This window comes from Haliotis rufescens, unplaced genomic scaffold, assembly GCF_023055435.1.
Source record: "Haliotis rufescens isolate VD_foot unplaced genomic scaffold, xgHalRufe1.0.p SCAF_2, whole genome shotgun sequence".
NCBI classification, from domain to species: domain Eukaryota; kingdom Metazoa; phylum Mollusca; class Gastropoda; order Lepetellida; family Haliotidae; genus Haliotis; species Haliotis rufescens.
This window is the reverse complement of record NW_025963890.1, coordinates 43,273,139-43,417,317: the sequence shown is the minus strand read 5'-3', so window position 1 is coordinate 43,417,317 and position 144,179 is coordinate 43,273,139. Positions and strand designations below refer to the sequence as shown.

The following is a 144,179-nucleotide window of genomic DNA, read 5'->3' as shown; positions in this document are numbered from 1 at the left end:
ACAAGTTGAATTAATACCATGTGGATCCCCAAACCTCCAAGAATTTGCTTGACTTTTGACAATCTAAGAAAAGAACCAGGTTAAATTCTGTTAAAACATTTAACTTTTCAACTTTGTACACCACTATCTCACAATCTTAAGCAAAAACTTCATTCCTTGATCAATGCGGATTTTGTTACAAAACATGCTGACCACATATCTATATTAAGAGGTTCAGGTCAATTTGTCAAAAATGAAAGCAACTGCCATCTGAAGTTTACAGAGATAACAATATGTAAAATGCTGGACTTCCTCATTGATAACATCTATGTAAAATATGAGGGTAACGCATTTAGTCCCTTCAGTAGTGTCTTTATGCATATGAATCGGAATGTCTGCTCGGACAAGGTAATTTGGCCAAGAAGTTTAACTTTAGCTCCAGGTATATCGATGATCTGATATCATTCAATAACAATCAAATCGCCAATTCTCTTCCATTGATTTACCGACCTGAACAAGAAATAAAAGCGACCAGTAAGACGTCCTCATCTGTTTCATATTTAGATCTATGCATAAAGTTTCAGAGTGACAAAACACTCTCCACAAGACTATATGACAGGAGAGATGACTTCAACTTTCCAACAGCCAACTTTCCCTTCATGTCGAGCAATACTCCTGCAGCTCCAGCCTTTGGTGTCTACATTCACAACTTTTGAGGCACAATCGAACATGATCTCTCTGGCAAGATATCAAAAGCCTAATATGATTCTTGCGCAGACGCTGTTTGATCAAGGTTACAACATTCAAGGACACAGAAAAGCTTTCAAACGTTTTCTGGCAGACATGTGGAGGACATTTCCAAATTTCACGCATCACTGACAGAAATGATGTCCGATGCAATTCCCTATTTTGATTTAGACCATATGTCCGGGTGTTTTTTCAGGTGAACAATGGCCTTGCATTTACATGTGTTTGTGACGGGGGTCACCAGTGGGGAACAATACGCTCACCTTTTCGCGAACACCTGGTATGGTCACTGTCTGAGAGTGATTTATTAACACAAGCACTTGATATAGTCGGAATCGTACAATAGAGATTTCTTATGAAAATGGGAAGGGTTTTGTCGCTTTTATTGTTATAAGATCATATTAACAGTTGTCATCAGTGAATATGTAATGAATAACGGCTTACGTGTATTTCACTGGAATCGGTCGATTTTTGTAACTGTTGACAGCAACGACTGAGACACGGGAGAGGTCATAATGTGCAATGTGCATGTCAGTTGTATAAATTATCTACTAGCTGACTATACAACAACCACTCGTGTGCCTCTGTTTCTGTTCCGTGCATTCTTCATAATCTCATCACAGTGAACAGAACGAATAAATATACATCCAAACTATCGTAGTATCGACTCTTTCCGTGTCTAGACTAACAGTGACAACAATCTATGAATACAGCTTTCTATTTGACACATCTCTACAATTACGGCCAACTGATCAATGATGACGAACACTTGTACTTGCCACAGGTTCATTAACAACTGGGGCGGTCTGGTAGCCTGGTGGTTAAAGCGTTCGCTCGTCACGCCGAAGACCTGGGTTCGAATCCCTACATGGGTACAATGTGTGAAGCCCATTTCTGGTGTCCCCCGCCGTGATATTGCTGGAATATTGCTAAAAGCAGCGTAAAACCTCACTCACTCACTCACTCATTAACAACTTTGAAAACTCTCCCGTCATGTTTATCGTATTGATATCGTTTTGAATTACGACGCGCTGTCATTGTGACTGACTTACTGAGGTAGTTCTTAACATACCTTTCTCATCCAATGATGAAAATATTTGTTGCAAACAAACTATACAAGATGTCACTGGAGAACAATGTTAGCATACATACGCTCATATCACCTGTTCTCTTGTGGAACTACTTCATTCAACAATACAGCTGGTCGTCGTGTAGCTGTCAGTGTAAACATGAAGCCACACGTACTAACTTTAATTAAAATTGTGTACAAATCTACATCATTCATTTTGATAAGTCAATTCTTAAGTTACTTACCGCAAACATACTACATAGATAATGCTTATAGCATGTGTAAGTGAGACTCACTCACTCACGCATTACATAAGGTCTCGTGGTTTGGTAATATGTTATAGCATAGGTTTTTTGCTGAAACTGGTGTCAGATTGTCAGATCATTTACACCAAACAAATATATTGTTCATTATCGTGCATGAATGAAGAATGAAATGGACAGATATACTATATTGCAAGTTACATAAGGTAACATTTCATGCGAACAAATTCCTCCCGATGAGATGGTTCTCACATGGGTCAGACAGTTTGTAATGATATATGTCTTAATTAAGATATGATTTCCTTTTTGTCTTAATGCGGTGTTATAATACATAATATTGTGTCTTAGCACATGCACATTGATTTATCTACTACTGGTCACAATATGAGGAAATATTCCCTCCAATTTCCCATCACATCAATAACGAGACTGGACGTCCAACAATGTTTATACATTTAGTTTCTTATTCCTCTCCTTATTAGACTATCAAATATGTTGTGCAGCTGACAGGAGAAAGGGGAATGAGTGAGTAAGTGAGTATAGCTTAATGTCAGCAGTGTCAGCTATTGACGTCTACACAGAATTAGGCATGGTATATGTTAACAATAAACGTTTTAGACACATTAACGAACAAACATTAGGCTTGGACTGATAATTGGTGAATGTGTTTCTTGTTCATGGATGCTAAGAGTGAATAGTAGTCTACAAATGATGTTGTTTAACACTGATTGTATCATTAACGTAAACATCGTCCCCGTGAGTCGCGAACTGAAAGTCTAAGAGATATCATAAACATGTGTATAGTGTATAATTGTATTTGTCTGGCGAAAGGCCCTGAAACTATCGTTACTTCCCCAAAAGAAGGAAAGTTAATTTTCTGACTCATAGGGAGGACGTTGCTTGTACAGAAAAATGAGTGATAGTGTTTGTTCACCGTGATCATAAACTTCAAAATTTATTACAATCAAGATGAAATTCTTGTTCCAACTTTTTTATTTCAAATGCCTTTGTGAAATTTAGATATGTTTAGGTATACAACAAACAACAGACTCTCACAAGTTGAATGTTTTCATGTTACTTCTCAATAGTATGCGTGTCACTATCGAGTATCTTGATTCGAGCCAAATCTAACCCAAGATAACCCTAGATTCACATAGCACATGATTAATCTTGTCTGCAAGTGAAGGATGTTTGGTCTGAGGCTTTCATATATTTAGCATGTGAGTTCGGTATCATATCATATCTAGGTAAAATATTTGCAGTGAGTATATATGTGCATGCAGGAAGTAAGAGTGCCAACGAGAGTGCCATCAAAAATTCAGAATAACCATTTGGACGATGGTTCTTTGATTAAAAAAAAGCTATGCTCTTTAGGGGCCAAGAATTTGATATTCGGATGGGAGTGGGTAGAGGCTGGGAAAGAATTAATGGACGAGGTAATTTTATGTATTTATTTATTTATTTTGGGTGACAACAAAAGACCTTGACTATGAAAAGTATCTAAATCCATTTGCAGTGAACAGTATTTGTCCTATTCTGTAATGCTAGCTTCAACGTCGGAAAGTATAGTTCTTTCTCTATATGTTCCTTGGACAGGTAGGCCATGGTTGTCCAGATATGGGCGGAATCTCCTACGGCATGAGATGGCGTAACCATGATAAGCTAGACAACTAGGAATGACATGTGACTTTGTTGTGATGTTAGCTTATCCCCTCCTCCGAATATTGGCTCCTCAGAATATCAGCCTGCAGATGATAATCATATAATTTCTTGAATCTATACTTTCGAAACCTAATATGAACAATTTCTTAATTACATGATACCTGAACATTCTAGCATCGCAAAATTGGCGTCATAGTGCTCCACAATGAAAGAAAAAGGAGGAATGTTTATATATGAAGTTCCCCACGGTCCCTAGTGAGGTGGCCTAACTTTGGTTGCTGGTGATCTCTAGTCCATTTTTATATTGTATTGTTGAATGAAAATTTATTCTTTTAACTATTCTCAACTAGTTTTAACATCGAAACTGTGATACTCTAGTTATCTTACTGTCCATCGTTGACAGCTTTTTAATTAAATGAAAATATAAATATTATAACTGTTTCGTCACGATATGGCTGAAATATTGCCGATGTGACGTTAAATTTCACTCACTCACTCACTCATTATATATGAAGTAGCAATTTTATTTAACAACTCGATTAGATTACACTTCAATGTAATAAAAATATCGTAGCATCATACCCATCTTACTATGATTTACCCTGAATTAATGTTGTAGCCCCGAGCATTTATTATATATTCTCTAATTAACTACACTCTTGACTATGACAAAAGCTGAAATGAGGACGAAAAATAGATAAAACTCATCAGTTCTACAAAAGCTTTATGATTGGTGATGAAGAACCGAGGCTTAATGTGACTATGAAAGCGGGTGTTTGACAAAGAATAAAAAGTGTTTCATCGTTGAAATTTATAGCTTCTCAGCAGATAATGTAAAACAAACAATGGAACTATACTATTTGCACTGTAACCATTTACAGGATTATTTACATGAAAACCAAACATAACATATTGCAACATAATGAAAACCATAATATGCATAAAATGGAATAACTATACATTGTATAACATTTAATGAAAACTAAACGGATAAAGAATGGTTTGCGGAAAGTAACCACTTTAGGCCTCAGCAACATTTCAAAGACCAGGGATTAAACCTGAACGATGACACACAATCGGCCAGATTCATCGCGTAGCGAATGATCCCATTTTTTGGCGTTGATAAGCACGAGGTACCGGAACCGGATATCCTTTGTAATATCATTTATATTTAAGGTGAACTTTTATCCTCAACTTTGTTTGTGGCAAGATATTTCACAAATACATTTGACAGATCACAATGTTCTTCAATAAATATAATTGAAGGAGTCTTTCTGGTCAATCGCTCGATTTGTTCGGACATAACCATATCAGCGTCACCTACTTCCTGACTACTCTGATACTGTGACTCATTGTCACTCCCAGCTGATGCTCCTCTCAACAACAGCAAGGACGAGGCTCTTACAACACCATCACCTACAGCAGCATCCGGAGCTGTCAGTTCGGGTTCACTCACTGCTCTTGTCTCTGACAAAGAAGACGATTTTCTTTGACATCGCTGGCCATCTGTCAAAAGGTTCCTTGTTGCAAGTCTTCTGTGGGGGATTTCTGTGAGAGGCAATGCAGGTTGAACTGCATGTTCAGGTTGCGGGGGACTTGTCTGACCAGACTCGTAATGATCACCTATTTCCCAGTACCTGTGTGCCAGGCTGTCACTGTACTCGCTGTGAGTGGTGCCGTTTGTGCCGCTAACATGGATTCTGTTCCTGAAACAAAATGAAATTATGTTTAAGCTTTAGAAGATACATTATATATGGAAAACGGTACTGTACCATAAAGTGTTGCAGTACGGTTTAAGAAGCGTGACATTTTTAGGTAACATGAGAAGTTTTGTTCAAATACGTCAAAATTGGTCAAAATATCCTCGAGACAGTTGGGTATACTAGTGTCACAATTTAGCACAAATAAGAGGATTTCTAAAAGTCAGACTTCACGTTGACATTGGCATGTACTTACACAGTAGTGATGTACCGACTGAAATTTTTTTCATGTACAGTAAACTACGTTTACAACGAACACGCTTATAACGAACTGGCGGATATAACGAACTGTTTTTGAGTCCCGGCCATTTGCTGTATATATGCTGTATGTATGCTTATAACGAACTACGGTTATAACGAACTACAATTTGTGGCCTCTTTGAGTTCGTTATAACCATAGTTTACCGTAACACTTACCTCTTCTGCGTGTGTCTCCAAAACGCAATGATCAATGCCAGCAAAATGACTACAGCAACTGTTCCAATAGTAATGGCCACGGTGTGGTCAGTTTTACCTGAAAAAAACACATTATTATTTCAATGAAAAGAGAGAGTGAGTTGGGTTTAATGCCTCTTTCAACATTATTCCAGTTATATCACGGCGTGTCAGCTTAACGTGGGAGGAAAGCCCGAAGTTATGCAGGTTTCAGAGGTTTACCACTTCGGTGAAACCCACGAGCACGGGTATGGTGCTGACAAACCTAGAAACATAATCGGGGCGAAACGGGATTCGAACCCACAATCATAGGTTTCTGGCGTGTCCAAGGGACGCAACTCTGCACAGCGAATCGCGGCGTCTTAGACGACTGGGCCGCCCGTGCCCCCTCAGTGAAAAGAGGTGAGGTGAAATGGGGTTTAACGTCTCGTCCAAGATTATTGCACTTATATAGCGACGTGCATGTGCATATGTACATGTGTGGCTGCTTGTACTAGTCCGGACTGATGCCGATTTATGGTGCTAGCTCACTGAGATACCATGCCGCAGTTTAACATGAATACCCCATTCAGACACAGTATACTGACTCCGAGCAGACAAGTCCTTGTTTTAGCCCCTTAATTCCGAGCGCCAGACAGGGTAACAACAAGTACCATCTTTTAACGCCTTTTGGTATGACGCGGTCGGGGATCGAACCCCGGACCTTCCGCTCTCCGGACGGACGATCTACCACTAGACCATGGAGGCGGTCCAGTGAAAAGAAAGAGAATGGCACGAGTGTATTAACCAGCCTACTCTCCCCCACGTATGTCCATGTGTTTATTTATTTATTTATTTGTCAAAAATATTGTATCAGATTTAAGTCCAAGCATACTAACGTTTTCGACAAGGTGTTCTGTAACAGGTGTTCTCTGAGCACGGAGAACATATTTCATCGCAGTATGTCCTGCTGAATCCCTCGGCACACTCAATACACAGACCAGTTTCCTTGTGACAACCTTCACAGCTGACAGGGCATTGGATCGAACAGTCGCGTCCATAGTAACCACTGTTTGGGCATGCACCAATACATATGTCCCCATAGCGCTCACACTGTGTACAGTTAGAAGGGCATGTGTAATCGCACAACTCTCCTCTCAGTCCCAGTTTACAACTAATACATTTCCCAGTGTCTTTATCACACGTATCACATTTATCAAAACAGGGGATGTTACAAGCCTGTCCAAAGTAGTTCTTGTTGATACATGGTGTATTACATGTCTTACTGAAATAGGTAAACTCGACGCAGTTTGCAGGACATATCATTTTACATGTTGGACTATGGCAGTCTTCCCCTTTACAAGGTGTGCACTGATCACCGCACCCAGCCCGGCAGTGCTGTTCAGCACACTGGACACACAATCCTGTCTCCTTGACGCATTCACGACATTGTACCGGGCACTGAAGAGTACAATCATTTCCGTGGTAGTTCCATCTGTGACATTGTCCTATACAGTTCACACCGTGCTGCTGGCATTCTGTACATTGTGATGGGCATGAATCGTTACAGTACTTCCCTCTGTAACCTGGCTCACAGCTGACACAGTACTTCCCCGTGTAACCTGTCTCACAGCTGCCACACTCCCCCGTGATCCTATTACATCCATCTGTACAGCTGGAGGAACAAGGTGTTCTACAGTGTGGACCGTAATACCGGGGATTCAGACACGGTCCTGTACAACCATCACCATAACGTTCACACTGTGTACAGGCTGTAGGACAGGGCGCACCACAGTTATATCCCTTCTTGCCGGCCACACATCCCTCTGTACACACAACACGGGTGTTGTCCCTCTTGCAGCGAGAGTTGAGACAGGTGTCTGGACAGTCATGTTCACACTGTTTTCCATAGAACCTGGAGTCCCGACACTGGAGACACTGTCCAGATGACGTCTCACTGACACAGCGAGGTAGACACACACCGTCAACACAGGTCATTCTGTTACCGTCACAGTTGCTACAAGGTGTGCCTGTAGGGGAAACTGTCGATTGAGAAAGGAACAAAATATAGCACTGCAATCAATTAACAAATTATTATTATTTTAGAGAGGAATAGAAGACTTACAGAGACTTACTGTATTGTCTCGCAAAGAACATTGTTTTAATTAGTATCATATGTTAGAAGACAACATAAATATGTTTTATCGGTAAATATCATGAATATCCTCTAATTATATGTTGTACACAGTTGAATTAACCTGCGGTGGAAATCTTTCCTCTGAGTATGGAAAAGATATATGGATGAACAACTACTTTATTACAATTGGGAGCGACGTTTCGGTGTAGGTTCTAACACCGTTATCAAGTGACCTTTGGCCAGGACTGCAATGTCTTGTTGGTTGAAGTTCTTGCTGCTTAAGTTGATGACCGTCTTGCCGTCTTGATGACCGTCAATGGCAGATGTACTTGTAGGTTGATGGTTGTGGGTGTGTTTCTTGAGGTTATTGAAATTGGTTATGCGAGTCTTTTTTTGTGGCACTTGCTTTTAGTCGGGATCTTTCTGAGGGTGGAGTAGGTGTTTTCTGTAAGAACTGATTGGAGGTAGTTGTGGAGCTTTGTGATGGCATCTAGGGTGTAGGACTTGGTGTTGCGGTGGTGGCGTATCCACTCTATGACGAGGTGTTGCTTGATAACGATGTTAGAACCTACACTGAAACGTCGCTGCTAATTGTAATAACGCAGTTGTTCATCCATATATCTTATCCTTACTTAGTACTCCAACTTCTAAAAGCCTCTTGAAGAAGTCTTTCACCTGTATTCTCAATTGTCGACAATGTCGATGTAAATAGATGATACTATTAATTGTTTCGATGACGTGACGCAAGTTGCATAGACTGCATTATATGACAGAAATTGGTGATTGATTCTTTTTGGAACCTTATAATATTTCAGAAGCAATAGTCTGTACCTGATGTTATTGTAGCAGAGCATGGAGTCATCCTACAGATGACATCCTTACCATGTCAGCTTGCTGACGGGGTTAACCTCTTTGGTCATGTGGACAAGGCGTCCGACCTCGGATCAGAAGGTCCGTGGTTCGAATCCCATCGCGGGACTCGGAAATTTTATGGCCGCTACATTTGCGCCCAACGTGGGGCTGAGCACGTTCATATTAAATTTGAGCAAAATAAGCCTCAGTACCCTACTATGCGACCCGGGACGTGCCTTCTGTTGACGGGGGTGTATGTAGCAGGGCGTGGAGTCATCCTACAGATGTCATCCTTACCTTGTCAGCTTGCTGACGAGGTTAACCTCTTTGGTCATGTGGACAAGGCGTCCGACCTCGGATCAGAAGGTCCGTGGTTCGAATCCCATCACGGGACTCGGACATTTTATGGCCGCTACATTATGTACTGATTATCCAAAGTGGAACCGTATCGCCTAATACACCATCACTAATACCAGTTTATAAGTTAACGAAAAACTCTCACCGTTCAGAAAAAACAGAGATAGCAGGAGGATCGTTGTCCAATAATGACACCGTGGAAAATGTATATCCATTGCGAAGATAATCTGCAAAACAAAGATTATGGAATTGTTTTCACAATCTTTCACGCTTCCATAACAACAGAAATATTTAAGGCACCTCTTTCTTAGCATTATTAGACTGTTTTCAATATAGAGCTATGTTACTTGTACATACGGAACCGAACGCGCGCAAATTTTAATCATCCATGTGGAAACAAACAAGAGGGACAATCATCCTTATCGTACACCATCACTCAATATATAAGTTATACCACACAAAATATAACGCGCATCTTCACTCGCTGAAGTAACTTTGAGAATCACGCAATGATACAATAAATACTCTGGGTATTATTTCATGCATCTGTAACATTACAATATATATTCCTGGGTTATATCCATGCTTTTTGTAAACGCAATTTGTTCTATTTCATACATTCTTGGAATAAAACTAAATTTACTTTTACCTTGCTCCAGTGTATATGTTGCAATGCAGCCTGTTCCCGTTACTGGCGTTGAGAATCCACCGCTCACCAGGTTAGTTTCAGTGTCCGGCTTGACTCAACGATCAAGCTTGGACTTATTTGTTTAAGTTTTAGGACGTGGTCTGCTTTAATTTTCCCTTACCGAACGAATTACTAGATACCATGATTATATTATAATCTGTTGTTTTCTTTTTGCAGAGTACATATTAATCTTGATGGCGTTCATGTACTTGAAAATGAGATACGATAGACACGATGTGGTTTGGTTTGGTTTGTTGTCTAACGCCGCACTCAGCAATATTCCAGTTATATGACGGCGGTCTGTAAATGTAAATAATCGTGTCTGGACCAGACAATCCAGTGATCGATATGATGAGAATCGAGATCATACGACTCAGCAATATTCCAGCTATATGACGGCGGTCTGTAAATAATCGAGTCTGGACCAGACAATCCAGTGATTGACAACATGAGCATCAATCCACGCAATTGGGATTGATGACATGCATCAACCAAGTCAGCGAGCTTGACCACCCGATCCCGTTAGTCGCCTTTTACGGCAAGCATGGGTTGCTAAAGACCTATTCTACCCCGGAACTTCACGGGCAGGATGCATTATGTAGGGAGGGGTAAACTTCCTGTTCGGAATTTGGAATCAGGGTCATTTATTTTCCAGTATGTGCTTCAGATAAGTGGTATTGGAGCGAACACCTGGACTACCTGTACCATGATGCCAAATGATACAGGTATTAAAAGACAACAAGTCTATTGTGTTCCTCCAAAGAACTTTATTCTTACTCAAGCAGCATGTAGCAATTAGGGTGCAATAGAAACCCATGCACAATATATTTAAAGTAAATATATACAAACACGATCATATATTCTATGATAACATTATATTTTTTAAATCCCCAAACTATCATAAACAAAAGCAATATTCAGTATAATTTGACAGAAATGCTTCACACATCTGAACAATAGAATTCCATGTTTAAGGTAGTTTAAAAAATTAACATGCCAAAAATGAAAAAATATATATACAAATATGTATACAAGTATGTATTAAATTATAATCATTTTCTGTTAAAATAAGAAAATCAGTTCCATCTTACAGTCTGGAGTATCTCCAGGCGATAAAGTATATACAAATTTCAGTACACTTCCTGCATTGTCATGCGTCATGACTACTACATCAGATGTCTTCTCTTACAGACAAATGCCTAATTGTGTCATGTCATATATTATCATGACATATACATATTACATAACTCTTGGATCAAAGGGTTTTCTGTTGTGTTTTACGAACAAATACGACCGTATCCGTGGTCTAAAACAAGGGCTGGTCAGCATACTGTGTCTGCGTGGGGTATTCATGTTAAACTGCGACATAGTATCTCAGTGTGCTAGCACTATAAAATCGGACCGGACTAGTAAAAGCAGCCACACACACACACACACACACACACACACACACACATGTTTGCACGTCGCTATATGGGTGCAATAATCTTGGACGCGATGGTAAACCTCACCTCACCTCACCTCACCTCACCTCACCTCACCTCGACACGTATATATGACGCAAAGCTTATATAAAAAGAAGTCAAATGTAGATTTCAAAATATTTTTCTTGAAGTATCAATATCAATTTAAGATATTTGGAGTTTGTGTTAGGGTTGGGACAGAAAGTACTTTCAAAAGAAAAGAAAGACAAACATTATACAATTTGAATAGTATGGAAGCGTATTCGTGCCACAGTAAAATATCATACAATACGTTAACGTTCACTTACGTAGATGGTACTACTCACACATATAAATATATATATTACAGTATCTTCTACAAAGATGTAAGTATCATCTACGTAGACTACAGTATCTTTTACAAAGATGTAAGTATCATCTACGTAGATTACAGTATCTTCTACAAAGATGTAAGTATCATCTACGTAGATTACAGTATCTTCTACAAAGATGTAAGTATCATCTACGTAGATTACAGTATCTTCTACAAAGATGTAAGTATCATCTACGTAGATTACAGTATCTTCTACAAAGATGTAAGTATCATCTACGTAGACTACAGTATCTTCTACAAAGATGTAAGTATCATCTACGTAGACTACAGTATCTTCTACAAACATGTAAGTATCATCTACGTAGACTACGGTATCTTCTACGTAGATGTCAGTACCATCTACGTTCATCGTCTATTTTATTTTAGACTGTGGCACTCATGCACTTCCATAGTTTTGACATCTGCACTTTGAACAGTTTTCATTTCCTCTTGCGGTTACATTTTGACCAGGACATTGTCCCGGAAACTACCAAATAAAAACATCAACTTCATAATAAATCTGGTTAATTGTTGGGTAGTTATTAATTTGGCACACGTTAAATGAAAGTCAGTTAAAACAAAAACAAAAACAAGGAAACAAAGCTGTATGCACGCTTGCGAATGCTTTCACTTCAACATTGTGCTGCATGGTTATCTTATTTTCACGAGTCAAAATATCCCCTTTTCCCCCGGTCACGAGGTGAGAGAAACATGACAGTTCACTCGACATATGGAATATCCTATTTATTATATACTTTAGTGTAGTTGTCTACCAGGAAATTAAATTATTTCATAACAAATGTAAAACCTTCAAAAGTAAATTCTCCCTACCTAACCATGGGCGGAAAAGTGGGGGTGCACAATTAAGATCTATTTATTGTCTTTGGTGGTAATTTGTACAGATAAAGATTTTTTCGAAATAACCCTGGATTGCTTGGATTGATGCTCATGATATCAATCACTGGATTGTCTGGTCAAGACTCGATTATTTACAGACCGCCGTCATATAGCTGGAATATTTCTGAGTGCGGCGTAAAACAACACCCCAGCCAACCAACTAAAAGCACATATATTCATCATTAAAATTAAATGAGGCTCTTTTAATCTTTACATTTCAAGCATGCAATGGTTACTCTATGTTTTGCTGTTGGTGGTAAGAGATCTGACACTGGTATTTGACAGATCACAATGTTCTTCAATGAAAATGATTGAATCAGTCTTTTCAGTCATATGTTGGATTTGCTCAGACATCCTTATACCAGCGTCACACTCGTTCTGGACCGAATCACACCAGAAGACACTCTCCGCCTCAGGAAGCGCTGATGGACCTAATACAGCAGGTCTTCTTTTGGAAGGGACTTCTTTCAGAGGTAACGCAGGTCTCGTTTGTTGTGTTGTTCGTTGTTGGTGGTTCGACACTAAGCTGTCCTCTATCTCACAGTATGTCACATTGTCGCTAATGGTTCTTCTTGACCTATTGGTGCAGCAGGGATCATCTATCTTTCTGTGAAAAAAAAACCAGAAAAAACAAGTTTGTAATTGTTTTATAACATTCTCTCTTAGGGACCAAACAAGAAAAAACTGTATCTATTATATATTATTTACACACGTTCATTATCATAGATATTAGATTCTTTGAGATAAGGACCGCCTCCGTGGTCTTGTGGGAGAGCGTCCGCCCGGAGATCGGAAGGTTCGGGGTTCAATCCCCGGCCGCGTCATACCAAAAGACGTTACCAGATGGTACTTGTTGTTACCCTGTCTGTCGCTCGGCATTAAGGGGCTAAAACAAGGACTTGTCGGCTCGGAGTCAGTACACTGTGTCTGAGTGGGGTATTCATGTTAAACTGCGGCACTATAAATCGGCATCAGTCCGGACAAGTGAAAGCACCCACACACGTGCATGCACGTCTTGGACGCGACGTTAAACCCAATTTCACCTCACCTCACCTCTTTGAGATAAGCACAGTATTTCATCGTTAAATAGACAATATCCCAATCTGCAAATCTAAAAATTTCTTACCACCATCATTACACTTTACAGTTATCATTAAATTTTTATGATCAAAATAACTTTCGGCTTTGGGTTCATATTTAAAAAGACGAGGCTAGAGGTTGTACATCGTTCTTTATAATACGTGGCATAAAAGCGCACCTTTTAAGATAAATGAACTGTTTTTTAACATAGTTTGCATTAAACAATAATGAAACGGCCATAAGTCATGATATTGTATTTTGTACTGAGATCGGATTCTTGTGAAATTTATAATCAATCTAAGTCGAAATTAAGTAAGGATAAGAATTTATGGATGAACAACTTCTTTATTACAATTAAGAGCGACGTTTCGGTGTAGGTTCTAACACCGTTATCAAGCCTTACTTAGTACTTCAACTTCTAAATGCCTATCAAAGAAGAAAGTCGAAATTATTTATTGTTGTCAAAGAAATTAAATGTTCAAGATAATTCTAATACGAACCTCCTCTTGAGATGTATCCGAAGTATTATGATCAGGGCTATCACAGCACAGCATAGGACTCCTGCTAATGTCCCAATAGAAACAATCAAAACGTGTTCGGGAGAACCTGAAATAACGAAGCACTTTGATAAATCATTTAGATTTGAAAAAGTTTAAGTTTCGGGGCTATTTAGATTTGCAAGTTTCGGAAGAGGTTTCGGAGATTCCCATGAAGACTAACAGGATCTGGTGTACAGGCTGTAGGACAGTTCATACCACAGTTATCTCCCTTCTTGCCGGCCACACATCCCTCTGTACACACAACACGGGTGTTGTCCATCTGACAGCGAGAGTTGAGACAGGTGTCTGGACAGTCATGTTCACAGCGTTTACCATAGAACCTGGAGTCTAGACACTGGAGACACTCTCCAGATGACGTCACATTGACACAGTGAGGTAGACACACACCGTCAAGACACGTCACGTTGTTACCGTCACAGTTGCTACAAGGAGTACTGGCTGCGAAAGCTGTGAACAATTGGGTGGTTGTCAACAAAATGTCAGATACTATTGAAAGAGAATAAGTCTGAAAGACATTTGGTTTTCTTATTACGACTGAAAGCTTTCTGATCGAAAGAAGTAACCATCTATTTTAAAATGTCTTCATCGGCCATTACCATTTGAAAGCAGGGTTCGTATTACGTGTTGACGTCCGAGAGTCATGATGATTCCCTAGATCTTAAATCAGATGCAAACATATATACAGAATACAGTAAACTACGGTTACAACGAACTCGAAGGGACCACTTACTTTAGTTTGTTATAACCGTAGTTCGTTATAAGCATATATGCAGCATAACAATAGTAAATAGTCGGGACCAAAAAATCAGTTCGTTATATCCGTGAGTTCGTTATAAGCGTGTTCGTTATAAACGTACTTTACTGTATTTCCATTGTATTATGGGCCGGTGGCCTGAAGTACCGAATTAGTTTATCTGTCTGTCTGTCAAATCAGATGGAACCGTTGGCTATATCTCACCCATCATCACAATTGTTTATATTCTTCTGTGCTAAATACACACACAGTATGTTTGCGTCAGGAAAACATTCACATGTGAAAAAACTATTATTCCAAACAACATGGGTGTGAGACAATGATGATACACGTACGCACAGTCCAACAGACGGTGACAGAGAATGTATTGCGATCTTGAATGATCGATAGTAAGGACTTAAAAATACATGTATACGAACCTGCTGATGAAGCACACAGTAGGATAATCACCACGATAGTATCCATGGTTGAAGCGTGGAAGAGCCCTGAAAATAGATAGAGAGGGTGCTTTTGCGATTTAACGGTTAAACGGTTTAACAGTGAGTGAGTGAGTATGGTTTAACGCCGCTTTTAGCAATATTCCAGCAATAACACGGCGGGGAACACCAGCAATGGGCTTCACACATTGTACCCATGTTGGGAATCGAACCCGGGTCTTCGGCGTGACGAGCGAACGCTTTAACCACTAGGCTACCCGACCGCCCCTTAATGGTTGAACAACATTTGAGTAACTGTTGATCACGGTCATGAGTGGGGCACGTTTAAGTGGCGCAGATCATTCCCACTTCCCACTTCCCACACCCCATGAGGTTCCTATGGAGAATTTCATTTTGTGTGTGAAGGGTTAATATACCAATTGAAAGAAAAATATGTCATTTGGCCCTTGAACAACTTCATAGCCATACAGCAATTTTACGCGGGTCTACAGTTACATTATGTGATAGATATATACTATATTTGTTTTAATGCATTAATAGTGGTTTCTTTACTCCAGTTAATTTGGGGAAAACATTTCACATGACGAAGCTTGCTTGGTTGGTTGGTTGGTTTGTCGTTTAACGCCGCACTCAGCAGTATTCCAGCTATATATGACCGAGGTCTGTAAATGATCGAGTCTGGGCCAGACATATCACGAGCATCGATCCACGCAATTGGGATCGATGACATGCATCAACCAAGTCAGCGAGCCTGACCACCCGATCCCGTATGTCGACTCTTACGACAAGGATAGTCGTCTTTTACGGCAAGCATGGGTTGCTGAAGACTTATTCTACCCCGGACCTTCACGGGTCTGACGAAGCTTGATGTGACATAGATATGTTGCAGTTGTTTAATGTTTGTGAGACGCTAGAGCTGACACACTGATTCAGATACGAGCTCAGTCGAATATTGAAGGACTGTATATGATAATTAATCACTTGCATAAGACAAATCAAATGCTGTGACATGTATTTACATACATGGCCAGTCTGATATACTGAGCAGAGATGACAGGTAAACTGACATAGTCAAAACGGGTAAAACCCAACTTGCTTTCTCATTCACTCACGTATATACATTTTAAGGAAGATAACACTCGAGAAATCCGAGGTGTATTGAGTGTCCACAGATAGTAGTCATGCGGTTACAGTAATTAGACAATTAGATAACACATAGTTAATATCATAAAAAATATTCACCTTGATGTTAGGCTTTCATATATATGTCTGGGTTTGCCAGCTGACTGATAACAAGGCCGAAGGGTTCAGCGTCTTCAGTACTTGTCTTCAGATCATATTTCCTTCACTGGCGGAAGCTAATGGAAATATGTTCAATGTGTCACATGTTCACAAAACTATATATTTCCTTGCCGTAAAAGGCGACTATGCTTGTCGTAAGAGGCGACTAACGGGATTGGGTGGTCAGGCTCGCTGACTTGGTTGATGCATGTCATCGATCTCAATTGCCTGGATCGATGTTCATGATGTCAATCACTGGATTGTCTGGTCCCGATTCGATTATTTACAGACCGCCGTCATATAGCTGGAACATTGCTAATTGCGGCGTTAAACAACAAACCAACCAACCAATCTTGTGTGCAGGCGTTAAGTTTTAAAATGAATATTGAATCTAAAAAGGTTGTTCCCAAAATACTTCTACTTTTCACCTCGATATGTAATAATAACAATAATCCATTTACATCGTGTAAAACAGGGAACTATAAGCGTCTGACATAGTATTATCTTGTTCACATCTCAATGCGCATTCGAAGTTGATAAGCATGTTGCCTGTCAAATTCAAAAGGGTCACCTATACACCTGCACTGTTATATCAATCTACGTGCACGTATACCCATTTCCCTACTCAGACTGTGATAACTATCAGTACACACGATGAATGCAATATATGAAGTCCTAACGATAGACCAATGCATAAAACGACTTAGCGTGGATAGCGAGCTGAGAATTGATGAACGAATGATTGGATGTTGTTTTACACAGAGACAGCAATATTCAATGGAGCTTTATCGTGGTAAAAAACCGAGTGCGGAGCAGCAAACACACAACAGTGGTTTGAATGCATGGGGAACGATCAACGACGTGGGGTACAATGACAATCAATCAGCCATGATGGTCACAGTGTGACCATTCCACTCTCACTTAAGCCAGCTCTAACGGTGCTCGTGTTTTCTGCCCCTATGGGTGTAATCTTAAACCGTACGGACAAGGGAGGAACAAATTACTCAACTGAATACGCTGAATCTAGCTACACTTGCCAGCACAAAAAATAATTATGTTTTCATATTATGAACGATTTGCCGCCATTCAATGAAAAGACTATTCAGAGGAGTGTAAAATGGGTCTATCCTGTGTGTTTTTTTGCTTGGTATTAGCCTTTGCGAATTTAATTTCCCTTAGACTCCGTGAGGCAGACATATCCAGATTAGTGAAGAAATTATACATTATACATATTTTAATACCAAACTCGATATTCGCAAGTGATTTTGCTTGCCCTTTTCGCGAGCACCTGGTGTAATCACTGATTTTCAGTTATCCATTCATATATTTTCATGACTTCCGACAATGCCAAATGGAATCTGTTTCAGAGACTTGTTAGTCTCTGGCGTTGACTTTGTATATTTAGCCTTTCAGTGTTGTATAATTAAAATATATCTTTAACTTTGAACTAACGTGATGGGTGGGTTTACAAAGAGTAAGATCCTACAGTATCGACTAGGGAGTATTGTTCTTGATATTACTTTGAAACGTATGGCCAAACCTAAATGGGCTACTAAATCAGATAAAGACCGCAATTTCTTGTGTTTGAAATTTGCAAACAAGGGAATTTTTGCCTTAAATTTAAGTAACATTCTCAGGCAAAGATCAGTTTCCAAAAATGTCCCACAATATTTCAAATCTCAGGAACCACCAACAATTTCATTTTCCTATACGAACACCATTTCATCTTGGTTGTTCAATTATAGGAAAGTGTTGCAAAAGTGGACTTGGCAGCTAATATGTAAATTCCACTACTTGTGGCTGCCAAGGCGCAGTATGCCGCTACCAACCTATACAACCACAGGTGACTTCTCTATTGTTTACAATAACGACATTCATCAGTTATTCAAATACGGACTAAAATGTCATGATCAGCTCCTACCAATTGGGATCACGACTTATTATTCAAAGCATATGCCAATAAATGGGCCAAGAGAGAAGAAGAACCCGTTGAATGTCTTTCAGAGTGGGTTAAGTCAGTGGGTGATGTTGTCATTCGCTGTATGCACAAACTGAAAAAGAGGAAACGGAATTGGAATAAACCAATTCTGTCCCAGCAAGCTGTCATCCGAAGTCTGGCTGCCCCAAACGAAAAGTTTGTAACTCTTCTCACTGACAAGGCCTCAGATAACGTAACAATGCCATGTTAGCACCACTTCATTAATTGTTTGTTCAAAGAACTTGGTATAACTGACATATCAAATAATGCTACGCATACGGCCATGAGGTATGTTAACTGATGAAGAAATCTGCCAAAACCTTGCATTAGTACTATCAACTTTTGGCTTGACTCTAAAACCTGGCATGTTCATTCCTCATTTGTGCTGGATTCCAAACTCCATAAAATTCCGAACAAAGAGAGAAATGTACCACCAAATCCCTGTCTCAACGAATAATGATAATCCTTAAATCCTTAATCCAGAAAATATTTGAGACAAGTTGAAGTAATACCATGTGGATCCCCAAACCTCAAAGAATTTGCTTGACTTTTGACAATCTCAGAAAAGAACCAGGTTAAATTCTGTCAAAACATTTAACTTTTCAACTTTGTACACCACTATCTCACAATCTTAAGGAAAAACATCATTCCTTGGTCAATGCGGATTTTGTTACAAAACCTGCTGACCACAAATCTATATGAAGAGGTTCAGGTCAATTTGTCAAAAATGAAAGCAACTGCCATCTGAAGTTTACCGAGATAACAATATGTAAAATGCTGGACTTCCTCATTGATAACATCTATGTAAAATATGAGGGTAACGCATTTAGTCCCTTCATTAGTGTCTTTATGCATATGAATCGGACAAGGTAATTTGGCCAAGACGTTTAACGTTAGCTCCAGGTATATCGATGATCTGATATCGTTCAATAACAATCAAATCGCCAATTCTCTTCCACTGATTTACCCACCTGAAGAAGAAATAAAGGAGACCAGTGAGACCACCTCATCTGTTTCATATTTAGATATATGCATAAAGTTTCAGAGTGACAAAACACTCTCCACAAGACTATATGACAGGAGAGATGACTTCAACTTTCCAACAGCCAACTTTCCCTTCATGTCGAGCAATACTCCTGCAGCTCCAGCCTTTGGTGTCTACATTCACTTTTGAGGCACAATCGAACATGATCTCTCTGGCAAGATATCAAAAGCCTCATATGATTCTTGCGCAGACGCTGTTTGATCAAGGTTACAACATTCAAGGACACAGAAAAGCTTTTAAACGTTTTCTGGCAGACATGTGGAGGACATTTCCAAATTTCACGCATCACTGACAGAAATGATGTCCGATGCAATTCCCTATTTTGATTTAGACCATATGTCTGGGTGTTTTTTCAGGTGAACAATGGCCTTGCATTTACATGTGTTTGTGACGGGGATCACCAGTGGGGAACAATACGCTCACCTTTTCGCGAACACATGGTATGATCACTGTCTGAGAGTGATTTATTAACACAAGCACTTGATATATCGGAATCGTACAATAGAGATTTCTTATGAAAATGGGGTTTTGTCGCTTTTATTGTTATAAGATCAAATTAACAGTTGTCATCAGTGAATATGTATTGAATAACGGCTTACGTGTATATCACTGGAATCGGTCGATTTTTGTAACTGTTGTCAGCAACGACTGAGACGGGAGAAGTCATAATGTGCATGTCAGTTGTATGAGTAATCTACTGGCTGACTATACAGCAACCACTCGTGTGCCTCTGTTTCTGTTCCGTGCATGATAAGATGTTGGACACATATAGAATTGTTTTAAAAGCCATTCTATTCACTCAAATCATCATCATCATTTATTGTATTCAGGCTATAGGCCCATATACATACAATAATATTATATATATATACAATTTTGTACAAGTATAAACATGCAGACTTATATCCACAGAGATGTGCACGTGTACAATTTTGTGAAAAATAAATCGCATCACAACACAAGAGGAGATTAAAGCATTTGATTAATAAAGGCAAATAACCTCAAGAATAATTAAACATCATTTGTAAAAAGACGGTTGCGAAGTCGTAAACCATAATTAATGTATAGGACAGTATTATTTTGTTGCTCGTTAGATATTTCATCAAACGAAGGAGCTTGATAAGTGTATTGATGTTTTTGGGTAAACCCTCGAAATATTTTGTTCTGAGCGATTCATAACATGGACAGATAAGTATAAAATGGTATTCGTTTTCAATAAATGTGGGACAAAAAGGACAAAAACGCATATTTTTTTTAACTGAGGAAAAACTACCCGTATTACATACTAAATTGTTCAAACCTAATCTAAAATGGATGTGTGATAAACAATGAATGATGACGTGTCTACGTTACGCATGACAGGTATTTACTGTGTGACATCCAGCCAATAAAACGTGCCCGATTTTGACGACGGACATGTATGTAAACAATCACAGTATCATGGCTGAATTGGATAATAATTAAATAACGTGAAGATTACAAAATATACGGCTTTTCTGTTGGACGAGAGGTCCGGCAAATTCATAAGTATATGAACGACAAAATTTGACGTTCATACTTTTTTCACGAGGCTTTTTTCACATTCCTGGGGAAACCACAGGAAGGTTACGAATATCATTGCTGCGACCCATCCTAGTGAACAAAACGAAGAAATATACATCCAAACTATCGTAGTATCGACTCTTTCCGTGTCTAGACTAACAGTGACAACAATCTATGAATACAGCTTTCTATTTGACACATCTCTACAATTACGGCCAACTGATCAATGATGACGAACACTTGTGATTGCCACAGGTTCATTAACAACTGGGGCGGTCTGGTAGCCTAGTGGTTAAAGCGTTCGCTCGTCACGCCGAAGACCTGGGTTCGAGTCCCTACATGGGTACAATGTCTGAAGCCCATTTCTGGTGTCCCCCGCCGTGATATTGCTGGAATATTGCTAAAAGCAGCGTAAAACCTCACTCATTCACTCACTCATTAACAACTTTGGAAACTCTCCCGTCATGTTTATCGTATTGATATCCTTTGTACTTTATGTAAATGTATTACGACGCGCTGTCATTGTGACTGATTTACTAACATACCTTTCTCATCCAATGATGAAAATATGAAAACTATACAAGATGTCACTGAAAAACAATGTGAACATACATACGCTCATATCACCTCTTCTCTTGTGGAACTACTTCATTCCACAATACAGCTGGTCGTTGTATGGCTGTCAGTGTAAAGATGAAGCCACACGTACTAATTTAATTAAAATTGTGTACAAATCTACATCATTCGATATCCATCATTCATTTTGATAAGTCAATTCTTAAGTAACTTACCGCAAGCATACTACATAGATATTGCTTATAGCATGTGTAAGTAAGACTCAGTCACTCACGCATTACATAAGGTCTCGTGGTTTGGTAATATGTTATAGCATAGGTTTTATGCTGAAACTGGTGTCAGATTGTCAAATCATTTACACCAAACAAATATATTGTTCATTATCGTGCATGAATGAAGAGTGAAATGGACAGATATACTATATTGCAAGTTACATAAGGTAACATTTCATGCGAACAAATTCCTCCCGATGAGATGGTTCTCACATGGGTCAGACAGTTTGTAATGATATATGTCTTAATTAAGATATGATTTCCTTTTTGTCTTAATGCGGTGTTATAATACATAATATTGTGTCTTAGCACATGCACATTGATTTATCTACTACTGGTCACAATATGAGGAAATATTCCCTCCAATTTCCCATCACATCAATAACGAGACTGTACGTCCAACAATGTTCATACATTTTGTTTCTTAATCCTCTCCTTATTAGTCTATCAAATATGTTGTGCAGCTGACAGGAGAAAGGGGAATGAGTGAGTAAGTGAGTATAGCTTAATGTCAGCAGTGTCAGCTATTGACGTCTACCCAGAATTAGAAATGGTATATGTTAACAATGAACGTTTAAGACACATTAACGAACAAACAATAGGCTTCGAATGATAATTCGTGAATGTGTTTCTTATTCATGGATGCTAAGAGTGAAAAGTAGTCTACAAATGATGTTGTTTAACACTGATTGTATCATTAACGTAAACATCGTCCCAATGGCGGTCAGGTAACCTAGTGGTTAAAACGTTCGCTCGTCACGCCGACGACCAGGGTTCGATTCCCGACATGGGTACAATGTGTGAAGCCCATTTCCGGTGTCCCCCGCCGTGATATTGCTGGAATATTGCTAAAAGCGGCGTAAAATTAAACTCACTCACTCACTCACTCACTCGTCCCAAAGAGGCGCGAGCTGGAAGTCTAGGAGATATCGTAAATACGTTTATAGTGAATAATTGTATTTGTTTGGTGAAAGGCTCTGAAACTATCGCTACTTCCACAATAGAAGGAAAGTTAATTTCCTGACTCATAGGGAGGACGTTGCTTGTAAAGAAGAATCTGTGATAATATATGCTCACCGTAAACTTCAAAATCTATTACAATCAAGATGAATTCTTGGTACAGCTTTCTTTAATGTAACGCTTTTTTTTATTTCAAATGCCTTTGTGAAATTTAGATATGTTTAGGAATACAACATACTCTCCCATGTTGAATGTTTTCATGTTAAATATCAGCAGGTTGCATGTCACTGTCGAGTATCTTGTGTCGATCCGAATCTAACACTAGAGACAACCCTAAATTTACATGACATATGATTAAGCTTGCATGTAAGTGAAGGCTGGTTGGTCTCAGGCGAAAATTTGACTTTTATTTATTTAAAATATGGTTTCGATATCATAACATTTATCTAGGTAAAATATTTGCCATGAGTATATGTGCATCCAGGAAGTAAGATCCTTACAACGAGGTTAATGATTAAGAACCGAGGCTTAATGTGACTATGAAAGTGAGTATTTGACAAAGAATAAAAAGTGTTTCATCGTTAAACTTTATTGATACTCATCAGTAAAAACAAACAATGGAACTATAATATTTGAATTGTGAGCATTTGGAGGATTATTTACATGAAAATCAAAACATAACCTATTGCAACATAATGACAACCATAATATTCATGACATGGAATAACTTTACATTTTAGAATATTTCCTGAAAACTAAACACGTGTTTGATAAAAAATGATTTGGGGAAAGTAACCACTTTTGGCCACAGCAATATTTCAACGACCAGTGATTGAACTTCTGAACGATGACACACAATCGACCAGATTCATCACGTCGCGAATGATCCCATTTTTTGGCGCTGATAAGCACGAGGTACCGGAACCGGAACATAAACAAATGAAAGTAGATATGAATATCAACGTTAAAGAGAATAAGCAGTGGTTAGTCTGAGAGTAAGAATCCACATTGAAGATATTTTAATGTTCAAAATGGTTTCTTGATTCAAACTTTGATAGCGTGAATACTTCACTTCTTTTTGTCAAATTTCCGCTTTAACTAAACAATATTCAAATATTTAGTGTTATGATATCCTTTGTAATATCATTTACAATTAAGGTGAACTTTTATCCTCAACTTTGTTTGTGGCAAGATATTTCACAAATACATGTGACAGATCACAATGTTCTTCAATAAATATAATTGAAGGAGTCTTTCTGGTCAATCGCTCGATTTGTTCGGACATAACCATATCAGCGTCACCTACTTCCTGACGACTCTGATACTGTGACTCATTGTCACTCCCAGCTGATGTTCCTCCCAACAACAGCAAGGACGAGGCTCTAACAACACCACCACCCACATCAGCATCCGGAGCTGTCAGTTCGGGTTCACTCACTGCTCTTGTCTCTGACAAAGAAGACGATTTTCTTTGACATTGCTGGCCATCTGTCAAAAGGTTCCTTGTTGCAAGTCTTCTGTGGGGGATATTTGTGAGAGGTAATGCAGGTTGAACTGCATGTTCAGGTTGCGGGGGACTTGTCTGACCAGACTCGTAATGATCACCTATTTCCCAGTACCTGTGTGCCAGGCTGTCACTGTACTCGCTGTGGGTGGTGCCGTTTGTGCCGCTAGCGTGGGTTCTGTTCCTGAAATAAAATGAAATGATGTTTTAGTTTTAGACGATAATATACGAAAAACGGTACTGTACCATAAATTGTTGCAGTACCGTTTAAGAAGCATGACAATATAAGGTGGCATGATGTGTTTTGTTCAAATACGTCAAAGATTTGTGAGAATACGTTCGATGTAGTTGGGTATACTTGTGTCGAATAAATACGTTTCTTACTGAGTACTTCCTCGAATCGCGAAATGCATGTTACATAATTCCTAGGGACAATTTCTAAAAGTCAGATTTCACCTTGACCATGTGTTCACACAGTAATAGTGTACCGACCGCAACTTGTTTTCAAGTAACACTAACCCCTTCTGCGTGTGTCTCCAAAACGCAATTATCATTGCAAGCACAATGACGACAGCAACTGTTCCAGTAGTGATGGCCACGGTGTGGTCAGTTTGACCTGACAAAAAAGCATGATTATTTCGGTGAAAAGTAATAATAAATTATTGTTACCGTAAGAGTCCCATACGAGAGAAAATGGCACCAGTGTCATAACCAGCTTACTTTCCCCTACATATGTTATTGCATTTATTTATTTGTCAAAAGTTAGGTCTTTCTGTATAAGATTTAAGTTCAAGGATACTAACGTTTACGACAAGGTGTTCTGTAACAAGTGTTCTCTGAACACGGAGAACATATTTCATCGCAGTATGTCCTGCTGAATCCCTCGGCACACTTCATACACAGACCAGTCTTCTTGTGACATCCTTCACAGCTGACAGGGCATTGGATCGAACAGTCGCGTCCATAGTAACCACTGTTTGGGCATGCGCCAATACATATGTCCCCATAGCGCTCACACTGTGTACAGTTAGAAGGGCATGTGTCATCGCACAACTCTCCTCTCAATCCTAGTCTACAACTTATACATTTTCCAGTGTCTTTATCACATGTATCACATTTATCAAAACAGGGGATGTTACAAGCCTGTCCAAAGTAGTTCTTGTTGATACATGGTGTATTACATGTCTTACTGAAAAAGTGAAACTCGACGCAGTTTGCAGGACATATCATTTTACATGTTGGACTATGGCAGTCTTCTCCTTTACAAGGTGTGCACTGATCACCGCATCCAGCCCGGCAGTGCTGTTCAGCACACTGTGCACACAATCCTGTCTCCTTGACGCATCCACGACATTGTACCGGGCACTGAAGAGTACAATCAGTTCCGTGGTAGTTCCATCTGTGACATTGTCCTATACAGTTCACACCGTGCTGCTGGCATTCTGTACATTGTGATGGACATGAATCATTACAGTACTTCCCTCTGTAACCTGGCTCACAGCTGTCACAGTACTTCCCTCTGTAACCTGGCTCACAGCTGCCACACTCCCCCGTGTCCTTATCACATCCATCTCTACAGTTGGAGGAACAGGTAACATCGCACTTGTCCCCTGTGTAACCTGGCTCACAGCTGTCACACTCCCCCGTGTCCTTATCACATCCATCTCTACAGTTGGAGGAACAGGTAACATCGCACTTGTCCCCTGTGTAACCTGGCTCACAGCTGTCACAGTACTTCCCTCTGTAACCTGGCTCACAGCTGCCACACTCCCCCGTGTCTTTATCACATCCATCTCTACAGTTGGGGGGACAGGTAACATCACACTTGTCCCCCATGTAACCTGGCTCACAGCTGCCACACTCCCCCGTGATCCTATTACATACATCTGTACAGCTGGAGGAACAAGATGTTCTACAGTGTGGACCGTAATACCGAGGATTCTTACACGGTCCTGTACAACCTCCACCATAACGTTCACACTGTGTACAGGCTGTAGGACAGTTCACGTCACAGTTATCTCCCTTCTTGCCGGCCACACATCCCTCTGTACACACTGCACGGCTGTTGTCCATCTGACAGCGAGAGTGGAAACAGGTGTCTGGACAGTCATGTTCACACTGGTAACCATAGAACCTGGAGTCCAGACACCGACACTTTCCAGATGACGTCACACTGACACAGCGAGGTAGACACACGCCATCAACACAGGTCACAGTGTTACCGTCACAGTTTGTACAATGTGTGCCTGTAGGGGAAACTGTCGATTGAGAAAGGCACAAAATATAGCACTGTAATCAATTAACAAATTATTAATATTTTAGAGAGGAATGGAAGACTTAAAGAGACTTACTGTATTATCTCGCCAAGAACATTGTTTTAATTAGTATCATATGTTAGAAGACAACATAAATAAGTTTTATCGGTTAATATCATGAATATCCTTTCAGTATATGTTGTACACAGTTGCACTAACCTGCGGTGGAAATCTTTCGTCTGAGTATGGAAAAGATATATGGATGAACAACTACTTTATTACAATTGGGAGCGACGTTTCGGTGTAGGTTCTAACACCGTTATCAAGTGACCTTTGGCCAGGACTGCAATGTGTTGCTGGTTGTGGTTCTTGCTGCTTAAGTTGATGACCGTCTTGCCGTCTTGATGACCGTCAATGGCAGATGTGTTTGTAGGTTGATGGTTGTGGGTGTGTTTCTTGAGGTTGTTGAACTTGGTTATGCGAGTCTTTTTTGTGGCACTTGCTTTTGGTCGGGATCTTTCTGAGGGTGGAGTAGGTGTTTTCTGTAAGAACTGATTGGAGGTAGTTGTGGAGCTTTGTGATGCCATTTAGGGTGTAGGACTTGGTGTTGCGGTGGTGGCGTATCCGTTCTATGACGAGGTGATGCTTGATAACGGTGTTAGAACCTACACTGAAACGTCGCTGCTAATTGTAATAAAGAAGTTGTTCATCCATATATCTTATCCTTACTTAGTACTCCAACTTCTAAAAGCCTCTTGAAGAAGTCTTTCATCTGTATTCTCAATTGTCGACAATGTCGATGTAAATAGATGATACTATTAATTGTTTTGATGACGTGACCCAAGCTGCATTATATGACAGAAATTGGTGATTGATTCGTTTTGGAACCTTATAATATTTCAGATGCAATAGTCTGTACCTGATGTTATTGTAGCAGAGCGTGGAGTCATCCTACAGATGTCACCCTTACCTTGTCAGCTTGCTGACGGGGTTAACCTCTTTGGTCATGTGGACAAGGCGTCCGACCTCGGATCAGAAGGTCCGTGGTTCGAATCCCATCGCGGGACTCGGAAATTTTATGGCCGCTACATTGGCGCCCAACTTGGGGCTGAGCACGTTCATATTAAATTTGAGCAAAATAAGCCTCAGTACCCTACTATGCGGCCCGGGACGTGCCTTCTGTTGACGGGGGAGTATGTAGCAGGGCGTGGAGTCATCCTACAGATGTCATCCTTACCTTGTCATCTTGCTGACGAGGTTAACCTCTTTGATCATGTGGACAAGGCGTCCGACCTCGGATCAGAAGGTCCGTGGTTCGAATCCCATCACGGGACTCGGACATTTTATGGCCGCTACATTATGTACTGATTATCCAAAGTGGAACCGTATCGCCTAATACACCATCACTAATACCAGTTTATAAGTTAACGAAAAACTCTCACCGTTCAGAAAAAACAGAGATAGCAGGAGGATCGTTGTCCAATAATGACACCGTGGAAAATGTATATCCATTGCGAAGATGATCTGCAAAAGAAAGATAATGGAATTGTTTTCACAATCTTTCACGCTTCCATAACAACAGAAATATTTAAGGCACCTCTTTCTTAGCATTATTAGACTGTTTTCAATATAGAGCTATTTTACTTGTACATACGGAATCGAACGCGCGCAAATTTTAATCATCCATGTGGAAACAAACAAGAGGGACAATCATCTTTATCGTACACCATCACTCAATATATAAGTTATACCACACAAAATATAACGCGCATCTTCACTCGCTGAAGTAACTTTGAGAATCACGCAATGATACAATAAATACATGCATCTGTAACATAACAATATATATTCCTGGGTTATATCCATGCTTTTTGTAAACGCAATTTGTTCTATTTCATATATTCTTGGAATAAAACTGAATTTACTTTTACCTTGCTCCAGTGTATATGTTGCAATGCAGCCCTGTTCCCGTTACTGGCGTTGAGAATCCACCGCTCACCAGGATAGTTTCAGTGTCCGGCTTGACTCAACGATCAAGGTTGGACTTATTTGTTTAAGTTTTAGGACGTAGTCTGCTTTCATTTTCCCTTACCGAACGAATCACTAGATATCATGATTATATTATAATCTGTTCTTTTCTTTTTGCAGAGTACATATAAATCTTGTTGGCGTTCATGTACTTGAAAATGAGATACGATAGACAGATGTGGTTTGGTTTGGTTTGGTTTGGTTTGTTGTCTAACGCCGCACTCAGCAATATTCCAAATGACGGCGGTCTGTAAATGTAAATAATCGAGTCAGGACCAGACAATCCAGTGATCGATATGATGAGAATCGAGATCATACGACCCAGCAATATTCCAGCTGTATGACGGCGGCCTGTAAGTAATCGAGTCTGGACCAGACAATCCAGTGTTTGACAACATGAGCATCGATCCACGCAATTGGGATCGATGACATGCATCAACCAAGTCAGCGAGCCTGACCACCCGATCCCGCTAGTCGCCTCTTACGACAAGAATGGGTTGCTGAAGACCTATTCTACCCCGAAATCTTCACGGGCAGGATGCATTGTGAAGGGGGGGGTAAACTTCCTGTTCGGAATTTGGAATTAAGGTCATTTATTTTCCAGCATGTGCTTCAGATAAGCGGTAGTGGAGCGAACACCTGGACTACCTGTACCATGATGCCAAATGATACAGGTACTTATAGACAACAAGTCTATTGTGTTCCTGAAGAGAACTTTATTCTTACTCAAGCAGCATGTAGCAATTGGGGTGCAATAGAAACCCATACACAATATATTTAGAGTAAATATATACAAACACAATCATACATTCTATGATTACATTTTATTTTTTAAATCCCCAAACTATCATAAACATAAGCAATATTCAGTATAATTTGATAGAAATGCTTCACACATCTGAACAATAGAATTCCATGTTTAATGTAGTTTAAAAAATTAACATGCCAAAAATGAAAAAAATATATATATGTATTAAATTATAATCATTTTCTGTTAAAATAAGAAAAACATTTCCATAATTACAGTCTGGAGTATCTCCAGGCGATAACGTATATACAAATTTCAGTACACGTCCTGCATTGTCATGCGTCATGACTACTACATCAGATGTCTTCTCTTACAGACAAATGCCTAATTGTGTCATGTCATATATTATCATGACATATACATATTACATAACTCTTGGATCAAAGGGTTTTCTGTTGTGTTTTACGTACATATACGACCGCATCCGCAGTCTAAAACAAGGACTGGTCAGCACACTGTGTCTGAATGGGGTATTCATGATCATGTTAAACTGCGGCATGGTATCTCAGTGAGCTAGCACTATAAAATCGACATCAGTCCGGACTAGTAAAAGCAGCCACACACACACACGTGTTTGCACGTCGCTATATAGGTGCAATAATCTTGGACGCGATGTTAAACCCCAATTCACCTCACCTCACCTCACCTCACCTCACCTCACCTCACCTCACCTCACCTCACCTCACCTCACCTCACCTCGACACGTATATATTCCGCAAAGCTTATATAAAAAGAAGTCAAATGTGGATTTCAAAATAACTTTCTTGAACATATGAGTATCAATATCAATTTAAGATATTGGAGTTTGTGTTAGGGTTGGGAAAGAAAGTACTTTCAACAGAAAGGAAGACAAAAATTATACAATTTGAAAAGTATGGAAGCGTTTTCGTGCCACAGTAAAATATCATACAATACGTTCACATACGTAGATGTACTACTCACATCTATATATACGTAGAAGTGAGTTAAGATTTAACGTCACATCGGCAGTATTTCAGCCATATCGTGACGAGCCATCTAAGTAGAAGATACTTTCATCTGCACATATGATATTATAAGCTACGTAGAAGATAGTGTCATTTACTGTCAGTTATATATAACCCCTGGTTTAATTAATAATGACCGATTTGTTTTACTTTCTATCTTGACATGTCTTTATTGAGATACTATCTAAACATTAAAATACATTAAATCTTCCCTTCAAAGTGTCGAAATTACTTAAGAATGACACACCGCACTCTCTTACAACCGTAATAAAGAGAGCGGAGCACAAAATGTTCTCCAGACAAACTACAGATAATTATTCAAAATTTTAGCGAAATAATATATCAATCACAACATGGTTCCAGTCGGAGAAATCACTCGAAAATATTTATTCTCATTGTTTCTCCATTGCGGAAATTAGGTTTAAGAGGTAGAACGTGAATATCAAGGGGTGAGAATCACGCAAACTATAAAAAACTATATGAAGCTAATACTCATCATCCGATTGAAGACCGAAGGTACAATTGTGCAGTTTGTATTTTTATTTTAGCACTGATAGTTTAAAAATTTGAAAAGATCTCAGTATGTTGTAAAATACGGAAATGGCCAAATGAATTAAACGACCAACATTATCCCATACATGTAGATAACTTAACAGTAAGTAAGTAATCACCCATACTTAAAATATAAATGTTTGCATAAACTAATATCGGACTAGTATCCAACTAGGGTCGGAACTTCACAAGACAATATCACTGTATGAGCAACGATGTGTACGATTATATCACATATATAGATTACAGTATCTTCTCCAAAGATATAAGTATCATCTACGTAGATTAAAGTATCTTCTACGTAGATGCCACTATCATCTACGTTTATCATCTATTTCATTTTAGACTGTGGCACTCATGCGCTTCAATAGTTTTGACATCTGCACTTTGAACAGTTTTCATTTCCTCTTGCGGCTACATTTTGACCAGGACATTGTCCCGGAAACTACCAAATAAAAACTATATAATAAATCTGATTAATTGTTGGGTAGTTATTTCTTTGGCACACGTTAAATGAAAGTCAGTTAAAACAAACTCTAAAACAAGAAAACAAAGCTGTATGCACGCTTCCGAATGCTTTCACTTCAACATTGTGCTGCATGGTTATCTTATTTTCACGAGTAAAAATATCTCCTTTTCCCCCGGTCACGAGGTGAGAGAAACATGACAGTTCACTCGACATATGGAATATCCTATTTATTATATACTTTTTGTGTAGTTGTCTACCAGAAAGTTAAATTATTTCATAACAAATGTAAAACCCTGAAACGTAAATTCTCCCTACCTAACCATGGGCGGATACAAAGGGGGGGGGGGGGGGGGGGGGGGGGGGGGTGTGCACAATTAAGATCTATTTATTGTCTTTGGTGGTAGTTTATACAGAAATAAAGATTTTTTTCGAAATAAATACCCCCCCCCCAAAAAAAAAAAACTCAGTCTTCCACACTGCAAAATTCACCCAGCTTTCTAATATTATTCGTTGTTGTGGCAAAAATATCAGTGTGATTATTATACACTGGATGTTTTTGTTCGTGACAGAGGACAATTATGTTAGACCAGATAATATCAAAAAGGAGACATTGCTTGTCGTAAAAGGCGACTAACGGGATCGGATGGTCAGGCTCGCTGACTTGGTTGAAGCATGTCATCGATCCCAATTGCGTGGATTGATGCTCATGATATCAATCACTTGATTGTCTGGTCCAGACTCGATTATTTACAGACCGCCGTCATATAGCTGGAATATTTCTGAGTGCGGCGTAAAACAACAAACCAGCCAACCAACTAAAAGCACATATATTCATCATTAAAATTAATCTTTACATTTCAAGCATGCACTGGTTACTCGATGAAAATGATCGAATCAGTCTTTTCAGTCATATGTTGGATTTGCTCAGACATCCTTATACCAGCGTCACTATCGTTCTGGACCGAATCACACCAGAAGACACTCTCCGCCTCAGGAAGCGCTGATGCTCCCAATACAGCAGGTCTTCTTTTGGAAGGGATTTCTTTCAGAGGTAATGCAGGTCTCGTTTGTTGTGTTGTTCGTCGTTGTTGGTTCGACACCAAGCTGTCCTCTATCTCACAGTACGTCACATTGTCGCTGGTGGTTCTTCTTGACCTATTGGTGCAGCGGGGATCATCTATCTTTTTGTGAAAAAAAAACCAGAAAAAACTATGTTTGTAATTTTTTTATAACATTCTCCCTTAGGGACCAAACAAGAAAAAACTATTATATATTATTTACACACGTTCATTATCATAGATATTAGATTCTTTGAGATAAGGACCGCCTCCGTGGTCTTGTGGTAGAGCGTCTGTCCGGAGAGCGGAAGGTTCGGGGTTCGATCCCCGGCCGCGTCATTCCAAAAGACGTTAAAAGATGGTGGCCCTAGGCATTAGGGGGCTAAAACAAGGACTGGTCGGCTCGGAGTCAGTATACTGTGTCTGGGTGGGTATTCATGTTAAACTGCGGCACTATAAATCGGCATCAGTCCGGACTAGTAAAAGCAGCCACACACGTGCATGCACGTCTTGGACGCGACGTTAAACCCAATTTCGCCTCACCTTACCTCTTTGAGATGAGTACAGTATTTCATCGTTAAATAGACAATATCCCAATCTGCAAATCAGAAAATGTCTTACCACCATAATTACACTTTACAGTTATCATTAAATTTATATGATCAAAATAACTTTCGGCTTTTGGTTCATATTTAAGAAGACTAGGCTAGATGTTGTACATCGTTCTTTATAATACGTGGCATCGCACCTTTCAAGTTAAAAGAACTGTTTTTTAACATAGTTTGCATTAAACAATAATGAAACGGCCATAAGTCATGATAATGTATTTTTATTGAGATCAGATTCTTGAGAAATTTATAATCAATCTAAGTCGAAATTAGTCATTGTTGTCATAGTAATGTTCAAGATAATTCTAATACGAACCTCCTCTTGAGATGTATCCGAAACATTATGATCAGGGCTATCACAGCACAGCATAGGACTCCTGCTAATGTCCCAATAGCAACAACCAAAATGTGTACGGAAGAACCTGAAATAACGAAACACTTTGATAAATCATTTAGATTTGAAAAAGTTTAAGTTTCGGGGCTATTTAGATTTGCAAGTTTCGGAAGAAGTTTCGGAGATTCCCACGAAGACTAACAGGATCTGGTGGTTAGGCTCGATGACCTGGTTCATGCATATCATCGTATCCCAATTGCGTGGATCGATGGTCATGATATCAATCTGGATTGTCTGGTCCAGACTCCATTATCAAAATCGCCGTCATATTGCTTGAATATTCCTGAGTGCGGCGTTAAACAACAAACAAACAAGCAGAATAAAATTGGCTATGGCTGATGTCGTTTTTCTGACATACTCGTAAATCCAACATAATCATATGCACCCAACAATGTCGGATTAACGGGACATGACTGTAGCTGGAATATTGCTGAGTGCGGCTTTAAACAACAAACAAACTTACGTTTTTGACAAGGTGCTCGGTGGCAGGTGTCCCCTGAACATGGAGAGCAAATATCATCACAGTATTTCCTGCTGAAGCCCTGAGCACAACTGACACACAGTCCGGTGTCCTTCTCACACCCCTCACAGCCGACGGGACAAGGATCAGAGCAATTTAGTCCGTGATAGTTCTTGTCGAGACAGAGTCCCTTACATGTGTTGTCATAGCGACCACACAGTTTACAGTTAGATGGACAAGATTCATTACAAAACTCTCCTCTCAGACCCGTGGAGCAGTTGAGACACATGGCTGACTTTCTCTCACATCTGTCACAGTAACGTGGACAAGGGATAGTGCACATATTTCCATGATAGTTGGCGTTAATACACGGCCCAGTGCATTGCACGTGGTTTTGAGTAAAATCATGAATTGTTTTACAGTTTGGGTGGCATGTTGTTTTACAAGATGTACTGTCACAATTATCTCCATGTTCATCACATCCACCCTTGCAGTAACCTGGCTCACAGGTGTCACAGTTCTTCCCTCTGTACCCCGAAACGCATCTGTCACACTCCCCAGTGTCTTTATCGCAACCATCTCTACAGTTGGGGGGACAGGTAACATCACATTTGTCCCCCATGTAACCTGGCTCACAGCTGCCACACTCCCCCGTGGTCCTGTAACATCCATCTGTACAGTTGGAGTAACAAGATGTTCTACAGTGTGGACCGTAATACCGGGGATTCTGACACGGTCCTGTACAACCAACACCATAACGTTCACACTGTGTACAGGCTGTAGGACAGGTCGTCCCGCAGTTATCTCCCTTCTTGCCGGCCACACATCCCTCTGTACACACAACACGGGTGTTGTCCATCTGACAGCGAGATTTGAGACAGGTGTCTGGACAGTCCTGTTCACACTGTTTACCATAGAACCTGGAGTCTAGACACTGGAGACACTCTCCAGATGACGTCACATTGACACAGCGAGGTAGACACATACCGTCAAGACACGTCACGTTGTTACCGTCACAGTTACTACAAGGAGTACTGGCTGCGAAAGCGACTGAAAGCATTCTGATCGAAAGAAGTAACCATCTATTTTAAAATGTCTTCATCGGCCATTACCATTTGAAAGCAGGGTTCGTATTACGTGTTGACGTCCGAGAGTCATGATGAATCCCTAGATCTTAAATCAGATGCAAATATATATACAGAATATTTCCATTGTATTATCGGCCGGTGGCCTGAAGTACCGAATAAATTTGTCTGTCTGTCTGTCAAATCAGATGGGACCGTTCGCTATATTGGCTATATCTCACCAATCCTCACAACTGTTTATATTCTTCTGTGCCAAATACACAGTAGGTTTGCGTCAGGAAAACATTTACATGTGAAAAAACTATTATTCCAAACAACATGGGTGTCAGACAATGATGATACACGTACGCACAGGCCAACATATGGTGACAGAGAATGTATTGCGATCTTGAATGATCGATAGCAAGGACTTAAAAATACATGTATACGAACCTGCTGATGTAGCACACAGTAGGATAATCACCACGATAGTATCCATGGTTGAAGCGTGGAAGAGCCCTAGATAGAGAAAATAGATAGAGAGGGTGCTTTTGCGATTTAACAGTTAAACGGTTTAACAACATTTGAGTAACTGTTGATCACGTCCATTAGTTCTGTGGAGCACGTTAAGTAGCAGATCACATTCCCACTTAAAGAAACACCACGAGGCTCCTATGGAGAATTTCATTTTGTGTGTAGAGGGTTAATGTACCAAATGGAAAGGGTAAAAATGTTATTTGGCCCTTGAACATATTCATAACACCATATAGATGTTTTACGCGGGTCTACAATTTCATTATGTGATAGAGATATACTATAGTCGTTTTAATGCATTAATGCTGGGGTCTTTTCTATACCTAACACGGGAAAAACATTTCATATGACGAAGCTTGATGTGACATAGATATGTTGGAGTTGTTGAATGTTTGTGAAACGTTTGGGACTCTAGAGTAGACACATTGATTCCGATACAAGTTCGGTCGAATATTGAAGCACTGTATACGAAAATTAATCACTTGCATAAAACAAATCAAATGCTGTAAAATGTATCCACATACACGGTTAGTTTGATGCAGAGATGACAGGTAAACTGACATATTCAAAACGCGTAAAATCCTCCTTGCTTTCTCATTTACTCAGGTATATACATTTTTTTCTCTTTTTCGACTTGAGGAAGATAACACTCCATAAATCCGAGGTGTATTGAGTGTCTACAGATAGTTTGTTTGTTTGTTGTTTAACGCCGCACTCAGCAATATTCCAGCTGTATGACGGCGTTCTGTAAATATTCGAGTCTGGACCAGACAATCCAGTGATTGACATCATGAGCATCGATTTAGGCAATTGGGATACGATGACATGCATCAACCAAGTCAGCGAGCATGACCATCCGATCCGTAAATCGCCTCTTACGACAGGCATAGTCGCCTTTAGCGGCAAGTATGGGTTGCTGAAGACCTGTTCTACCCCGGATCTTGAAGGGTCCTACAGATAGTGGGGCGCACGGGTAGCCTAGTGGTTAAAGCGTTTGCTCGTCACGCCGAAGACCCGGGTTCGATTCCCGACATTGGTACAACGTGTGAAACACATTTCTGGTGTCCCCCGCCGTGATATTGCTGGAATATTGCTAAAAGCGGCGTAAAACCATACTCACTCACTCACTCACTCATGCAGTAATATAGCTAAAACATTTGTTAACACCTTAATTAATCACTCGATAAAGGGTTAGGAAAGTCAAAAGTGACGCACACGATGTACAGTTTACCATTCTCATGAAACAATGAACACAAGGATTGGTGCCTATCTATTACTCACTCCTACAGATAGTAGTCATGTGGTACAGTAATTAGACAGTCGATAACACGTGGTTAATACCTTAAAATATTCACCTTGATGGCTTTGATATGTATATCTGTGCTTGCCAGCTGCCTTCTCACAATATGAAGGAGAGGACCGCCAGTAGGGCGAAGGGTTCAGTGTATTCAGTACTTGTCTTCAGATCATATTTCCTTCACTGGCGGAAGCAAATGGAAATATGGCCAATGTGTCACATGTTCACAAAACTTAATATTTCCTTGTTTGCAAGCGTTAAGTTTTAAAATGAATCTGGAATCTCAAAAGGTTGTTCTCAAAATACTTCTATTTTCTACCTCGATATTTAACAATAACAATAATCCATATAAATTGTGTAGAACAGGGAACTATTAATGTCTACATAGTATTATCTAGTCCACATCTCAAAACGCATTCAAATCTTTGAGTTCTCTGGATAGGCATTTAGAAGTTGGGAGAACATGAATACATGACACATTTTATGGATAGCAACTTCTCTTGAGGGTTGAAAAGCACATTGTCCGTCAAATTCGGGTCACCTATAAAACTGCACTGTGATATTGATCTACGTGAACCCACACAAAGACTATATTTCAATATATGAAGTCTCAACGATAGACCAATGCATAGAACGACTTGGCGTGGGTAGCGAGCTGGGAATTGATAAACGAATGAGTGGATGGTGTTTTATACACAGACAGCAATATTCGATGGATATTTATCATGGTAAATAACTGAGTTAGGGCAGACAAACAAAAAGCAGTGGTTGAATGCATGAGGAACGATCAATGCCGTCGGGGTGCAATAGCAAACAATCAGCCATATGGGTCACATCGTGACCATTAGACTCTCGACTCTGACGGTGCTGATGGTTTCTGCCCCAGGATCCCTACAGGTGTAATGTTGCAAAGGTACGGGCAAGAGACGGACAAATTACCCGTCTGAGCATGTTGAATCTAGCATTACATGCCAACAAAACACATATTATGTTTTCACACTATATCCGATTTGCCGCCATTCTATGCCAAGATTGATTCAGAATGTGTAGAATTAGTCATTTATGTGTGTTTATATTGCTTGGTATTGGCTTTGGTGAATGTAATTCCCCTTAGACACAATGAGGAAGGCATATTCAATCTTATGAAGAAATTATACATTATGCATATTTTCATACTAAAATCGATAGGCGCGAGTGTTTCAGCTTGCCCTTTTCGAACGACCGGTGTAATCACTGATTTTCAGTGATCCATTCATATATTTTGCCGTTTAGGGCCCAATGGAATCTGTTTCAGAGATTTGTTGTTCTCTTGTGTTGACTTTTTTTATATTTAGTTTTCAGTGTTGTATAATTACAATATATTTTTACCATTGAACTAATTTGGTGGGTGGGTCTACAAAGAGTAAGAGCCCACAGTATCGACAAGAGAGTATAGTTCTTGATATTACTTTGAAACGTAAGGCCAAACCAGAAACGGACTCCGCTTAATCAGACTTAGAATGCAATTTCTTGAATTTGAAATTTGAAAACAAGGGAATTTCGTCCTTAAATTTAAGTTACATTCTCAGGCAAAGATCAGTTGCCAAACATGTCCCACAATATTTCAAATTCAAGGAACCACCAACAATTTCATTTTCCTATATTTCCAATTTCATCTTGGTTGTTCAATTATAGGAAAGTGTTGCAGAAGTGGATTTGGCAGCTAATATGTAAATTCCACTACTTGTGTCTGCCAAGAGGCAGTATGCCGCCACCAACCTGTAGGTCATATAATCACAGGTGACGGCTCTGTTGCTCTATGTGAGGGTGGGGCATTTAGGCAAGAAGTAAGCATCCCCATAGGCACCAATTGACTCCCCTTCTTGCTGATATGTTTCTCTATGTATGTGAATCGGAATTTCTGCTCGGATTGGCAAAGTCACAACAAGGTAATTTGACCTCGAAGTTTAACTTATGTTTTAGGTATATCGATGATCTGATATCAAAATGATTCAAAAACCATGAAATAGCCAATCCCTTCCTCTGATTTATCCACCTGAACTAGAAATAAAGGAGACAAGTGAGACCGCCTCATCTATTTCATATTTAGATCTATGCATAAAGATGCAGAGTGACAAAATACTCTCCACAAGAGCATATGACAGGAGAGATGACTTCAACTTTCCCTTTATGTCGAGCAATATTCCTTCAGCTCCAGCCCTCGGTGTCTATATTTCACAACTTTTGAGGCACAATCGACATGATCGTTCTACCAATATTTAAAAATCGTCATATGATTAAGGCAGACGCTGTTTGATTTAGGTTACAACATTCAAGGTCACAGTAAAGCTTTCAAACGTTTTATGGTAGTCATGTGGAGGACATTTCCAAATTTGACGCATCAGTGACAAAAGTTATCTCATATGCAATTCCTTATTTTGAATTGTACCATATGTATCCGTGTGGGTTTTTTTCAGGTGAACAATGGCCTTGCATTTACAAATGTTTGTGACGAGTATCACCAGTGGGGAACAATATGCTCACCTGGTATGATCACTGTCTGATAGTAATTCATTAACATGTGCACTTGATAGAGTCGGAATCGTACAGTCGAGATTTCTTATGAACATGGTAAGGGTTTTGTCGCTTTTATTGTTATAAGATCAATTTTTAGTATTCAGCGAATATGTATTGAGTAACGGATTATGTGTATGTGGAATCGGTCGATTTTTGTAACTGTTGACAGCAACGACTGAGACACGGGAGAGGTCATAAGGTGCAATGTGCATGTCAGTTGTATGAGTAATCCACTGGATGACTATACAACAACCACTCGTGTGCCTCTGTTTCTTGTTTCTGTTCCGTGCATTCTTCACAATCTCGTCACAGTCATCCTGATGTTTTTGAAGGAAGTTATAGCATCTTGTATGATAAGAACAAACTCTATACATGTTGGACATATATAGGATTGTTGGAAACAATGAATGATGGCATGTGTTCATTAAGTATGACAGGTATTTGCTGTGTGACATCCAGCCACAGCCACTAATACGTGCTCCCGTGAAACAATTAGAACGAGTTCTAGCCTATTTTGATAACGGACATGTACGCAAACAATCACAGTCTCGTTGCTGAATAGATAATAATTATTTAATGTGATGTTTACACGATATACGGCTTTTCCATTGGACGAGAGGTCGGTCACATGACCGCAAAAGTGAAGTTCATAACCGAAAGAACGACACATTTTGACGTTCATATTTTTTTACGTGACTGTTTTCTTGAAATGATGTAAACGCTGACGAACTACTCCCACATTCTAGGGGAAACCCTTGGGAATTCCCAAGCATGAATAAATATGTTTTTTCTGATCATTTAGACCCTTTAATTTTGAACTTAGAGTTTAAGCATACGCTAGGATAAGTCAGGGTTTAACCTCTGACTCGTGTCACCTCTCATTTTGAGGAACTACTTCATTGCGCGATACAGCTGGTTGGTGTACGGCTGTCAGCGCAAACATGAAGTCACGCGTACTCATTATAAAAAAAAATGGTGTACGATCTGACGATAAAATCACTTTTTATATACGTTTTGTATTGAATATTAATCTTGGTCTCCCTATCAATGGATTGTTATCTGGTTATCTCTTTACATTCCTACTTCTCGCCCAATGATGGTTTATATATTCACGTGCATAATACTAGCATTACTTGCTGTCATTTTGATGAAAACACAATGAAGAAAATCGTGCCACGTTGTCAGATCATTTACACCAATACATCGTTCATTGTCGTGCACGGATGAAGAATGAAATGAACACACATACTATATTACTCATGGTTTGATACTTCTCATATGGGTCTCACATTTTGTAATAATACATTTCTTCATGAAGTTATGACTTGCTTTTTGTCTTAATCCGGGGTTATAATTGATTACACTCTGTCTTCACCCTCGCACACTGATTCATCCGCTACTGTACACGTATTCCCTCCTATTTCCAATCATATCAATATAGGGACAGTATACATATACATCCACCAAAGTTAATACATTTTGGGTTTTTTTCCTCTCCCTATCAGTCTATCCAATGTGCTTTGCAGTGAACAGGCGAAAGGAGAATAAGTGAGCAAGTGACTATTGGTTAATGTCACCAGTATTATAGCTAGGCTGCTATTAGGGATAATTCGTGAATATGTTTCATGTTCTTGGATGCTGAGAGTGAATAGTAGTCGACAAATGATGTGGTTTAACACTGATTGTATTATTTACCTAAACATCGTCCCCATGAGTCGCGAACTGAAAGTCTAAGAGATATCATAAACATGTGCAAAGTGAAAAATTGTATTTGTCTGGCGAAATGGCCTGAAATTATCGTTACTTCCCCAAAAGAAGGAAAATAAATTTCTTGACTCATAGGGAGGACGTTGATTGTAAAGAAAAAATGAGTGATAGTGTTTGTTCACCGTGATCGTAAACTACAAAATTTATTACATTCAAGATGAAATTCTTGTTCCAGCTTTTTTATTTCAAATGCCTTTGTGAAATTTAGTGATATTTAGGTATACAACAAACAACAGACTCTCACATGTTGAATGTTTTCATGTTACTTCTCAAAAGTATGCGTGTCACTATCGAGTATCTTGATTCGAGCCGAATCTGACCCAAGATAGCCCTAGATTCACATAGCACATGATTACGCTTGCCTGCAAGTGAAGGATGTTTGGCCTTAGGTTTTCATATGTTTAGCATGTGAGTTCGGTATCATAACATATCTTGGTGATATATTTGCAGTGAGTATATGTGCATGCAGGAAGTAAGAGTGCCAACAAGAGTGCCATTAGAAATTCAGAATAACCATTTGGACGATGGTTGTTTGATAAAAAAAAAGTCTATACTCTTAAGGGGCCAACAATTTAATCTTCGGATGGGTAGAGGCTGGGAAAAAAAATTAGTCGACGAGGTAAATGTTATTTGTTTATCTATTTATTTTGGGTGACAACAATAGACCTTGACTATGAAACGTATCTAAATCCTTTTGCAGTGAACAGTAATTGTCCTATTCTGTAATGCTAGCTTCGACGTCGGAAAGTATAGTTCTTTCTCTATATGTTCCTTGGACAGGTAGGCCATGATTGTCCAGATATGGACCGAATCTCACACGGCATGAGATGGCGTAACCATGATAAGCTAGAAAACTAGGAATGACATGTGACTTTGTTGTGATGTTAGCTTATCCCCTCCTCAGAATATTGGCTCCTCAGAATATCAGCCTGCAGATGATAATCATATAATTTCTTCAGTGTATACTTTCGAAACCTAATATAAACAATTTCAATATCAGAATTACTTGATACCTGAACATTCTAGCGTTTGAACATTCTAGCATCGCAAAATTGGCGTCATAGTGCTCCACATTGAACGAAAAAGGAGGAATGTTTCTATATGAAGTAGCAATCTTATTTAACAACTCGATTAGATTAAACTTCATCGTAATAAAGATATCGTAACATCATACCCATCTTACAAAGATTTACCCTGAATTAATGTTGTAGCCACGAGCATTTATTATATATTCACTCCTAGCTATGACAAAAGCTGAAATTAGGGCGAAAATAGATAAAACTGCATCAGTGTTATAAAAGCTTTATGATTAATGATGTAGAACCGATGCTATGAAAGAGGGTGTATGACAAAGAATAAAAAGTGTTTCATCGTTGAAATTTATTGCTTCTCAGCAGATAATGTAAAACAAACAATGGAACTATACTATTTGCACTGTAACCATTTACAGGATTATTTACATGAAAACCAAACATAATATATTGCAACATAATGATGACCATAATATTCATAAAATGGAATAACTATACATTGTATAACATTTAATGAAAACTAAACGGATAAAGAATGGTTTGCGGAAAGTAACCACTTTAGGCCTCAGCAACATTTCAACGACCAGTGATTGAACATCTGAACGATGGCACACAATCGGCCAGATTCATCACGTCGCGAATGATCCCATTTTTTGGCGTTGATAAGCACGAGGTACCGGAACCGGAACATAAACAAATGAAAGTAGATATGAATATGAACGTTCAAGAGAATAAGCAGTGGTTAGTCTGGGAGTAAGAATCCACATTGAAGATATTTTAATGTTGAAAACGGTTTCTTGATTCAAGCTTTGATGGCGTGAATACTTCATTTCTTGTTGACAAATTTCCGCTTCAACTTAACAATATTCAAATATAATTAATTATATAAATTATATAATTAAGGTGAACTTTTATCCTCAACATTATTAGTGGCAAGATATTTCACACATACATTTGACAGATCACAACTTTCTTCAATAAATATAATTGAAGCAGTCTTTCTGGTCAATCGCTCGATTTGTTCCGACATAACCATATCAGCGACACCTACTTCCTGACTACTCTGATACTGTGACTCATTGTCACTCCCAGCTGATGTTCCTCCCAACAACAGCAAGGACGAGGCTCTAACAACACCACCACCCACATCAGCATCCGGAGCTGTCAGTTCGGGTTCACTCACTGCTCTTGTCTCTGACAAAGAAGACGATTTTCTTTGACATCGCTGGCCATCTGTCAAAAGGTTCCTTGTTGCAAGTCTTCTGTGGGGGATCTCTGTGAGAGGTAATGCAGGTTGATCTGCATGTTCAGGTTGCGGGGGACTTGTCTGACCAGACTCGTGATTATCACCTATTTCCCAGTACCTGTGTGCCAGGCTGTCACTGTACTCGCTGAGGGTGGTGCCGTTTGTGCCGCTACCAAGGGTTCTATTCCTGAAATAAAATGAAATTATGTTTAAGCTTTAGAAGATACATTATAGATGGGAAAACGGTACTGTACCATAAAGTGTTGCAGTACGGTTTAAGAAGCGTGACATTTTTAGGTAACATGAGAAGTTTTGTTCAAATACGTCAAAAGTGGTACAAATATCCTCGAGACAGTTCGGTATACTAGTGTCACAATGTAGCACAAATAAGAGGATTTCTAAAAGTCAGACTTCACGTTGACATTGGCATGTACTTACACAGTAGTGATGTACCGACTGAAACCTTTTTTCATCTACAGTAAACTACGTTTACAACGAACACGCTTATAACGAACTGGCGGATATAACGAACTGTTTTTGAGTCCCGGCCATTTGCTGTATATATGCTGTATGTATGCTACTACAATTTGTGGTCTCTTTGAGTTCGTTATAACCATAGTTTACCGTAACACTTACCCCTTCTGCGTGTGTCTCCAAAACGCAATGATCAATGCCAGCACAATGACTACAGCAACTGTTCCAGTAGTAATGGCCACGGTGTGGTCAGTTTTACCTGAAAAAAAACCACATTATTATTTCAGTGAAAAGAGTGAGTGAGTGAGTGAGTTGGGTTTAACGCCGTTTAACAGTATTCCAGTTATATCACGGCGTGTCAGCTTAATGTGGGACGAAAGCCCGAAGTGATGCGGGTCTCAGAGGTTTACCACTTCGGTGAAACCCACGAGCACGGGTATGGTGCTGACAAACCTAGAAACATAATCGGGGCGAAACGGGATTCGAACCCACAAGGTTTCTGGCGTGTCCAAGGGACGCAACTATGCACAGCGAATCGCGGCGTGTTAGACGACTGGGCCACCCGTGACCCCTCAGTGAAAAGAGGTGAGGTGAAATGGGGTCGCGTCCAAGATTATTGCACTTATATAGCGACGTGCATGTTCGTGTGTGGGTGCTTGTACTAGTCCGGACTGATGCTGATTTATAGTGCTAGCTCACTGAGATACCATGCCGCAGTTTAACATGAATACCCCACTCAGACACAGTATACTGACTCCGAGCCGACCAGTCCTTGTTTTAGCCCCTTAATGCCGAGCGCCAGACAGGGTAACAACAAGTACCATCTTTTAACGTCTTTTAGTATGACGCAGTCGGGGGTCGAACCCCGGACCACTACCACTAGACCACGGAGGCGGTCCAATGAAAAGAAATAATTGTTACCATAAGAGTCCCCCACGAGAGAAAATGGCACGAGTGTCTTAACCAGCTTACTTTCCCCCCGTATGTCCATATGTTTATTTATTTATTTGTCAAAAATATTGTATCAGATTTAAGTCCAAGCATACTAACGTTTTCGACAAGGTGTTCTGTAACAGGTGTTCTCTGAACACGGAGAACATATTTCATCGCAGTATGTCCTGCTGAATCCCTCGGCGCACTCCAAACACAGTCCAGTTTCCTTGTGACATCCTTCACAGCTGACAGGGCATTGGATCGAACAGTCGCGTCCATAGTAACCACTGTTTGGGCATGCGCCAATACATATGTCCCCATAGCGCTCACACTGTGTACAGTTAGACGGGCATGTGTCATCGCACAACTCTCCTCTCAATCCCAGTTTACAACTAATACATTTCCCAGTGTCTTTATCACATGTATCACATTTATCAAAACAGGGGATGTTACAAGCCTGTCCAAAGTAGTTCTTGTTGATACATGGTGTATTACATGTCTTACTGAAATAGTTAAACTCGACGCAGTTTGCAGGACATATCATTTTACATGTTGGACTATGGCAGTCTTCCCCTTTACAAGGTGTGCACTGATCACCGCACCCAGCCCGGCAGTGCTGTTCAGCACACTGGACACACAATCCTGTCTCCTTGACGCATTCACGACATTGTACCGGGCACTGAAGAGTACAATCATTTCCGTGGTAGTTCCATCTGTGACATTGTCCTATACAGTTCACACCGTGCTGCTGGCATTCTGTACATTGTGATGGGCATGAATCGTTACAGTACTTCCCTCTGTAACCTGGCTCACAGCTGACACAGTACTTCCCCGTGTAACCTGTCTCACAGCTGCCACACTCCCCCGTGATCCTATTACATCCATCTGTACAGCTGGAGGAACAAGGTGTTCTACAGTGTGGACCGTAATACCGGGGATTCAGACACGGTCCTGTACAACCATCACCATAACGTTCACACTGTGTACAGGGTGTAGGACAGGGCGCACCACAGTTATATCCCTTCTTGCCGGCCACACATCCCTCTGTACACACAACACGGGTGTTGTCCCTCTTGCAGCGAGAGTTGAGACAGGTGTCTGGACAGTCATGTTCACACTGTTTTCCATAGAACCTGGAGTCCCGACACTGGAGACACTGTCCAGATGACGTCTCACTGACACAGCGAGGTAGACACACACCGTCAACACAGGTCATTCTGTTACCGTCACAGTTGCTACAAGGTGTGCTTGTAGGGGAAACTGTCGATTGAGAAAGGAACAAAATATAGCACTGCAATCAATTAAGAAATTATTATTATTTTAGAGAGGAATAGAAGACTTACAGAGACTTACTGTATTGTCTCGCAAAGAACATTGTTTTAATTAGTATCATATGTTAGAAGACAACATAAATATGTTTTATCGGTAAATATCATGAATATCCTCTAATTATATGTTGTACACAGTTGAATTAACCTGCGGTGGAAATCTTTCCTCTGAGTATGGAAAAGATATATGGATGAACAACTACTTTATTACAATTGGGAGCGACGTTTCGGTGTAGGTTCTAACACCGTTATCAAGTGACCTTTGGCCAGGACTGCAATGTCTTGTTGGTTGAAGTTCTTGCTGCTTAAGTTGATGACCGTCTTGCCGTCTTGATGACCGTCAATGGCAGATGTACTTGTAGGTTGATGGTTGTGGGTGTGTTTCTTGAGGTTATTGAAATTGGTTATGCGAGTCTTTTTTTGTGGCACTTGCTTTTGGTCGGGATCTTTCTGAGGGTGGAGTAGGTGTTTTCTGTAAGAACTGATTGGAGGTAGTTGTGGAGCTTTGTGATGGCATCTAGGGTGGAGGACTTGGTGTTGCGGTGGTGGCGTATCCACTCTATGACGAGGTGTTGCTTGATAACGATGTTAGAACCTACACTGAAACGTCGCTGCTAATTGTAATAACGCAGTTGTTCATCCATATATCTTATCCTTACTTAGTACTCCAACTTCTAAAAGCCTCTTCAAGAAGTCTTTCACCTGTATTCTCAATTGTCGACAATGTCGATGTAAATAGATGATACTATTAATTGTTTCGATGACGTGACGCAAGTTGCATAGACTGCATTATATGACAGAAATTGGTGATTGATTCTTTTTGGAACCTTATAATATTTCAGAAGCAATAGTCTGTACCTGATGTTATTGTAGCAGAGCATGGAGTCATCCTACAGATGACATCCTTACCATGTCAGCTTGCTGACGGGGTTAACCTCTTTGGTCATGTGGACAAGGCGTCCGACCTCGGATCAGAAGGTCCGTGGTTCGAATCCCATCACGGGACTCGGAAATTTTATGGCCGCTACATTTGCGCCCAACGTGGGGCTGAGCACATTCATATTAAATTTGAGCAAAATAAGCCTCAGTACCCTACTATGCGGCCCGGGATGTGCCTTCTGTTGACGGGGGTGTATGTAGCAGGGCGTGGAGTCATCCTACAGATGTCATCCTTACCTTGTCAGCTTGCTGACGAGGTTAACCTCTTTGGTCATGTGGACAAGGCGTCCGACCTCGGATCAGAAGGTCCGTGGTTCGAATCCCATCACGGGACTCGGACATTTTATGGCCGCTACATTATGTACTGATTATCCAAAGTGGAACCGTATCGCCTAATACACCATCACTAATACCAGTTTATAAGTTAACGAAAAACCGTTCAGAAAAAACAGAGATAGCAGGAGGATCGTTGTCCAATAATGACACCGTGGAAAATGTATATCCATTGCGAAGATAATCTGCAAAACAAAGATTATGGAATTGTTTTCACAATCTTTCACGCTTCCATAACAACAGAAATATTTAAGGCACCTCTTTCTTAGCATTATTAGACTGTTTTCAATATATAGCTATGTTACTTGTACATACGGAACCGAACGTGCGCAAATTTTAATCATCCATGTGGAAACAAACAAGAGGGACAATCATCTTTATCGTACACCATCACTCAATATATAAGTTATACCACACAAAATATAACGCGCATCTTCACTCGCTGAAGTAACTTTGAGAATCACGCAATGATACAATAAATACTCTGGGTATTATTTCATGCATCTGTAACATTACAATATATATTCCTGGGTTATATCCATGCTTTTTGTAAACGCAATTTGTTCTATTTCATACATTCTTGGAATAAAACTAAATTTACTTTTACCTTGCTCCAGTGTATATGTTGCAATGCAGCCCTGTTCCCGTTACTGGCGTTGAGAATCCACCGCTCACCAGGTTAGTTTCAGTGTCCGGCTTGACTCAACGATCAAGCTTGGACTTATTTGTTTAAGTTTTAGGACGTGGTCTGCTTTAATTTTCCCTTACCGAACGAATTACTAGATACCATGATTATATTATAATCTGTTGTTTTCTTTTTGCAGAGTACATATTAATCTTGATGGCGTTCATGTACTTGAAAATGAGATACGATAGACACGATGTGGTTTGGTTTGGTTTGTTGTCTAACGCCGCACTCAGCAATATTCCAGTTATATGACGGCGGTCTGTAAATGTAAATAATCGCGTCTGGACCAGACAATCCAGTGATCGATATGATGAGAATCGAGATCATACGACTCAGCAATATTCCAGCTATATGACGGCGGTCTGTAAATAATCGAGTCTGGACCAGACAATCCAGTGATTGACAACATGAGCATCAATCCACGCAATTGGGATTGATGACATGCATCAACCAAGTCAGCGAGCTTGACCACCCGATCCCGTTAGTCGCCTTTTACGGCAAGCATGGGTTGCTAAAGACCTATTCTACCCCGGATCTTCACGGGCAGGATGCATTATGTAGGGAGGGGTAAACTTCCTGTTCGGAATTTGGAATCAGGGTAATTTATTTTCCAGTATGTGCTTCAGATAAGTGGTATTGGAGCGAACACCTGGACTACCTGTACCATGATGCCAAATGATACAGGTATTAAAAGACAACAAGTCTATTGTGTTCCTGAAAAGAACTTTATTCTTACTCAAGCAGCATGTAGCAATTAGGGTGCAATAGAAACCCATGCACAATATATTTAAAGTAAATATATACAAACACGATCATATATTCTATGATAACATTATATTTTTTAAATCCCCAAACTATCATAAACAAAAGCAATATTCAGTATAATTTGACAGAAATGCTTCACACATCTGAACAATAGAATTCCATGTTTAAGGTAGTTTAAAAAATTAACATGCCAAAAATGAAAAAATATTTATACAAATATGTATACAAGTATGTATTAAATTATAATCATTTTCTGTTAAAATAAGAAAATCAGTTCCATCTTACAGTCTGGAGTATCTCCAGGCGATAAAGTATATACAAATTTCAGTACACTTCCTGCATTGTCATGCGTCATGACTACTACATCAGATGTCTTCTCTTACAGACAAATGCCTAATTGTGTCATGTCATATATTATCATGACATATACATATTACATAACTCTTGGATCAAAGGGTTTTCTGTTGTGTTTTACAAACAAATACGACCGTATCCGTGGTCTAAAACAAGGGCTGGTCAGCATACTGTGTCTGCGTGGGGTATTCATGTTAAACTGCGACATAGTATCTCAGTGTGCTAGCACTATAAAATCGGACCGGACTAGTAAAAGCAGCCACACACACACACACACACACACACACGTGTTTGCACGTCGCTATATGGGTGCAATATTTTTCTTGAAGTATCAATATCAATTTAAGATATTTGGAGTTTGTGTTAGGGTTGGGACAGAAAGTACTTTCAAAAGAAAAGAAAGACAAACATTATACAATTTGAATAGTATGGAAGCGTATTCGTGCCACAGTAAAATATCATACAATACGTTAACGTTCACTTACGTAGATGGTACTACTCACACATATAAATATATATATTACAGTATCTTCTACAAAGATGTAAGTATCATCTACGTAGACTACAGTATCTTTTACAAAGATGTAAGTATCATCTACGTAGATTACAGTATCTTCTACAAAGATGTAAGTATCATCTACGTAGATTACAGTATCTTCTACAAAGATGTAAGTATCATCTACGTAGATTACAGTATCTTCTACAAAGATGTAAGTATCATCTACGTAGATTACAGTATCTTCTACAAAGATGTAAGTATCATCTACGTAGACTACAGTATCTTCTACAAACATGTAAGTATCATCTACGTAGACTACAGTATCTTCTACGTAGATGTCAGTACCATCTACGTTCATCGTCTATTTTATTTTAGACTGTGGCACTCATGCACTTCCATAGTTTTGACATCTGCACTTTGAACAGTTTTCATTTCCTCTTGCGGTTACATTTTGACCAGGACATTGTCCCGGAAACTACCAAATAAAAACATCAACTTCATAATAAATCTGGTTAATTGTTGGGTAGTTATTAATTTGGCACACGTTAAATGAAAGTCAGTTAAAGCAAAAACAAAAACAAGGAAACAAAGCTGTATGCACGCTTGCGAATGCTTTCACTTCAATGTGCTGCATGGTTATCTTATTTTCACGAGTCAAAATATCCCCTTTTCCCCCGGTCACGAGGTGAGAGAAACATGACAGTTCACTCGACATATGGAATATCCTATTTATTATATACTTTAGTGTAGTTGTCTACCAGGAAATTAAATTATTTCATAACAAATGTAAAACCTTCAAACGTAAATTCTCCCTACCTAACCATGGGCGGAAAAGTGGGGGTGCACAATTAAGATCTATTTATTGTCTTTGGTGGTAATTTGTACAGATAAAGATTTTTTTCGAAATAACCCTGGATTGCTTGGATTGATGCTCATGATATCAATCACTGGATTGTCTGGTCAAGACTCGATTATTTACAGACCGCCGTCATATAGCTGGAATATTTCTGAGTGCGGCGTAAAACAACAAACCAGCCAACCAACTAAAAGCACATATATTCATCATTAAAATTAAATGAGGCTCTTTTTTAATCTTTACATTTCAAGCATGCACTGGTTACTCTATGTTTTGCTGTTGGTGGTAAGATATCTGACACTGGTATTTGACAGATCACAATGTTCTTCAATGAAAATGATTGAATCAGTCTTTTCAGTCATATGTTGGATTTGCTCAGACATCCTTACACCAGCGTCACACTCGTTCTGGACCGAATCACACCAGAAGACACTCTCCGCCTCAGGAAGCGCTGATGCACCCAATACAGCAGGTCTTCTTTTGGAAGGGACTTCTTTCAGAGGTAACGCAGGTCTCGTTTGTTGTGTTGTTCGTTGTTGGTGGTTCGACACTAAGCTGTCCTCTATCTCACAGTATGTCACATTGTCGCTAATGGTTCTTCTTGACCTATTGGTGCAGCAGGGATCATCTATCTTTCTGTGAAAAAAAACCCAGAAAAAACAAGTTTGTAATTGTTTTATAACATTCTCTCTTAGGGACCAAACAAGAAAAAACTGTATCTATCATATATTATTTACACACGTTCATTATCATAGATATTAGATTCTTTGAGATAAGGACCGCCTCTGTGGTCTTGTGGTAGAGCGTCCGCCCGGAGATCGGAAGGTTCGGGGTTCAATCCCCGGCCGCGTCATACCAAAAGACGTTACCAGATGGTACTTGTTGTTACCCTGTCTGTCGCTCGGCATTAAGGGGCTAAAACAAGGACTGGTCGGCTCGGAGTCAGTACACTGTGTCTGAGTGGGGTATTCATGTTAAACTGCGGCACTATAAATCGGCATCAGTCCGGACAAGTGAAAGCACCCACACACGTGCATGCACGTCTTGGACGCGACGTTAAACCCAATTTCACCTCACCTCACCTCTTTGAGATAAGCACAGTATTTCATCGTTAAATAGACAATATCCCAATCTGCAAATCTAAAAATTTCTTACCACCATCATTACACTTTACAGTTATCATTAAATTTTTATGATCAAAATAACTTTCGGCTTTGGGTTCATATTTAAAAAGACGAGGCTAGAGGTTGTACATCGTTCTTTATAATACGTGTCATACAAGCGCACCTTTTAAGTTAAATGAACTGTTTTTTAACATAGTTTGCATTAAACAATAATGAAACGGCCTTAAGTCATGATATTGTATTTTGTACTGAGATCGGATTCTTGTGAAATTTATAATCAATCTAAGTCGAAATTAAGTAAGGATAAGGATTTATGGATGAACAACTTCTTTATTACAATTAAGAGCGACGTTTCGGTGTAGGTTCTAACACCGTTACCAAGCCTTACTTAGTACTCCAACTTCTAAATGCCTATCAAAGAAGAAAGTCGAAATTATTTATTGTTGTCAAAGTAATTAAATGTTCAAGATAATTCTAATACGAACCTCCTCTTGAGATGTATCCGAAGTATTATGATCAGGGCTTTCACAGCACAGCATAGGACTCCTGCTAATGTCCCAATAGAAACAATCAAAACGTGTTCGGAGGAACCTGAAATAACGAAGCACTTTGATAAATCATTTAGATTTGAAAAAGTTTAAGTTTCGGGGCTATTTAGATTTGCAAGTTTCGGAAGAGGTTTCGGAGATTCCCATGAAGACTAACAGGATCTGGTAATTAGGCTCGCTGACCTGGTTGATGCATGTCATCGTATCCCAATTGCGTGGATCGATGGTCATGATATCAATCTGGATTGTCTGTTCCAGACTCGATTGTTCACAGACCGCCGTCATATTGCTTGAATATTGCGGCGTTAAAGCCCCATCTGCGGTAGTAACTACCGCACTCTAGTGGGCGGAGCTTATAAAAGTGATTTGACAGGTCTATATGACGTCATGATAACACATACATTTCATTGGTTTAATGCGTAAACGGGTGACGTCATGTAAACACCCACCCACGTGGGTCGTTTGACAACAAGGACGTAAGTTTTAATGGTAATATAAATATCTACCAAACGATTCCAAGACTTTTCAACAAACGCGTACGTCTTTGGTTTCAAAACCTACCTGCCATGTCGTCTTCACATCTTCATAAAATGATACCGTGGAATGTCCACGATTTATCCAGCACACAAATTACAGTTCTAGATCTCTGGACTAGAACGACATACGTTTGTCGTGATGCATATGAGCAGTGTAAATGAAGAACATAATATGTGTTGGGGCACCAATCGCTATCCTGTGGTGTACGGTATATCTGCAGTTTACAAATAGCATTTCTCACAATATATACGGCAATCGGTGATTTCAACAATGTTTTTCTTCGTTGTGTTGTTCGTCTTGCCTCATTTGGAATCTGGATGACAACGATCGTGTAAAAAAACCTGGTAAAAGGTCAAAAATATTTTCAAGTGATCAAAGTAGTTTCTTGTCGTTTTTTTCATTGCCCAGTAGCAATCTATGTATTTTGGCAAAGTCTTACTTGTCCGATGAAGCTCCTCATGCCGAATTAAGTAACTCGATCCGTGAAACTTGGCGGGTCCCAGTGACCCAGATCCCTGTTGATTGGCATGCCAAGTGTCATTTGCATAAGGCCATCCATATTTTGTGTATGTGTTTCTCCCCTCAAGCCTCAACTAAACAATCAGATACCGGGCGGACGAAATACAATATATGACTTATAAAAAAATGTCTTTCAATAATTGTGTAAGTTATTTGATGACATTTTTAAAAAAGGTTCAACACTTGGTACTAGAATCTAGTCTATGAATTAATTTATGATGTAGATCGATTCGCTTTGCTTCGGAAACGAATTTTTAATAAACAACGGAAAAAAGATAACGTTGACCTGGTTCTTTTATGACGTTGCAATTGTAGATCTAGTAGTATTTCTTTTATTAGATCGGTGCGCAATTTTCCACAGCGGCAGCGAAATTGAGACATTATATTATTTCACGTCGGAATGGAGATAGAAATATTCAAATACGGACAGCCTCACAGACTTCGAAACGATGTTCAGATTAATATTTGTTCACATTAATTCTGTCATGTGCGTGAAAATTGGTTTCAACATTACTTTCATCAAGCTTACATTCAGGTCGCTGGCTTCTTCGGCATTAACACATGTTTTGTCTCGAAGCTCAAAGCAACAATGTTTCTCTCAGATACTTTTTTCTCTCCATCCATGACGAACATCTGTCATAATGTCAATGCTTCAACATTCCTGGGCAGTTGATTTCAACAATGTAATACACACGGCCTCATTCACGGCGTCATCGCAAAGATTCCTTCCAAATACCCACCACGTGATCAGGGTTACGACCTTGGGATAAATTAATAAATTATTTTGCATTTTTAGAAAAGATTTGTTTTCGTGAATATTTTTTTTTTAAATATCCTGTACATGGTACTTTTGGATTGCACTGGGTATTTCTTTTATTACTTTCTAAAACTTTTTATTTTCGCCTTTCTGACCACGCGATCTCCTAGCAACCACGCCCCATGAGCGCATCGAGTTGCTGCTTACAACTGTCAAGAACTTTGCAATTTCGCTTGTCTTCAATATGAGCAACAAAACATTTTCATGTGAAGCCTAATTTGACGAAGAATTGTTCGAGATAATCAGGGAGCCTTAGGTAATTTCGATTATGACATTGGTGACTTTATTGTGGAGAAAGTTCCAATTCAAGATGACATCATTCCGATTCACAACTCGAATCGACAAGATGGCGCCTCTCTTCCCGCCCTTGCAAGTGCAACAGAAACTTTGATAAATTCAGTGCCGATTCTTGGGATTAGTGAATCAGTGTCACAGCTAGATTTCATTGTGGAACCAGATGAAGCCGAATATGTATGTTCACACTTCTTTTGTCAACCATGCGTGACACGGCACAGGCAATCGCAGTTAGGGAATGGTGCGGCCACCATGTTGCAGAAATTCGTCGATTCGAACACATTGCTTCTGGACTGAGCTAAATAAACGAAGTGTTTGGAGAGATCGTAGATACTTGGACTTGAAGAAACGGAAATAAACGTTGCAGCAGATGAAGGATCGGTGTGGACAAAACGGGAAAGGGATCCCAGATTATATTTTAAAACTTGTGCGCGAAGTGTTTCCAAATACCCCGAACAAAAAATACATGGGACAAGTGTGGATCTAATGATCAAACTCAGTTTTGTTTGTGAAAATTCTGTGAAAGAAAAGGAAATTCATAATTAAAGTTGTCTTGGAATATGTGTATTGGAGTTTTCGTTTATCGTAAGTACAATATTATCTGGATACGCCTTCAGTAGGTCAAAACATCAGGTATATTTCGTTACTTATTAACCAGTTGCTTATGTGCATTGTTATGTTGATACATCTATTGAAGTCAAGCTGAGAAATATTGGCGCAACTTCTGGTGCTTCAAATTAGGCCCCTTCCTAAACACTAGTTGAAAAATCGGTGTAATAATTTAGGTTTTATAAATATTAACTTATTATTGTGTGGCACAAATCTAACTGTTGAATACAAATGACCAAAACTAAACAAATATCTGTAATTTTCGGATTGAACTGAAAGAATCGCGTCGTCAATTTCGTATTTAAATATCATTACTGTTACATTAACCGAAACTGAAGTTCTGACGTAAAAATATGCAACACAATTCACTTTGACCACAAATGCATTGAATGTGTCACATGTACACACGACCATGTGCTTTGCTATTTATAGCGCAACCGTAAATAAGCTCCGCCCACTGTGATTGATGCAGACGCCAAACACGATCGATTCGATTTTTTATGATAAAACTACAGAAAATCTATTGACTTATGTCTTGATATGGAGCCATTTGTTGTATCCATGGTTTGTCATTCAAGTTGATACTAAGTTTGACGGTCAATGGTGATCTGGTTCCCTTATGGTTTTCAAAAAACGTCTCCCGACACTCGGTTGTGTTTACATTGTCAGTCATTGTTCGAAACTGCCACCTTGCGGGCTATTTATAGTCAGGGTGGGGCTTTAAACAACAAACAAACAAGCAGAATGAAAGTCGCTTTGTCGTAAATCCGACATAATCATATATACCAACTATGTCGGATTAACGGGACACGACTCTAGCTGGAAAATTGCTGAATGCGGCGTTAAACAACAACAACAACAAAAAACTTACGTTTTTGACAAGGTGCTCGGTGGTAGGTGTCCTCTGAACATGGAGAGCAAATATCATCACAGTATTTTCTGCTGAAGCCCTGAGCACAACCGATACACAGTCCGGTGTCCTTCTCACACCCCTCACAGCCGACGGGACAAGGATCAGAGCAATTTAGTCCGTGATAGTTCTTGTCGAGACAGAGTCCTATACATGTGTTATCATAGCGACCACACAGTTTGCAGTTAGATGGACAAGATTCATTACAAAACTCTCCTCTCAGACCCATGGAGCAGTTGAGACACACTGCTGACGTTTTCTCACATCTGTCACAGTTACGTGGACAAGGGATAGTGCACATATTTCCATGATAGTTAGCGTTAATACACGGCCCAGTGCAGTGCACGTGGTTTTGAGTGAAATCAATATTTGTTTTACAGTTTGGGTGGCATGTTGTTTTACAAGATGTACTGTCACAATTATCTCCATGTTCATCACATCTTCCCTCTGTAACCCGACACGCATCTGTCACACTCCCCAGTGTCTTTATCGCAACCATCTCTACAGTTCGGGGGACAGGTAACATCACACTTGTTCCCCATGTAACCTGGCTCACAGCTGCCACAGTACTTCCCTGCGTAACCTGGTTCACAGCTGCCACACTCCCCCGTGTCTTGATCACATCCATCTCTACAGTTGGAGGGACAGGCATCATTACAGTTCTTCCCTCTGTAACCCGACACGCAGCTGTCACATTTCCCCGTGTCTTTATCACATCCACCCCTACAGTTGGGGGGACAGGTAACATCACACTTGTCCCCTGTGTAACCTGGCTCACAGCTGCCACACTCCCCCGTGATCCGATTACATACATCTGTACAGTTGGAGGAACAAGATGTTCTACAGTGTGGACCGTAATACCGGGGATTCTGACACGGTCCTGTACAACCATCACCATAACGTTCACACTGTGTACAGGCTGTAGGACAGTTCATACCACAGTTATCTCCCTTCTTGCCGGCCACACATCCCTCTGTACACACAACACGGGTGTTGTTCATCTGACAGAGAGAGTTGAGACAGGTGTCTGGACAGTCATGTTCACAGCGTTTACCATAGAACCTGGAGTCTAGACACTGGAGACACTCTCCAGATGACGTCACATTGACACAGCGAGGTAGACACACACCGTCAAGACACGTCACGTTGTTACCATCACAGTTGCTACAAGGAGTACTGGCTGCGAAAGCTGTGAACAATTGCGTGGTTGTCAACAAAATGTCGGACACTATTGAAAGAGAATAAGTCTGAAAGACATTTGGTTTTCTTATTACGACTGAAAGCATTCTGATCGAAAGAAGTAACCATCTATTTTAAAATGTCTTCATCGGCCATTACCATTTGAAAGCAGGGTTCGTATTACGTGTTGACGTCCGAGAGTCATGATGAATCCCTAGATCTTAAATCAGATGCAAATATATATACAGAATATTTCCATTGTATTATGGGCCGGTGGCCTGAAGTACCGAATAAATTTGTCTGTCTGTCTGTCAAATCATATGGGACCGTTGGCTATATTGGCTATATCTCACCAATCCTCACAATGGTTTATATTCTTCTGTGCCAAATACACAGTAGGTTTGCGTCAGGAAAACATTTACATGTGAAAAAACTATTATTCCAAACAACATGGGTGTGAGACAATGATGATACACGTACGCACAGGCCAACAGATGGTGACAGAGAATGTATTGCGATCTTGAATGATCGATAGCAAGGACTTAAAAATACATGTATACGAACCTGCTGATGTAGCACACAGTAGGATAATCACCACGATTGTATCCATGGTTGAAGCGTGGAAGAGCCCTGAAAATAGATAGAGAGGGTGCTTTTGCGATTTAACAGTTAAACGGTTTAACAACATTTGAGTAACTGTTGATCACGTCCATTAGTTCTGTGGAGCACGTTAAGTAGCAGATCACATTCCCACTTAAAGAAACACCACGAGGCTCCTATTGAGAATTTCATTTTGTGTGTAGAGGGTTAATGTACCAAATGGAAAGGAAAACAATGTTATTTGGCCCTTGAACATATTCATAACACCATATAGATGTTTTACGCGGGTCTACAATTTCATTATGTGATAGAGATATACTATAGTCGTTTTAATGCAGTAATACTGGGGTCTTTTCTATACCTAACACGGGAAAAACATTTCATATGACGAAGCTTGATGTGACATAGATATGTTGGAGTTTTTGAATGTTTGTGAAACGTTTGGGACTCTAGAGTAGACACATTGATTCCGATACAAGCTCGGTCGAATATTGAAGCACTGTATACGAAAATTAATCACTTGCATAAAACAAATCAAATGCTGTAAAATGTATCCACATACACGGTTAGTTTGATGCAGAGATGACAGGTAAACTGACATATTCAAAACGCGTAAAATCCTACTTGCTTTCTCATTTACTCAGGTATATACATTTTTTTCTCTTTTTCGACTTGAGGAAGATAACACTCCATAAATCCGAGGTGTATTGAGTGTCTACAGATAGTTTGTTTGTTTGTTGTTTAACGCCGCACTCAGCAATATTCCAGCTGTATGACGGCGTTCTGTAAATATTCGAGTCTGGACCAGACAATCCAGTGATTGACATCATGAGCATCGATTGAGGCAATTGGGATAAGATGACATGCATCAACCATGTCAGCGAGCATGACCATCCGATCCGTAAATCGCCTCTTACGACAGGCATAGTCGCCTTTAGCGGCAAGTATGGGTTGCTGAAGACCTGTTCTACCCCGGATCTTGAAGGGTCCTACAGATAGTGGGGCGCACGGGTAGCCTAGTGGTTAAAGCGTTTGCTCGTCACGCCGAAGACCCGGGTTCGATTCCCGACATTGGTACAACGTGTGAAACACATTTCTGGTGTCCCCCGCCGTGATATTGCTGGAATAGTGCTAAAAGCGGCGTAAAACCATACTCACTCACTCACCCACTCACTCACTCACTACATGCAGTAATATAGCTAAAACATTTGTAAACACCTTAATTAATCACTCGATAAAGGGTTAGGAAAGTCAAAAGTGACGCACACGATGTACAGTTTACCATTCTGATGAAACAATGAACACAAGGATTGGTGCCTATCTATCACTCACTCCTACAGATAGTAGTCATGTGGTACAGTAATTAGACAGTCGATAACACGTGGTTAATACCTTAAAATATTCACCTTGATGGCTTTGATATGTATATCTGTGCTTGCCAGCTGCCTTCTCACAATATGAAGGAGAGGACCGCCAGTAGGGCGAAGGGTTCAGTGTATTCAGTACTTGTCTTCAGATCATATTTCCTTCACTGGCGGAAGCAAATGGAAATATGGCCAATGTGTCACATGTTCACAAAACTTAATATGTCCTTGTTTGCAAGAGGGTTAAGTTTTAAAATGAATCTGGAATCTCAAAAGGTTGTTCTCAAAATACTTCTATTTTCTACCTCGATATTTAACAATAACAATAATCCATATAAATTGTGTAGAACAGGGAACTATTAACGTCTACATAGTATTATCTAGTCGACATCTCAATCTTTGAGTTCTCTGGATAAGTCTTTGATAGGCATTTAGAAGTTGGGAGAACATGAATACATGACACATTTTATGGATAGCAACTTCTCTTGAGAGTGGAAAAGCACATTGTCCGTCAAATTCAGGTCACCTATAAAACTGCACTGTGATATCGATCTACGTGAACCCATTTCATGCGAGATATATCAGTACACACAAAGACTATATTTCAATATATGAAGTCTCAACGATAGACCAATGCATAGAACGACTTGGCGTGGGTAGCGAGCTGGGAATTGATAAACGAATGAGTGGATGGTGTTTTATACACAGACAGCAATATTCGATGGATATTTATCATGGTAAATAACTGAGTTCGGGCAGACAAACAAAAAGTAGTAATTGAATGCATGAGGAACGATCAATGCCGTCGGGGTGCAATAGCAAACAATCAGCCATAAGGGTCACATCGTGACCATTAGACTCTCGACTCTGACGGTGCTGATGGTTTTTGCCCCAGGATCCCTACAGGTGTAATGTTGCAATGGTACGGGCAAGAGACGGACAAATTACCCGTCTGAGTATGTTGAATCTAGCATTACATGCCAACAAAACACGTATTATGTTTTCATACTATAACCGATTTGCCGCCATTCTATGCCAAGATTGATTCAGAATGTGTAGAATTAGTCAATTATGTGTGTTTATATTGCTTGGTATGGGCTTTGGTGAATGTAATTCCCCTTAGACACAATGAGGAAGGCATATTCAATCTTATGAAGAAATTATACATTATGCATATTTTCATACTAAAATCGATAGGCGCGAGTGTTTCAGCTTGCCCTTTTCGAACGACCGGTGTAATCACTGATTTTCAGTGATCCATTCATATATTTTGCCGTTTAGGGCCCAATGGAATCTGTTTCAGAGATTTGTTGTTCTCTTGTGTTGACTTTTTTTATATTTAGTTTTCAGTGTTGTATAATTACAATATATTTTTACCATTGAACTAATTTGGTGGGTGGGTCTACAAAGAGTAAGAGCCCACAGTATCGACAAGAGAGTATAGTTCTTGATATTACTTTGAAACGTAAGGCCAAACCAGAAACGGACTCCGCTTAATCAGACTTAGAATGCAATTTCTTGAATTTGAAATTTGAAAACAAGGGAATTGCGCCCTTAAATTTAAGTTACATTCTCAGGCAAAGATCAGTTGCCAAACATGTCCCACAATATTTCAAATTCCAGGAACCACCAACAATTTCATTTTCCTATATTTCCTATTTCATCTTGGTTGTTCAATTATAGGAAAGTGTTGCAGAAGTGGATTTGGCAGCTAATATGTAAATTCCACTACTTGTGTCTGCCAAGAGGCAGTATGCCGCCACCAACCTGTAGGTCATATAATCACAGGTGACTGCTCTATTGCTCTATGTGAGGGTGGGGCATTTAGGCAAGAAGTAGGTATCCCCATGGGCACCAATTGACTCCCCTTCTTGCTGATATGTTTCTCTATGTATATGAATCGGAATTTCTGCTCGGATTGGCAAAGTCACAACAAGGTAATTTGGCCTAGAAGTTTAACTTATGTTTCAGGTATATCGATGATCTGATATCATTCAAAAGCCATGAAATAGCCAATCCCTTCCTCTGATTTATCCACCTGAACTAGAAATAAAGGAGACAAGTGAGACCGCCTCATCTATTTCATATTTAGATCTATGCATAAAGATGCAAAGTGACAAAATACTCTCCACAAGAGCATATGACAGGAGAGATGACTTCAACTTTCCCTTTATGTCGAGCAATATTCCTTCAGCTCCAGCCCTCGGTGTCTATATTTCACAACTTTTGAGGCACAATCGACATGATCGTTCTACCAATTTTTAAAAATCGTCATATGATTAAAGCAGACGCTATTTGATTTACGTTACAACATTCAAGGTCACAGTAAAGCTTTCAAACGTTTTATGGTAGTCATGTGGAGTACATTTCCAAATTTGACGCATCAGTGACGAAAGTTATCTCTTATGCAATTCCTTATTTTGACTTGTACCATATGTATCCGTGTGGTTTTTTTTCAGGTGAACAATGGCCTTGCATTTACAAATGTTTGTGACGAGTATCACCAGTGGGGAACAAAATGCTCACCTGGTATGATCACTGTCTGATAGTAATTCATTAACACGTGCACTTGATAGAGTCGGAATCGTACAATCGAGATTTCTTATAAACATGGTAAGGGTTTTGTCGCTTTTATTGTTATAAGATCAATTTTTAGTATTCAGCGAATATGTATTGAATAACGGATTATGTGTATGTGGAATCGGTCGATTTTTGTAACTGTTGACAGCAACGACTGAGACACGGGAGAGGTCATAAGATGCAATGTGCATGTCAGTTGTATGAGTAATCCACTGGATGACTATACAACAACCACTCGTGTGCCTCTGTTTCTTGTTTCTGTTCCGTGCATTCTTCACAATCTCGTCACAGTCATCCTGTTGTTTTTGAAGAAAGTTTTAGCATTTTGTATGATGAGAACAAACTCTATACATGTTGGACATATATAGGATTGTTGGAAACAATGAAGGATGGCATGTCTCCATTAAGTATGACAGGTATTTGATGTGTGACATCCAGCCACAGCCACTAATACGTGCTCCCGTGAAACAATTAGAACGAGTTCTAGCCTATTTTGATAACGGACATGTACGTAAACAATCACAGTCTCGATGCTGAATAGATAATAATTATTTAATGTGGTGTTTACACGATATACGGCTTTTCCATTGGACGAGAGGTCGGTCACATGACCGCAAAAGTTAAGTTCATAACGTAAAGAACGACACATTTTGACGTTCATATTTTTTAGGTGACTGTTTTCTTGAAATGATGTAAACACTGACGAACTACTTCCACATTCTTGGGGAAACCCTTGGGAATTCCCAAGCATGAATAAATACGTTCTTTCTGATTATTTAGACCCTTTAAGTTTGAACTTAGCGTTTAAGAATACACTGGGATAAGTCAGAGTTTAGCTGCATGCCCGTTCAAGAATATCATCGCTACGACTTATCCCAGTGAACAAAACGAAGAAATGCACATCCAAACTGTCGCAAAATCGACTCTATCTGTGTCAAGACTCACATGAATTTACCTTTGTCGGCCAATTGATCAATGATGGCGAACATTTGTTATCGCCACAGGTTCATTTACAACATCGGAAATCTCTCTCGTCACGTTTATCGTGTCGGTCATTTTGACGTTTTGTACTTGATGTAAATGTATTACGACGCGATGTCATTGTGACTGACTTACCTAGGTAGTTCTTAACATACCTTTTTCATGTAATGGTGATATTATTTGACTCTTTGTGTTGTAAACAAACTACAATAGATGTCACTGTTGGCATACAATCACTCATGTCACCTCTCATTTTGAGGAACTACTTCATTGCGCGATACAGCTGGTTGATGTATGGCTGACAGCGTAAACATGAAGTCACGCGTACTAATTATAAATAAAATTGTGTAAAGATGTACATAATTCGAGGTAAGAAGTGATAACAAAATTATTAGAATTGACTTGTGGAAGTAACTTACCGCAAGTATACTACATAGATATTGCTTATAGCATGTTTAAGTAAGACTCCCTCACTCACGCATGACATGCGGTCTCTTGGTTCGTTGATTCATTATGGCATAGGCTTTATCAGGTACACAGTCTTGTACTTGTGATGTGGAGAACGCGCAATCACAACAAATGTATGAGCATTAAACAGATTATTTTGTCGATTGATCACTTTGTGGGTCTGCAAACACAAACTGGGCTGATAGAGGGGGGGGGGGGAAATAACATGTTACGTTTATATTTGAACATACAGATTTTTATTCATCAATTTGATCAAATTCTTCTGACGATAAAATCACTTTTTATATACGTTTTGTATTGAAAACTAATCTTGGTCTCCCTATCAATGGATTGTTATCTGGATATCTCTTTACATTCCTACTTCTCGCCCAATGGTGGTTTATATATTCACGTGCATAATACAATGTTTTGATGAAAACACAATGAAGAAAGTGGTGCCACGTTGTCACATCATATACACCAATACATCGTTCATTGTCTCGCACGGATGAAGAATGAAATGAACACACATACTATATTACTCTTGGTGTGATACTTCTCATATGGGTCTGAAATTTTGTAATAATACATTTCTTCATGAAGTTATGACTTGCTTTTTGTCTTAATCCGGGGTTATAATTGATTACACTCTGTCTTCACCCTCGCACACGGGGCGGTCGGGTAGCCTAGTGGTTAAAGCGTTCGCTCGTCACGCCGAAGACCCGGGTTCGATTCCCGACATGGGTACAATGTGTGAAGCCCATTTCTGGTGTCCCCCGCCGTGATATTGCTGGAATATTGCTAAAAGCGGCGTAAAACCATACTCACTCACTCACCCTCGCACACTGATTCATGCGCTAATGTTCACATATTCCCTCCTATTTCCCATCATATCAATATAGGGACAGTATACATTTACATCCACCAAAGTTAATACATTTTGGGCTTTTTTCCTCTCCCTATCAGTCTATCCAATGTGCTTTGCAGTGAACAGGCGAAAGGAGAATAAGTGAGCAAGTGACTATAGGTTAATGTCACCAGTATTATAGCTATTCAAATCTGCACATCATTAGGAACAATGCATCTCAACAATACAACGTTTTAGAACTATTTACAACCTTAAACATTAGGCTGCTATTAGGGATAATTCGTGAATATGTTTCATGTTCTTGGATGCTGAGAGTGAATAGTAGTCGACAAATGATGTGGTTTAACACTGATTGTATTATTTACCTAAACATCGTCGCGAACTGAAAGTCAAAGAGATATCATAAACATGTGCAAAGTCAAAAATTGTATTTGTCTGGCGAAATGCCCTGAAACTATCGTTACTTCCCCAAAAGAAGGAAAATTAATTTCTTGACTCATAGGGAGGACGTTGATTGTAAAGAAAAAATGAGTGATAGTGTTTGTTCACCGTGATCGTAAACTTCAAAATTTATTACAATCAAGATGAAATTCTTCTTCCATGCCTTTGTGAAATTTAGATATGTTTAGGTATACAACAAACAACAGACTCTCACATGTTGAATGTTTTCATGTTACTTCTCAATAGTATGCGTGTCACTATCGAGTATCTTGATTCGAGCCGAATCTAACCCAAGATAACCCTAGAGTCACATAGCACATGATTACGCTTGCCTGCAAGTGAAGGATGTTTTGTCTTAGGCTTTCATATATTTAGCATGTGAGTTCGGTATCATAACATTTCTAGGTGAAATATTTGCAGTGAGTATAATGTGCATGCAGGAAGTAAGAGTGCCAACGGGAGTGCCATTAGAAATTGAGAATAACCATTTGGACGATGGTTGTTTGATAAAAAAAAAAGTCTATACTCTTCAGGGGCCAACAATTTAATATTCGGATGGGTGGAGGCTGGGAAAAAAATTAGTCGACGAGGTAAATGTTATTTGTTTATCTATTTTTTTGGGGTGACAACAAGAGACCTTGACTATGAAACGTATCTAAATCCTTTTGCAGTGAACAGTAATCCTATTCTGTAATGCTAGCTTCGACGTCGGAAAGTATAGTTCTTTCTCTATATGTTCCTTGGACAGGTAGGCCATGATTGTCCAGGTATGGACGGAATCTCATACGGCATGAGATAGCGTAACCATGATAAGCTAGAAAACTAGGAATGACATGTGACTTTGTTGTGATGTTAGCTTATCCCCTCCTCAGAATATTGGCTCCTCAGAATATCAGCCTGCAGATGATAATCATATAATTTCTTGAGTGTATACTTTCGAAACCTAATATAAACAATTTCAATATCAGATTAACTTGATACCTGAACATTCTAGCGTTTGAACATTCTAGCATCGCAAAATTGGCGTCATAGTGCTCCACATTGAACGAAAAAGGAGGAATGTTTCTATATGAAGTAGCAATCTTATTTAACAACTCGATTAGATTAAACTTCATCGTAATAAAGATATCGTAACATCATACCCATCTTACAAAGATTTTCCCTGAATTAATGTTGTACCCACGAGCATTTATTATATATTCACTCCTAGCTATGACAAAAGCTGAAATTAGGGCGAAAATAGATAAAACTGCATCAGTATTATAAAAGCTTTGTGATTAATGATGTAGAACCGATGCTATGAAAGAGGGTGTATGACAAAGAATAAAAAGTGTTTCATCGTTGAAATTTATTGCTACTCAGCAGATAATGTAAAACAAACAATGGAACTATACTATTTGCACTGTAACCATTTCAGCATTATTTACATGAAAACCAAACATAATATATTGCAACATAATGATGACCATAATATTCATAAAATGGAATAACTATACATTGTATAACATTTAATGAAAACTAAACGGATAAAGAATGGTTTGCGGAAAGTAACCACTGTAGGCCTCAGCAACATTTCAACGACCAGTGATTGAACATCTGAACGATGGCACACAATCGGCCAGATTCATCACGTCGCGAATGATCCCATTTTTTGGCGTTGATAAGCACGAGGTACCGGAACCGGAACATAAACAAATGAAAGTAGATATGAATATGAACGTTCAAGAGAATAAGCAGTGGTTAGTCTGGGAGTAAGAATCCACATTGAAGATATTTTAATGTTGAAAACGGTTTCTTGATTCAAGCTTTGATGGCGTGAATACTTCATTTCTTGTTGACAAATTTCCGCTTTAACTGAACAATATTCAAATATAATTAATTATATAAATTATATAATTAAGGTGAACTTTTATCCTCAACATTATTAGTGGCAAGATATTTCACACATACATTTGACAGATCACAACTTTCTTCAATAAATATAATTGAAGCAGTCTTTCTGGTCAATCGCTCGATTTGTTCCGACATAACCATATCAGCGTCACCTACTTCCTGACTACTCTGATACTGTGACTCATTGTCACTCCCAGCTGATGCTCCTCTCAACAACAGCAAGGACGAGGCTCTTACAACACCATCACCTACAGCAGCATCCGGAGCTGTCAGTCCGGGTTCACTCACTGCTCTTGTCTCTGACAAAGAAGACGATTTTCTTTGACATCGCTGGCCATCTGTCAAAAGGTTCCTTGTTGCAAGTCTTCTGTGGGGGATTCCTGTGAGAGGTAATGCAGGTTGAACTGCATGTTCAGGTTGCGGGGGACTTGTCTGACCAGACTCGTAATGATCACCTATTTCCCAGTACCTGTGTGCCAGGCTGTCACTGTACTCGCTGTGAGTGGTGCCGTTTGTGCCGCTAGCGTGGGTTCTGTTCCTGAAATAAAATGAAATTATGTTTAAGCTTTAGAAGATACATTATATATGGAAAACGGTACTGTACCATAAAGTGTTGCAGTACGGTTTAAGAAGCGTGACATTTTTAGGTAACATTAGAAGTTTTGTTCAAATACGTCAAAATTGGTCAAAATATCCTCGAGACAGTTGGGTATACTAGTGTTACAATGTAGCACAAATACGTTTTTTACTATCGCAAAATGCATGTTAAATAACTCCTTAAGAGGATTTCTCAAAGTCAGACTTCACGTTGACATTGGCATGTACTTACACAGTAATGATGTACTGACTGAAAGCTTTTTACATGCAACACTTACCCCTTCTGCGTGTGTCTCCAAAACGCAATGATCAATGCCAGCACAATGACTACAGCAACTGTTCCAGTAGTAATGGCCACGGTGTGGTCAGTTTTACCTGGAAAAAAACCCACATTTTTATTTCAGTGAAAAGAGTTAGTGAGTTGGGTTTAACGCCGCTTTCAACATTATTCCAGTTATATCACGGCATGTCAGCTTAACGTGGGAGGAAAGCCCGAAGTTATGCAGGTCTCAGACATTTACCACTTCGGTGAAACCCACGAGCACGTGTATGGTGCTGACAAACCTAGAAACATAATCGGGGAGAATCGGGATTCGAACCCACAATCATAGGTTTCTGGCGTGTCAAAGGGACGCAACTCTGCACAGCGAATCGCGGCGTCTTAGACGACTGGGCCACCCGTGCCCCCTCAGTGAAAAGAAATAATTGTTACCATAAGAGTCCCCCACGAGAGAAAATGGCACGAGTGTCTTAACCAGCTGACTTTCCCCCACGTATGTCCATATGTTTATTTATTTATTTGTCAAAAATATTGTATCAGATCTAAGTCCAAGCATACTAACGTTTACGACAAGGTGTTCTGTAACAGGTGTTCTCTGAACATGGAGAACATATTTCATCGCAATATATCCTGCTGAATCCCTCGGCACACTCCATACACAGACCAGTCTTCTTGTGACATCCTTCACAGCTGACAGGGCATTGGATCGAACAGTCGCGTCCATAGTAACCACTGTTTGGGCATGCGCCAATACATATTTCCCCATAGCGCTCACACTGTGTACAGTTAGACGGGCATGTGTCATCGCACAACTCTCCTCTCAATCCCAGTTTACAACTAATACATTTCCCAGTGTCTTTATCACATGTATCACATTTATCAAAACAGGGGATGTTACAAGCCTGTCCAAAGTAGTTTTTGTTGATACATGGTGTATTACATGTCTTACTGAAATAGTTAAACTCGACGCAGTTTGCAGGACATATCATTTTACATGTTGGACTATGGCAGTCTTCCCCTTTACAAGGTGTGCACTGATCACCGCATCCAGCCCGGCAGTGCTGTTCAGCACACTGTGCACACAATCCTGTCTCCTTGACGCATGCACGACATTGTACCGGGCACTGAAGAGTACAATCATTTCCGTGGTAGTTCCATCTGTGACATGGTCCTATACAGTTCACACCGTGCTGCTGGCATTCTGTACATTGTGTTGGACATGAATCGTTACAGAACTTCCCTCTGTAACCTGGCTCACAGCTGCCACAATCACCCGTGTCCTTATCACATCTACCCTTACAGTTGGGGGGACAGGTAACATCACACCTGTCCCCTCTGTAACCCGGCACGCAGCTGCCACACTCCCCCGTGTCTTTACCACATCCATCTCTACAGTTGGGTGGACAGGTAACATTACAATATGTGCGCATGTAACCTGGCACGCAGCTGTCACACTCCCCCGTGTCTTTGTCACATCCATCTCTACAGTTGGGGGGACAGGTAGCATCACACTTGTCTCCTGTGTAACCTGGCTCACAGCTGCCACACTCCCCCGTGTCTTTGTCACATCCATCTCTACAGTTGGGGGGACAGGTAACATCACACTTGTCCCCCATGTAACCTGGCTTACAGCTGCCACACTCCCCCGTGATCCTATTACATCCATCTGTACAGCTGGAGGAACAAAGTGTTCTACAGAGTGGACCGTAATACCGGGGATTCTTACAAGGTCCTGTACAACCTTCACCATAACGTTCACACTGTGTACAGGCTGTAGGACAGTTCATACCACAGTTATCTCCCTTCTTGCCGGCCACACATCCCTCTGTACACACAACACGGGTGTTGTTCATCTGACAGCGAGAGTTGAGACAGGTGTCTGGACAGTCATGTTCACAGTGTTTACCATAGAACATGGAGTCCAGACACTGGAGACACTCTCCAGATGACGTCACACTGACACATCGAGGTAGACACACACCGTCAACACAGGTCACGTTGTTACCATCACAGTGGCTGCATGGTGTGCTTGTAGAGGAAACTGTCGATTGAGAAAGGAACAAAATATAGCATTGTAATCAATTAACAAATTATTAATATTTAAGAGAGGAATGAAGACTTACAGAGATTTACTGTATTGTCTCGCAAAGAACATTGTTTGAATTAGTATCATATGTTAGAAGACAACATAAATATGTTTTATCGGTAAATATCATGAATATCCTTTAATTATATTTTGTACTCTGTTGCATTAACCTGCGGTGGAAATCTTTCCTCTGAATAAGGAAAAGATATATGGATGAACAACTACTTTATTACAATTGGGAGCGACGTTTCGGTGTAGGTTTTAACACCGTTATCAAGTGACCCTTGGCCAGGTCTGCAATGTGTTGCTGGTTGTGGTTCTTGCTGCTTAAGTTGATGACCGTCTTGCCGTCTTGATGACCGTCAGTGGCAGATGTTCTTGTAGGGTGATGGTTTTTGGTGTGTTTCTTGAGGTTATTGAACTTGTTTATATGAGTCTTTGTTTGTGGCACTTGCTTTTGGTCGGGATCTTTCTGAGGGTGGAGTAGGTGTTTTCTACTGGAGGTAGTTGTGGTGCTTTGTGATGGCACCTAGGGTGTAGGACTTGGTTTTGCGGTGGTGGCGTATCCGCTCTATGACGAGGAGTTGCTGGATAACGATGTTAGAACCTACACTGAAACGTCGCTCCTAATTGTAATAAGGAAGTTGTTCATCAATATATCTTATCCTTACTTAGTACACCAACTTCTGAATGCCTCTCGAAGAAGTCTTTCATCTGTATTCTCAATTGTCGACAATGTCGATTTAAATAGATGATACTATTAATTGTTTTGATGACGTGACGCAAGTTGCATAGACTGCATTATATGACAGAAATTGGTGATTGATTCGTTTTGGAACCTTATAATATTTCAGATGCAATAGTCTGTACCTGATGCTATTGTAGCAGAGCGTGGAGTCATCCTACAGATGACATCCTTACCTTGTCAGCTTGCTGACGGGGTTAACCTCTTTGGTCATGTGGACAAGGCGTCCGACCTCTGATCAGAAGGTCCGTAGTTCGAATCCCATCACGGGACCCGGACATTTTATGGCCGCTACATTATGTACTGATTATACAAAGTGGAACCGTATCGCTTAATACACCATCACTAATACCAGTTTATAAGTTAACGAAAAACTCTCACCGTTCAGAAAAAACAGAGATAGCAGGAGGATCGTTGTCCAATAATGACACCGTGGAAAATGTATATCCATTGCGAAGATGATCTGCAAAACAAAGATAATGGAATTGTTTTTACACTCTTTCACGCTTCCATAACAACAGAAATATTTAAGGCACCTCTTTCTTAGCATTATTAGACTGTTTTCAATATAGAGCTATGTTACTTGTACATACGGAACCGAACGCGCGCAAATTTTAATCATCCATATGGAAACAAACAAGAGGGACAATCATCTTTATCGTACACCATCATTTAAAATAACAAAATATAACGCGCATCTTCACTCGCTGAAGTAACTTTGAGAATCACGCAATGATACAATAAATACTCTGGGTATTATTTCATGCATCAGTAACATAACAATATATATTCCTGGGTTATATCCATGCTTTTTGTAAACGCAATTTGTTCTATTTCATACATTCTTGGAATAAAACTAAATTTACTTTTACCTTGCTCCAGTGTATATGTTGCAATGCAGCCCTGTTCCCGTTAATGACGTTGAGAATCCACCGCTCACCAGGATAGTTTCAGTGTCCGGCTTGATTCAACGATCAAGCTTGGACTTATTTGTTTAAGCTTTAAGACGTAGTCTGCTTTCATTTTCCCTTACCGAACGAATCACTAGATATCATGATTATAATATAATCTGTTTTCGTTTTGCAGAGTACATATCAACCTTGATGGCGTTCATGTACTTGAAAATGAGATACGATAGACACGATGTGGTTTTGGTTTGGTTTGTTGTCTAACGCCGCACTCAGCAATATTCCACTTATATGACGGCGGTCTGTAAACGTAAATAATCGAGTCTGTGAGAGTGGGAGGTGCTACCTTATGTCCTCACTGAGTTCCAGTGATCCATTCACATAAGTTTCATTGCTGTTTTGGCTTTTACGCCCGTTGCAATCTGTTTTGACAGGTTATTCTCAGGCGACATCACCAAAATGGAATTGCTCATGACATTGTTATTAAGGCAGTTATTAGCACAGGACCTGCACTAGGGCTTCAATGGGTCAAAAATTTTGGCGTGCGTGAAACTCGACTGTTACTCCAGTGCCCGACAATAACACATTCCCAATTGCGTGGATTGATGCTCATGCTATCTATCACAATCCAGTGATCGATATCATGAGCATCGATCCACGCAATTGGGATAAGATGACATGCATCAACCAAGTCAGCGAGCCTGACCACCCGATCCCGTTAGTCGCCTCTTACGACAAGCATAGTGGCCTTTTACGGCAAGATTGGGTTACTAATGAAGTATTTTGGGAACAACCTATTTAGATTCCATTCTCATTTAAAAACGTCTGCACACAAGATTGGTTGGTTTGTTTGTTTGTTGGTTGGTTGTTTAACGCCGCACTTAGCAATGTTCCAGCTGTATGACTGCGGTCTGTAAATAATCGAGTCTGGACCAGACAATCCAGTGCTTGACAACATAAGCATCGATCCACGCAATTGGGATCGATGACATGCATCAACCAAGTCAGCGAGCCTGACCACCCGATTCCGTTAGTCGCCTTTTACGGCAAGCATAGTCACCTTTTACGGCGAGCATGGGTTGCTGAAGAACTATTCCACCCCGGATCTTCACGGGCAGGATGCATTGTGTTCGGAATTTGGAACTAGGGTCAATTATTTTCCAGCATGTGCTTCAGATAAGCGGTATTGGAGCGAACACCTGGACTACCTGTACCTGTACCTGTACCATGATGCCAAATGATACAGGTATTTAAAGACAACAAGTCTATTGTGTTCCTGAAGAGAACTTTATTCTTACTCAAGCAGCATGTAGCAATTGGGGTGCAATAGAAAGCCATACACAATATATTTAGAGTAAATATATACAAACACGATCATATATTCTAAGATTACATTTCATTTTTTAAATCCCCAATCTATCATAAACATAAGCAATATTCAGTGTAATTTGATAGAAATGCTTCACACATCCGAACAATAGAATTCCATGTTTAAGGTAGTTTATAAAATTAACATGCCAAAAATGAAAAATATATATGTATGTATTAAATTATAATCATTTTCTGTTAAAATTAGAAAAACATTTCCATCTTACAGTCTGGAGTATCTCCAGGCGATAAAGTATATACAAATTTCAGTACACTTCCTGCATTGTCATGCGTCATGACTACTACATCAGATGTCTTCTCTTACAGACAAATGCCTAATTGTGTCATGTCATATATTATCATGACATATACATATTACATATATCTTGGATCAAAGGGTTTTCTGTTGTGTTTTACGTACATGTACATATGCGACCGCATCCGTGGTCTAAAACAAGGACTGGTCAGCACACTGTGTCTGAGTGGGGTATTCATGATCATGTTAAACTGCGACAAGGTATCTCAGTGGGCAAGCACTATTAAACCGACATCACCTCACCTCACCTCACCTCACCTCACCTCACCTCACCTCACCTCACCTCACCTCGACACGTATATATGCCGCAAAGCTTATATAAAAAGGAGTCAAATGTAGATTTCAAAATATTTTTCTTGAACATATGAGTATCAATATCAATGTAAGATATTTGGAGTTTGTGTTCGGGTTGGGACAGAAAGTACTTTCAACAGAAAAGGAAGACAAAAATTATACAATTTGAAAAGTATGGAAGCGTATAAGTGCCACAGTAAAATATCATACAATACGTTCACCTACGTAGATGGTACTACTCACATCTATATAAACGTAGAACTGAGTTAAGATTTAACGTCACATCGGCAGTATTTCAGCCATATCGTGACGAGCCATCTACGTAGAAGACACTTTCATCTACACACATGATATTATAAGCTACATAGAAGATAGTGTCATTTACTGTCGAATCATCGACTTTTTGTTCCGGGTCAGTTATATATAACCCCTGGCTTAATTAATAATGACCGATTTGTTTTACTTTCTATCTTGACATGTCTTTATTGAGGTACTATCTAAACATTAAAATACAGTAAATCTTCATTTCAAAGTGTCGAAATTACTAAAGAATGACACACCGCACTCTCTTACAACCGTAATAGAGAGAGCGGAGTACAAAATATTCTCCAAACAAACAACTACAGATCATTATTCAAAATTTTAGCGAAATAATATATCAACCACAACATGGTTTCAGTCGGAGAAATCACTCGAAAATATTTATTCTCATTGTTTCTCCATTGCGAAAATTAGGTTTAAGAGATAAACATGAATATGAAGGGGTGAGAATCACGCAAACTATAAAAACTATATGAAGCTAATACTCATCATCCGATTAAAGACCGAAGGTACAATTGTGCAGTTTGTATTTGTATTTTAGCACTGATAGTTTAAAAATTTGAAATGATCTCAGTATGTTGTAAAATACGGAAATGGCCAAATGAATTAAACGACCAACATTATCCCATACATGTAGATAACTTAACAGTAAGTAAGTAATCACCCGTACTTAAAATATAAATGTTTGCATAAACTGATATCGGACTAGTATCCAACTAGGGTCGGAACTTCACAAGACTATACCACAGTGTGAGTAACGATATGTACGATTATAATATTACATATATAGATTACAGTATCTTCTACAAAGATGTAAGTATCATCTACGTAGATGACAGTATCTTCTACGTAGATGCCAGTATCATCTACGTTTATCATCTATTTTATTTTAGACTGTGGCACTCATGCGCTTCCATAGTTTTGACATCTGCACTTTGAACAGTTTTCATTTCCTCTTGCGGTTACATTTTGACCAGGACATTGTCCCGGAAACAACCAAATAAAAACATCAACTTCATGATAAATCTGAATAATTGTTGGGTAGCTATTTATTTGGCACACGTTAAATGAAAGTCAGTTGAAACAAATCAAAAACAAGGAAACAAAGCTGTATGCACGCTTGCGAATTCTTTCACTTCAACAATGTGCTGCATGGTTATCTTATTTTCACGAGTAAAACTATCTCCTATCACGAGGTGAGAGAAACATGACATTACACTCGACATTTGGAATATCCTATTTATTATATACATTTTGTGTAGTTGCCTACAAGAAAATTAAATTATTTCATAACAAATGTAAAACCTTGAAACGTAAATTCTCCCTACCTAACCATGGGCGGATGCAGCTTTTTTTAAAAAGGGGGGTGCACAATTAAGATCTATTTATTTTCTTTGGTGGTAATTTATACAGAAATAAAGATTTTTTTCGAAATAAGATGTTTTCGAGGGAATAATAAACGGCACGACATTATTTTGCCGTGTCAATGTGGAACTAACGTAAAAAGGACGACAACAGTTTGTGTACGGGCTAGGCACTTACGACAAAGGGAGACAATTTAAGGGGAGGTAACTCTTGTATGACACCCTCAAAGTGTTATGTTTACTGCAGTGAAATAACAAGCGTTATGTTCACTGCAATGAAAATATCATTTTTATCAACTGCTGAAAACTCAGTCTTTCACACTGCAATTTTGACCCAGCTTTCTAAAATTATTCTTTTTAGTTGCTGGCAAAAAAATCAGTGTGATTATACACACTGGATGTTTTTGTTCGTGACAAAGGACAATTATGTTAGAACAGGTAATATTAAAAAGACGACTATGCTTGTCGTAAGAGGCGACTGACTGGATCGGATGGTCAGGATCGCTGACGTGGTTGATGCATGTCATCGATCCCAATTGCTTGGAATGATGCTCATGATATCAATCACTGGATAGTCTAGTCCAGACTCGATTATTTACAGACTGCCGTCATATAGCTGGAATATTTCTGAGTGCGGCGTAAAACAACAAACCAACCAACCAACTAAAAGCACATATATTCATCATTAAAATTAAATGGGACTCTTTTTTAATCTTTACATTTCAAGCATGCACTGGTTACTCTATGTTTTGCTGTTGGTGGTAAGATATCTGACACTGGTATTTGACAGATCACAATGTTCTTCAATGAAAATGATCGAATCAGTCTTTTCAGTCATATGTTGGATTTGCTCAGACATCCTTATACCAGCGTCACACTCGTTCTGGACCGAATCACACCAGAAGACACTCTCCGCCTCAGGAAGCGCTGATGCACCCAATACAGCAGGTCTTCTTTTGGAAGGGATTTCTTTCAGAGGTAATGCTGGTCTCGTTTATTGTGTTGTTCGTTGTTGATGGTTCGACACTAAGCTGTCCTCTATCTCACAGTATGTCACATTGTCGCTAGTGGTTCTTCTTGACCTATTGGTGCAGCGGGGATCATCTATGTTTCTGTGAAAAAAAAACTTAGAAAAAACTATGTTTGTAATTTTTTTATAACATTCTCTCTTAGGAACCAGACAAGAAAAAACTGTATCTATTATGTATTATTTTGCACTCGTTCATTATCATAGATATTAGATTCTTTGAGATAAAGACCGCCTCCGTGGTCCAGTGGTAGAGCGTCCGCCCGGAGAGCGGAAGGTCCGGGGTTCGATCCCCGGCCGCGTAATACCAATAGACGTGAAAAGATGGTACTTGTTGTTACCCTATCTGGCGCTCGGCTTTAAGGGGCTAAAACAAGGACTGGTCGGCTCGGAGTCAGTATACTGTGTCTGGGTGAGTATTCATGTTAAACTGCGGCACTATAAATCGGCATCAGTCCGGACTAGTAAAAGCAGCCACACACGTGCATGCACGTCTTGGACGCGACGTTAAACCCAATTTCGCCTCACCTTACCTCTTTGAGATGAGTACAGTATTTCATCGTTAAATAGACAGTATCCCAATCTGCAAATCAGAAAATGTCTTACCACCATAATTACACTTTACAGTTATCATTAAATTTATATGATCAAAATAACTTTCGGCTTTTGGTTCATATTTAAAAAGACTAGGCTAGATGTTGTACATCGTTCTTTATAATACGTGGCATCGCACCTTTCAAGTTAAAAGAACTGTTTTTTAACATAGTTTGCATTAAACAATAATGAAACGGCCGTAAGTCATGATATTGTATTTTTATTGAGATCAGATTCTTGAGAAATTTTTCATCAATCTAAGTCGAAATTAGTCATTGTTGTCATAGTAATGTTCAAGATAATTCTAATACGAACCTCCTCTTGAGATGTATCCGAAACATTATGATCAGGGCTATCACAGCACAGCATAGGACTCCTGCTAATGTCCCAAAAGAAACAACCAAAATGTGTTCGGAAGAACCTGAAATAACGAAGCACTTTGAAAAATCATTTAGATTTGAAAAAGTTTAAGTTTCGGGGCTATTTAGATTTGCAAGTTTCGGAAGAAGTTTCGGAGATTCCCATGAAGACTAACAGGATCTGGTGATTAGGCTCGATGACCTGGTTGATGCATATCATCGTATCCCAATTGCGTGGATCGATGGTCATGATATCAATCTGGATTGTCTGGTCCAGACTCGATTATCAAAATCGCAGTCATATTGCTTGAATATTCCTGAGTGCGGCGTTAAACAACAAACAAACAAGCAGAATTAAATTGGCTATGGCTGATGTCGTTTTTCTGACATACTCGTAAATCCGACATAATCATATGCACCCAACAATGTCGGATTAACGGGACATGACTGTAGCTGGAATATTGCTGAGTGCGGCTTTAAACAACAAACAAACAAACAAACAAACAAACTTACGTTTTTGACAAGGTGCTCGGTGGCAGGTGTCCCCTGAACATGGAGAGCAAATATCATCACAGTATTTCCTGCTGAAGCCCTGAGCACAACTGATACACAGTCCGGTGTCCTTCTCACACCCCTCACAGCCGACGGGACAAGGATCAGAGCAATTTAGTCCGTGATAGTTCTTGTCGAGACAGAGTCCCTTACATGTGTTGTCATAGCGACCACACAGTTTACAGTTAGATGGACAAGATTCATTACAAAACTCTCCTCTCAGACCCGTGGAGCAGTTGAGACACATGGCTGACTTTCTCTCACATCTGTCACAGTTACGTGGACAAGGGATAGAGCACATATTTCCATGATAGTTAGCGTTAATACACGGCCCAGTGCATTGCACGTGGTTTTGAGTAAAATCATGAATTGTTTTACAGTTTGGGTGGCATGTTGTTTTACAAGATGTACTGTCACAATTATCTCCATGTTCATCACATCCACCCTTGCAGTAACCTGTCACACAGGTGTCACAGTACTTCCCTGTGTAACCTGGATCACAGCTGTCACACTCCCCCGTGTCTTTGTCACATCCATCTCTACAGTTGGGGGGACAGGTAACATTACACTTGTCCCCCATGTAACCTGGCTCACAGCTGTCACAGTACTTCCCTCTGAAACCTGGCTCACAGCTGCCACACTCCCCCGTGTCTTTGTCACATCCATCTCTACAGTTGGGGGGACAGGTAACATCACACTTGTCCCCCATGTAACCTGGCTCACAGCTGTCACACTCCCCCGTGATCCTATTACATCCATCTGTACAGCTGGAGGAACAAGGTGTTCTACAGTGTGGACCGTAATACCGGGGATTCTGACACGGTCCTGTACAACCAACACCATAACGTTCACACTGTGTACAGGCTGTAGGACAGGTCGTCCCGCAGTTATCTCCCTTCTTGCCGGCCACACATCCCTCTGTACACACAACACGGGTGTTGTCCATCTGACAGCGAGATTTGAGACAGGTGTCTGGACAGTCCTGTTTACACTGTTTACCATAGAACCTGGAGTCTAGACACTGGAGACACTCTCCAGATGACGTCACATTGACACAGCGAGGTAGACACACACCGTCAAGACACGTCACGTTGTTACCGTCACAGTTACTACAAGGAGTACTGGCTGCGAAAGCGACTGAAAGCATTCTGATCGAAAGAAGTAACCATCTATTTTAAAATGTCTTCATCGGCCATTACCATTTGAAAGCAGGGTTCGTATTACGTGTTGACGTCCGAGAGTCATGATGAATCCCTAGATCTTAAATCAGATGCAAATATATATACAGAATATTTCCATTGTATTATCGGCCGGTGGCCTGAAGTACCGAATAAATTTGTCTGTCTGTCTGTCAAATCAGATGGGACCGTTCGCTATATTGGCTATATCTCACCAATCCTCACAATTGTTTATATTCTTCTGTGCCAAATACACAGTAGGTTTGCGTCAGGAAAACATTTACATGTGAAAAAACTATTATTCCAAACAACATGGGTGTGAGACAATGATGATACACGTACGCACAAGCCAACAGATGTTGACAGAGAATGTATTGCGATCTTGAATGATCGATAGCAAGGACTTAAAAATACATGTATACGAACCTGCTGATGTAGCACACAGTAGGATAATCACCACGATAGTATCCATGGTTGAAGCGTGGAAGAGCCCTAGATAGAGAAAATAGATAGAGAAAATAGATAGAGAGGGTGCTTTTGCGATTTAACAGTTAAACGGTTTAACAACATTTGAGTAACTGTTGATCACGTCCATTAGTTCTGTGGAGCACGTTAAGTAGCAGATCACATTCCCACTTAAAGAAACACCACGAGGCTCCTATGGAGAATTTCATTTTGTGTGTAGAGGGTTAATGTACCAAATGGAAAGGGTAAAAATGTTATTTGGCCCTTGAACATATTCATAACACCATATAGATGTTTTACGCGGGTCTACAATTTCATTATGTGATAGAGATATACTATAGTCGTTTTAATGCATTAATGCTGGGGTCTTTTCTATACCTAACACGGGAAAAACATTTCATATGACGAAGCTTGATGTGACATAGATATGTTGGAGTTGTTGAATGTTTGTGAAACGTTTGGGACTCTAGAGTAGACACATTGATTCCGATACAAGTTCGGTCGAATATTGAAGCACTGTATACGAAAATTAATCACTTGCATAAAACAAATCAAATGCTGTAAAATGTATCCACATACACGGTTAGTTTGATGCAGAGATGACAGGTAAACTGACATATTCAAAACGCGTAAAATCCTCCTTGCTTTCTCATTTACTCAGGTATATACATTTTTTTCTCTTTTTCGACTTGAGGAAGATAACACTCCATAAATCCGAGGTGTATTGAGTGTCTACAGATAGTTTGTTTGTTTGTTCTTTAACGCCGCACTCAGCAATATTCCAGCTGTATGACGGCGTTCTGTAAATATTCGAGTCTGGACCAGATAATCCAGTGATTGACATCATGAGCATCGATTTAGGCAATTGGGAAAAGATGACATGCATCAACCAAGTCAGCGAGCATGACCATCCGATCCGTAAATCGCCTCTTACGACAGGCATAGTCGCCTTTAGCGGCAAGTATGGGTTGCTGAAGACCTGTTCTACCCCGGATCTTGAAGGGTCCTACAGATAGTGGGGCGCACGGGTAGCCTAGTGGTTAAAGCGTTTGCTCGTCACGCCGAAGACCCGGGTTCGATTCCCGACATGGGTACAACGTGTGAAGCACATTTCTGGTGTCCCCCGCCGTGATATTGCTGGAATATTGCTAAAAGCGGCGTAAAAGCATACTCACTCACTCACTCACCCACCCACTCACTCACTCACTACATGCAGTAATATAGCTAAAACATTTGTTAACACCTTAAATAATCACTCGTTAAAGGGTTAGGAAAGTCAAAAGTGACGCACACGATGTACAGTTTACCATTCTGATGAAACAATGAACACAAGGATTGGTGCCTATCTATCACTCACTCCTACAGATAGTAGTCATGTGGTACAGTAATTAGACAGTCGATAACACGTGGTTAATACCTTAAAATATTCACCTTGATGGCTTTGATATCTATATCTGTGCTTGCCAGCTGCCTTCTCACAATATGAAGGAGAGGACCGCCAGTAGGGCGAAGGGTTCAGTGTATTCAGTACTTGTCTTCAGATCATATTTCCTTCACTGGCGGAAGCAAATGGAAATATGGCCAATGTGTCACATGTTCACAAAACTTAATATTTCCTTGTTTGCAAGCGTTAAGTTTTAAAATGAATCTGGAATCTCAAAAGGTTGTTCTCAAAATACTTCTATTTTCTACCTCGATATTTAACAATAACAATAATCCATATAAATTGTGTAGAACAGGGAACTTTTAACGTCTACATAGTATTATCTAGTCCACATCTCAAAACGCATTCAAATCTTTGAGTTCTCTGGATAGGCATTTAGAAGTTGGGAGAACATGAATACATGACACATTTTATGGAAAGCAACTTCTCTTGAGAGTTGAAAAGCACATTGTCCGTCAAATTCAGGTCACCTATAAAACTGCACTGTTATATCAATCTACGTGAACCCATTTCATGCGAGTAATATCAGTACACACAAAGACTATATTTCTATATACGAAGTCTCAACGATAGACCAATGCATAGAACGACTTGGCGTGGGTAGCGAGCTGGGAATGAGTGGATGAGTGGATGGTGTTTTATACACAGACAGCAATATTCGATGGATATTTATCATGGTAAATAACTGAGTTCGGGCAGACAAACAAAAAGTAGTGGTTGAATGCATGAGGAACGATCAATGCCGTCGGGGTGCAATAGCAAACAATCAGCCATAAGGGTCACATCGTGACCATTAGACTCTCGACTCTGACGGTGCTGATGGTTTCTGCCCCAGGATCCCTACAGGTGTAATGTTGCAAAGGTACGGGCAAGAGACGGACAAATTACCCGTCTGAGTACGTTGAATCTAGCATTACATGCCAACAAAACACATATTATGTTTTCATACTATAACCGATTTGCCGCCATTCTATTCCAAGATTCATTCAGAATGTGTAGAATTAGTCAATTATGTGTGTTTATATTGCTTGGTATGGGCTTTGGTAAATGTAATTCCCCTTAGACACAATGAGGCAGGCATATCCAATCTTATGAAGAAAATATATATTATGCATATTTTCATACTAAAATCGATAGGCGCGAGTGTTTCAGCTTGCCCTTTTCGCGAACGACCGGTGTAATCACTGATTTTCAGTGATCCATTCATATATTTAGCCGTTTAGGGCCCAATGGAATCTGTTTCAGAGATTTGTTGTTCTCTTGTGTTGACTTTTTTTATATTTAGTTTTCAGTGTTGTATAATTACAATGTATTTTTACCATTGAACTAATTTGGTGGGTGGGTCTACAAAGAGTAAGAGCCCACAGTATCGACAAGAGAGTATAGTTCTTGATATTACTTTGAAACGTAAGGCCAAACCAGAAACGGACTCCGCTTAATCAGACTTAGAACGCAATTTCTTGAATTTGAAATTGAAAACAAGGGAATTGCGTCCTTAAATTTAAGTTACATTCTCAGGCAAAGATCAGTTGCCAAACATGTCCCATAATATTTCAAATTCCAGGAACCACCAACAATTTCATTTTCCTATATTTCCTATTTCATCTTGGTTGTTCAATTATAGGAAAGTGTTGCAGAAGTGGATTTGGCAGCTAATATGTAAATTCCACTACTTGTGTCTGCCAAGAGGCAGTATGCCGCCGCCAACCTGTAGGTCATATAATCACAGGTGACTGCTCTATTGCTCTATGTGAGGGTGGGGCATTTAGGCAAGAAGTAGGTATCCCCATGGGCACCAATTGTGCTCCCCTACTTGCTGATCTGTTTCTCTATGCATATGAATCGGAATTTCTGCTCGGATTCGCAAAGTCACAACAAGGTAATTTGGCCTAGAAGTTTAACTTACGTGTCAGGTATATCGATGATCTGATATCATTCAAAAGCCATGAAATAGCCAATCCCTTCCTCTGATTTATCCACCTGAACTAGAAATAAAGGAGACAAGTGAGACCGCCTCATCTATTTCATATTTAGATCTATGCATAAAGATGCAGAGTGACAAAATACTCTCCACAAGAGCATATGACAGGAGAGATGACTTCAACTTTCCCTTTATGTCGAGCAATATTCCTTCAGCTCCAGCCCTTGGTGTCTATATTTCACAAACTTTTGAGGCACAATCGACATGATCGGTCTACCAATATTTAAAAATCGTCATATGATTAAAGCAGACGCTGTTTGATTTAGGTTACAACATTCAAGGTGACAGTAAAGCTTTCAAACGTTTTATGGTAGTCATGTGGAGGACATTTCCAAATTTGACGCATCAGTGACAAAAGTTATCTCTTATGCAATTCCTTATTTTGACTTGTACCATATGTATCCGTGTGGGTTTTTTTCAGGTGAACAATGGCCTTGCATTTACATTTGTTTGTGACGAGTATCACCAGTGGGGAACAATATGCTCACCTGGTATGATCAGTAGTAATTCATTAACACGTGCACTTGATAGAGTCGGAATCGTACAATCGAGATTTCTTATGAACATGGTAAGGGTTTTGTCGCTTTTATTGTTATAAGATCAATTTTTAGTATTCAGCGAATATGTATTGAGTAACGGATTATGTGAATGTGGAATAATCGGTCGATTTTTGTAACTGTTGACAGCAACGACTGAGACACGGAAGAGGTCATAAGGTGCAATGTGCATGTCAGTTGTATGAGTAATCCACTGGATGACTAAACAACAACCACTCGTGTGCCTCTGTTTCTTGTTTCTGTTCCGTGCATTCTTCACAATCTCGTCACAGTCATCCTGTTGTTTGTGAAGAATGTTTTAGCATTTTGTATGATAAGAACAAACTCTATACATGTTGGACATATATAGGATTGTTGGAAACAATGAATGATGGCATGTGTTCATTAAGTACGACAGGTATTTGCTGTGTGACATCCAGCCACACATACGTGCTCCCGTGAAACAATTAGAACGAGTTCTAGCCTATTTTGATAACGGACATGTACGCAAACAATCACAGTCTCGTTGACGAATAGATAATAATTATTTAATGTGATGTTTACACGATATACGGCTTTTCCATTGGACGAGAGGTCGGTCACATGACCACAAAAATGAAGTTCATAACCGAAAGAACGACACATTTTGACGTTCATACTTTTTTAGGTGGCTGTTTTCTTGAAATGATGTAAACGCTGACGAACTTCTTCCACATTTTAGGGGAAACCCTTGGGAATTCCCAACCATGAATAAATACGTTCTTTCTGATCATTTAGACCCTTTAATTTTGAACTTAGAGTTTAAGCATAAACTGGGATAAGTCAGAGTTTAGCTGCATGCCCGTTCAAGAATATTATCGCTACGACTTATCCCAGTGAACAAAACGAAGAAATGCACATCCAAACTGTCGCAAAATCGACTCTATCTGTGTCTAGACTCACATGAATTTACCTTTGTCGGCCAATTGATCAATGATGGCGAACATTTGTTATCGCCACAGGTTCATTTACAACATCGGAAATCTCTCTCGTCACGTTTATCGTGTCGGTCATTTTGACGTTTTGTACTTGATGTAAATGTATTACGACGCGATGTCATTGTGACTGACTTACCTAGGTAGTTCTTAACATACCTTTTTCATGTAATGGTGATATTATTTGACTCTTTGTGTTGTAAACAAACTACAATAGATGTCACTGTTGGCATACAATCACTCATGTCACCTCTCATTTTGAGGAACTACTTCATTGCGCGATACAGCTGGTTGGTGTATGGCTGACAGCGTAAACATGAAGTCACGCGTACTAATTATAAATAAAATTGTGTAAAGATGTACATAATTCGAGGTAAGAAGTGATAAACAAAATTATTAGAATTGACTTGTGGAAGTAACTTACCGCAAGTATACTACATAGATATTGCTTATAGCATGTTTAAGTAAGACTCCCTCACTCACGCATAACATGTGGTCTCTTGGTTTTGTTGATTCATTATGGCATAGGCTTTATCAGGTACACAGTCTTGTACTTGTGATGTGGAGAACGCGCAATCACAACAAATGTATGAGCATTAAACAGATTATTTTGTCGATTGATCACTTTGTGGGTCTGCAAACACAAACTGGGCTGATAGAGGGGGGGAAATAACATGTTATGTTTATATTTGAACATACAGATTTTTATTCATCAATTTGATCAAATTCTTCTGACGATAAAATCACTTTTTATATACGTTTTGTATTGAATATTAATCTTGGTCTCACTATCAATGGATTGTTATCTGGATATCTCTTTACATTCCTACTTCTCGCCCAATGATGGTTTATATATTCACGTGCATAATACTAGCATTACTTGCTGTCATTTTGATGAAAACACAATGAAGAAAATCGTGCCACGTTGTCAGATCATTTACACCAATACATCGTTCATTGTCGTGCACGGATGAAGAAAGAAATGAACACACACACTATATTACTCTTGGTGTGATACTTCTCATATGGGTCTGACATTTTGTAATAATACATTTCTTCATGAAGTTATGACTTGCTTTTTGTCTTAATCCGGAGTTATAATTGATTACACTCTGTCTTCACCCTCGCACACTGATTCATGCGCTACTGTTCACATATTCCCTCCTATTTCCCATCATATCAATATAGGGACAGTATACATTTACATCTACCAAAGTTAATACATTTTGGGTTTTTTTCCTCTCCCTATCAGTCTATCCAATGTGCTTTGCAGTGAACAGGCGAAAGGAGAATAAGTGAGCAAGTGACTATAGGTTAATGTCACCAGTATTTTAGCTATTCAAATCTGCACATCATTAGGAACAATGCATCTCAACAATACAACGTTTTAGAACTATTTACAACCTTAAACATTAGGCTGCTATTAGGGATAATTCGTGAATATGTTTCATGTTCTTGGATGCTGAGAGTGAATAGTAGTCGACAAATGATGTGGTTTAACACTGATTGTATTATTTACCTAAACATCGTCCCCATGAGTCGCGAACTGAAAGTCTAAGAGATATCATAAACATGTGCAAAGTGAAAAATTGTATTTGTCTGGCGAAATGCCCTGAAACGATCGTTACTTCCCCAAAAGGAGGAAAATTAATTTCTTGACTCAAGGGGAGGACGTTGATTGTAAAGAAAAAATGAGTGATAGTGTTTGTTCACCGTGATCGTAAACTTCAAAATTTATTACAATCAAGATGAAATTCTTGTTCCAGCTTTTTTATTTCAAATGCCTTTGTCAAATTTAGATATGTTTAGGTATACAACAAACAACAGACTCTCACATGTTGAATGTTTTCATGTTACTTCTCAATAGTATGCGTGTCACTATCGAGTATCTTGATTCGAGCCGAATCTAACCCAAGATAACCCTAGATTCACATAGCACATGATTGAGCTTGCCTGCAAGTGAAGGATGTTTGGTCTTAGGCTTTCATATATTTAGCATGTGAGTTCGGTATCATAACATATCTAGGTGAAATATTTGCAGTGAGTATATGTGCTTGCAGGAAGTAAGAGTGCCAACATTAGAAATTCAGAATAACCATTTGGACGATGGTTGTTTGATAAAAAAAAAAAGTCTATACTCTTCAGGGGCCAACAATATAATATTCGGATGGGTGGAGGCTGGGAAAAATATTAGTCGACAAGGTAAATTATATTTGTTTATCTATTTATTTTGGGTGACATCCATAGAGCATGACTATGAAAAGCATCTAAATCCATTTGCAGTGAACAGTATTTGTCCTATTCTGTAATGCTATCTTCGACGTCGGAAAATATAGTTCTTTCTCTATATGTTCCTTGGACAGCTAGGCCATGATTGTCCAGATATGGACGGAATCTCCTACGGCATGAGATGGCGTAACCATGATAAGCTAGAAAACTAGGAATGACATGTGACTTTGTTGTGATGTTAGCTTATCCCCTCCTCAGAATATTGGCTCCTCAGAATATCAGCCTGCAGATGATAATCATATAATTTCTTGAGTGTATACTTTCGAAACCTTATATAAACAATTTCAATATCAGAATTACTTGATACCTGAACATTCTAGCGGTTGAACATTCTAGCATCGCAAAATTGCGTCATAGTGCTCCACATTGAACGAAAAAGGAGGAATGTTTCTATATGAAGTAGCAATCTTATTTAACAACTCGATTAGATTAAACTTCATCGTAATAAAGATATCCGTAACATTATACCCATCTTACAAAGATTTACCCTGAATTAATGTTGTAGCCACGAGCATTTACTATATATTCACTCCTAGCTATGACAAAAGCTGAAATTAGGGCGAAAATAGATAAAACTGCATCAGTATTAAAAAAGCTTTATGATTAATGATGTAGAACCGATGCTATGAAAGAGGGTGTATGACAAAGAATAAAAAGTGTTTCATCGTTGAAATTTATTGCTACTCAGCAGATAATGTAAAACAAACAATGGAACTATACTATTAGCACTGTAACCACGTCTCGTCCAAGATTATTGCACTTATATAGCGACGTGCATGTACATATGTACATGTGTGGCTGCTTGTACTAGTCCGGACAGATGCCGATTAATGGTGCTAGCTCACTGAGATACCATGCCGCAGTTTAACATGAATACCCCATTCAGACACAGTATACTGACTCCGAGCCGACAAGTCCTTGTTTTAGCCCCTTAATGCCGAGCGCCAGACAGGGTAACAACAAGTACCATCTTTTAACGTCTTTTGGTATGACGCGGTCGGGGATCGAACCCCGGACCTTCCGCTCTCCGGACGGACGCTCTACCACTAGACCACGGAGCACTTGAGAGAAAATGGCAGGAGTGTCTTAACCAGCTAACTTTCCCCTACGTGTGTCCATATGTTTATTTATTTATTTGTCAAAAATATTGTATTAGATTTCAGTCCAAGCATACTAACGTTTTCGACAAGGTGTTCTGTAACAGGTGTTCTCTGAACACGGAGAACATATTTCATCGCAGTATGTCCTGCTGAATCCCTCGGCACACTCAATACACAGTCCAGTCTTCTTGTGACATCCTTCACAGCTGACAGGGCATTGGATCGAACAGTCGCGTCCATAGTAACCACTGTTTGGGCATGCGCCAAGACATATGTCCCCATAGCGCTCACACTGTGTACAGTTAGACGGGCATAGGTCATCGCACAACTCTCCTCTCAATCCCAGTTTACAACTAATACATTTCCCAGTGTCTTTATCACATGTATCACATTTATCAAAACAGGGGAGGTTACAAGCCTGTCCAAAGTAGTTCTTGTTGATACATGGTGTATTACATGTCTTACTGAAATAGGTAAACTCGACGCAGTTTGCAGGACATATCATTTTACATGTTGAACTATGGCAGTCTTCTCCTTTACAAGGTGTGCACTGATCACCGCACCCAGTCCGGCAGTACTGTTCAGCACACTGGACACACAATCCTGTCTCCTTGACGCATCCACGACATTGTACCGGGCACTGAAGAGTACAATCATTTCCGTGGTAGTTCCATCTGTGACATTGTCCTATACAGTTCACACCGTGCTGCTGGCATTCTGTACATTGTGTTGGACATGAATCGTTACAGTACTTCCCTCTGTAACCTGGCTCACAGCTGTCACAGTACTTCCCTCTGTAACCTGGCTCACAGCTGTCACAGTACTTCCCTCTGTAACCCGACACGCAGCTGTCACACTCCCCCGTGTCTTTGTCACATCCATCTCTACAGTTGGGGGGACAGGTAACATCACACTTGTCTCCTGTGTAACCTGGCTCACAGCTGCCACACTCCCCCGTGTCTTTGTCACATCCATCTCTACAGTTGGGGGGACAGGTAACAACACACTTGTCCCCCATGTAACCTGGCTCACAGCTGCCACACTCCCCCGTGATCCTATTACATACATCTGTACAGCTGGAGGAACAAAGTGTTCTACAGAGTGGACCGTAATACCGGGGATTCTTACAAGGTCCTGTACAACCTTCACCATAACGTTCACACTGTGTACAGGCTGTAGGACAGTTCATACCACAGTTATCTCCCTTCTTGCCGGCCACACATCCCTCTGTACACACAACACGGGTGTTGTTCATCTGACAGCGAGAGTTGAGACAGGTGTCTGGACAGTCATGTTCACAGTGTTTACCATAGAACATGGAGTCCAGACACTGGAGACACTCTCCAGATGACGTCACACTGACACATCGAGGTAGACACACACCGTCAACACAGGTCACGTTGTTACCATCACAGTGGCTGCATGGTGTGCTTGTAGAGGAAACTGTCGATTGAGAAAGGAACAAAATATAGCATTGTAATCAATTAACAAATTATTAATATTTTAGAGAGGAATGAAGACTTACAGAGATTTACTGTATTGTCTCGCAAAGAACATTGTTTGAATTAGTATCATATGTTAGAAGACAACATAAATATGTTTTATCGGTAAATATCATGAATATCCTTTAATTATATTTTGTACTCTGTTGCATTAACCTGAAAGATATATGGATGAACAACTACTTTATTACAATTGGGAGCGACGTTTCGGTGTAGGTTTTAACACCGTTATCAAGTGACCCTTGGCCAGGTCTGCAATGTGTTGCTGGTTGTGGTTCTTGCTGCTTAAGTTGATGACCGTCTTGCCGTCTTGATGACCGTCAGTGGCAGATGTTCTTGTAGGGTGATGGTTTTTGGTGTGTTTCTTGAGGTTATTGAACTTGTTTATATGAGTCTTTTTTTGTGGCACTTGCTTTTGGTCGGGATCTTTCTGAGGGTGGAGTAGGTGTTTTCTACTGGAGGTAGTTGTGGTGCTTTGTGATGGCACCTAGGGTGTAGGACTTGGTTTTGCGGTGGTGGCGTATCCGCTCTATGACGAGGAGTTGCTGGATAACGATGTTAGAACCTACACTGAAACGTCGCTCCTAATTGTAATAAGGAAGTTGTTCATCAATATATCTTATCCTTACTTAGTACACCAACTTCTGAATGCCTCTCGAAGAAGTCTTTCATCTGTATTCTCAATTGTCGACAATGTCGATTTAAATAGATGATACTATTAATTGTTTTGATGACGTGACGCAAGTTGCATAGACTGCATTATATGACAGAAATTGGTGATTGATTCGTTTTGGAACCTTATAATATTTCAGATGCAATAGTCTGTACCTGATGCTATTGTAGCAGAGCGTGGAGTCATCCTACAGATGACATCCTTACCTTGTCAGCTTGCTGACGGGGTTAACCTCTTTGGTCATGTGGACAAGGCGTCCGACCTCTGATCAGAAGGTCCGTGGTTCGAATCCCATCACGGGACCCGGACATTTTATGGCCGCTACATTATGTACTGATTATACAAAGTGGAACCGTATCGCTTAATACACCATCACTAATACCAGTTTATAAGTTAACGAAAAACTCTCACCGTTCAGAAAAAAACAGAGATAGCAGGAGGATCGTTGTCCAATAATGACACCGTGGAAAATGTATATCCATTGCGAAGATGATCTGCAAAACAAAGATAATGGAATTGTTTTTACACTCTTTCACGCTTCCATAACAACAGAAATATTTAAGGCACCTCTTTCTTAGCATTATTAGACTGTTTTCAATATAGAGCTATGTTACTTGTACATACGGAACCGAACGCGCGCAAATTTTAATCATCCATATGGAAACAAACAAGAGGGACAATCATCTTTATCGTACACCATCATTTAAAATAACAAAATATAACGCGCATCTTCACTCGCTGAAGTAACTTTGAGAATCACGCAATGATACAATAAATACTCTGGGTATTATTTCATGCATCTGTAACATAACAATATATATTCCTGGGTTATATCCATGCTTTTTGTAAACGCAATTTGTCCTATTTCATACATTCTTGGAATAAAACTAAATTTACTTTTACCTTGCTCCAGTTTATATGTTGCAATGCAGCCCTGTTCCCGTTAATGACGTTGAGAATCCACCGCTCACCAGGATAGTTTCAGTGTCCGGCTTGACTCAACGATCAAGCTTGGACTTATTTATTTAAGTTTTAGGACGTGGTCTGCTTTCACTTTCCTTTACCGAACGAATCACTAGATACCATGATTATATTATAATCTGTTGTTTTCTTTTTGCAGAGTACATATTAATCTTGATGTCGTTCATGTAATTGAAAATGAGATACGATAGACACGATGTGGTTTTGGTTTGGTTTGTTGTCTAACGCCGCACTCAGCAATATTCCACTTATATGACGGCGGTCTGTAAACGTAAATAATCGAGTCTATGTGAGTGGGAGGTGCTACCTTATGTCCTCACTGAGTTCCAGTGATCCACTGACATAAGTTTCAATGCCGTTTTGGCTTTTACGCCCGTTGCAATCTGTTTCGACAGGTTATTCTCAGGCGACATTACCGAAATGGAATTGCTCATGACATTGTTATTAAGGCAGTTATTAGCACAGGACTTGCGCTAGGGCTTCAATGGGTCAAAGTTTGGGCGGGCGTGAAACTCGACTGTTACTCCAGTGCCCGAAAATAACACTTTCCCAATTGCGTGGATTGATGCTCACAATCCAGTGATCGATATCATGAGCATCGATCCACGCATTTGGGATACGATGACATGCATCAACCAAGTCAGCGAGCCTGACCACCCGATCCCGTTAGTCGCCTCTTACGACAAGCATAGTCGCCTTTTACGGCAAGATTGGGTTGCTAATGAAGTATTTTGGGAAAAACCTATTTAGATTCCATTCTCATTATAAAACTTAACGCCTGCACACAAGATTGGTTTGTTTGTTTGTTGGTTGGTTGGTTGTTTAACGCCGCACTTAGCAATGTTCCAGCTATATGACGGCGGTCTCATAATCGAGTCTGGACCAGACAATCCAGTGCTTGACAACATGAGCATCGATCCACGCAATTGGGATCGATGACATGCTTCAACCAAGTCAGCGAGCCTGACCACCCGATTCCGTTAGTCGCCTTTTACGGCAAGCATATCACCTTTTACGGCGAGCATGGGTTGCTGAAGACCTATTCCACCCCGGATCTTCAAGGGCAGGATGCATTGTGTAGGGAGGGGTAAACTTCCTGTTCGGAATTTGGAATTAGGGTCATTTTTTTTCAAGCATGTGCTTCAGATAAGCGGTATTGGAGCGAACACCTGGACTACCAGTACCTGTACCTGTACCAGGATGCCAAATGATACAGGTATTTAAAGACAACAAGTCTATTGTGTTCCTGAAGAGAACTTTATTCTTACTCAAGCAGCATGTAGCAATTGGGGTGCAATAGAAACCCATACACAATATATTTAGAGTAAATATATACAAACACGATCATATATTCTAAGATTACATTTCATTTTTTAAATCCTCAATCTATCATAAACATAAGAAATATTCAGTATAATTTGATAGAAATGCTTCACACATCTGAACAATAGAATTCCATGTTTAAGGTAGTTTAAAAAATTAACATGCCAAAAATAAACAAAACATATATATATATATATATATATATATATATATATATATATATATATATATATATATATATATATATATATATATACACATATATATATGTATGTGTGTGTGTGTATATATATATATATATATATATATATATATATATATATATATATATATATATATATATATGTGTGTTAAATTATAATCATTTTCTGTTAAAATATTAAAAACATTTCCATCTTACAGTCTGGAGTATCTCCAGGCGATAAAGTATATACAAATTTCAGTACACTTCCTGCATTGTCATGCGTCATGACTACTATATCAGATGTCTTCTCTTACAGACAAATGCCTAATTGTGTCATGTCATATATTATCATGACATATACATATTACATATCTCTTGGATCAAAAGGTTTTCTGTTGTGTTTTACGTACATATACAACCGCACTCGCGGTCTAAAACAAGGACTGGTCAGCACACTGTGTCTGAGTTGGGTATTCATGATCATGTTAAACTGCGGCATGGTATCTAAGTGGGCTAGCCCTATAAAATCGGCATCTGTCCGGACTAGTAAAAGCAGCCACACACACACACGTGTTTGCACGTCGCTATATAGGTGCAATAATCTTGGACGCGATGTTAAACCCCAATTCACCTCACCTCACCTCACATCACCTCACCTCGACACGTACATATGCCGCAAAGCTTATATAAAAAGAAGTCAAATGTAGATTTCAAAATATTTTTCTTGAACATATGAGTATTAAGATATTTGGAGTTTGTGTTCGGGTTGGGACAGAAAGTACTTTCAACAGAAAAGGAAGACAAAATTTCAACAGAAAAGGAAGACAAAATTATACAATTTGAATAGTATGGAAGCGTATTCGTGCCACAGTAAAATATCATACAATACGTTCACCTACGTAGATGGTACTACTCACATCTATATATACGTAGAAGTGAGTTAAGATTTAACGTCACATCGGCAGTATTTCAGCCATATCGTGACGAGCCATCTACGTAGAAGACACTTTCATCTACACACATGATATTATAAGCTACATAGAAGATAGTGTCATTTACTGTCGAATCATCGACTTTTAGTTCCGGGTCAGTTATATATAACCCCTGGCTTAATTAATAATGACCGATATGTTTTACTTTCTATCTTGACATGTCTTTATTGAGGTACTATCTAAACATTAAAATACAGTAAATCTTCATTTCAAAGTGTCGAAATTACTAAAGAATGACACACCGCACTCTCTTACAACTGTAATAGAGAGAGCGGAGTACAAAATATTCTCCAAACAAACAACTACAGATCATTATTCAAAATTTTAGCGAAATAATATATCAACCACAACAAGGTTTCGGTCGGAGAAATCACTCGAAAATATTTATTCTCATTGTTTCTCCATTGCGAAAATTAGGTTTAAGAGGTAAAACATGAATATGAAGGGGTGAGAATCACGCAAACTATAAAAACTATATGAAGCTAATACTCATCATCCGATTTAAGACCGAAGGAACAATTGTGCAGTTTGTATTTTTATTTTAGCACTGATAGTTTAAAAATTTGAAATGATCTCAGTATGTTGTAAAATACGGAAATAGCCAAATGAATTCAACGACAAACATTATCCCAAACATTTAGATAGCTTAAAAGTAAGTAAGTAATCACCCGTACTTAAAATATATATGTTTCCATGAACTAATATCGGACTAGTATCCAACTAGGGTCGGAACTTCACAAGACAATACCACAGTGTGAGTAACGATATGTACGATTATAATATCACATATATAGATTACTGTATCTTCTACAAAGATGTAAGTATCTTCTACGATGATGTAAGTATCATCTACGTAGATTCCAGTATCATCTACGTTTATCATCTATTTTATTTTAGACTGTGGCACTCATGCGCTTCCATAGTTTTGACATCTGTACTTTGAACAGTTTTCATTTCCTCTTGCGGTTACATTTTGACCAGGACATTGTCCCGGAATAAAAACATCAACTTCATAAAAATTTGAACAATTGTTGGGTAGTTATTAATTTGGCACGTTAAATGAAAGACAATTAAAACAAAATCTAAAACAAGAAAACAAAGCTGTATGCAAGCTTGCAAATAATTTCACTTCAACATTGTGCTGCATGGTTATCTGCGCCGATGTCATATATTTTTTAGTATGTTCTTCAGACAAGAGGTATGGGTCCAAAAACCTGGACTAAAATGGTGACAAAAAATATATTTATTACATGAAAACAAGACGTTTTTCCTGAAGTAAAATTATCTCAACCAGCATGTAGCAATTGGGGAGCCACACAAATCTACATACAATGGATGTAGAGTATTTTTTTAAAGAAAATACCATGATGATGATGTACGATTGCATTAAGATCATCCAAACTAACATAATCATATTCACAAAAGTTGGGGTGATTTGACTGAAAACTGGGCAGTAAAATTGAATGTTGAAGGTAGTTTAGAAAATTAACATTAGTTTACCACACAGTGGTACAATTTTAAACATGAAATAATAAGACTGCTGTTGGAAGCGAAAGAATACACGCTGGTCAAGTAACAAAAATGGCGCTTTGCGAAACGAACAGTCTCAAAGGACGAGTTAAATGAGAAATTTACAGTTGATAAGGAAAGGTTTTCGAGAGAATAATAAACGGCAAGAAGTGGTATTAACTCCATTTACGACATTATTTTGCCTTGCAAATGTGGAACTAACGTAAAAATAACGTCAGCAGTTTCTGTACAGGCAAGTCACTTACGACAGAGGGAGACAATTTAAGGGGAGGTAACTCTTGTATGACAATAGTTCCGTCAAAGTGTTATGTTCACTGCAGTGAAATAACAAGTGTTATGTTCACTGCAATGAAAATATCACTTTTCTCAACTTCGGAAAACTTGGTCTTTCACACTGAAGTATATAATAAAGCCAGCTTTCTAATATCATTCTTTGTTGTTGCTGGCAAAAATTATTTACACTGGATGTTTTTGTTCGTGACAGAGGACAATTATGTTAAAAATAATAATAATAAGGAGACTATGCTTGTCGTAAAAGGCGACTAACGGGATCGGATGGTCAGGCTCGCTGACTTGGTTGAAGCATATCATCGATCCCAATTACTCGGATTGAGGCTCATGATATCAATCACTGGATTGTCTGGTCCAGACTCAATTATTTACAGACCGCCGTCTAATAGCTGGAATATTTCTGAGTGCGGCGTAAAACAACAAACAAACCAACCAACTAAAAGCACATGTATTCATCATTAAAATTAAATGGGGCTCTTTTTTAATCTTTACATTTCAAGCATGCACTGGTTACTCTATGTTTTGCTGTTGGTGGTAAGATATCTGACACTGGTATTTGACAGATCACAATGTTCTTCAATGAAAATGATCGAATCAGTCTTTTCAGTCATATGTTGGATTTGCTCAGACATCCTTATACCAGCGTCACACTCGTTCTGGACCGAATCACACCAGAAGACACTCTCCGCCTCAGGAAGCGCTGATGCACCCAATACAGCAGGTCTTCTTTTGGAAGGGATTTCTTTCAAAGGTAATGCTGGTCTCGTTTGTTGTGTTGTTCGTTGTTGATGGTTCGACACTAAGCTGTCCTCTATCTCACAGTATGTCACATTGTCGCTAGTGGTTCTTCTTGACCTATTGGTGCAGCGGGGATCATCTATGTTTCTGTGAAAAAAAAACCCAGAAAAAACTATGTTTGTAATTTTTTTATAACATTCTCTCTTAGGGACCAGACAAGAAAAAACTGTATCTATTATGTATTATTTTGCACACGTTCATTATCATAGATATTAGATTCTTTGAGATAAGGACCGCCTCCGTGGTCTTGTGGTAGAGCGTCTGTCCGGAGATCGGAAGGTTTGGGGTTCGATCCCCGGCCGCGTAATACCAATAGACGTTAAAAGATGGTACTTGTTGTTACCCTATCTGGCGCTCGGCTTTAAGGGGCTAAAACAAGGACTGGTCGGCTCTGAGTCAGTATACTGTGTCTGGAGGGGTATTCATGTTAAACTGCGGCACTATAAATCGGCATCAGTCCGGACTAGTAAAAGCAGCCACACACGTGCATGCACGTCTTGGACGCGACGTTAAACCCAATGTCACCTCACCTCACCTCTTTGATATAAGTACAGTATTTCATTGTTAAATAGACAATATCCCAATCTGCAAATCTAAAAATTTCTTACCACCATCATTACACTTTACAGTTATCATTAAATTTATATGATCAAAATAACTTTCGGCTAGAGGTTGTACAGTTAAAGAACTGTTTTTAAAGTAGTTTGCATTAAACAATAATGAAACGGCAATGTCATGATATTGTATTTTTATTGAGATCAGATTCTTGAGAAATTTATCATCAATCTAAGTCGAAATTAGTCATTGTTGTCATAGTAATGTTCAAGATAATTCTAATACGAACCTCCTCTTGAGATGTATCCGAAACATTATGATCAGGGCTATCACAGCACAGCATAGGACTCCTGCTAATGTCCCAAAAGAAACAACCAAAATGTGTTCGGAAGAACCTGAAATAACGAAGCACTTTGATAAATCATTTAGATTTGAAAAAGTTTAAGTTTCGGGGCTATTTAGATTTGCAAGTTTCGGAAGAAGTTTTCGAGATTCCCATGAAGACTAACAGGATCTGGTGATTAGGCTCGATGACCTGGTTGATGCATGTCATCGTATCCCATTTGCGTGGATCAATGGTCATGATATCAATCTGGATTGTCTGGTCCAGACTCGATTGTTCACAGACCGCCGTCATATTGCTTGAATATTGCAGCGTTAAACAACAAACAAACAAGCAGAATGAAAGTCGCTTTGTCGTAAATCCGACATAATCATATACACCCAACTATGTCGGATTAACGGGACACGACTCTACCTGGAATATTGCTGAGTGCGGCGTTAAACAACAAACAAACAAACAAACTTACGTTTTTGACAAGGTGCTCGGTGGCAGGTGTCCTCTGAACATGGAGAGCAAATATCATCACAGTATTTCCTGCTGAAGCCCTGAGCACAACCGATACACAGTCCGGTGTCCTTCTCACACCCCTCACAGCCGACGGGACAAGGATCAGAGCAATTTAGTCCGTGATAGTTCTTGTCGAGACAGAGTCCCTTACATGTGTTGTCATAGCGACCACACAGTTTACAGTTAGATGGACACGTTTCATTACAAAATTCTCCTCTCAGACCCATGGAGCAGTTGAGACACTTGGCTGACGTCTTCTCACATCTGTCACAGTTACGTGGACAAGGGATAGTGCACATATTTCCATAATAGTTAGCGTTAATACACGGCCCAGTGCATTGCACGTGGTTTTGAGTGAAATCATTAATTGTTTTACAGTTTGGGTGGCATGTTGTTTTACAAGATGTACTGTCACAATTATCTCCATGTTCATCACATCCACCCTTGCAGTAACCTGTCACACAGCTGTTACAGTATTTCCCTGTGTAACCTGGCTCACAGCTGTCACAGTACTTCCCTGTGTAACCTGGCTCACAGCTGTCACACTCCCCCGTGTCTTTGTCACATCCACCTCTACAGTTGGGGGGACAGGTAACATTACACTTGTCCCCTGTGTAACCTGGCTCACAGCTGCCACAGTACTTCCCTGTGTAACCTGGCTCACAGCTGTCACACCCCCCCGTGTCTTTGTCACATCCATCTCTACAGTTGGGGGAACAGGTAACATCACACTTGTCCTCTGTGTAACCTAGCTCACAGCTGCCACACTCCCCCGTGTCTTTGTCACATCCACCTCTACAGTTGGGGGGACAGGTAACATTACACTTGTCCCCTGTGTAACCTGGCTCACAGCTGCCACAGTACTTCCCTCTGTAACCTGGCTCACAGCTGTCACACTCCCCCGTGTCTTTGTCACATCCACCTCTACAGTTGGGGGGACAGGTAACATTACACTTGTCCCCTGTGTAACCTGGCTCACAGCTGCCACAGTACTTCCCTCTGTAACCTGGCTCACAGCTGTCACACTCCCCCGTGTCTTTGTCACATCCACCTCTACAGTTGGGGGGACAGGTAACATCACACTTGTCCCCTGTGTAACCTGGCTCACAGCTGCCACACTCCCCCGTGATCCTATTACATCCATCTGTACAGCTGGAGGAACAAGGTGTTCTACAGTGTGGACCGTAATACTTGGGATTCTGACACGGTCCTGTACAACCATCACCATAACGTTCACACTGTGTACAGGCTGTAGGACAGTTTACACCACAGTTATCTCCCTTCTTGCCGGCCACACATCCCTCTGTACACACAACACGGGTGTTGTCCATCAGACAGCGAGAGTTGAGACAGTTGTCTGGACAGTCATGTTCACACTGTTTACCATAGGACCTGGAGTCCCGACACTGGAGACACTCTCCAGATGACGTCACATTGACACAGCGAGGTAGACACACGCCGTCAACACAGGCCACGTTGTTACCGTCACAGTTGCTGCATGGAGTACTGGCTGCGGAAGCTGTGAACAATGAGGTGGTTGGCAATAAAATGTCAGATATTATTGAAAGACGACACATTTAGTGTTCTTATCACAAAGCATTGTGGTCGAAATAAGTAACTTTCTGTTTCATAATGTGTATGATTGTGGGTTCGAATCCCGGTTCGCCCCAATTATGTTTCTAGGTTTGTCAGCACCATACCAGTGCTCTTGGGTTTCACCGAAGTGGTAAACGTCTGAGACCTGCCTCACTTCGGGCTTTCCTCCCACATCAAGGTGACACGCCGTGATATAACTGGAATACTGTTAAAAGCGGCGTTAAACCCAACTCCCTCACTCAATCACTCACTCATAATGTGTTTCATTGAATTTGTCTGCAATTCACATAAAATCATGAAAGCAGGGCGTGAAATATCTTTCGACGTACGAGTATTCATGATTCCCATAACAGACAGTCATCACAATCCATGGGTGTGACTACATCATGAGACTGTATCCACTTAAATTTGTTTGTTTGTTGTTTAACGCCGCACTCAGCAATATTCCAGCTATATGACGGCGGTCTGTAAACAATCGAGTCTGGACCAGACAATCCAGTGATTGATATAATGAGCATCAATCCACGCAATTGGGATCGATGACATGCATCAACCAAGTCAGCGAGCCTGACCACCCAATCCCGTTAGTCGCCTCTTACGACAAGCATAGTCGGATTTTACGGCAAGCATGGGTTGCTGAAGACCTACTCTATCCCGGATCGTACCCACGTACATACAGTGCATTAAAGAATGGATTACGATCCTGTATCATTGATAGCAAGGAATTGGAATAGAGCGACAAAACCCTTTCCATATCCAATTGAAATATCTGCATAAAGCAGAGTCGATTGTACGATTCCGACTTTATCATGAGCATGTGTTAATGAGTCACTATCAAATAGTGATGATATCAGGTGTTGGCGAAAAGGTGAGCGTATCCTGCCCCACCAGTGGTACCCGTCAAAAACACATGCAAAGGCAAGTCAATACATGTATACAAACCTGCTGATGCAGCACACAGTAGGATAATCACCACTACATGAACCATGGTTGAGGCGTGAAAGGGTTCTGAAAATAGATTATTAATAGAAGGTGATTTTTCGGTTAAAAGCTCCTAATAACAGTAATAATATACGATATAACAGGCTAATATACGAAACGAGGGAAATGGAAAAGGTTGTTTTAATTTGAAGACGCAAATACATCATAACATTGAAAAGGTGTGTTTTCATGGATCTACAAATAATTCCAATAGTACAAGGTGTACATAGTATTGGTAGAGACTTCTTGATCCATTACAAGTGGTCACTTTACTCGAGCGAACACAAACGGAAATATTTTAGTCCACGAACCTTGTTGTGAAAGTGGCATGTTGCCGCTTGTGATATTGACACATTTAAGTACATATGGATATGTACACATGTGGGGGAAAACGCAATGTAACAATGCAAAGGGCATTTATTATTACTGAAGGATTTTCATAAAATCTAGTATTGTTCGCTTATGGAATCGACCGATGAAGATTCGGGGTAGAATAGATCTTCAGCAATCCATGCTTGCCATTATTAGAGGCGACTATGCTTGTCGTAAGAGGCGACTAACGAGATCGGGTGGTCATGCTCGCTGACTTGGTTGATGCATGTCATCGTATTTCATCGTATTGCGTGGATCGTTGTTTATGATGTCAATCACTGGATTGTCTGGTCCAGACTCGATTATTTACAGACCGCCGTCATATAACTGGAATATTGCTGAGTGCGGCGTTAAACAACAAACAAACAAACAAAGCTTACATCAGGACTAATTCCTGACATGCAACACAGTAATGTTAGTACTTGTTAATTTTATATTGCAAATTTAAATGTTGTTCTTGTGGTCTGAGAAGAGAATCTGATCTTTGTACTTGAATCCCCAGAGAAAATACACTCTGTCAACTTGGTCAACTAAATAACATCGAAGATGATTGTCACTTCTTTCTGAAATGCTCGTTCTACAATTGACTAAACTATTGCTAAATACCAAAAACAGTATAATGTCCGCATGTTGATGTCAACCTCGAAGCAAGAATTATTTTTATGTATGTTTACCATGCTATGAAACTGTTTCACTATTCCTTAAGATGTCAAATGCTAAACAATGATTCTATATTCATGCAGATATGTAAATAACGCTTCACTGGCAACACTGTGATGCAGTGAATGTACTGTAAGAGAGTGAGTGAGTTGGGTGAGTAACGCCGCTTTTAACAGTATTCCAGTTATATCGCGGCGTGTCAGCTTGATGTGGGAGGAAAGCCCGAAGTGATGCAGGTCTCAGACGTTTACCACTTCGGTGAAACCCACGAGCACGGGTATGGTGCTGACAAACCTAGAAACATAATCAGGGTGAACCGAGATTCGAACCCACAATCATAGGTTTCTGGCGTGTCCAGGGGACGCAACTCTGCACAGCGAATCGCGGCGCCCTAGACGACTGGGCCACCCGTGCCCCCGAATGTACTGTAGCCCTGAGACCTGTAAGTCTGTTAGTGATTCACATGGGACCGTGTGAGGCGAAACAAGCTTAACTGAGTATCACACCAATGTCCATCATAAAACAATTGTATTAAAGGATTCAAATGTTGTAATAGATGTATCCATATGCACTGCCAGTCCGAAAAAGCTAGTTAATATCAAAATTAAACCGACATATGTGGCCAAAACGCTTGTCAGTTTTGTACGAAAATTCATTTGACAGGGAAAAAAGTACATTTTGCAATTTGAAGTATTCAGTTGTATCCTTCTTCCCTGAGTTTATCAAGTCATTTACCATTTAAGCGTAGAGTCTTAACGCTACAGATACTAGTTTGATTACCATATAGGTACAATGTGTAAAGCCCTTTCTAGTGTCCACTGTCGTGATATTTCTGAAATGTTGTTAAAAGCGGCGTAAACCCATTTTCACTCACTCGTTTACATTTTTTGTCTTTGATAAGTCTTTGATATCTTTCTCATTCTCTTTCTGAAGAGAGGCAACATCCGTGATGTATGGTCCGAATAAAGACAGAATTGTCTGATACAGCACAGTAAATAATTGACACATCCGAAGAATTCACGTATGAAGCTTAGGAGCTTCGACTCGTGTCGAAACCCAAAATAAAGTTTCTAGATTATTAAGTTATTACAGCCTGAAGAGAACCTACAATAATCACCTTGACGTCGGCTCCGATACAGCTATCTGTACTTGACCGCTGGCCACTCAGAGAGGACTGTGTTACAGTGTGTTCAGCAGGAAGAAATAAACCTCCGCACCAACTGGCCAAAGGATTTAGTTTTATCAGTAACTGTTCAATTATTATTTCCTTCACTCGAGGCAGAATAAGGACATATTTTAATGTGCATTTTATTTACAAAACTATCACTATTTCCTTGTGTATCAGGGTTGAGTTCAAAGCTTTGGAATCTGAAATGAGTGTTTCCTAACTACGCCTATATAGAGAATACTACACTCATTCTCGTTAGATACCATTTTTACGAAACGAGTGGACTTTCTATGGTATCTGACCGAGCGAAAGCGAGGTCAGATACCATAGAAAGTTCACGAGTTTCGTAAAAATGGTATCTAACGAGAATGAGTATGGTATTTTATTTATAACCCACGTTAAATATATATTTAAGTGTAAATAATTAAATTTTCGTTGTGTTCATTGAAATTCCTGTATTCTGATTAGCTGAATTGGTCACGTGTTATTGCATTCACTTCCCAATGAATGTACAAAATTAAGACACGCCCACCGAGGCGCACTACTTTTATTACTTCGGAATGTCGGGGAATCCCAATATTACAGCCGAGGGAATTCCCTTTCTGCTCACGTGTATCGTCATGCACAGGACATTTAGCGACTTTCATGCATATGCATTGTCCAAACTACCCTTTGAAACCGATGGCCGAGAATGAATGAAACAGCAAACGTGCAGGCTCGCTCGCCTGTTTTTTTTTCTGCTCGCCTCGGTTCAACTTTCATGTCTTCGGGTTTCCTTTCTAACTAGCATTTCTCCACTGTGTTTTACCGTAATCAGGGAAGTAATGTTTGAATCTGGCGGTAACTGACCATGTAATTTGAAACAGCCGCCTTCTCCCGGACATATTTCTCCAGTTCGTTACAGTCTGACTGTTGCAGTTCTTTTCGCCTCTTGTCTTAACTGACAGGTCTAATGAACATTGTTTTGATCCTGATCTCCGTTGATTGGCTACTGACAGTGTAGGCGTGTCAATTTATGTGCATAAATTAAACAATCACCTGATTCACGCCACAGTATGTATTCCTACACCTGAAATGTTTATCAATCTCGTCATTTTTGTCTGTTTTGATATATACAACTGTTTTTGGTTAAACTATTGTAGATAAAACATGTTTTATGCTGTCGAATTTAATTATAAGCATTGACTGTGTATTCTTTTCGGTTCATTGAGGTATGACTCGAAAAACCAATGTGCAAACTGTATGAATCAATGAACCGAAAAAAATACACAGTCAATCCTTAAATACATAACAACTTTCGTTCGTTGACAGACCAAACTGAAATCGGTTGCAAAATCTGGTTGCGCATGAATATTGATATAAGACCAAATATGGGCATTGCTGACATGTTTATGCATACGCATTAACAACATGCGCCTGCTGTTCTGTTTGCAAACAAACCAGCACCGATGCTCAAGATCCTTTTGGAAGAAAGTCTTCAACTTATGGTAATTCAAGCGCCATGTTGTTAGTACGCAGGACACCGATAAGAAAATTCGAAATGTCACATTAGCGCCGCTCTTTGAATATCGGACCAACAGTCACACGCATCACACTGCCGGGGTCCCGTCTGTGCAATCAAAATGGTTCGGTTTCCTTGATCTATCAGCTGAATTTATATCATGTCCGTACCATTTTGGAAGAGGGAAATCAGACTGTTCGCCAAAGACATTCATGTTACCTGTACCAACCTATATACTGAAGACGTGAAAATCAACAAACTCAAATCTGCATAATTTTTTTCATTTGACGTTTACACGATATACGGCTTTTTCATTGGACGAGAGGTCGGTCACATGACCGCGAAATTGACGTTCATAAGTGTATGAACGACCCAATTTGACGTTCATACGTTTTTCACGAGACCGTGTTCTTGAAATGACGTAAACACTGACGGACTACTTCCACATTCCTGGGGAAACCCCTGGGAATTCCCTAGCACGAAAACATACATAAGCATTATTTCTGATCATTTAGAACCTTTAATCTTGGTCTCAGCAATTCAGTATACATTGAGAAACGTAAGAGAGCTTGACTGCATGATTGTTCACGAATTTCCTCGCTACGGCCCATCCTAATGAACAAACGAAAAAATGCACATCCAAACTATCGTCTGTATCGACTCGATCTGTGTCTAGGCTGACAGTGACCGTCTCCAGCAATCTACGAATTTACCTTGGTGTCTGTTTGACGTATCTTTAATCACCTTTTAATAATCGGTCAGTTGATCAATGATGACTACCACATGTAACCGCCACAGGTTCATTAACAACTTCGGAAATCCTCCCGTCACGTTTATCGTGTCGGCCATTTGGACGTCTTGTACTTGATGTAAATGTATTACGACGCGCTGTCATTGTGACTGACTTACTGAGGTAGTTCATTACAGACCTTTCTCATCTAATGGGGATATTATATGAACACATGTGTTGCGTAAGATGTTTCTGAAGAGCAAGTTCTGCATCCATTCGCTCATGTCACCTCTCTTTTGGGGAACTATTTTATTCCGCGATATAGCTGGTTGTTGTTTGGCTGTCAGTGTAAACATGAAGTCACACGTACTAAATAAAATTGTGTTTAGATCTTGGCCTACATCCTTTGAGGTAAGAAATTGTGATAAAAAATTATAATTGACTTTCACTTTGTGTGAGTCCCTTGGATTATGAACCTTCATAGAGTGAGGGCCAAACTGTATGAACGTCGGAGCTTGCGACGACGTTCATACAGTTTGGCCCTCACTCTATGAAGGTTCATAATCCAAGGAACTCACACAAAGTGAAGGTCAATTCTTAATTGCATGTCAGTAACAGCTTCGAACGATCGAAGGGCAAGGTCGCCACCAGAATAAGAAAAGACAACCGCGATCCACTCACAGCGTTTTACGCTAGAGATAGGGAATGTTACTGTTCACATTTGGGATTATTGGGGCCACAAAATCAGAAGTCAAGCACACTTCCACGGAGTTTTCGAATGATTTGTATCGGAACTGTGAACTTTAAGTGATCTGGTCGTGCTGTCGTGTTCGTTCATTCATGGACAACACCTCCCGAAACAGCGCCGCAAAATACGCTTCAAGGGGGACACCGATGGCACAACCGGATCATCCCAAGTAAGTCTAGATATCTGTCCAGATAGTTTAAACAGACTTCATTTCACCACGCCTATCCTTTTACGTTAAATCAAATTGAAAGTTGGGTGCGTCACGCTCAATTTTTAGGGACGCGCTCGATCGGCAGTCGTACATTGTTAATCGATTTATAGATCTAGCTCGATTATATGTCTGTAGGACCTCTATGCATAACTTATATAGAATGCAAACCGAATTTGATGCGTGTGACTATCTTGTTTGGTTTAATAAAGTGTTTGTAAATATCTCTCGTTCTCATGAATTTCTTCAGTTCTGCCTTGTAATCGCAAAATGAAAAACGTCTCGCGATTTTTTATGAATGAAAAAAGTAGTCCCGGTGTGACAGAGGTCACGGTTATCCAATCAAAACGAATAAAACAAGGTCAACCTTGTACGACACACGTGTGACGTACGGATTTAGTATCTTACCACCTGTCTCTTCACCACGTATGTTATAACTACAGTTCATTATATCTAGCTAGGTGGGGTGAGATGAATTTGGTCTTAGATTATTGCACTTATATATGTGCATGCGTGTGAGTGTCTGTCTGTGTGTGTTTGTGTGCATACGTGTGTCTATGACCCGTGAAGATCCGGGGTAGAATTGATCTTCAGGAACCCATGCTTGCCGTAAAAGGCGACCATGCTTGTCGTAAGAGGCGACTAACGAGATCGGGTGGTCCGGCTCACTGACTTGGTTGATGCATGTCATCGATGCCAATTGCGTGGATCGATGCTCATGATATCAATCACTGGATTGTCTGGTCCAGACTCGATTATTTACAGACCGCCATCATATAGCTGGCATAATGCTGAGTGCGGCGTTAATCAACCAACCAACCAACCGAGCGCCACGCGGCCGGGGATCGAACCATTCACGTTCAGCTATCCCGCTGTGATTTCACTGAAATAGTGAGTGAGTGAGTATTTAACATTATTCCAGTTATATCACGGCGTGCCAGCTTAATATGGGAGGAAAGCCCGAAGTAATGCAGGTCTCAGACGTTTACCACTTCGGTGAAACCCACGAGCACGGGTATTGTGCTGACAAACCTAAAAACATAATCGGGGCGAACCGGGATTCGAACCCACAATCATAGGTTTCTGGCGTGCCCAAGGGACGAAACTCTGCACAGCGAATCGCGGCGCCTTAGACGACGAGGCCACCCGTGCCCCCATCACTGAAATAGTGCTAAAAGTGGCGTCAAACTATATTTCCATAATTCATTATATCTTGACAAACTCAAAGCGTCTTGCGAGTTATTACCCAGTTCACAGCTCAATGTGCATTAAAATTTCACTCTCAGTTCTCGGGAGAGCACATAAACATGCTATGTGCGAAGTGCGAAAAGGTTTACCTGAAAGACTTCATTGGTGAGGTGAAATGGGGTTCAAGATCATTGCACTTATATAGCGACCTGCATGCACGTGTGTGTGTGTGTGTGACTGCTTGTACTAGTCCAGACTGATGCCGATTTTATAGTGCCAGCCTACTGAGATACCATGCCGCAGTTTAACATGAATATCCAACTCAGACACAGTATACTGACTCCGAGCCGACTAGTCCTTGTTTAGCCCCTTTAACCCGAGCGCCAGTCAGGGTTACAACAAGTACCTTATTTTAACGTCTTTTGGTGTTACGCGGCCGGGGATCGAACCCCGGACCTTCCGCACTCCGGGCGGGCGCTCTACCACTAGACCACGGAGGCGGTCAAAAGACTTCATTACTATCTTAACCTACCGGGTACCAACTTCACCGCGATTACTATCAGTACCCCCGTGAAGATCCGGGTTACCCAAGCGTGTCGTAAGAGGCTCGCTGATTTGGTCGATTGATGCCACCGTATCCCAATTGCGTGGATTGATGCTCATTATATCAATCACTGGATTGTCTGGTCCAGACTCGATTATTTACAGACCGACATCATATAGATGGAATATTGCTGAATGTGGCATTAAACAATATCAACCAAGTCAGTGAGCCTGACCACCCGATCCCGTTGGTCGCCTCTTATGTACAGGGGAATGTCCGAGTAACTCTCCATTCCTTAAAAATAATGGAGCAAAGGCCCCGCAGGGGCCGAGGCCCATTATTTTTAAGGAATGGAGAGTTACGAGGATATTCCCCTACTTAAAACTCATCCCTACTTTTACACTTTGACAAAATATTCTGTAGTTGAAAATATTTGAAAAATTCCAATGCTGCTTCAAGATAATGTACAGTTGACAAGCAACTCTCCATTCCTGAAAAATAATGGAGCGTTCAAACAATAGAATGACGTCAAAGATGTGTTTTAAAACAAGCATAGTCGCCTGTTAGGGCAAGCATGGGTTGCTGAAGACCTATTCTACCCCGGATCTTCGCGGGTCAAACAAGTGGCTGAATGCATGAGAAACGATCAACCCCGTTTGGACACAATGGCAAACAATCAGCCATGTGGATCAGCTCATGATTCTATTCTACCGAAGATGTCACCATGACATTTTGACAGAGACCATGTGAAACGAGGATCAGTGCAAAATAGGTGAACTAAATTTCTTATCAATGAATAAACTATATCACTGCGGATTTTGTTTTGTTTTTCAAAATGTGTGTCCACTTTCACAATTCGTGGCCCTTTTCATAATAAGAAATTGGTGACATTTTTGCAATGGTGAACCCGTCTCTGTAACCAAAGACATCAATGATTATGTGTGTACATGTAATACCTACAACGTCTGGAGTATTAAAGACACTTTGATTAGGCTTTAATAGCGTTAACACCATGTCTTGCATTTCCTTCGTTGTACAATTAAGTGATCTGTAAAAGAATATATGTGCACGGAATAAACTTGACGATATTAAAATGTTTTCTTCTTCTTCCTCTTTTTTTTTCACTTTGTTCAAGTTTTTTAATTTGTTTTAGTGATAACACAAAGGCTGCCCAGGGAGTTCAGATCATCCATCAGATCATAAATCTTCAACCTTTCAGCGAAAAGTCCCTGTCAGTGTCACAGTGAACAGCTGAAACCGCATCCTTAAAATCCGGAACATTAGTGTTTTATTATTGGTATGAACTCAACAACAAAAAATAATATCAAGGGATAATAAATTGCGAATGGGAAATTTGTTTTACTCCGTTTATCTTGTTTTAACCAAAATACATTATATTTATTCACTAATATTTCTAATGTTAATTCGCTAATTATTAAAACAACATAAACACTCCCTATGGATCTATCTGCGGCTCATATGACAGCACTAGCTTTGTAAAATCCAATGCTATTTTCCTAAGTAATAACTAAATTACTAGTTTATATTTTCTTTTGTTAACCAAGCATTTTGTTACAAACTATTTTTAAATGTTCCTGATATAGAGACGTCAAGCCGTTTTTAAAAATGACTAGGAAAACAAATGTCTTCTATTCTGTGAAACTTAACGGTAAAGGAAATTAGTTTATGGACCAAATTAGTTTTGTAACTAACCGTATGACTGGAAATCAGTGTTGTGCTTCAGCAGTTTGTTCACGTGAATGATATGTCCAGTGTCTTTCGTGTTGTAAGGGATTCTTCGTCCCTTCGTTTTGTGGGCATAAGTAAATATCTGCATTTCGTCCTTCTTTTACACCCCACGTCGATAATACAGCTGTTAGGGTCAGTGCTATTTTTGCCAGTGCAAAGTCGAAGGCTACCGATTCATAGCAAGTAGCGTAGTTGGCGAGAAGTCTAAGGAACATACGATTTAAAAATAACATCTCATCTCATAACAATGACATAACATGCTTGCTTATTACCGAAAGCATTGATTTTGCAGAAAACAAATTGCATGCATGGACACAATATGAACAATCCAAAATATGAACATAATGAAAGATATCAGTGAAGCAGAATACGTTGTCGATTGTGTATTATTTGCCAATGTATCAAGTAAAGATAATGTTACCGCAGGTACCTCTCCGTATTAGCAAATGTACCCGATGTACAATTCTGTACACAAGTGGAGTAGAGAAATGTACACTGCTTGACAATATTAACAGCATTGTAGTCAGCACAAGTCTATTTTCCCAACTCCCCAAAATGATTTCTTTGCAGACTTACATAGCCTAGACTTCCGGAGTGCCCAAAACTCAGTAAAGTCTGTCGTGGCAGTACTTCAAAATTGCAGGATAATGCGCACACTGCTTTGTTTATGTGACATCAATACTGATAGCAGTTTTGAGCATTGTGATGAAACGGGAATCGGTTTATGTTATGTTATACCTGTGCTGACAAAGACCCCAGCTGAGTAGGACACCATTCACTATGCATTCTTTTATTGCATGAAAATTGCAAATGAGATTTTTTTTTCTTCTATTTTTAAACATGTTGAATCCATTTCTTTTGTGTTTTCAGATGCGAGTCACCAATATGTTCATTGCATAGTGCAGTAAATACCACAGATGTGCATCAATCAACAAACAACAAACAAGAAGGAAATGTCGTAACCTCACCAAGTGCATTTCATGATGGAGGTCCAAAACTTTGCAAACAATGTGATTGAATATCCACAAGAGTTTAATTACAACATAAACCATCCGTCTTTGTGTCTGCAACACACCGAAGTATTTCTTCTTGTTGCGATCAGGACAATCTTTGCCCATTATGATCGGCGAATGGCAATACGAGAGACATGGGGCAGCAAGCACAAGTACAAGGGCCTCCAGATACCTTTAGTGTTCATGTTTGGTGCCATGGACAATAGAGATATTCAAAACTCAATTGAAAGGGAGAACAAAATATACAAAGATATCATCCAGGAAGACTTCATAGACAGTGACAATAACTTGACATTAAAGACTGCAATGTCCTACAAGTGGGCGAGTAAACATTGTCCTCATGCTTCATATGTCATGGTTGCAAATGACAACATCATTGTAGACATCTTCAAGCTGATACCTTATCTAAAATCGCAATCCCCATCAGCAGATAAATTCACTGTGTGTAATTTTCAGAAATGTTGTGAAGCGCCTCCTCAAAGCCGATTTCTCAAATCCAATTATTTCAAGTACTATGGTAGATCTGAAGAAGTATGTAGCAGTGACGCCTATTTGGCGCCGATAGGAGTGGTGGACAAGTTGTTTCAGGCGTCGTTGTCCACTCCCAGATTTGGACCAGACCAGGCCTGGATGGGAGTAGTGGCCAGAGAGGCTGGAATCACTTTCCAGAACACTGCCAGTGCCTTTGTTGGGATTGATGACAAAACACCAGTACTCAAGAAATTCATGGGAGTGGATTATTTGACAAGCCCAGCAATGATTGGAGTTGTTGGAGATGAATTCCTGGGCAAGGAGGCAACGATAATGCGACATCTGTGGCGGATCATTCAAGAGCACCACACACGCATGCAGCTGTCGAGTGTGTACCATGCGCAATTCCCATCCAAGTCCTCCGACTCCAGCAGTGTCCTGGTGCTGGCAGTGTCCCTCATGTTTGTCGATCTCATGGTTGTAGTCATCATATTCCTCCTTATCTTCTGCAAGAAGAAACACAGAAGGAAGGTCCTGCATTGACTGATCTCATTCCTCATGTTCATCCCATTATGCAGAACAAGAACACACATTGATGCAGACAACTGTATGTGATGTGATGGTTAGACTTTTATAGACAGATATTTAGCACAGACAGAAACACAAACACAATATTCAGCAATATGTTCAGTAATATTATCATTGCTTTACCATTCTGATAAGGGTCAGGGCCCACTTGCACAAAACGATCTTAGTGCTAAGATGATCATAACTCCCATTCTTTTACATAGGCTTACCATAATCGTAGCGCTAAGATCGCTTTGTGCAAGTGGGCCCAGATGGCATAACTTAATTCAGCTTTTCATCAACTGATTATTTAATTTATTACAATTTGGGAGAAAAGTATTTACAAATAAATTTCAAAAGTAAATGCAAGTAGTTGACAAACACAAATTATCAGAGCTGTAAGTCTAAACAATAAGGAAGCATTAGGTTAATAGTGAGACAAGATAATTATTGCAATAGAGTTAGGAATCAATAGCAGTAGGTGCTCCACTGAGTAAATTTCAATGATCTCACATAGTATGCAATCATTTTCACCCTACATGCTTTGCTGACTGACTGATTTACCAGTCACTGAATCTATATATGATGTAGATAGCGTGGCAAATGAAACACTTAGACACTTGCAAGATGTACCATGTGTCCATGAATGTTTTTATTGTGCACAGTATGTCTTTTATAGTCTTTCAACAGATTCATACCACAAGTACTATCTATGTTAGTAGAATGACAGTGCAATGCATATCCTTATGCAATAACCATGATAACCAGGACATTAATGGAAGAGCTGTGAAATGGCAGACATGTCACTGGAGCATGTAGTACGATACAGTGAATCATTTAGCTCTACAGTTGAAATAATCAATCTCCTCTGCAACAGAAAGCCCTGTGGCCACAAGACAAGATTGTTTAATATATGTTTGTATACACGAGAAGGGCAATTTTGAAAAGCTCATCTTCTAGAGATTGTACAGGCTTTGATATTTTACATCGATCAGTATCACACTATTTTATGAATGAGGATCATCAGGTCAGTTTATCTGCAGGTCTTCTGAAATAGCATTGGACCTGTTGTAATTCAAATCGGTGGCTCAGTGGGCCTATCGGGTGTTTTGTCACACGAGAATGCCAGTTCTTTTCTTTCTGGCCAGCAGAATATTTTTTCTACAATTTTTCTGTTTTCACTGTTCTTCATGTTGGTTGCTTAAACTGTAACAAATTTTCAGACAGTTTACCATATTTTCTTATGACCACTGATTACCAAAGAAATTCTGTTTTGAATTGTTTGAGCAATCAGCAGGAACAAAGAATTGTTTTCTCTGTAGGCCTTAATGATCATGATGTTCATTTGTTTACATATGTGATAATCACATTAAACATATATTCCTGCTTGGTTATGTATGACATTTAGAGTATCACCATGTTTAGATTTGTATTCACATTGCCAAATTGATGATTCTATGCAATAATTAGAAATGTTTTCTTTGATGGGGATTTTGTGACTAGACAAGAGAGTAGTGCTATTCATGTGTTGCTGTGTGTCATATGTATGTAGCATGGTTGTATCAGGGCATTAGATTGGATGTGTGACATGTAGATTTAGATGCAGGTTTGTCATTTTGCCATCAGGGGCCACTCATGAGGCACTGCATTTTGCACACTTGAGTCCCTTAATCATTCAAGAATCAACGATGGGGCTCAGATGTCCCCCTCAACTAACTCTAAGGTGCAGCAAGTTTCTGTCAGAGTTGCATCCCTTATTCATGCCAGGATCTGCTGGTAGTGTGTTTTGGTCCCTGATTTGGCAGGAATGGTAGCCTTGGTTTGTCGGCACCATTGCCTTGCTCCTGTATTTCTGTAGTAGTAAGCCTTCATCACTTCACAGCTTTTCACACTGATATAACCATATGATAACTGAAATAATGTTCAAAGCAGCTTTGAACCTCATTCACTCAATTAAGGTTGGTCTTCACCAATCCATGCTTGTCGTAAGAGGCAACTAACGGGATCGAGTTGTCAGGCTTGGTGACTCGGTTGATGTTTGTAATCGTATTCCAGTTGTGTAGATCGATGCTCATGATGTCAATCACCTGATTGTCTGGTCCAGACTTGATTATTTACAGACCACCGTCATATACTTGGAATATTGCTGAAATATTGCTGTATACTGTGTTCAAGAGCAAATAAACTGCATGATAAGAACAGAAATGCAGTGTGTCATATTGGAGACAATTGTGCTTCTTGGTATCCACATTTAGATAAATTGTAACACCACACACTGAGTCAGTGTCATCATGCAAGACATATGCTACAATGCCATCCCCTCTGAACCTGAGCCAATAGCAACCAGCAAAAAAGAAAATATTAAAATCAAAGGACCTGTGACATTAAAACTTGTTTCCAGTTGCACTCCAGTACTTTTTAGGGGGTGGTCGGGTAGCATAGTGCTCAAAGTGTTCGCTCGTCACACGGAAGACCCGGGTTCGATTCCCAACATGGGTACAATGTGTGAAGCCCATTTCTGTCCCCCCTGCCGTGATATTGCTGGAATATTGCTTAAAGTGGCGTAAACCCAAACTCACTCACTCACCCAGTACTTTATATCCTTTATATAAGTCAATGAAAATAGGACCAGTGTCACCATGACTACCAAAGTTTACTTCCACATCTGATGAAGGTATAATTTCATCTAAATTACTGAGATGAAATCAGCTGAATGAGTAATCAGATATGACTGGATTATGTACAAGTACATGCACAAGTTGTAAGTGCTGTTATATTGCTACACGGGTGGCTGCATCGTTTGAAGTTTCACCATTCAATATGAAGAGTTGCATCCTTGATCATGCTTATGGTTCAAATGTTACATTAACCCAATCATAACCTTTGGTTTATTACCTATGATTGTCCTCTGACCAACCATGACATGGCTTACATGCTATGACATGACAGAAACACTCTTTTCAACACAATCTTAAACCTAACTCACTCACTCAACACAATCTTAAACGTCACTCACTCACTGGTCAACAATGTGTCTGAAGTTCAGCTTGTCCATCATAAGAATGATATTCACTAAACGTGCTATACCAAGCAATGTACAATTTCCTTGTATTTTTCAAACATTTTTCCAAGCTGATATACAGGATATTGTATATTCCCCAGGGAGCTGGGAATGAAAATCAAGTGCACTCTGGACCACTGACTGGGGTAATAATGGTTTAGTGCCATGAGCTTTCACTTAGTGAATGGAATCTAGTACACTATATATGGACTCATTATAAATATAGTACATGTTGTGAAGCACTTGTTCTGGAGATGCTCATTGATTAAGACTCACAGATGAAGAGTTTATGACTGTTAACCTTCATTTTAAGAGACGTGAAAGCTGAATGTGTACAAATATATATGTGGATGTGTGTACTCCGTCTTGTGTTTCTGTGTATGTTATTTTGTTGGATGGGATTATTGAGGCTAAACTTGCCGATTTCATTGGTCTGTTACTGTGGTATCATAGAAGTTGTTACATTTGTTTTGCTTAAGGTTATTATTGCCCATGCAACTTGCTTCACACTGGAGAATGGATATTCATCTTCCTTTTTAACTATATAAGCCATTGAACAAATTTCAGAAAAGTATTGATCAATTGAGTATGAATTCATCTTTGATGAGTCACTATTAATCATATTCTTCGCCTTAAATGTGTAACGAAAGATACTTGACAACTTAGTTGACATATTCTTATGTATGTAAAGTTACAAGCAAAAGAAGTAAAAAAATTAAATGTAGTTTTCCTAATTGTTTTTGCTTGTTCAGTAAGTATATGGTAATATGCAGCATCAACAGAACCAACTCTCACATTGTCATGAGAAATTGTTTTCCTGGCTGCTCTTGTTTGTTTATGAACAAAGAAAATGGATAGTGCTCTCAATATTAAGCTTTGTTTGTTAATTTGGAGTTATATCGTTCAAATCTGAATACATGCAGTTTACATCACCTTTTATTTGTATTGCAACACTTTGAAAATACATAGTGGATTTTGACTCTTGATGAGTAACAAGTGAATGGAAGTTCATGTCCAGGTATGACAAGTGCAGGCAAATTCAAACCTGGACAACATTATTGCAATGTTGCATTCCATCAGGCCTTACTACCATGTTCCTATTACCGTATTTTCTTGAGTATAGTGCGCACCCATGTATAATGCGCACCCCCCTCTAGCGGATTCAATATTTTGGAAAAAAAGAAATTTGAATATTATGCGCAGAAAAAAATTACACCGTACCACTTCAGCGAAGTCCGGCAAACGAACAGGTGATGAGAAACTATGTCAGTACAAATTCGAAATTTGAGATAAAAAATCACCAGACATGTTGATTTACCATTTAAATTGTATTTTTTGTTCTACTAGGCATTGTTTTATATCCAGGGATTAAGATTACCTTGTGTACTTTGTTTACTGTCACTTGAAAATTATTTCCTAAGTTCAGCGATAGAAACTAACTGTTTTAGCCCACTAGAACTTATAATAACATATAGCAAAAAAATAAAGGCAAATGTCTAAAAGTCCTTATGATACCTTTACTATTGAGCAGTTTGGCAAGGACTTTAGGACAAGTGCCAATTTCTAACGCTGTTCTACTAAGCATTTTCATAGTGTGTCAGCATATCACTCAACCGTTGATAAGGATATCTGTGTTATTCTATCATACATCAAACTGATTGTATGTGTATATGTAAATTGCAAAACATCTCAATATCCCTATGAAATATGTAGTACATGTATACCATATTGCTAAACCTGAAATACTACATTTTGCTCGTTAATCTGTTCAATTGTATATTCATACATTGAGTTCATTGCTTATCAGTCAGTGGCCTCTGTCATCTTGGCGGGGGGCACGGGTGGCCCAGTCGTCTAAGGCGCGGTGATTCGCTGTGCAGAGTTGTGTCCCTTGGGCACGCCAGAAACCTATGATTGTGGGTTCGAGTTCCGGTTCTCCCTGATTATGTTTCTAGGTTTGTCAGCACCATACCCGTGCTCGTGGGTTTCACCGAAGTGGTAAATGTCTAGGACCTACATCACTTCGGGCTTTCCTCCCACATTAAGCTGACACGCCATGATATAACTGGAATACTGTTAAAAGCAGCGTTAAACCCAACTCACTCACTCACTCTGTCATCTTGGCAGGTTTCAATTCCAATACCTCAACCATGTAGTTTTCTACTCTTACCTTACTTTTATAGCAAAAAAGTAGCTGTACAGTTTGAATTCCCAATATGTGGGATTGAATGTTGTGAAAAATATGATGACACAAGTCTTTTTTCTACAGGTGTTATCAAACATCAATACGAGATATGAATCTTACTGGTGCCTTTGTTTCCACCACTGCCAGTTGGTAGACTTCTATGCCTTCTGGTACAAACATCTAAAGCAATCAAAATGATCAATTAGGATTTTTTAGAATTCTTACTTGATACTGAATTGTTTTCATGACAGTTTCTTGCCTTTGCTTAACTGTTGTAGGATTTATCTATGCAACTTGATGTGTTTACTTCTGTTAGGAAAGCATGTGTCTATGTGATTTATATAGTGTTGTGTCAAATATGTGATTTTCTTTTATACAATGAATAAACTGTTGACAGACATAACTGACGGTTGTATGTATTTTATGGGAAGACGACATGAAAGCGATTTCCATTACTGTGAAAACATTTGATTTCTTAACTTTGTAAACCACTATCCAACATGATAAACTTAAGGGAAACTTCATTACTTGATCCATGGGGCTTTTGTTACAAGACGTGGTGGCCACAGATACAGTGAGTATCTATATTCAGGGGTTCAGGACAATTTGTGAAAAATGAAAGCAAATGCCATCTGAAGTTTACTGAGAAAACAATATGTGAAATGCTGGACTTTCTCATTGATAACATCTACGTACAATTTAGGGGTAAGACATTTAAGCCAGAAGTAGGCATCCCCATGGGCACCCATTGTGCTTCCCTTCTTGCTGATCTGTTTCTTTATGCATATGAATCGGAATTTCTGCATGGATTGGCAATGTCAAAACAAGGTAATTTGGCCAAGAAGTTAAGCGTCAGGTTTAATAACAATCAAATAGCCAATTCCCTTCCATTGATTTAACCACCTGAACTAGAATTAAAGGAGACCATTGAGACGGCCTCATCTGTTGCATATTTAAATCTATGCATAAAGATTCAGAGTGACAAAACACTCTCCACAAAACTGTATGACAAGAGCAATGACTTCAACTTTCCAACAGTCAACTTTCCCTTCATGTCCAGCAATATTCCAGCAGCTCCAGCCTTTGTTGTTTACATTTTGCAACTAATGAGATACAACCGAGCATCCTCTTTCTACCAAGATTTCAAAGAGCGTCATACGACTTTCAGAAGTTTGATCAAGGTTACAACATCAAAGGCCTCAGTAAAGCTTTCAAAACCTTTTATGGTAGACATGTGGAGGACATTTCCAAATTTGACGCATCACTTAGAAAAATGATGTCCGATGCAATTCCCCATTTTGACTTGCACCACATGTTCCTATGTTTTTTTTCAGGTAAACAATTGACTCGCCTTTGCATGTGTTTGTGACGGGTGCCACCCTTGGGGCAGGATACGCTCACCTTTTCGTGAACACCTGGTATCATTACTTTTTTATAGTGATTCATAAACACATGCTCATGATATAGTCGAAATTGTACAATCGACTCTGCTTTATGCAGAGATTTCTATTGGATACGGAAAGGGTTTTGTGGCTTTATTTAGACCACTGTCTGGAAAATGGGTCATTACAAGAAAAGGATTACAACAACTGCTGATATTGATCTTACAGTTAAACTGACATAAAACTAATGTTGCTTGTATAGTGGGATCATGAATATGTTCCGATTCAGTCTTTGGGGGATATCGGATGAAGAAATTTACAAGTATACCTTTTGACATAAATATCGTTGATGATAATTGGGGGCCCCACACTGCAATCACACTCTCTTCCTGTCAGTCAACAAAACCAGATAGAGATCAGAGACCTGCATAATGCATGTGTAATTCAAGGCGGTTTTTCGTTATTAAAGTAGCTGATATTGACACGAGTTTTTTAGTTTTAGACATTTCTGTGGTCATGGGTAAGGGGAGCGGGGCTGTCACAATTTCACAAGATAGGGAGGCAATATTTTACGGGTATCAATTTTTTACGGGACCCATGAAATACTACACCTAACCACACCTTGAAAGAGTTAATATCCGATGAAAAGTAGGAATGTTCCTCCAGAGTGAGTGAGTATGGCTTTACGCCGCTTTTAGCAATATTCCAGCAATATCACGGCGGTGGGGCACCAGAAATGGGCTTTAAACATTGTACCCATGGTCCTCGAGGACCACGAAGACTGGGTCATGTCATATGATGATGCGAAGAAGCAGAGTAAGCAACTGAAAGGTAGCCAATTAACTGCAATCGTGGAATCGTCATAAAACATTTCAAAACAATCGATTTTGGTTTCTGCATTTCAGTATAAGTATGCCACTAAATAAAACTAAATGTGTTTCGTCAGTAAATGAATAATGTTAATATTATTAGCATACATGTCTATTGCTATGGCTTAGCATAGAGTAAATATATATGTCTTATATTACCCATTAGGTAATAGGAATCATAAATTAATAATTTACACATGCATTTTAGCGAGCCTCAAAAATGATTTGTCATTATAGGTAATATTGCACTATACTTTTTTTTTAGGTGAGGTGAAATGGGGTTTAATGTCTCGTCCAAGATTATTGCACTTACATAGCGACGTCCATGCGTGTGTGTGTGTGTGTGTGTGTGTGCGCGTGTGCGTGTATGTGTGTGTGTGCTTGTACTAGTCCGGACTGATGCCGATTTATTGTGCTAGCTCACTGAGATACCATGCCGCAGTTTAACATGAATTCCCCACTCAGACACAGTATACTGACTCCGAGCGACCATTCCTTGTTTTAGCCCCTTAATGCCGAGCGCCAGACAGGGTAACAACAACTACCATCTTTTAACGTATTTTGGTATGACGCGGCCGGGGATCGAACCCCGGACCTTACGCTCTCCGGGCGGACGCTCTACCACTGGACCATGGGGGCGGTCAAGAACAAAAGGACGTGAAACTGAGCCTTTACTGAGGACATGAAATACAACATTCATTCGCGTGCGACAGATAATCCACAATTCGTCGTCGCTCCTTGGCTGTTCAGAATGAGTATTTAATATGCTTCTTACTCACTTATCACATGTGGTTTTTGTTTCATTGTCGTCTTACGCTAAGTCAGCAATACCCCAGTTATATTACGAAGGTCTGTAAATATCCAGTTTAGTCCACACAAACCAGTGGTTGATATGATGATCACCGTCTCACTTCGGGATGTGGTGACAAGTCACAGAGTCTGCCCACCTGTTCCCCGTTTTGGTCGACTGTTACGACAAGCATGTGCTACTGGGGACCTATTCTGCCTGAGAATCCTCCCGGGGTCTTCCACTCTTGTCTTATTCTTGTTTTGTCATCAGTTGAGACAAGGTTCCCCGATCCAAAGTCTTGTCATCAGTTGAGACAAGGTTCCCCGATCCAAAGTCTTGTCATCAGTTGAGACAAGGTTCCCCGATCCAACGTCTTGTCATCAGTTGAGACAAGGTACTCCGATCCAACGTCTTGTCATCAGTTGAGACAAGGTTCTCCGATCCAAAGTCTTGTCATCAGTTTAGACAATGTTCTCCGGTCCAAAATCTTGTCATCAGTTGAGAAAAGGTTCTCCAATCCGCTTATAGTTCATATTATTCGTGTGAAATGAAGCCAGTCAAAAGGACCACAAAGAAAGTCAAAACTGCCAATAAAAAATCAAAATGACCAAAGTTTTGTCATCAGTTGAGACAAGGTACTCCGATCCAACGCCTTGTCATCAGTTGAGACAAGGTACTCCGATCCAACGTCTTGTCATCAGTTGAGACAAGGTACTCCGATCCAACGTCTTGTCATCAGTTGAGACAAGGTACTCCGATCCAACGTCTTGTCATCAGTTGAGACAAGGTACTCCGATTCAAAGTTTTGTCATCAGTTGAGACAAGGTTCCCCGATCCAAAGTTTTGTCATCAGTTGAGACAAGGTTCTCCGATCCAAAGTCTTGTTATCTGTTAAGACAAGGTTCCCCGATCCAAAGTTTTGTTATCTGTTAAGACAAGGTTCTCCGATCCAAAGTCTTGTTATCTGTTAAGACAAGGTTCTCCGATCCAACGTCTTGTCATCAGTTGAGACATGGTTCTCCGATCCAACGTCTTGTCATCAGTTGAGACATGGTTCTCCGATCCACAGTCTAATCAGTGGAGACAAGGTTCTCCGATCCAAAGTCTTGTCATCAGTTGAGACAAGGTTCTCCGATCCAAAGTCTTGTCATCAGTTGAGACATGGTTCCCCGATCCAACGTCTTGTCATCAGTTGAGACAAGGTTCTCCGATCCACAGTCTAATCAGTGGAGACAAGGTTCTCCGATCCAAAGTCTTGTCATCAGTTGAGACAAGGTTCTCCGCTCCAAAGTCTTGTCATCAGTTGAGACAAGGTTCTCCGATCCACAGTCTTTTCTTTTGAGACAAGGTTCTCCGATCCAAAATCTTGTCATCAGTTGAGACAAGGTTCTCCGATCCAAAGTCTTGTCATTAGTTAAGACGGGGTTCTCCGATCCAACGTCTTGTCATCAGTTGAGACATGGTTCTCCGATCCACAGTCTAATCAGTGGAGACAAGGTTCTCCGATCCAAAGTCTTGTCATCAGTTGAGACATGGTTCCCCGATCCAACGTCTTGTCATCAGTTGAGACAAGGTTCTCCGATCCACAGTCTAATCAGTTGAGACAAGGTTTTCCGATCCAAAGTCTTGTTATCTGTTAAGACAAGGTTCCCCGATCCAAAGTTTTGTTATCTGTTAAGACAAGGTTCTCCGATCCAAAGTCTTGTTATCTGTTAAGACAAGGTTCTCCGATCCAACGTCTTGTCATCAGTTGAGACATGGTTCTCCGATCCAACGTCTTGTCATCAGTTGAGACATGGTTCTCCGATCCACAGTCTAATCAGTGGAGACAAGGTTCTCCGATCCAAAGTCTTGTCATCAGTTGAGACAAGGTTCTCCGATCCAAAGTCTTGTCATCAGTTGAGACATGGTTCCCCGATCCAACGTCTTGTCATCAGTTGAGACAAGGTTCTCCGATCCACAGTCTAATCAGTGGAGACAAGGTTCTCCGATCCAAAGTCTTGTCATCAGTTGAGACAAGGTTCTCCGCTCCAAAGTCTTGTCATCAGTTGAGACAAGGTTCTCCGATCCACAGTCTATTCAGTGGAGACAAGGTTCTCCGATCCAAAATCTTGTCATCAGTTGAGACAAGGTTCTCCGATCCAAAGTCTTGTCATTAGTTAAGACGGGGTTCTCCGATCCAACGTCTTGTCATCAGTTGAGACATGGTTCCCCGATCCACAGTTTAATCAGTGGAGACAAGGTTCTCCGATCCAAAGTCTTGTCATCAGTTGAGACATGGTTCCCCGATCCAACGTCTTGTCATCAGTTGAGACAAGGTTCTCCGATCCACAGTCTAATCAGTGGAGACAAGGTTCTCCGATCCAAAGTCTTTTTATCAGTTGAGACAAGGTTCTCCGATCCAAAGTCTTGTCATCAGTTAAGACAAGGTTCTCCGGTCCAAAGTCTTGTCATCAGTTGAGACATGGTTCTCCGATCCACAGTCTAATCAGTGGAGACAAGGTTCTCCGATCCAAAGTCTTGTCATCAGTTGAGACAAGGTTCTCCGATCCAAAGTCTTGTCATCAGTTAAGACAAGGTTCTCCTGTCCAAGTCTTGTCATCAGTTGAGAAAAGGTTCTCCAATCCGCTTATAGTTCATATTATTCGTGTGAAATCAATCCAGTCAAAAGGACCACAAAGAAAGTCAAAACTGCCAATAAAAAATTAAAATGGCCATGATCAATTCAGCTATATTAATTATACAATAACGCTGTGGCATTGTGTGTGATCCCATGCCTATATTCGATGCCGTGATATAGGCCTTTACTATTCACAGCAAAGTAAAACCCGACTCACTCACTCACTCATTCACTTACTCACTCCGTTTGACACATTCATCAACTATGAATCAACATTTAAATCAATACAGTTTCATGTCAAATAATGACATCGGGTAAACACATTTTCTGAAGACTGTTGGTCACAGTGGCAAATATAGTCGAAGCGGATGTTACAGTTGATGCATTGAAGTGAAAATGTAAAAAAGGTTTGGTCCGGTGACTTAAAATCCGAACTACGTTCTGAATAAATGTTTATGAACAACATCTGTATATTTCCAGCAATGCCCTTTTCTGTATAATGTCTAGCTTTTATTACAAGTGTTGTGGCGTTTTGTGTTGGCCTTAACATAAAGATTAAGCTAAACTCAATTCTACACAATTAAAAACAGCTTAACACAATGACTGCTCCCCTTGACGTCAGCTTGTAAATAAAGATGGCGGCCAACTCGGATTACCCCTTACATGAAAGTGTTTTTAATGATGATATACGTCGAGTTTCGCAACTTATCAGAACTTATGATCTCTCAAAGAAAGACATTCATGGTTAGTTCTAACCAATCGTCAAGAGTTGTACCCTTTGGAAATAACAGGATTTTTATTCGCGGCTTAAATGGAATCAGATGTGGAAAATCATGTCAAATTTAATTTAATATTTCTTTGCTATTCTTTAATCTGTCATCAGCTTGTGCATACACCACGTCGGATTTTAATGTGAATAGTAACAATTATTATCCACTCGTCAAGTTGTGAGGATATGACAAGTTGTTTATTAACCTATTTGTCGTTAACATTTTATCACAGAAAAGATAATGAACTGCCATGAAACGAAATCGTGTGAAATAACTTTCTTAATGGCAGCCTGACATTATGACGCATTATTCATTTAATAGATGCTAAATGCATACACAATATATCAATATATTAGGACCTTTTTAATGATAATCATCAGCAATCAAGAAAAAATAAAATTTTACAATCATTGTAAATTGTTTTATTGGTTTAGGTCATAATTTGTTGCTTTAAAGGGACAGTACGTAGATGGTTCTGTGTGTTTTTAAATAATGCATGAACTAATTTTTGAGAGTGACGTCACATGTCCTAGTCTGTGTACTCAAACCAAAAAAATAGAGCTCTGCACAGTGAAGCTGACAACGCAAGCGCTGCGCAGAGTAAATTGACTTCATTTTTTTAAAAGAGGCAAATTGGAGAGAAAGCTTGTGTTTTTCTTATGTCTGAGTTACAAAATACTAAATGCCGGCTTGATTAGGTAAGAAGCCAATGTTTATCAAAGCCTAGATTACAATATAAATAGGGGGCACGGGTGGCCCAGTCGTCTAAGGTGCTGCGATTCGCTGTGCAGAGTTGGGCACGCCAGAAACCTATGATTGTGGGTTCAAATCCCAGTTCGTCCCGATTATGTTTCTAGGTTTGTCAGTACCATACCCATGCTCTTGGGTTTCACTGTAGTGGTAAACGACTGAGACCTGCATCACTTCCGGCACATTAAGCTGACACGCCGTGATAGAACTGGAATACTGTTAAAAGCAGCATTAAACCCAACTCACTCACTCACTACAATATATATATGCCTTGGTCGTATGAAGACAATCACTCTCCTACCTTGGGTTCTTTGTGGCCAGCTGAGTACCTCTGTCACATCGTCACATCTTTGTGAGAAATTGTCTCTGTGTAATTAGGTAATCAATCATGTCAGCGATAGATTGAGATACATAGGACATGAAAATTAAACATTTAGCTAAGCTCGTTCTCAAGCCTAGTTACTCATTTAAATGAACTTCAGCAGCCTTCAGTAACTACATATTTCAGACATTTTGATACTTTTCCAGGGATATACATGAGTCTATTTATTTTCAAGTCTGGAAGACACTCAGTTATAAATTTCGTGGAGTCTGTGCGAAGTCAACAATTTTCATAAATGTAACGACTGAAACAGCCATACTTGTTGGCATCCTATAGGACTTACCGTATTCGACGTAATAACCGCCTGGGGCGCACTCAAAATTAGAAATAGGGGCTCTTATTAGAATATTATTTTGGTGAAAAAATAGAGTTGAAAGATAAATTTTGTAGTTTATCCTGACAGCCTGAAATGTTTATATACGACAGATATATTTTTCCAGTATGTAATTGCCAATAATTAAGTGTGCATCTTACATACGAGTGCGTATTATATGTGAGGTGAGGTGAAATTGTGTTTAACGTCGCATCCAAGACTATTGCACTTAAATCATGTGTATATAGCGACGTGCACGCACGTGTGTGTGGCTGCTTGTACTAGTCAGAACTGGTGTTGATTTAAAGTGTTAGCCCACTGAGATACCATACCTCCGGGCGCATGCTCTACCACTAGACCACTAGAACAAAGGACGTGAAACTGAGCCTTTACTGAGGACATGAAATAAAACATTCATTCACGTGCGACAGATAATCCACAATTCGTCGTCCCTCCCTGGTTGTTAAGAATTAGAGAGAGAGTGAATTGGGTTTAAAGCCGCTTTTTCCATTATTCCTTTTATATCACTGCGTGTCAGCTTAATGTTGGAGGAAAGCCCGAAGTGATGCAGGTCTCAGACGTTTACCACTTCGGTGAAACCCACGAGCACGGGTCGAACCCCGGACCTTCCGCTCTCCGGGCAGACGCTCTACCTCTAGCCCATGGAGGCAGTTCGTATTATTTGTGAATAAATAAGTCTTGTGTACATTGATCATTCGGAAGAGGTGCAAATTGGGATTGTTCACTAGCCAATATATTAGCAAATATCGCTGTGGGCGCTTATTAGAGCGGGGCGCTTATTACGTTGAATACGGTATCTATTATTTGCTTCCATTCTCTTTTCTCAGGAGCATAGAATGGAATATTTTGCATCCGGTAAAACCCTGCCTGTCAAAATATTCTGATGGTTATCAAGATGCATTGTTTGGCCTTCATATTGCATGTATTGCTATTCATCCATGTTACATTCGGTGACATGGACAGAGATTCACTGTGTTCACCAGACATGTATTGTCTCTTTTCCAGGCAATACAGCTCTCCACTTGGCTGTCATGTTGGGGCACAAGGGTGAGTCAAGCATTCCCTTGTTTTAATCTTTGGTTGTTCATGTTATACATGTAGCCTATTGTAGTAGCTAGCTGACACACTTAGGGGGCGGTCGGGTAGCCAAGTGGTTAAAGCGTTCACTCATCACGCCGAAGTTCCAGGTTCGAATCCCGACATGGGTACAATGTGTGAAGCCCATTTCTGGTGTCCCCCGCCGTGATATTGCTGGAATATTGCTAAAAGGGGCGTAAAACCATACTCACTCACTCACTGACACACTTATTGTTTTGATATATTTAGCTCACCTGACTGAAAGTATTATGTATATCATGGCACTTTGTCTGTTGATGTTAGCCTTTTAGTGTTATCTTTTACATCACCTCTGAAACTATGAGGCCTATGGTGCTAAGACTTTGTGTGAATGGTCCAAGCTATGGCGTCACTAAGAAATGCTCACAGAATTTAAACATGGAAGATATGGTGGCCATATTGAAAATGACTTTTAGCCTATTATTTAGCCATTTCTGCATATGAGATAATGAAAGTTTATATGTAGCAGGTATGTGGTATGCTGAATATCAGAAGCATATGTACAAATTATTTTAACTTAAATCCTGTAAGTCCAGCAGTGGTTGTTTATGTTGTTTATGCCTGTTGTTGATCTGTGACTGCCTGTGTTGCCAGAGTGTGTGCACCTCCTGTTGGCCCATGGCGCCCCGGTGAAGGTGAAGAACCTCCAGGGATGGACGCCCCTCGCAGAAGCCATCAGCTACGGCAACAGGCAGACCAGTAAGTAAGCCATCAGCTACGGCAACAGACAGACCAGTAAGTAGCCATCAGCTATGGCAACAGACAGACCAGTAAGTAAGCCTTCAGCTATGGCAACAGGCAGACCAGTAAGTAAGCCATCAGCTACGGCAACAGGCAGACCAGTAAGTTAGCCATCAGCTATGGCAACAGGCAGACCAGTAAGTAAGCCATCAGCTATGGCAACAGACAGACCAGTAAGTAAGCCATCAGCTATGGCAACAGACAGACCAGTAAGTTAGCCATCAGCTATGGCAACAGATAGACCAGTAAGTAAGTCATCAGCTACGGCAACAGGCAGACCAGTAAGTAAGCCATCAGCTATGGCAACAGATAGACCAGTAGGTAAGCCATCAGCTATGGCAACAGACAGACCAGTAAGTAAGTCATCAGCTACGGCAACAGGCAGACCAGTAAGTAAGCCATCAGCTATGGCAACAGGCAGACCAGTAAGTAAGCCATCAGCTATCGCAACAGACAGACCAGTAAGTAAGCCATCAGCTATGGCAACAGACAGACCAGTAAGTTAGCCATCAGCTATGGCAACAGACAGACCGGTAAGTAAGCCATCAGCTACGGCAACAGGCAGACCAGTAAGTTAGCCATCAGCTATAGCAACAGGCAGACCAGTAAGTAAGCCATCAGCTTTGGCAACAGGTAGACCAGTAAGTAAGCCATCAGCTACAGCAACAGGCAGACCAGTAAGTAAGCCATCAGCTTTGGCAACAGGTAGACCAGTAAGTAAGCCTTCAGCTATGGCAACAGGCAGACCAGTTAGTTAGCAATCAGCTACGGCAACAGGCAGACCAGTAAGTAAGCCATCAGCTATGGCAACAGACAGACCAGTAAGTAAGCCATCAGCTTTGGCAACAGACAGACCAGTAAGTAAGCCATCAGCTACAGCAACAGGCAGACCAGTAAGTAAGCCATCAACTTTGGCAACAGGTAGACCAGTAAGTAAGCCTTCAGCTATGGCAACAGGCAGACCAGTTAGTTAGCAATCAGCTACGGCAACAGGCAGACCAGTAAGTAAGCCATCAGCTATGGCAACAGACAGACCAGTAGGTAAGCCATCAGCTATAGCAACAGACAGACCAGTAGGTAAGCCATCAGCTATGGCAACAGACAGACCAGTAAGTTAGCCATCAGCTATGGCAACAGGCAGACCAGTAAGTAAGCCATCAGCTACGGCAACAGACAGACCAGTAAGTTAGCCATCAGCTATGGCAACAGACAGACCAGTAAGTAAGCCATCAGCTATAGCAACAGACAGACCAGTAGGTAAGCCATCAGCTATGGCAACAGACAGACCAGTAAGTAAGCCTTCAGCTATGGCAACAGGCAGACCAGTAAGTAAGCCATCAGCTACGGCAACAGACAGACCAGTAAGTTAGCCATCAGCTATGGCAACAGACAGACCAGTAAGTAAGCCATCAGCTATAGCAACAGGCAGACCAGTAAGTTAGCCATCAGCTACAGCAACAGACAGACCAGTAAGTACGCCATCAGCTATAGCAACAGACAGACCAGTAGGTAAGCCATCAGCTATGGCAACAGGCAGACCAGTAAGTAAGCCATCAGCTATGGCAACAGACAGACCAGTAAGTAAGCCATCAGCTATAGCAACAGACAGACCAGTAAGTAAGCCATCAGCTATAGCAACAGACAGACCAGTAAGTTAGCCATCAGCTATAGCAACAGACAGACCAGTAAGTAAGCCATCAGCTATAGCAACAGACAGACCAGTAAGTTAGCCATCAGCTATAGCAACAGACAGACCAGTAAGTTAGCCATCAGCTATGGCAACAGGCCGACCAGTAAGTAAGCCATCAGCTATAGCAACAGACAGACCAGTAAGTAAGCCATCAGCTATAGCAACAGACAGACCAGTAAGTTAGCCATCAGCTATGGCAACAGGCCGACCAGTAAGTAAGCCATCAGCTATAGCAACAGACAGACCAGTAAGTAAGCCATCAGCTATAGCAACAGACAGACCAGTAAGTTAGCCATCAGCTATAGCAACAGGCCGACCAGTAAGTAAGCCATCAGCTATAGCAACAGACAGACCAGTAAGTAAGCCATCAGCTATAGCAACAGACAGACCAGTAAGTTAGCCATCAGCTATGGCAACAGACGGACCAGTAAGTTAGCCATCAGCTTTGGCTACAGACAGACCAGTAAGTTAGCCATCAGCTGTGGCAACAGACAGACCAGTAAGTTAGCCATCAGCTATGGCAACAGGCCAACCAGTAAGTAAGCCATCAGCTATAGCAACAGACAGACCAGTAAGTTAGCCATCAGCTATGGCAACAGACAGACCAGTAAGTAAGCCATCAGCTATGGCAACAGACGGACCAGTAAGTTAGCCATCAGCTATGGCAACAGACAGACCAGTAAGTTAGCCATCAGCTATGGCAACAGACAGACCAGTAAGTAAGTCATCAGCTATGGCAACAGGCAGACCAGTAAGTTAGCCATCAGCTATGGCAACAGACAGACCAGTAAGTTAGCCATCAGCTATGGCAACAGACGGACCAGTAAGTTAGCCATCAGCTATGGCAACAGACAGACCAGTAAGTTAGCCATCAGCTATGGCAACAGGCAGACCAGTAAGTAAGCCATCAGTTTTGGCAACAGACAGACCAGTAAGTTAGCCATCAGCTATGACAACAGACAGACCAGTAAGTTAGCCATCAGCTTTGGCAACAGACAGACCAGTAAGTTAGCCATCAGCTATGGAAACCGGCAGACCAGTAAGTAAGCCATCAGCTATGACAACAGACAGACCAGTAAGTTAGCCATCAGCTTTGGCAACAGACAGACCAGTAAGTTAGCCATCAGCTATGGAAACCGGCAGACCAGTAAGTTAGCCATCAGCTATGACAACAGACAGACCAGTAAGTTAGCCATCAGCTTTGGCAACAGACAGACCAGTAAGTTAGCCATCAGCTTTGGCAACAGACAGACCAGTAAATAGTGCAGGCACTAAACAAACATGCAACTTCTTTTTGAGGAGTCTTTCTGTTTTTGATACTTAGTTTAAGGATTCTTTTTTGGAAATTAAAAGGGGCAGAGAATGAAATGAACTGCTTTAAGTATTGTTCAATGATCTCTTGAAAGCATTGTTGATTGGATGAAATATAGAAAATGATGATGATGATGATTGGAAATTAAAAGGGGCAGAGAATGAAATGAAACTGCTTTAAGTATTGTTCAATGATCTCTTGAAAGCATTGTTGATTGGATGAAATATAGAAAATGATGATGATGATGATGATGATGATGATGATGATGATGTACCAAATCAATAAAACAGAATTATGTCCACCATGCTAGTGAGGAACACTTGTCCGATCTTTCACCATGTTTTACATGCTTACAACAAGGCTATAAGCAATTCAAAGCTACGGTGTTTTCAATTTAGAGCTCTTAAACAGAGATTTGATCCAGCTTTGTTCAAACTGAAGTCATTAGTATGAGGTAAAAATCTGAAGTATGTTGAAATACAGAGAGTTTGTTCTTCATTAGTGCAATATATCTACCGGTAGTCCTACCTTGTTATTGAATTTTACAGTACACTATTTTCATGTGTTTTCATGTCAGAAATATCGAGCTGAAATATTGTTGAATGGGGCTTTAAATTACACAGCATTCCCAGATCTCACCTGTGTGATGTCTGAAATGTGCATACTGTGTGGTGATTATGAAAAACTTTCAGAAATCAGCTGAAATAATGATTTGGAAAGTAGAAAGTATTAATACTCATTGATTTGAAAGAGCAGATCGAGACACTTCAAGTGATGTGACAGTCGCGTGATGGCAGTTAGTTTTAGTAAAGATTCCTCCCAGTTTAGGTCAAGATGACCTGTGGGTTTGAGCTGTGCGGGTTTCTAGTTCATGCTTTCAAAACTTCATTTTTAGTTGTTTCCCTGCTACGGAAGCTGAAGCAACAGTCTCGAGAATTGCTAGAAGAAAGGCGTCCATCACTCATCCAAGCCTTGAAGGAAATAGATGATTTCTACCTCGAACTCAAGTGGGACTTTCAGAGCTGGGGTGAGACTTACATGACGTTTCTTCACATTTGACTGTCTTCACTTAAGAATTGACTTTCACTCTGTGTGAGTTCACGAGAGTGTGAATTCATAGAGTGAGGGCCAAACTGTATGAATGTCAGAGCTAACAATGTTTGGCCCTCAGTCTAACACTCTACAGTAACATCCTTAGTAGTTTATTTACAACAAATAGATTTATTTAATATTGTCAAAGGTTGAGAAAGATCTGTATTGAATTACCTCAGTAAGTCTGTCACAGTGACAACGCATGTTTAACATCTTATCAAAATGGCCGCCATGATAAATATGAGTGAATGAGTGAGTTGGGTTTAACGCCGCTTTTAACAGTATTCCAGTCATATCACGGCGTGTCAGCTTAATGTGGGAGGAAAGCCCGAAGTGATGCAGGTCTCAGTCGTTTACCACTTCGGTGAAACCCACGAGCACGGGTATGGTGCTGACAAACCTAGAAACATAATCGGGGCGAACCGGGATTTGAACCCACAATCATAGGTTTCTGGCGTGCCTAAGGGACGCAACTCTGCACAACGAATCGCAGGGTCTTAGACGACTGGGCCACCTGTGCTCCCTGATAAATATGAATAATGTGACAGACATATTTCTGAAGTTGTTAATGGACCTATAGTCATTACAGGTGTTCGTCATCATTGATCTATTGGCTGATCATTGATTGTGATTATGAAGATGTGTCAATTAGATACTGAGGTAAATTCATAGATTGCTGTAGACTGTCACTGTCAAACATGACAATGACAGAGTCAATAGTTTGGATGTAGAAGATCTTTTGTTTGTGTTTTTCAGTACCCTTAGTGTCCAGAATTCTACCTTCAGATATATGCAAAATACGCAAGAAAGGGGCTTGTATAAGGTAATATATGGTAGATAAAACTGACAACTTGAAAATGAAATACCTGGTACTAAATCATGCACATGGCCTTGCAATATCTTTCATTGCATTGTTGGTGTTTGATATGACATAGAAGCAGTGTTATATACATGAAATCATACCTGTTGAAGCCTTGGTACATCTTCTTAGATAACAAAAGAACATATATGTTTTTGCTACAATTTTGACTGAACTTGTCAATAATTGCACCCACCTAAATAACACATTTGTTAAGTTCTTGATTAAAATCTAATTTCAAGTCTTGAAAGTTTTCTCCCTTCATGTGGTCTAAAATTTGAAGACACTAGGGCTGTAACCAATACACTATGAGGCGAATACGATGCATATCACGAATATACGGTAACAAATATGAATATTTATTCATGAATACAAAAACAAGTTGGCAGTTGATGTATTATTTATTGTATTCAGTCAGTGAAACAATGACAAAATCAATTATTTGACATGGTTTGACCATGTTGACAGTGTTTATTATTTTTATATTATTCATTTATATGCTGCACTTATCGTGCTTATCCAGGTAGTATCTGCTCAAATGAGATGACAAGTGACCACATTACTGTCAAATAAAATATATGAGAGAGTTATCTTTCTTAAGAAATCTATAACATAACAGACAAGTTCAAGATTTTTAAAAATCATAAATATTAGATTCAAGTGACTGCGAATAACAAATTCAGTTCATGGAGGGATACGGTTCGATCCACCAAATACGCGAGTGAATCGTAACACCCCTAGAATACACACAGTTAAAGAGTGAATTAGTGAAGATGACTATTCACGCTAATTTATCTCAGATGTCATCAGACCCGTGAAGATCCGGGGTAGAATAGGTCTTCAGCAACCCATGCTTGCCGTAAAAGGCGACTTTGCTTGTCGTAAAAGGCGACTAACGGGATCGGGTGGTCAGGCTCGCTGACTTGGTTGATGCATGTCATCGATCCCAATGGCGTGGATCGATGCTCATGATGTCAATCACTGGTCCAGACTCGATTATTTACAGACCGCCGTCATATAGCTGGAATATTGCTGAGTGCGGCGTTAAACAACAAACCAACCAGCCTCAGATGTTATCACCATGTTTAAAGTAAACTAGGACAAGTATTAGCTGTTATTAGACTGATTGTGGTTGTGACTGCTGTTTTCTTTTCATTGCAGATTAGACACAACTTTAGTAGATTTTAATGACATGCATTGGGAGCGGGGTGATATATCATTTGTATTTAATGGCGATGCTGGTCCACGCCAGTCTCTCACAGTATTGGACAACAAACTCAAGGTGTTCCAGCGTATCCGATACGAGGTCAGTCCGACAATGGTAGCTATTATTTATCATTTGACTATCTCTACTCTGTCTTTTAAATGTGAGAATGTTATTATATGCATGTTCATTCTCCTTCGATCTTTCTTCATATATCATGTATATTGTCTCAAGTCAAAGAGTCCATTACAGCAGCATTTGAAACCTTTACTACTTCAGATGATCAGATCACTTGTGTGTATATGAGGGATGTCATGATACGACTATTTCCTTTTATGATATGTATCGTGATACTTAATTTGCTGCAATTTTGTGTGAAGTTTTAAATTTCATAGGGCATAAACATTATTAAGAATGCTTAAGAATTTCTTGAATATCTGGACTCATGTTTCAAAATAAAAATATCTTATTCAGTCAATACTTAATTTCAGTTAAAACTGGTGTATCAACATAGGTATTTTCTCTTATTAATAACATAGCAAATTCCGGGTGTCCCTGAAATAGAAAAGATTATGTATGAATGAATGGGTCCATCTGTGAAACGCTTACAGGCTTAAAACATGAATCGATACAGTATTTAAATACGAATCTGTATAGGTAAGAGTGTATAGCATATCAAATCGTCCGAGAATATTACAGATGCATTGGTGAATCGTGACCTTCCTAGTGTATATGTTTGTAAAGGGTACATTTCAGGTGACAGTCTCAAGCACCCATTGGTTAAGCTCAAGCAGTAATATGACTATCAGCCAAAACTGATAGTATTTGAGCCAGTGGCAACTTGAATTTGTTTCAAAGCTCACACATATAGCTTGATGAGGCTGGTTCAATCAATGCTGTGTTGTCAGTATTTTTGTAATATTGACAGTTACAGTTGTTTTTGTTGTCATTTGGGCTGTAGTTTGTGGACAACAGACAAAGATTTTCCATCTGCATTCAGAAATAATGCTAGGATGTGAGCTGTAACTGGCTAACACACATACACATCACTGGGATAACATAGGTCAAAATACATTTATGCATCAATATATAGCTAGTTTACCAGAGATCTGATAATAATAGGACCTCGAAAACATAATAACAGACTTCCTCATGGCTTGTTCTGCGTACGATGATGTTGCGAGCTGTGTTGCAGGAGAGTGAGATGGAGCTGGAGGACGAGGTGGACATCCTGATGAGCAGTGACATCATGGCCGCCCAGATGTCCACCAAGAATATCTCCTTCTCCAGGGCCCAGAGTGGATGGCTCTTCCGAGAAGACAAGACAGTAGGTTGTCCCCCTCTCCTGAAACACAGCTGTCCAAGGCAATAGTACTGCTTATTCACCAAGTCTCAAGACCCATGAAGATTCCGGGGTAGAATAGGTCTTCAGCAACCCATACTTGCCGTAAAAGGCGACTATGCTTGTCGTAAAAGGCGACTAACGGGATCGGGTGGTCAGTCTCGCTGACTTGGTTGATACATGTCATCGATCCCAATTGCGTGGGTCGATACTCATAATGTCAATCACTGGATTGTCTGGTCCAGACTCGTTTATTTTACAGACCGCTGTCATATAGCTGGAATATTGCTGAGTGCGGCATTGAACAACAAACAAACAAACACAAGTCTCAAATTGCTCTTTGGGAAATGTACATAATAGGACAATATTGTGATCTGCAAATCATCCGCGATCATTGCGGGAAGCCAGTTTTTGCTCTTGCCATTATTTTGATGCTGATTCATGAATTGGTCAGGAAAGAAATCGCTTCTTAGAAAAATATATTCTTGAAATTGTCCCTTATTTTAATTCACAAAACTGATGCCTGTCCTGAAAATGACAAATAATAGATACTGGTCAGATTAAAACTATAATCAAATTGAAAGTATAGTTAACTGTTGAATATTTATCTACCAATTCCCCTTTTCTTTCAGGAAATGGTTGGGGAGTTCCGGGCAGACTTCTACTGTGTAAATAATTTAACTTTAGAATCTCGTAAAAGGTGAGGCATCATCAACTATTACTGATTCAAAGTGTCCCTGATCTGTCTCACTGTCAATCTCATTAAAATCAGATCACGTCAGAACGACCTTTCATCCGACCAATCAGAGCGTCGCTGACCAGATCATGAAAGTGACAGTTGGAATGTGATTTCTTATCATACAACCTCGAAAACTTTAACACAAGGTATTCCGAACGATAGTTACAGGTTTAACGACTGAATCCATACAATCTAGATCATCTATTAGCCATTCCAGAATGTTCTTTTGTTCAGGTTTCAAATTTGTAATCGTGAATTTGTCAAAATATGTTTCGAAGCGTAGTCGCCAATTTGAAATTAGTGCCGTAAAGCACAAGAAAGCTGCCTTCTGATTGGTCATTCTATTGGTCGGTCAAAGTTCGCGCAAGGTCGGTCTGACGTGACCCATAATGGGATGTCCTGAGAACTTTGTTTAGCGGTAGCGAGAGCTAAGGTCTGATTTTAATGAGATTGGCAATCAACCGAAATCTGCATGGCAGTTTACGAACTGGTGGTCGATTTCATTACGTGATTTTGATTGGACTATGCATAGACTCGTTAGTCCAGTCAAAATATATACATGTAACTCCATAATTCCAGCCTAGTTCAGCAAGGGTGGAAACTGGACTTTTATAGTCCTTGCCTCGGGATGATGACCACAGACATGAAATTTAGGACTGTATTTTGGACGCTGGTCAATTGGTTTTTCTGTGCCTTTGGTCCACATTTTTATGCAGTTTGGATAAAGCCACACTGAACCTTCCTCTGAGAAGATAACATTGTCCCAACTGAGATTTCTATGCTCCAAACACCAGTTCAAATGTTGTTCTTGCTGTTCAGGTTTTAGGAGTGGTGATGGAATCCCTCGTGATTTTCATCAATCCAATTGTCTCTTTGGAAACATCACCTGTTCCTCTATTGATAATTTTATGTCAAATATTTTCTATTCTATATTTGAATAATGAGTAATATTTGTTTGAAGACTGCTTAAAATTGGAAATAGAATGATTAAATCATAAAATACTAACTCAAAGTATGTGTCAATGTGAAAATTTGGGAGCCATGCTTTACCGCGCGCTATAACCGAGTTAGCGCTATATTGAAGCGCGCAATAGTGAGGGAACACTGTATTGTTGTAGAGATATCATCACAGATTATAATATAGGATGTTGCCATGGTTACAGGAGAGAGCACCTGTCTCCAGAGGATGTACAGAAGAATAAGGCAATCATGGAGAACTTCAGTAAAGGCACCTGGGACAATTGTGCTGTAAGTCTAATAAAGTTGTCACCTATTAAAAAACTTTCTCGTTCTTGTTTAGTCTAAGCTATTTTGCATAAAGACATTAAAAACAGAGTTGGCTCAAAAGGCAGCAAAAGGTCGATGTTGCTGCAAGGAATTGGGAAAAAATATAAGATCTGCTTGTCAACAGACTGTGCAAGGTGTCTTGGTGTTTCAGTTTGAGCGCCGCCCATCACTGGAACCACCTGACAACCCCATCACCAGCTGGTCTGAGTACATTAATGCCTTGCCAGGACGACCCCCATGTTTAGGACGGACTCTCATTGCCAAGGAGAGTACCAAGGGCTTCAAGGCAACTGTTGCGATGGTGAGAACATGCAGTGCCCTGCATTTTCAGCACGTCTTGGCCTCCTGCAAGAGTGAAACCTATGATAAAAGTTCTGCATCTTTAGATGTAATGTAGTTGGTGTAGCAAAAAGTAAGGCCACTGCAGAGCTAGTTTTAGTTTCAAGAAGTGTCATGAAGTTTAAAAAGATATCCTGTTGTTGAAAAATGTCTCAAAGAACAATTTTTCTCCATTTCAGAGTGAGGATTTCCCGATGAGTGTTGAAATGTAAGTGTTGAATTTATTCCATACCCATTGTCATTAGATTTGGTTTAGAGGATGTTGAATAATTGATAAAACATGTTAAACTTATACTATCTCACACTGTGACATACTCCTGACTCAGAGAATGGTTCCTACTCGTGCATGCCAGAAACCTACAATTGTGGGTTCGAATCCCGGTTCACCCCGATTATGTTTCTAGGTTTGTCAGCACCATACCTGTGCTTATGGGTTCCACCAAAGTGGTAAAAGTCTGAGACCTGCATCACTTCAGGCTTTCCTCCCACATTAAGCTGACACACCGTGATGTAACTGGAATACTGTTAAAAGCGGCGTTAAACCCAACTCACTCACTCACTCATCGTCAAGATCAGCTTCCGGGAAAACTGCTGTCATATGTGTAATGAGGCTTCCCAGTGAAAATACATACGTATTATTCTCAAAGACATGCAGAGATTGTCGTGGGACTATGTGAAAACATGTACTGTAACACATGTTATACCCCATCCTCCCAAGGCAAGGGTGTTAACTGACAGACAAAGTCCAGTTTCCACCCTTGCTGAACTAGGCTGGAATTATGAGGTTATAGTTTAGCTGGACTAAGAAGTCTATGCATAGTCCAATCAAAATCATGTTACAAAATCGACATCTGGTTTGTAAACTGCTGTGCAGATTTCAATCGATTCCAGGATTTGTAAAGCATGTGTACCGCCAACTTGACGTCAACAGATATTTCCCAAATCTTTTCATGTTTTTGATCAAGGTGCTTACATGATTTGATGCAGTTCATGAAGTAAGACCAATTTTATCATAATATAGATATTGATTATCGATCAGATCTGAATGGTCAGTAGGAAGGACATAGAAGGCACATAACTCGTAATATCCACAGTGGCTAGCCTATTTCTAGCCTAGTTCGGCAAGGGTGGAAACTGGTCTTTTATAGTCTGTTAACTCCCTTGCTTTGGGAAGATGGTTATTCCAGATTTCATGATGTCATGTCTGACAAGTGCAAAGGGGTCACATCGCCTGTTTTATCCGCTCACGAGTTCTTGTCTTTTACAACACTAGGCAGTGTTTTTGATTCTTTATTTGTATCACCAGCCTACTCATTGTTGGGGTGGTTATCATGGTGACGCTTGGATGTGTTCAGGCAAAATGTTTTTAGAAGCTGGAAACTTGGTTCAGGCACGTTTCCACATGAGAATTGAAAGAAGAAGGAAGAAATGCATAGTGTGAGATAGGATAAGTGATATATACAATTTAATGTAAAATTTACAAGTTCTCCTCAATTACTTTATGTATTACTAGGTTCAGTCTCTGTCTTCATATGAACGTTTGATCAAATTGCGTGGACAAGGGGAGATAATCTTCAAATAAATCAATTTAGTACATCATACGAACATTTGAATTTTCAAAGAGAGATCCAAAATGACTCCTATATGTGTGAAACACTTCGATAGTACCTTATTTCCTCTGCTGTTAAATGAAATTCCCCGACTTCTTGTTGAATGTAGTCTTCATGCTTTGCCTGGGGTAGTGCATTGTCTCACTTCTCATAAAGCCATGTTCTTTTCAGATTACTAGATGTCCTAGAAGTTGTGGCACCTTTTAAACAATTTCAAAAACTGAGAGAGTTCATGACAACTAAGCTTCCGCCAGGGTTCCCTGTGAAGATAGGTACGTATTATCCTCACCGCCTCCGTGGTCTAGAGATAGAGCGTCCGCCAAGAGAGCGGAAGGTCTGGGGTTCGATCCCCGGCCTCGTCATACCAAAAGACGTTAAAAGATGGTACTTGTTGTTACCCTGTCGGCTCGGAGTCAGTATACTGTGTCTGAGTGAGGTATTCATGTTAAACTGCGGCATGGTATCTCAGTGTGCTAGCACTATAAATCGGCATCAGTCCGGACTAGTACAAGCAGCCACACACACACGTGCATGCACGTCGCTATATAAGTGCAATAATCTTGGACGCAACGTTAAACCCCATTTCACCTCACCTCACCATGTATTATCCTCAAAGACATGCAGAGATTGATGTGTTTGAGAAAACTGCATTTGACTTGTTTCGTTCTAATATACTTTCTTTGATTTGTTTAGCTTCCTCTGAAATCGTATTTAAAGGAAATCCATTTCTTTTATTTTAATTTTTTATTTATTTTATTGCATCATGCTATCACTATATTAGTGAAGAATATGCATAGGCCTGATGAAGATCTGGGTTAGAATTGGTCGTCAGCATCCCATGCTTATCATAAGAGGCGACTGACGATGTTTACGGTGTTGTGTTTCAGAAATTCCAGTATTCCCAACTGTCACTGCCAAGGTGACCTTCACAATGTTTGAATGGCAAGAAGAACTCCCAGAAGAACTCTTCATTATTCCCTCCGATTACCGTGAAGACCCCAACCGCTTTCCTGACTTATGACTGTACCTCGAGGCCAACATTGTCCACGTGATGACCAGCGTCCGACATCTCTCCCCATACATGTTCCAAGAGGATCACCGCCTTTGTATGGACTCAGAGGACGGGGAAGAAGAGGATGAGATATGTGTCGGCATAGATCTGCCACTGACAAACCTAGGCAACTGCAGTGATGAAGTGACACTGTTGATCTAGGGGAGAGCATGTCACGCTGTTCATATAGGGAAGAGAAAGTGACACTGTTGATCTAGGGGAGAGCATGTGACGCTGTTCATATAGGGAAGAGAAAGTGACACTGTTGATCTAGGGGAGAGCATGTCACGCTGTTCATATAGGGAAGAGAAAGTGACACTGTTGATCTAGGGGAGAGCATGTGACGCTGTTCATATAGGGAAGAGAAAGTGACACTGTTTATCTAGGGGAGAGCATGTCACGCTGTTTATATAGGGAAGAGAAAGTGACACTGTTGATCTAGGGGAGAGCATGTGACGCTGTTCATATAGGGAAGAGAAAGTGACACTGTTAATATGAGGAAGACCGTGTGACACTTGATATAGGGAAAAGCAAGTGACAATGTTAATATAGGGAAGAGCATGTGGAGAGTTGTATTGTAGCTTGCTCTTGGCCAGTATTACGCATGGTGCATGTAAAGACCAGAGAATACAGACCCAGACTGCAGTGCTAGAGCATGTGGAAGTGCTAGTTGTGATCGATTGTGACATGGACTATCTAAGCTCTGTAAGGTTGTAACATTGCCAGACTTTTGTAGAGATTTATGAAAATACCAATCATTGCATTTTTGGATACTTTTATATTTATCAAGACTACTTTTATGATTAATTTATTTGTTTTAGATACAATTTATCAGGTATATCAGAGAGGCAGTCATCTGCTCGTATTGCTAGACAATAAACGGGACAACTGAGTCTTGACTGACAGTTAGACAGAGATTTCAATTGGTATAAGTGTTTGAGGATGATTGTTAGATATGGACATAGCTGGTTCTAGAAAATCAGGACTCATGACTGGTCCTTTATTGTGAAAGTGTGGAAACATGACTGATCCTTTTTTGTGGAAGTGTGGAAACATGGCTGGTCCTTTATTGTGGAAACATGGCTAGTCCTTTATTGTTGAAGTGTGGAAACACGACTTGTCCTTTATTGTGGAACTGTGGAAACATGGCTGGTCCTTTATTGTGGAAGCATGGCTAGTCCTTCATTGTGGAAGTGTGGAAACACGACTTGTCCTTTATTGAGGAAGTGTGGAAACACGACTGGTCCTTTATTGAGGGAGTGTGGAAACACGTCTGGTCCTTTATTGTGGAAGTGTGGAAACACGACTGTTCCTATTCTGTGGAAGTGTGGAAACACGACTGGTCCTATTCTGTGGAAGTGAAGAAGCATGGCAGGCCCTATATTTTAAGGAAAAATGTCTGGTCCTATACGCAGTGTGATATGTTGAAAGTGAGGAAACAGGGCTGGTCCTTTATTGTTGGAAAATGTGGCTGGCTACAGTGCATCAGGAAACAAGACGATTTACATATGGAAAAGAGAAAGCATGTCAAGTGAAAACTAGGCTGAACATGTGACAGTGTAGATACTCCATATCATGCCGATCAAGAAACATGGCTAGTCCTATTAAATAGAATGTATGATGTATTCTTAATTTGTCCAGGAAACGATGATGTTGGTGAACAGTGTCTCTGGTTTTAGTGGACCAATGTTGCCTCGGCCTTTAACACTAGTTACAAATATTGTTGATGATGACAGAACAGCATTATCTTTCACCAATCAGTCCCATACGAACACAGCTCATCTCACATTGTGATGTGATCCTTTCGGCACCTAATGCCCATACTGAAAGATCCACCAACACTGATGTGATTAATATGTTGCAGTAGCACGCTGTTACATGAAGCCCATCTTCCCTAGGCAAGCGTGACCACTAGCCTATATCAAAGCCTAGTTTATACCCTTGCCACATCAAGGCCACTTTTCATGGCTCGACCCTGGTGCCACCTCGCGTAGATCACAAGTTTTGCCCCTTGTAATGAAAACTCATATCCAATCAGATCACTGTTCTTATCTCGTATAGCTTCACAAAGATAGCAACTACCACAGGCAACCTAGTCGATCAAATGACGAAAACATTCACAGTTTAATCCCTGACACAAAAACTTAGGCAATCGTTCAGGGGTTTAAAGATGGAAAAACATATTTGTATCAACAAAGGCAGGCGGCGGTAAATCACTTTCACACGAAGGTGTACCGGTCGTGGATGTTGATTTTGTGAAATGTACTCTAATTGGACTATCGATATAGTGCGACAGTCCAATCATATTTAGACACAGGAAAATGGCCTTGATGTGGCAAGGGTGGAAACAAGACTTTGATGAAAAGGCTGGTGGATGCTCTCGCCTCAGGACGATGCATGAAGCCTAACATGTGTGGAGGTGTAGCAGCCAAGGTGGAGCTCAAATATATCACAGATCCAGCTGTTGACATTACCAGTTTAAGATCCTCCTATCTGGTAACACTAGAGCAGCTGGTTGTCGAGCTGTACAATCTGAATGACACTAGAGCAGCTGGTTGTCGAGCTGTACTATCTGAATGACACTAGAGCAGCTGGTTGTCGAGCTGTACATTCTGAATGACACTAGAGCAGCTGGTTGTCGAGCTGTACAATCTGAATGACACTAGAGCAGCTGGTTGTCGAGCTGTATTATCTGAATGACACTAGAGCAGCTGGTTGTCGAGCTGTACATTCTGAATGACACTAGAGCAGCTGGTTGTCGAGCTGTACTATCTGAATGACACTAGAGCAGCTGGTTGTCAAGCTGTACTATCTGAATGACACTAGAGCAGCTGGTTGTGGAGCTGTACAATCTGAATGACACTAGAGCAGCTGGTTGTGGAGCTGTACATTCTGAATGACACTAGAGCAGCTGGTTGTCAAGCTGTACTATCTGAATGACACTAGAGCAGCTGGTTGTGGAGCTGTACAATCTGAATGACACTAGAGCAGCTGGTTGTCGAGCTGTACAATCTGAGTGACACTAGAGCAGCTGGTTGTCGAGCTGTACAATCTGAATGACACTAGAGCAGCTGGTTGTCGAGCTGTATTATCTGAATGACACTAGAGCAGCTGGTTGTCGAGCTGTACTATCTGAATGACACTAGAGCAGCTAATTGTCGAGCTGTACAATCTGAATGACACTAGAACAGCTGGTTGTCGAGCTGTACAATCTGAATGACACTAGAGCAGTTGGTTGTCGAGCTGTACAATCTGAATGACTCTAGAGCAGCTAGTTGTCGATTGTAATATCAAGTAAGGCTGTTAATCCCGTTTTCCCATTTAATCATGTAAATGGCCTAAGCCTGCATGCTCTGCCCTGACATGTCTGTTGTATTCCCAGTCTCCTGTGTGTGACTGTGTATATATCATGTGTGATAGTAGACTAGACAGGTAGATTTTGTACATGATGTACATAGACTCAGCTGTTATATGCAAATCATTGGCAATGGGAGTGGCAGCATTGTTTGACGACTGCCACATATGGTTGGATGTGCTTCAGGTAGTCAACAATAAGATTCATTTATTAATCAGTCTGTTAATCATTGTTAGTTCCAGATACGAATGCTATGATGACTCATTATCGTAAATTTTAGTAGATTACATAAAAACCTTAAAATCATGCTAGTTAAGCAGTAAATTGATCACAGCGGAGTCTTAAGACTTGTTTCCAAATTGAGTGGGAGTTGTGTGTCTAGTGTTTAATATCTAGTCATGCTTGAAGACCTGGATTAGATTCCCACGTTTAGAATGCGTGAAGCCCATTCTCAGAGTCCTCTGCTTTGGCATATCCGGTAAGCCGACGTCAAACCTGATGCCAGCTCTTATCTGCAAAGCTGGTGAACAAACATATCATTAGCTGATTTCATAAGGAACGTATCTGTTCAGGGGCATTGGTTCTATTCCAGACTGTTTGACATATTCTCAAAGAGTGGTGGGAAGGTGGTGGTTGTCGTTGATAATTCTTGATTGTTCAGAGGAAGGAATACAGGGTATGTGCATTAACTTGTATCATGATCCCCCTGGGCATCAAGCTCATCATTTGTGCCAACTTAAATATTTATGATGAGGTAGCTAATCATGTTTAGGAGGATGTTGTTTGTCAAGTTTTAATTTTCTTTAGGAAGTGTATGGTGTTGACATGGTTGAAATAGTTTGTAGTAACTCATGTATGCAATCAAGATACACATTACATGAACACTGAAGATTAGGAACATTTATATCTAGCTTACACAAGGTTTTTTTCATAATTGGTCTGCAATATTTTAATTGATTTGTTTATTATTGTCACAGAATATTTTCCTCCCCAAGCAAGTCTCAAGGGCAGGATCTTGAACAATCGGGGCCTCTTTGCTCTTTCACACCAAGAAGATCTCCCACGTTAATATAACCTACGACAGTCATATACACTACAGGGGTGAGAGTCTTCCGCGGATCCGCAAATTTTAGTGACCACAGATTTGTTAAAATCTGATGGCCTCCCCCATAAGCACCCCCAAATTATGGACAACACTCCATTGCAAAGAAGTTTCAGCTGGAAAGGAATAATCCATTCTCATCCCTGCATAAAGCTGTGATTGCTTTGTGTTTTCAGATGACATTCTTTACAGGAATGCAATAGATTGAAGAGCTGGCTTGGTCATTGCGTCAGCCTGTGAGTTCCTGAACTTCACATTATGCCAAGACCATTTTCTATTTACAACACTCTTTTGATCATCATCCTTGTCTGTAAAATGATCAGCACTCCATGATCAGCTATGCAGGTCAACATCGAAACGCTTACAGACATGAGACATGCAAAATGACGATTAGTGTGTCACAGTAGATGATTTTATTGAGTGTGTGAAACTGTGTGGATTGTTGCATATGTTTTCAACCTCTGTATTGCCTTGCCCGACTTTTACAGGTTGTTGTGATATGGCTGGAATATTGCTGATGGTGACTGGTGTGAACCAAATTGACCGTTCTTCTTTCACACTCAGACACCACAAGATTCATCATTCTGTCTTTTTGCTCACAAATTATTGTTTGAATAGAACTTTTGAAAAGGAGAATAATGCAAAAATCGTTCCATTGGCTAATGTCCAGCAAGTGTAAGAAGTTGACATATAGTACGTACTTACTTTCATATTGAATACTTATTATAGAACATTAGAGGGTTGGTTGCATTAGAATCCTGGTTGGACTGTAATTGGCGATTTCCTCTTCAGACTTTGCATCCATTACCCATGCTAAGATCTACAGGTGGTATGTTTTAATCCATAATTCAGCAGGATTGTGAGCCTTGGTTTGTCAGCACAATAGCCTTGCTGATTGGTTTCACCCTAGTAGTAAGCCTCCCTCATTTTAGGTGGGAGCACGGATGGCCCAGTCATCTAAGGCGCCGCAACTCGCTGTGCACAGTTGCGTCTCTTGGACATGCCAGAAACCTGTGATTGTTGGTTTGATTCCGGGTTCGCCTCAATTTTGTTTCTAGGTTTGTCAGCACCATACCCATGCTGGTGGGTTTCAGCAAAGTGGTAGATGCCTAAAACCTGCATCACTTCGGGCTTTCCCCCCACATCAAGCTAACACGCTGTGTTCTAACTGTGACACTGTTCAAAGCAGCTTTAAACCAAACTTGAAAGACAACATGTAATCTAGCTTCTTTTTTTATTTAAGATCTATCAATTGAAATTTATTTGAAATCAGAAGCAAATAGGACATTTATCATTTATGTAATGATTATCAGATTATGTGACATCTGATTGTACTACAACAATTGGTTTTGGTATTTCTCTGTACATTTAAACTTATGCCTATTTTCTTTGTGGACAGATGCATGAGAGATGATATCTGATATTCTGCAGTATGTTCTTGTCAACTTCAGACAACAATTGTACATGTGAAGACGTGTTGTTGCAGTACATGTATATTATTCTAGTCGGTGACCTTAGCCGACACATGAGATGTGATGGTCACATGTAAACATCATGTCCATAAGCTGCCTGTTGATGTCTTCAAACCCAGTGATCACCTGTTATCTCTACACTGTATGTCT

General features: G+C 40.0%; 8 protein-coding genes across 8 annotated transcripts; 2 read left to right on the top strand and 6 right to left on the bottom strand.

Annotated features, from left to right (window-relative positions):
* Window positions 1–4,695: 4,695 nt before the first annotated feature.
* On the bottom strand, window positions 4,696–7,490 carry LOC124149436. Its single transcript, XM_048400019.1, has 3 exons — window positions 6,794–7,490; window positions 5,898–5,994; window positions 4,696–5,426 (listed from the first exon to the last, which is right to left on the bottom strand). Exons 1-3 carry the CDS (start codon window positions 7,218–7,220, stop codon window positions 4,892–4,894), a joined length of 1,059 nt encoding a protein of 352 aa, XP_048255976.1. The 5' UTR covers window positions 7,221–7,490; the 3' UTR covers window positions 4,696–4,891.
* Window positions 7,491–25,427: 17,937 nt separating this feature from the next.
* Window positions 25,428–27,471, bottom strand: LOC125381943 (multiple epidermal growth factor-like domains protein 10). Its single transcript, XM_048399316.1, has 3 exons — window positions 27,216–27,471; window positions 26,378–26,887; window positions 25,428–26,341 (listed from the first exon to the last, which is right to left on the bottom strand). Exons 1-3 carry the CDS (start codon window positions 27,469–27,471, stop codon window positions 25,428–25,430), a joined length of 1,680 nt encoding a protein of 559 aa, XP_048255273.1.
* Window positions 27,472–42,682: 15,211 nt separating this feature from the next.
* LOC125381896 (cell death abnormality protein 1-like) lies at window positions 42,683–46,384 on the bottom strand. The gene is made up of 3 exons (XM_048399245.1): window positions 45,267–46,384; window positions 44,379–44,475; window positions 42,683–43,929 (listed from the first exon to the last, which is right to left on the bottom strand). Exons 1-3 carry the CDS (start codon window positions 46,363–46,365, stop codon window positions 43,395–43,397), a joined length of 1,731 nt encoding a protein of 576 aa, XP_048255202.1. The 5' UTR covers window positions 46,366–46,384; the 3' UTR covers window positions 42,683–43,394.
* A 10,319-nt stretch (window positions 46,385–56,703) lies between these two features.
* Window positions 56,704–72,467, bottom strand: LOC124149441 (multiple epidermal growth factor-like domains protein 11). The gene is made up of 7 exons (XM_048399315.1): window positions 72,459–72,467; window positions 70,712–70,793; window positions 68,707–69,540; window positions 67,498–67,594; window positions 67,092–67,160; window positions 66,911–67,002; window positions 56,704–57,458 (listed from the first exon to the last, which is right to left on the bottom strand). Exons 1-7 carry the CDS (start codon window positions 72,465–72,467, stop codon window positions 56,704–56,706), a joined length of 1,938 nt encoding a protein of 645 aa, XP_048255272.1.
* Window positions 72,468–77,652: 5,185 nt separating this feature from the next.
* Window positions 77,653–101,896, bottom strand: LOC124153041 (multiple epidermal growth factor-like domains protein 10). The gene is made up of 5 exons (XM_048399314.1): window positions 101,806–101,896; window positions 99,618–99,683; window positions 97,606–98,598; window positions 77,890–78,018; window positions 77,653–77,699 (listed from the first exon to the last, which is right to left on the bottom strand). Exons 2-5 carry the CDS (start codon window positions 99,661–99,663, stop codon window positions 77,653–77,655), a joined length of 1,215 nt encoding a protein of 404 aa, XP_048255271.1. The 5' UTR covers window positions 99,664–99,683; window positions 101,806–101,896.
* On the bottom strand, window positions 95,294–97,598 carry LOC125382077. The gene is made up of 3 exons (XM_048400016.1): window positions 97,039–97,598; window positions 96,519–96,624; window positions 95,294–95,761 (listed from the first exon to the last, which is right to left on the bottom strand). Exons 1-3 carry the CDS (start codon window positions 97,376–97,378, stop codon window positions 95,392–95,394), a joined length of 816 nt encoding a protein of 271 aa, XP_048255973.1. The 5' UTR covers window positions 97,379–97,598; the 3' UTR covers window positions 95,294–95,391.
* Window positions 101,897–108,485: 6,589 nt separating the features above from the next.
* LOC124149391 (beta-1,3-galactosyltransferase 1-like) lies at window positions 108,486–111,781 on the top strand. The gene is made up of 2 exons (XM_046520936.2): window positions 108,486–108,598; window positions 109,395–111,781. Exon 2 carries the CDS (start codon window positions 109,505–109,507, stop codon window positions 110,549–110,551), a length of 1,047 nt encoding a protein of 348 aa, XP_046376892.2. The 5' UTR covers window positions 108,486–108,598; window positions 109,395–109,504; the 3' UTR covers window positions 110,552–111,781.
* A 10,336-nt stretch (window positions 111,782–122,117) lies between these two features.
* On the top strand, window positions 122,118–143,620 carry LOC124149392 (ankyrin repeat domain-containing protein 13C-like). Its single transcript, XM_046520937.2, has 13 exons — window positions 122,118–122,226; window positions 124,724–124,765; window positions 125,429–125,533; window positions 129,473–129,604; window positions 130,426–130,492; window positions 131,690–131,834; window positions 132,928–133,059; window positions 133,707–133,774; window positions 134,977–135,061; window positions 135,252–135,401; window positions 135,619–135,647; window positions 137,221–137,321; window positions 137,937–143,620. Exons 1-13 carry the CDS (start codon window positions 122,118–122,120, stop codon window positions 138,068–138,070), a joined length of 1,299 nt encoding a protein of 432 aa, XP_046376893.2. The 3' UTR covers window positions 138,071–143,620.
* Window positions 143,621–144,179: the final 559 nt, after the last annotated feature.

Excerpts from the sequence above, each read along its gene's own strand:
- LOC124149392 (XM_046520937.2), top strand. The coding sequence starts at position 122,118 with ATGGCGGCCAACTCGGATTACCCCTTACATGAAAGTGTTTTTAATGAT. Across the intron at positions 124,766-125,428 it reads TGTCATGTTGGGGCACAAGG|AGTGTGTGCACCTCCTGTTG; the intron begins GTGAGTCAAGCA and ends CTGTGTTGCCAG. Across the intron at positions 135,402-135,618 it reads TCAAGGCAACTGTTGCGATG|AGTGAGGATTTCCCGATGAG; the intron begins GTGAGAACATGC and ends TCTCCATTTCAG.
- LOC124149441 (XM_048399315.1), bottom strand. Across the intron at positions 69,541-70,711 it reads ATCTCTGTTTTTTCTGAACG|TTTCCTCTACAAGCACACCA; the intron begins GTGAGAGTTTTT and ends CTCAATCGACAG. Across the intron at positions 57,459-66,910 it reads CTTTGTCAGAGACAAGAGCA|CTTTCGCAGCCAGTACTCCT; the intron begins GTGAGTGAACCC and ends AATTGTTCACAG.
- LOC124149436 (XM_048400019.1), bottom strand. The coding sequence starts at position 7,220 with ATGATATGTCCTGCAAACTGCGTCGAGTTTACCTATTTCAGTAAGACA. Across the intron at positions 5,995-6,793 it reads CAGAACACCTTGTCGAAAAC|GTAAAACTGACCACACCGTG; the intron begins GTTAGTATGCTT and ends TGTTTTTTTCAG. Across the intron at positions 5,427-5,897 it reads TGGAGACACACGCAGAAGAG|GAACAGAATCCATGTTAGCG; the intron begins GTAAGTGTTACG and ends ATTTTGTTTCAG.
- LOC124153041 (XM_048399314.1), bottom strand. The coding sequence starts at position 99,663 with ATGGTTCATGTAGTGGTGATTATCCTACTGTGTGCTGCATCAGCAG. Across the intron at positions 78,019-97,605 it reads GTGTGACAGCTGTGAGCCAG|GTTACATGGGGGACAAGTGT; the intron begins GTTACACAGGGA and ends GCTGTGAGCCAG. Across the intron at positions 77,700-77,889 it reads CTGTGACACCTGTGTGACAG|ATGTGAGAGAAAGTCAGCCA; the intron begins GTTACTGCAAGG and ends TAACTGTGACAG.
- LOC125381896 (XM_048399245.1), bottom strand. The coding sequence starts at position 46,365 with ATGACCTGTGTTGACGGTGTGTGTCTACCTCGCTGTGTCAGTGAGACG. Across the intron at positions 44,476-45,266 it reads CAGAACACCTTGTCGAAAAC|GTAAAACTGACCACACCGTG; the intron begins GTTAGTATGCTT and ends GTTTTTTTTCAG. Across the intron at positions 43,930-44,378 it reads TGGAGACACACGCAGAAGGG|GAATAGAACCCTTGGTAGCG; the intron begins GTAAGTGTTACG and ends ATTTTATTTCAG.
- LOC124149391 (XM_046520936.2), top strand. The coding sequence starts at position 109,505 with ATGATGGAGGTCCAAAACTTTGCAAACAATGTGATTGAATATCCACAA.
- LOC125381943 (XM_048399316.1), bottom strand. The coding sequence starts at position 27,471 with ATGGCATCACAAAGCTCCACAACTACCTCCAATCAGTTCTTACAGAAA. Across the intron at positions 26,888-27,215 it reads CATTGCAGTCCTGGCCAAAG|TTTCCCCTACAGGCACACAT; the intron begins GTCACTTGATAA and ends CTCAATCGACAG. Across the intron at positions 26,342-26,377 it reads GTGTGGCAGCTGTGAGCCAG|GTTACACAGGGGACAAGTGC; the intron begins GTTACAGAGGGA and ends GCTGTGAGCCAG.
- LOC125382077 (XM_048400016.1), bottom strand. The coding sequence starts at position 97,378 with ATGTGCACTATCCCTTGTCCACGTAACTGTGACAGATGTGAGAAGACG. Across the intron at positions 96,625-97,038 it reads CCGAGCACCTTGTCAAAAAC|GTTCTTCCGAACACATTTTG; the intron begins GTAAGTTTGTTT and ends TCGTTATTTCAG. Across the intron at positions 95,762-96,518 it reads CGGATACATCTCAAGAGGAG|AAACATAGATGATCCCCGCT; the intron begins GTTCGTATTAGA and ends TTTTTTTCACAG.